This window comes from Vombatus ursinus, unplaced genomic scaffold, assembly GCF_900497805.2.
Source record: "Vombatus ursinus unplaced genomic scaffold, bare-nosed wombat genome assembly UNPS02014959.1, whole genome shotgun sequence".
NCBI classification, from domain to species: domain Eukaryota; kingdom Metazoa; phylum Chordata; class Mammalia; order Diprotodontia; family Vombatidae; genus Vombatus; species Vombatus ursinus.
This window is the reverse complement of record NW_020954737.1, coordinates 15,945,179-16,089,357: the sequence shown is the minus strand read 5'-3', so window position 1 is coordinate 16,089,357 and position 144,179 is coordinate 15,945,179. Positions and strand designations below refer to the sequence as shown.

Sequence of the window (144,179 nt, the reverse complement as noted above, 5' to 3'; positions counted from 1 at the left end):
GACTCTAAGCCCAGGATTCATCCATCACACCATCCATCACACCATCCAACCATTGTGACATAGTTGTACAATGACTGAACCATTTCTCTCATTCAAAATGAATTTGCTAGCTGCCAAGTATTTAATTCTTCATCTATGCTTCCTTCCTTGACTAAACTTCCTGGTTCCAAGCCCAGTGCTCTATTCACTGAGCTACCTCACCACCCCAAGTGCTATCTTTCTGGTAGCCAGTGCCCTTACACCAGCCCCTTATGACTGCTCCTACTGTCAGAGAGGAAAGGGATTTTATAAATTCCTGCACACTAGTATATTAGAGAGGGGATATTTCCCCTTCTGGAAGTGTTTGTATTTTAAAAGCAAATTTTGGAGAAGGTAATGCTTAAGCTTAGTGAATCTAATGGTGGGATTTTATGCACTGTAGTAGGTTGTTTAAATGTTTTTTAGTTCTGTCCGACATTCTGTGACCCCTGTTGGGGCTTCCTTGGCAAAGATACTATAATATGTAGTAAAGAAAATATTTTTGGACAGGAAAAGGGGAACCTTCTCCACCCTAAAAATTACACTGAGCAGATGAATGTCTATTCTGCTTCTCAGAGCTGTCAGTAGGGTAGAGTGACCAAGTCTTTGTCCTAAGGCACTTTTTAGAACTTGCAGTCCTTCAGCAGCAAAAAAGCAAATGAGCTTCTAGTTAGTGAAAACAATTAATTAAGGTAAGAAAGTACCAGATGGTCTTCTTCCTCCCTGTCTTGCCCCCTCCTCCCCATTCCCTAGTAGTGGCCTCCTGAGTTGATGCCATCCCCAACCCCAAATGACTTCAGGGCAAGTTCTGTGCTGTTTGCCCCAGGTGCATTCATTACTAGTTCCAGCTCTGTCCATACTGCCAACAAACACTTCATCAACATTTTTACTCAAACTCTAATCACAATCCAAAGGCTACTTGTCAGGTAAAAATTGAAGATGGTATGCTTGTTATGAAGAATATTCAAAATAGCTCACTGAGAACTTACTCAAAGCATCATAGCTGGCAGGGACCTTAGAAGACATCTAGTCCAACACCTATTTATGAACAGATGAGGAAAAACTGAGGCACAGAGAAGTGATTGCCTCATCCAGAGTCATTCAGGTAGTAAGAGAGATGGAGTTTGCACTTGGGGTCTATGAACCTAGATGCAGTAACCACCCTGCCTTTCATAGAGAATCATCATTAGAAGAAACCTTAGAGGTCACCTGCTAACCGCTCTTCCAAAACAGGAATCCCTGTTACAGCTTCCCTGATAACCCCTGCTTGTGTATGTCCATGGACAGTGAACACACTACCTCCCAACAGACTGGGCTCATTTCTTGTGTTAACCAAATGGCTCTCAACTGGAAGAATCTGTAATTGTTCTCTTCAGTTTTACTTTTACATAGGAATGACTGAGAGGACCTCCATGGTCTAAGATTATTGTTTTGGCAGGTTTTTATTGTGCATAAAATAGCGTCATTGTTTTGTTTAACATTTAAAGGAGTTAAATTGCTATGAAGTCAATGCTCTAGTTCCAGTGACCATTAGGTCTCTTTTGTGTTGCTGACTTTATAAGTCTATTTCCCGGGAGGAACATCTGTTGTATAGTTAAATGACCTTAGTTCAAAGGCACGATCAACAAAATTCTTAACTCTGTTATGAAGCATTTAAGGGTATACTGTTACTTTCTGCTGATCACAGTATTAGAAATTTCTCCATTAACAGCTGGGTGCATCTGGAGAATTACATAGCTCTGCTCTCTTTCTTCACATCATTAAAGATGTTCAGTGCTGTTTTTCTATCTTATTCCCATTTATACTGATGCAAGTGAAACCCTCCAAATTCTTCATTTTATGAGCTTTACTGGCCAGAGCTGCGTACAAGAGCTTTAGGTCTGTTCCATGAGGGAGGATGATGAAAGATAGCAAGTGAGAGGAGGTCTACTGGACCCTGAAAAGAACATGACTGGTCATTAGTCATTTTATCAACTTGACAAAATGTATGAAAAATGAATTGCTCTTAGATAAAAGCAGAGTAATATAAGAAGAATGAATGGCTGGCTACCTTAAGAAAAAGACAAGCAAGAGAAAGTATAAGGAAAACACATCAACTATGTCATCAAAGTGATTAAAAACAAAGAGAATACAAGAAAGAGTGGAGCAAGGACCTCCTAAGAAGAGGATGTATCTATCTGATCAGGGAACCAAATGGTAAAGTTAAAAAGTACAATTTCTTCAAAAAACCACACACAACAGCCATATGACTAGCTTAGGCACATCATTATTTTCATATAAGAATTAACAATTTACAAATACACACATATTCTTTCATGAGTTTTGATTTCCTCATTTAGAAAATGAGGGAAGTATCTATAGGAATGCCCCAATGGGATTGTTGTCAGGTTCAAATGAGATTACGCTTTCCAAATGTTAAAATAGTACTTAAATGCCATTTGGCATCATTATTATTTATTGTTGTTGTTTTACCACAAACCTCTAAGATAGATAGTGCAAGAATTATTATCCTCATTTTACAGATGAAGAAATTGAGACGCAGAGTTATTAAACAAATTGTCCAAGGGCACCTGAGTTAGTGACAGAGAATGTCTTCTAGCTCTTTGTAAAGTTTTATTTCTAATTCAAGCTACTCATGGGTCTAGGATTAAAATAAAGTAGGAAACAGTTTTTGATTATTTTGTTTTCTGTCTTGCCCTTTCCCATACTGCCTTAGTGCAGGACATTGCATATAGTATGTGCTCTGTAAATATAGCTGACTTTCTTTGCTAAGAAAACCATGTTTAAAAAACTGCTATCTTGGAAAAAGTCTGAGGGTTCCCGTTAAGACCACTTCAGATTGCATTCAGAATCACACAATCATAGAATTTCCAACCCATGCCTGAAGGAGAATCTCTTACACCCCAGTTTAAAAGCTCCATGAAAAAGGAACTTGAGGCAGCTCAATCCACCTTTGGATAGTTCCAATTGTTAGGAAATTTCTCCTGTTAAACTGAAATGTGTCTCTCTTTAACTTCTATTAATTGCTCTTAATTTTGTCCTCTAGGGCATAGCAGGGCAAATCTAACATTTCTTTTACTGACAAGCGGTCAAATACTTGCAGACAGCTACCATATCCTCCATAAATATTCTGTCTTCTCCTTGGCTGAATATTCCCAGTACCTTCAGTTAATTCTCGTATAGTCTTAAATCCCTTCTAGTCCAAGCTTCTCATTTTACAGATGAAGAAACTGAGGCTTAAGGTCAAGTAGAAGATTTAAAATTATTAAGTAACAACCAATCTAAATTATTCAGGTTCCCTCAATTATACATATACTCCTTCATACATAGTATTCAGGCCTAGATAGTCACTCATCAATTATTCCACTAATCTGTATACCAGAGGCAATTTAGCCTGCAGAGTGCCTGTGTAATGGGTAATGTGCTATGTGTGATGCAATGACTTTATTAGATTGTCAGTTCTGTGAGAGTAGGAATTGTCTTTGGCTTTCTTTGCCCATATAGTGGGCATTTAATAAATGCTTATCAATTGATTAATTTGTTTAAGGTTCAGGTTATTAGGAGGGACCATCAATAAGTATGAACAAGGCACAATGGAATTGATGAAAACTTTTGTAGGAACTGGTGGGTTTTTATAAGGCTGACTGATGGAATTGTGCCTTCTTGCTGTTGGGGAATTCATGGCTAAAAATAAATGAAAGTGTGATTTTTGCCTTATTTGGAAAGAAATGAACTGCCCTGTCTCCTTCACTCTGTGTTATCTTTCAGAATAAGTTAGGGCTTTAACGTATGAAAGAGGACAAGTTCTTAAAGATACAGGTTGGTTTCTCTTCCTGTGGATCCCAGAACCTGTTTGAATGTTGTTGTTAGAATAGAATGTGACTGGGTTGAATTTGGGGAAGCTGATGGACCATCAGCTGAAGCTTGGGACAGTTTTTCTGTAGAAGACACTTTAGCTGTCATGGTAGTCCGTTGTTAGGGGTGGAGCATTGGACTTAAAATCAGAAGCCCCAGGTGAAAATCTTACCCTGACATTTCCAAGCTGTGTAACCATAAGCAAACCACTTCATCTCTCAAAGTCTCATAATATTGCCTGTTTCATAGGGTAGTTGTGTCTTTACGCAGTGCTTAGTAAACCTTAAAGCACCATGTAGGTTAAAGTACATGTAGATAATTTTTTTGTTTCCCCAAATGAGATTTGACACCATAGTAACTTTTTTCTTCCTCTCACTGGACATTCAGAACACCAGGCTGTGGAATTTGAATGTAAAAACACAGTGTTTTTTCAGGTAGATGTGGGGAGAAGGATTGGGAAATCCACACCCATTTTGCTGTGCATTTATAATTATTTTGTTCACCTGGACAGATTTCTGTTGATTATTATCTCTCCTAGTCCCAAGTCTGTGATGGCTTGGCTCAGTGATTAGAGCACGTGAATGAGGCCAAGACTATGGATTTGATCACCATGTGAGCCTCTTAGCTTTGTTCTGCCATTTAATATATCCATAACCCCAGCAAGCAAATGTGTGCATCTAGTCATAGGGCAAAGCAGCTGAGGAGGATATGGAATATTATTTCTCTATAAGGAATGACAAAAGAGATTTCACTCAGTGCCAAAACATCTCTGCTACTGGAGCTATAACTCAGACTACGTGTTCTGCTTATATGAATGTCTGTAACCACCTTGCCTCTGAAGGCTTGGGCCCATGCATATTTCCCTCCCTCTTCTGTCTCCCATGCCTCTCTTCTGACAGAGTCAGTTCTCAGCAGAAATGCTCTTAGTCCAAGTATTTTGAGGACAGGAGGAACCACTTTTCTTTCAGGCGTGAGGATTTATGAGGAACAAATTATAACCAGGTTGGCAATTACAAGAATTCGTAACAGACACTGAGCCTAGGTTTATCCTAGTTAGGAAATGCTTTCCTCCATTCTGGATGCTTCTCTTTTGCCACTCAATATAACCCATTTCTTGTTCCAGATCATTCTCTCTCCAGACTTGCAAAATACCCAGATTTTCATTCAAATTCTAACTTGCTTCTCATCTCAGTCATGCTGAGCTACTCTTTCAAGCTGCTTGAGAAGTAGCCTTCTTTTTCAATTAACCACCATTTCCCTTTCTGTAACTGCCTTGAGGTTAGACTAGACCAGACTTCTTAAAACATGTTGTATGTTATGTCATGGACTCCTTTGGCAGTCTAGTGAAGCCTATGATGCCTTCTGCAGAATAATTGTTTTAAAAATTCATAATGGAAGGAAATGCCAAATTTTAGTTGGAGGTTAATGAAAATAAAGATGTATTTCTTTCCCATCCAAATTCACCATTCCCCTGAAATCTCTTCACATCATGGACTCCAAGTTATGAACACCTGAATTAGAATATTTTTGAGGTCTTTTCTAGATCTAAATCCTGCTTGGTCTTCCTCCTTCCCTTGTCTTACCTCCCCTTCACCTAAGTCTGGTATTTTCTTTAATTTACTATTCACTGGATCCCAGAACCATTTAGTTTCTCCAGGAGGAGGCATAGATGGACCTTTTCTTTGCTCCTGCACAATGAACCTTGTCATATGCACTGTGTGTAGTTTAGATCTGCAGCCACTGGAGAGCTATCCAGAATTTGGGACTATGGACAAATATATCCAAAGATACTCCTAGTTGATTTGTCAGGGACAGCAGATATTTAACTTGTGAGAAAACAAGGAAATAGGTTTTTCACAGACCAAAGCACAGAAAAGGGGCCAGATAACAAGGTCTTAAGCAGGGGTTCTTAACCTGAGGTTCAATGGATAGATTTAAGGGGGAGGGAATCTGTGAACTTGGGAAAAACTGTGTCTTTATTTTTACTAACTTCTAACTGAAATTTAGTATTTTCTTCAATTATTAATGCAGGCAATAGATGTTATTTTGAGAAAGGGTCCATAGGGTTCACCAGACTGCCAAAGGAATACATGACAAATATAGAAGTGGCTAAGAAATCTTGCATTTAAACTAAGTATAAAAATGTAGCCATACCTAAGGTTGGGATCCAGGTGACTGATCCTTCTGTGAAGTACAGATGAGTCCAGGGGTGGAGAAGCCGGAGCTTCGAGGCTACATGTGGCCTTCTAGGTCCTCGGGTGTGGCCTTTTGACTGAGTCCAAGTTTTATAGAACAAATCCTTTTATCAAGGGGATTTGTTCTGCAAAGTTTGGATTCAGTCAAAGGGCCACACTTGAGGACCTAGAGGGCCTCATATGGCCTTGAGGCTGCAGGTTCCCCATCCCTGCACTAACTAGTGTTTGAGTGAATCAGAATGGAAGCAACATAGGAAGAATAATGATGGATAGACTCTCTCTCCAGGTGAATTCTGAAAGTTAGTTCAATGAGTCCAGTGCTTAGCACAGTACGTTGCACATATTAGCTGTTTAATAAATGTTTATTGATTGATCCAAGAAATAGACTTCAGAGGAACCCACTTATGATTGGAAGATTCACATAGCTGGAGAAAGGGAGCACACGAGAAGCTGCACGGAGTTAGGAGACTAGACAGTTAACATACTCAGGCATCCCCCGATGAGTTTGTCCCAATCAATAACATTTCTCAAGGTCATCATTAATGCACTGTAAGCCAAGCCTCACTGGAACCCTTCTGTAATGTAACATCACTCTATTGCCCAATGTTTCTATGTACTGTACAACTACTTGTCCTCAGTAAAGTTGTTTGTCCTAATGTCATATTTTTTGTGGAATCAATTCAGCAGAGTTTAGTAGGGCACCCTTGTAATGATAATAACTAGTATTTATAAAATACTTTAAGGTTTGCAAAGTGCTTTATCTAGGTCATCTCATTTGTATATATAGATGATCAACATAAAGACACACCACAGACATTTCCCACTCAGGACCAGGAAATGGAAGAAATTCATCCTTTCTAGCAGGGAAGGTCAGTGAAGTAGGGCATATTAAATTAGACTATGAACTTTCTAAGACAAGGAACTCTATCTCTACTCATGCCTTTAAGCAACTGGAATGTGAGGAAGGAAAGGAAAGGGAATAAGCTTTTATATAGTACCTACTATGTGCCAGGCACTGTGATAAGCACTTTTTTTTTTAAAACAAATATCCATTTGATTTTCATTTCAACCCTGCAAGGTATGTGCTGTTATTATCTCTGTTTTATAGTTGAGGAGACTGAGACAAACTGAGATTAAGTGATGTGTCCAGGGTCATGTAGCTGGTAAGTATCTGAAGCTGGATATGAACTCAGGTCTTCCTGACTCCAGGCCCAGAGTTCTATTCATTTTGCCAGCTAGCTGCCACCTAACACTGCTGCTTTGCCCCCATGACTGTCCCAAACATTTTGAAAGCTGGATGATAGGTCACTTTCTACCTGGATGCTTGGGTCTGTGTAGATGCATTTTGCTATGTTGGTCCAGGGAATTAACAACTGTAGGGTATGTGTTATTGTTTATGGAATTGGGTTAGAGGCCCTACAGAAGTACCATGATCAGGAAGGCATCTTTCGAGCTGGTTATCAATTAATCAAAAACATCTGGTCTTCAGTTCCCTAGAACTGGAACATCTGGGGTCATGCTTAAGCTGAATTCTCTGGGGGAGTGATTCATTGCAAAAAACCTGAGTCTCCCAGAGGCTCCTGATTCTCAGACATCTCCTTTCTGCTCTAAGAAGGGGGATCTCCTTGGTCACCAAGTGCTCAGCTGGCTTACTTTGGAGCTCCTTATAGATAAACCTTGAGGGTGGTCACCAGGGAATGTCCAAGTTGAGACTGGACTTCACAGACTTACTGCCCTTCCCTGAAAATTCCCTGACAGCAGCATTCCTGTTCTATATCACATCTCTGAGGAGAAGGAATGAACAAATATGAACTTCTGTCCCTGTTCAGAGGAAGGCAAATGCTCTGGAGAGGAAAATATACAGATTTCCCTCTCTCAGGTTCCATAACAATGCCCCATCACTCCTAGCTTGTTTGGCTTCATTGGTGCTTGAACCAACCTAGTACGATGGCTATGACACTGGACTTGGAGTCTGGGTTCAAATCTTACATCAGATACTTACTGGCTATGTGACCCAGGAAATTGCTTAACCTCTCTCCACCTCTTTTCCCTCCATTCTAAAAATGGGAGGACTTGATGGTCTTTAAAGTCCCAGAAGAGAGGTACCCACACTCCTACTTTGTGATACAGAGAGAAAGAGAGATCAGGAATCAACCACATACTATCAGTGTCCTGCGTTGGGATCCATCTGTAGCGTTTTTATCTTTTCCTGGTGGGTCCAGATCCAGAGCCAAGGGCCCCCAGGTCTCATTCAATTTGATAGCTGAGTTTCTCTGTGGAGTCATAACATAAATGGTATCCCAAGATAGTGAATTCTCCATTGTCCCCTTTCATCTCTGCCCTCAGTGCCCCTGGTTCTGAATTCCAGAAATGTGGACTGAAAGGAGGCTGGGCCATGGTCAGGGCCCTGAGAGGGGGCCAGCTCTGTGCAGAGTGAAGCCTCCTCAATCCAGCATGAGTACAGGGCTCTGTTCTCTATTAGGGATCATTTTGTTTGTGGTCTCAGACCAATCACAGTCCGACGGACTGGTTAATAACCATGGCCATGGGCTGTTGGGAGAAAACTGTTGCCTTTCAATCACATTTGTTCGCTCTAATTTCCTCTGCTCGGTGCAGTGGGGGTAAGGCAGCCTAATGCGATGAGGCAGGCATGGCCAAAGCGTGTCCCAGTTGCCTCCACACAGGACAGGCAGTGTTTGCAGGGAGAGGTTCCATTCCTGTTTGATATGGACAGTTTTGTCACAGTATCAAATCAGGGAAGAAAGCAAAGAGCAGCCTTGAAGGGTCAGAGGCTACCGTAAAACAGACATCAGAGCCCCCAGTGGGTACCTGTAAGAGAAGACATCCACCGAGACAAAAACAAAACAAAACAGAAAGAAAAACCCTTGAATTTCTGCTGTCCAAATGTTCCTTATACATAGTGCAATTTATTCTCACTACAACCTTCTAGGATCCTTATCCTAGAATCCCCAACTCCAGCCTCATACCTTCTGTGAAGCCTTCCTGACGACCTGTGACTGGCCTCTCCCTTCTCTGAATTCCTGTTATGATGACAATTCTGACACACAATCGAACATTTAATTGTTCTCTAATTCATGTGTTTCACTCTGATGTTTCCAATCAGAAGACAGAGGATTTTGCCTTTTTTTCCTTCTCTTGCATCCTCTTGTGGAAAGTAAAAGAGGAGAGAGAGGACCTGATTTAGAGTTAAAATTGAATCCTGGCTTTGTGCCCTTGATGCCTTTTCTGAGCCTCAATTTTCTTATCTGTGAAATGAAGATAATATTACTTGCAAAAAAACCCTTAATAATGGGGCAGCTAGGTGTTGCAGTGGATAGAGCACTAGGCCTGGAGTCAGGAGGACCTGAGTTCAAATCTGGCTTCAGTCATATAACACTCACTAGCCCTGTGACTTTGCGCAAGTCACTTAACCCCAATTGCCTCACCAAAAAAACCCAATGATCACAAACGTACTTATTTATTGTACTTTTTGTATCCCCTCTTCTCCCAATGGAATTGGGAGCCATTTGAGGGGAAGAAATGTTTTCCCTTTTTGCCTTTATATTCTTTGAGATTAGCTTTGTGCCTCTCATATATAGTATGTTGTTAATAAATGCTGATTGGATTGGATTTGTTTGGATTGGGTGAGATGGGTCTGTATTGGATCGAATAAGAAAATCCATGTGAAAGCTATTTCGTGTTTATATATAAATTAGTAAGCCTCCAGGCATCCTAGAGCTCCCCTCCTTTGCTACCTGGCACAAGACTGAGCAGGCAGTCCTTGGTCACTGCATGCTTTTTGATTGATGGATTAGGTGTCTTGTCCTCATTTGTCACCTGGGGTAAACCAAGGGCAGCTACTGGCTAGAGCACTGGGCCTGGAGTCAGGAGGACCTGAGTTCAAATCCAACTTAAAACAGTTACTACTTGGGTGACCCTGGGCAAGTCACTTAATCTTGTTTTCCTCAGTTTCCTCATCTGTAAAATGAGCTGGAGAAGGAAATGGCAAAACACTTCAGCATCCTTGCCAAGAAAATCTTAACATGGGGTCATGAAGAGTCGGACACAACTGAAAAAGTCCCAACAACAACAATAAACCGAGGTTCAGAGAATTTAAGAGATTTACTCAAAGGAACCACTATGGGTCAGTGACAGGATTAATACCTGGATCTCTAGGTTCCCAGGCTGCCCCCACTAACTGCCCCAGGAACCCACTGCCCCAGAAAATCAAAGAGAAGGATCAACTTGGCTCGAAGGTGAGGGTGCCAGCCTGCCTGATTTCCCTGATAGCCCAGGCTTAAAAGCATTTGGGGGTAGGAGAAGGCAGAGTGAACTAAATCCTTCAGGAACCTCCCCTTTCCAAGGAAATAGTACTGTTCAGGAACTCGGTAAAGCCCTCCTCCTTTCTCTCCCCCTCTTCTCATCTCTTCCTTTCATCTTTTGCCTTGCCTCCCTATATTCCCATGGCTCTCTTCCCCCTCAGCAAAATAACCCTCTCCGTTTCTCGTTCAACCTCCCTCTTTCTTTCCTGACATAACCATATTTCGTTTTTCCTCTCACTATTAGCTCCTGTCTTTCTATGTCTAACTTTCTGTCTCTCTTTGTCTTACTGTCTCTTTCCCTTTGAATATGCCTGCATTTTTTCCTGATCTGAAAAATGACTCAGAAAGGTGATAGGAGAGTGAGGTTGGATTCAAGCTGCTCAGGAAGTGATTGCCCTCTCTCTGTCATATCTAGAATGGGGGTAAAGTCCCTTCCCTTAACCCTAATCCACCAGGGGATGCTTCTGCTCTAGATGAGCCCATCAGGGCATAAAAAGCTAGGAGAATCCTCATGCGGCTCTAGCTCCCAGGCTGCCTGGCCATTCAGTGGAGGGCTGAAGGGGTGGGGGTGAAGATCAGAATGGGCTCTGGAGGGGAGTGAGCGGAGAGGTCACTGCCGAGTCAGGCCAATAAAGCACATGCTTCCCACAGGCCTGGCTGGCAGCCTCCAGTCCAGGACATTTCAAAGGGCTTGATAAACAGCCCTGGCCTTGTCTCTCCCACTCCCTGCTGCAGCAATGACAGGCTGGGAAAGGAAGAAAAACCTGGCAGGACAGTAAAGCAGAGAGTAAGGTGTTCCTCCGCTGGGTCAAGGTGCTCCAAGTTCTTCTCCTGGCCCCCAAATCCCAACCGGGTTTCTGGCAGCCGCACAGCTGCAGCCTCTCCTAGCACAGAAGAAGCACATCTGTTCACAGTTATGGGTCAATGCCCATCCAGGAAGCAGAGTAGGGCTAGAGACTAGGGCCATGCATATACACACACACACACACACACACACACACACACACACACACACACACAGGCGCGCGTGTGCGCACACACAGAGCCACACATGTACACACATATGCATATGCACCTATACACACATGTATACAAACATACATGCATGTCCTCAGAGATATGCACATGCATATGCATGACATCTGTACATGTACACAAACACATATAAACTTCTGAGTCCTAGGGAGAAGCAAGCAGACTTTTTGGGGGGGAGGGGAGGGATTTAAGCTAATCGGACTAAACGATAAAATATACGCAAAACAGGTCCAGAAGCTTCCTTTTTTTTTTTTAAATCAAAGGAGCAAAGCAAATATTTTGATCTGATATGATCTAGGAAAAGCAACAGACAGCAGAGTCTGGACCCTCATACATAAGGCTTCCCCATTTCTTTAGATTAATTGCCATCTTCAGATGGCAAACTGATTCCTGCTGCAAAACCAGGTCCGCAGAGCTGAAATGCTTGGATTGATGGATGCGTGGTAGGGCAACAGGGTGCTGAAGCGCCAGTGTTGTGTTCTCCCACCCCAGTCTGGCCCTGCCACAAGTTGGGCAGCCTGGGGCCACCTTGAAGCTAAGAAGCCCTAGGTTCAGGCATTGCCTCTGACTCCTCCTGACTGTATCAGTCTGGAATCATTTAACATTTCAGTGGTCCTAGGCCATGCTCTGATACTCTAAGCTGCAGAGAAGATGCAGACCCACATTGGTAGAGGGAGTTTCCCCACCAGAGAGTTCCCTATAAAATCATAGCTCTGATGTCTATCCCTGTCTGAGGTGCAGCTGGAGTTGCTCCTCGGAGGGCCCCAAGTGAGGGCCAAAGTTCCATGCTATAATTCAATTCATTAGAGTGAATGAGACGGACTGTGTGCCCAACCTTGTGTTAGCTCTGAGGAAATGATTATTAAATAACAAACTATTGGGGAGATCTCTGACCTTGCCCAAAAATTTACCCTACCTAGACCATCTTACCATGATGGAGTTGTTACCCCAGCCAACTAGAAAAACCTTGCAAAGAGATTCTAGTGGTGAAATCTGACCTATTGTGTTTTAGTCAGCCAGGCCTTAGTAGAGGTGGACCTCTTTTGTCTAGATTGCTCTAGGCTGGGGTAGTCTAGATAAGAGATAAGTCAAGACTGAGTGATCAATCACATCTCCTAGACCCTCATTAGACTAAGCCCACCTCTCATTGTAATATTCATTCTCTCATTATTTGTTAACTAATCAGAATTGATTGCCCCCTCAGGAACATGAATTCTTCCAAGGGCATATAAGCCTTGAGTCAGTTCTATGAAGGGCCTTTTGCATTCAAGTCTCATTGACTCCTTTTATTAACTATCTACTAGCTTAATTAATAAAATGATTAATTACCCAGAATTATATCTCTTGAATCTTTTTTTTTTTTGGGTTAGGCAATGGGGTTAAGTGACTTGCCCAGGGTCACACAGCTAGTAAGTGTTATGTGTCTGAGGCCAGATTTGAACTCAGGTCCTCCTGAATCCAGGGCAGGTGCTCTATCCACTGCGCCATCTAGCTGCCCCTTGAACTTTCTATATGTCGCAGCTCCTAGAGAAGACAGGATCTCTGCCCTCTGGTAGCCTCCCCATGTAGTAAAGGAGACAGGACCAACATTCCTGAAACCACTTCCTTTATGGGAAAATGCCTCCAAGGCCCTGGCAAGGATTCAGTTCTGGGTACAGCATTTCATTTAGGAAGGACATCGATAAGCTGGAGAACATAGAGAGGGTGCTGAGTAGCGAGCATGCCACATAAGGGTCCATTGAAGGAACTGGTAATGTTTTGATTAAAGAATAGAACATTTAGTAGGTCACATGATAGTGTCTTAAAGTATTTGAAGGAAGATGGATTATAATTCTTGTTTTGCTTGGCTGCAGGGGGTAGAACGAAGGATCGATGACATAGAAGCTGCAATGAGCAAATTTAGGCTTGACATGATGAAATATTACCAAATAATTTTAACTATCCCAGAGTAGAGTGGGTTGCCTCTGCAACTGATATGTTCCTTTTTAATCAGGTCTTTGAGCAATGGCTGGACAGCCATTTGTTAAGCTTAGTATAGAGAAGATCTTGGTTAGGTATAGTTTGGACTAGGTGACCTCAGAGATCCCTTCTGACTTAGAGGCAGCTAGGTAGCACAGTGGCTAGAGTGTCGGGCCTAGAGTCAGTAAGATCTGAGTTCAAATCCTGCTTCAGATGCTAGCTATATGACTCTGAGTGAGTCATTTAATCTCTGAATACCACAGTTTTCTCAATAGGAAAGTGGTGATAACAATAGCTCCTACTTTATAGGGTTGTTGTGAGGATCAAATGAGATAATACTTGTAAAGCGCTTAGCACAGGGCCTGGCACATAAGAGCTGTTTAATAAATGCCTATTCCCTTCCCCAACCCTGTGAATTAGAGGAGAACTATGTATAAATAAAATGCTGAATTCATCCTAGTCGGGTGCCAAAATGGGTGGAATGGAAATATGTGATATGATTGCCATTTTACCCTAGGAAAGGGAAGTTATTATAAGTAAGAACTATCAGGGAGGCTTCCTAGCTGATTTCACAGTCAGTCAGTAAACATTTATTAAGAGTCTACTATGTGCCAGGCACTCTACTAAGCACTGGGTATACAAATACAAAAAAGAAAGTTTCTGGCCTCAAGGAGCTTATAATCGAATCAGGGAAGACAACACACAAAAAGAAGCTAAAAAAGAGTTCGAAGGAAGGGAACGTGCCAAGCCCAGTTGAGTCCAGGGCATGATAGAGAAATTTAAAGGAGTACAACCACGTGGGAAATGAAAAGATAGTTGACCTGGGCACCCTTCTTAAATGGAGGTTCTGGGAGGAACTTTCCACTCCACCCTCCAGTCAGAGGGGCCTTCAGAGGCAAAGGATAAGAAGGAAACAAACATTAAGTAAGTGCCTACTATGTGCCAGTGTCTGGTTAAGTGCTTTACAAATATTATCTCATTTGACACTCACAACAAGCCTATGAGGTAGGGGCTATTATTATCCCAACTGAGACAAACAGGTTGAAGTGACTTGTCCAGGGTCACATATCTAGTAAGTGTCTGAGGCTAGATTTGAACTCAGGTCTTTCTGACTCAAGGCCCAGAATTCTATTCACTGCTCCACCTAACTGGCTATTGATGAGGCAGGAGTGCCAGGGCTGAGGTTATCTTGCAGGATGATGAGGTTCTTGGGGATGTGGCAGACAAGACCAAAAGGAAGGCAGTCAGAATGCAGGTCAGAACAACCTTGAAGGATGTTTAGAATTTGGAGAGGTGGAGAGATGGGAATCATGGCCTACAGGTCTGAATGTATAGGACTCTTAGGAGGGCAGAGTGAGGGGAATGTTTGGACTGGAGCAGAGGGCCTACAGTGAACACTAGTAAGAACAAGGTTGGGTGGCAGGAGTGGGCTTTGAGCAGATTTTGAAGGACCTCCCTAAGGAAAATTAGAAAGGAGGGAAAGTTTATCTTCAATGCTTCTCCATATTAATTTTTGCCCTCCCATTGCCCTTTTTCAATGTCCAATGCCTAGGACCTAGTGACCTTTCTCACGCTGGCCTGGCTGCCCAGGGGCCTTCACTTTGATTCCTGATAACCTTTCTCTGAAGAGTGGCCTGTGTTTTCTATCTTTTCTCATTGCCTCTTCCATTAAAACTTTCTGGTCTTGTGCAAAACTAGGGTGGGGTGACTGGGGATTTGCCTCAGGATGCCACAGAAACTTCTGAAGGGTTTGTTTCTTCCCCTGCCTCAGACATGTTTCTAGCCTCTTTCCCTCTCCAGAAGCGTAGGCACTTCTCTGTGTCCCAGGGAATGTGTCCTCCTCCACCTCACCCCCATCAGCACAGCGGATGAATTCCAATGGACTTCTACCCACTTGCCTCAGGTGCCAAAATTCCTAGTTACAGCCCTGGACTTATGTTCTATCTCCTCAGGAGCCTATAGGGTACTTGCAGCTAAACAGAAAATTAATCCATAGCAGGACATTAATGGCTATATTGTGTTTCTGTCTATCCCTTGTAACATTTATTTAATAGGGGACACCCCAAGGTTTTGACCTAAAGGAATGGCAAATGTGCTAGACCTTAGGCCGGTGGGGGAAATATTCTTGTAAAAGAGCGGATATAGGATTTTTTCCTAGATCTTCAATTTATAAATGTAACAGCTGAGCCAATAAATAATCTTGAACCTAGGTGCTGCGGCATTGTTAAGAAGAAATTACACAGAACTTATTCCCTATTTTGGCAGCTACATGGCACAGTGGATAGAGCAGTGGGCTTGAAATGCATAAGACTCATCTTCATGAGCTCAAATTCAGTCTCAGACACTTACTAACTCTGGGCCAGTCACTTAACCTTGTTTGCCTCAATTTCCTCATCTGTAAAATGAGCTGGAGAAGGAAATGACAAACCACTCCAGTATCTCTGCCAAGAAAACCCCAAAATGGGGTCAGGAAGAGTCGAACACAACTGAAACAACTCAACAAAATTTCCCTATTCTCTTTAAGCCCAGATAAAACCAGTGATACTGACTGATAAGAACCTTTAATGGGACCTAATAAAGGGGAAATCATAGCCCATGTCCTCCAATCCAATTATAGCATATCCAATTCAACAAGCATTTTTTAGATACTTACTATAGGAAAGGCATTGTACTATGTGCTGGGGATGCAAAGACAAAAGGCAAAGACAAAAAATAGTCCCTGCCCCCAAGGAATTTACGTTCAGGGTGGGGGAAGAAAACATAGGAAGCCTCTCCCCGTTATTTCAACCTACAGTAATCTCTCCTTCCCCTGAGGTTTTGCAGCATTACAGGTGCTCTCACTTTATCCTCCATTTGCCAGCAATCACACCCTGCCTTCATTGGCAACCATCTTTTCAGGAATATGCTTCTTGCCTTCCCAGTCACAGTGTTAGCATCTTAAGGGCACTTCATCTTATATATTCCCTATACCCATATCTTGGTGTTGGGCATACAGCAGGGGATCAGAAAAGGCTTGTTAATTATTAATGATTATTGAATCAATTATTGATATTAAAATGAGCTCCAGGAAAGGGAGCAAAATCTTTCATTGTCCTGGATTTTGTTGTGTGGAATAAAAGTTAAAATGAGTAGACCCTTAGGTAGGACTTAAACATGTTGTTATCTAGTGTCCTAATGTGGTTTTTGGGACAAAATTTGGACCTGAAGATCAATTCATAATTAGGCTATAATGGAGGGAATGCTGAACCTAGAGTAGGAGGAACAGGACTTAAATCCCAGTTCTGCTGCTTTTTACTTGTGTGACTGTGGCCAAGTCATTTATTCTCGCAGGGTCTCAATTTCTTCATCTGTAAAATAAAGTGTTTGGACTTGATCACCTCTAAGGAGCCTTACAGCTCTAGAACAATGATTCATGATTCTATGATTTTGATATAAAATCCAAACCAAGGTGGGCACAGTGTGGTGTGGAGAGAGTGGGAGTTTCCAAGAGAAATGAAGAACTAAGCTGGAAAATAGTGGAAGAGTAGGTAGGGTTAGTAGAGGAAACCATGGGCATGTCTCTCTAAAATGGTAACACTGCTTCAAGTCTCTCTTATGGGGTCTGTTAATATAACTTTCACTGAAGTATTGGGCATTTAATGCATTACTCCTCCCAGGAAGATTTATATTTTAATAGGGGACAAAGTCAAAAATCCAAGAAATGAATTTCTAATGGTGGAATTTCAGGTACAATATAGGGGAATGAATGTTTCGGCCCAGGAGATTTTTATGGCATCTCTTAGATCACACTGCATTGGTGGTCATCCATTTGACTCTTGATTAAAGTCAGTTTAGCCTAAACTAGCCTAAACAGTGAGAATATCCTCTTTTCTCTCTTCTTTCTCACTCTCTTATTGTATAATTTCCTAAACTCCCACGGCTTCAAATGGCATCTCCATGCATATAGAGCTCAAATCTATATTTCTAATTTCAATCACTCTTCTGAGTTACAGATCCCCATTTCCACCTGCCTGCTGGACACTTCCACCCAGGTTTTCTGTGAGCCCTTGAAAAATCAACTCATCCAAAACTGAACTCATCATCTTCCCAAACCATCCCTTCTACCCAGCTTCTTTATTTCTGCAAATGGCATCATCAGCAAATGGCAATACTTAAGATATTGGAGCCATGTTGGACTCAATTCCCTCTTCTTTTCTTCACATCCCTCATCCAATAAGCTGAAAAGTTCTACTATTTGTTCTTTTACAGCCTCTCTCAAATGTACCCCTTCTTTTTACTCCTACTGCTACCTTGCTAGTTCAGGCCCTTTTATTAAGATAGCCTTTCCCCACTTACACTTTGTATTCAATCACAGGCAAACAACACGTATACATAGAAGTAAATATAAAATACATACTTGAATAAAGTTTGAACTCTTAATCCTGGAACTTTATGCACTTTCCATGGTCTGACCCCAATCTACCTTAGGCAACTCAACTCAATTTAAGAAATATGTGTGAAGCAACTGCTATATGCAAGACACTGTGCCAGGCACTGGGGATATAAAGAGAGATGTGACAAACTCAAGCAGCTAACTGTGTAATGCGAATGCGAGGGAACTATACCAAAAATCATAATAACATGGAAGGTGGGATATATGCAAAGGAGAGATACAGGTCAAGTGCTATAAGAAATTTGGAGAAATTGTGTGTGTGTATGTTTATACGTGTGTGTGTGTACATGTGTGCATGTGAAGGCTTCATGGAGGAGAGGACATCTGAATTGGACTTAGAAGAAGAGAAGGACTTTCAAGAGCCAAAAGTGATGAGAACATCATCCCAGGCATGAATCACAGTATCATAGATTTAGAATTGGAAAGGCCTTTATATATAATTTATTCCAACCCTTTTATTTTACAGATGAGGACACTGAGGCCAAGAGAGGAAAAGTGATTTGCTCTAGGTCACACAGGCAGGAAGTAATATAGCTTGAATTAGAATCTAGGACCTCTTACACTGCTATTTCTACTACACTACACTGTTACTGTTGTGGGAGATGGCGGAAACAAGGACGCAGAGATGACAGAATGAAAACAGAGAAGAGAGAGTAGCCCTGTTGTTGTTGAGTCATTTTTCAGTTATGTGTGACTCTTTGTGACCCATTTTAGGGTTTTCTTGGCAAAGATACTAGAAGGGACCTTAGAAGTAATCTAGTTTATTTCCCTCTTTTTACAAATAAAGGAAACTGAGGTCCACAGAGATTAAGTAATGTGCCTAAGGTCACATAAGAAGTGATTGGCAGAACTTTTATCAGAACTCAGGTCCTCGAACTCCAAATTCAGTGTTTTTTCCCACTGTACCAATGGTTTCTAAAATAGAGTGAGTCCTTGGTGATGATTTGAGAGTAGGGTAGGACATAAACATTAAAGTCATCTACTAAAGGCATCAAAAGATTGGGTCTTTGTTGGTTATGGGAGTACCCACAGTGAAAATTCATAGACTTTCTGAAATATGTGAGAAAGAGCAAGGCCTTCCCCAAATATAAGCTCACCTTCACCATTAGGCGTTTCCTTCTTATATTACACCATAACTCTTCTCATGAGTCTGAAATGTAAGTCTGCTCTGAGCCTGGTAAAAAGAGAAGACAGCATCCAATCAGAATAGCTAACTCTACCATGTGCTTATCTTTCATTTAGAATTCATTTCATTTCCCAGAATTCTCCTGTCAATGGACACACTAAGCCTAAGGAGTGCAGGGGGAAGATGCTGCTGGGTTGTTGTTGGGGTTTTTTCTATCTTTACCTTTCTCTCGGTTTCCAATATGTAGTGCTCTCAGAAAGGGGGTTCTCTATGGAAAAGTGGCCACCTCTGACTCCAAGATCAAACCACAATAATTAAGTGACAAGGCAGGTGTTTTTCACTTGAATTTAGCTCTGAGTATATTCAGGGTCTATTTGGGTTCAACCGAATTCCAAGGAACTATCTCCTAACAGACTTTCTTAACCTGGGGTCTTTGAACTTTTTTAAAAGTGTATTTCAATATGGCTGATTTCCTTTGTAATCCTTTGTGTTTTATTTTATGGACTTAAAAATATTAACCTGAGGGGCAGCTAAGTGGTGCAGTGGATAAGCTCCAGCCTTGGAGTCAGGAGGACCTGAGTTAAAATCCCATCTCACACACATGATAGCTGTGTGACCTGGGCAAGTCACTTAACCCTAACTGCCTCACCAAAAAAGGCAAAAAAAAAGGGGGATCCATAGAATTCACCAGATTGCCAAAGAAGTGTATGACACAAAAAAATGTTTTAAGAACCTCTGTCCTAGAAGGACCAAAAAGAGACCAACAATGAAAACTAGAAAATGGGGGCTTATTTAAAAACAAAAAAACAAGAGTCACGTCTTGGGAAAAGAAATCATAGAAAGATAGTATTGGGTTTTCTAGAGCAGAGGTATCAAACACTGGGGCCTAGGTGGCCCACAATACTTCAGGAACTAGACGTGAATGTAATTGGAAAACATTTAATGAAATAAATAAAAATACAATAAAATATAGGTAATGTGAACATGGTTTTCTAAGTCAATATGCTACCTTCAGGAATACTTGTGTGATTAATGGCCCCAGTTTCTATTGGAGTTTGACTCCACCATTCGTGAGTGAGCTTAGTCAATATATCAATTTGCTCAGTGACAAAAAAATGAAGCTAAATTTCCTCGCCATCTTCGTTGAAGCAGGGGTCAGGCTTGGGCTTTTTGTTCAACCTGTTAGAGAACTGGGGAAAGATGTGAAATTTAATGTTTCCACTCATCACTAGCTAATAGCTGGATGCCAGTCTGACAGCACTTTACCCGGGAGAATGGTGGCCAATAATTAGTTGGCACATCAATTACTCACCAAACCAAAAGTATCTACTCCTGTCCCTAACCCAAGGTCACAGAGGAATAATTCAGTGTGTTAATAAACCAGAGAGCTTGTGTAGGCAAACCGCTCCTTGGAGGGAGCTACAGGTCCTATGTAAGGAGCTAGGAGCATCTTAGAGGAGTAGTGGGTACAGAGGGAGTTGTGCTAGAGACATAAGTGTGCATAAAGCATAGACTGGGTATGTGTCCAGGTGTGCTGGCATATCTGTGGCTAGAGCCGTAACTAGGCTGAGCTTTGATCCAGGGTGCCGACATCTGGGAAGACCTTCAGTTTTTTGAGGTGTTCTTCTGACCCTGTTACGACTTGTTATCATTACCAAGTGTATCATCCTTTTCTGGAGTCCCTATTCTGCTGCCTATCTCTAACCTCCCACTTCTTCAAATTAGGAGTCAGGAATGATTACCCATGCTACAGGATCCAGAATATGGATGAGAAGATCATAAATTTATAGAGGGAAGAGACCTTGGATGGAGACCATGAAGTCCAACCTCCACATTTTGAAAATGAAGGAAGTGAAGATGAGAGAGGTTAAATGACTTACCCAGGGTCATAGAGTTAGAAAGTGTTTGAGGCAGGGTTGAACTCAGGTCTTCCTGACTTTATATCCAGCACTCTACCTGCCATATAACCTAACTGCCTCTAGTCCATACCTAACTGGGGTGGATTGTTTGCTACATCTCCACTCTTCCCCACCCCACATTCATTCTGCTCAACTGAATTTGACCTAGGCACCAGAATTCCTAGTTACAGCTCTGAGTTAAACTCACTTTTTCCAAATCATATGGTTGCTAAATGCTTAGTAGTTCCTTTCTCACCTTGGGAGGGCACAGAGTGGGTTGAAATCAGGCCAAGATTCTTTTCCATTTCTAATATTTGCCACTCAGTATTTCCAAATGAGAATAACCACAAAGCAGTTGATTAATCATCTGAGAGCTATTTCCTAAGATCCTATTATGTACCCACCTCTGTGCTAGGTTCTGGGGAGTGGGGGTGAGGGAAAGGGGAGACAAGAGAAGAAGGCATAGAGTACTTTCTGTCAAAGAGCTTCCAATTTAGTTGAAGAAATGAGATTCATACATATTAAACAATTAAATGATCTTTCAAGGTGCTAGATTTTGTGATCCAGTGTCTAAGTAATATTAGAATGATTTTGTAAAATTTTATTTTATTTTTAGTTTATGGAATAAAAGAAGCATTCCCATAATGTAGTATGATAAAAAAAGATTGCACATAAAACTATAAATCTACTATGTATAACTTGCTATTCCTTTTAATATATACAACAAAGTTAGGTAAATTTCTTTTTTCTTTTTTTCCCTTTTTTCTTCCTCCTCTCTGTAAGTATGTATGTATGTGTGTATATGTATGTATATATACACACACACACACATATATAATGTATATATATGTAAAATCATTCTATACATACTTCTACTTATCAGTTCTTTCTCTGGATGCAGATAGCATCTTTCTTCAAGTCCTTTGTAGTTAATTTGTGTATCTATAATAGTCAAAATAATTCACTCAAAGTTGTTCTTAAAACAATATTGTTGTTATGTTCTCTTGGTTCTGCTCATTTCACTCTTCATTACTTCTTGCAAGTCTTTCCATGTTTTTTTTAAGATCATTGAGCTCTTCATTTCTTATAGCACAGTAGTATTCCATCACAAGCATATACCACAACTTGTTCATCTATTCCCCAGTTGATGAGCATCCCTGAAATTTTCAGTTCTTTGCCACCACAAAGAGAGCTGCCATAAACAGTTTAGAACATATATGAATGTTAAAGAAAGGCATGATTAGGGAGGAAAGAACCTTGAAGTGGGAATCAGCATGCCTAGACACAGCTCTGTCATTTAGTACCTCTACAACCTTGGATAAGTCACTGTGCCTCTTAGGGTCTCATTTTCCTCATTTGAAAATTATGGAGTTGGACTAATTGATCTCTAAGAATACTTCCAGTGCTATAGTTCTAATTACTTTGGCCATATTGGTGTCCTGGATTATTATCAGTTTATTCATCTAAAAGAGTGATTTCCTCTACCCTACCCTTTTCAATTCCAGAGGAGGAGAGAGAAAAAACAAGAGTAAAAGTAAATAAATACTTTCTATTTCCAACAAACATTTTGGATCCATTGTTTCTAGTTGGTGCTTTTTTTGATTTGTTTTCTCCAATGCTTCACTTTCCCATGAGGAGACCCGTGTGGCCCTTATCAGCTGTTGTGTGGTCTCCAAGAGCTCTTCCCATTGGCAGTTCATTGAACTTCTCAGGGAACAATGCAATTGAGAGCGTGAAGAAAACAGTGGGCATGATCTGGGACTGAGGGGCCGTGGGACTTTTCCAGGATGCCCTGGCAGCATTGACTACTCTAGCCAAGGTGAATTTAATGAGAAGAACCCAGAGATGAGGAGGCATAGCCTGAGTCAGCAGCCATCTGCTCCCTTCCAAATGGCGTGACCTGGCCCATGGCTTTGCTTTGGGTGAAAATAAAGAAAAGCATCTAACTGCTTCTTCTCATTGTCTGCCCCTTGCCAGAGAGAGGATGATAGTTCTCATTCCATAAGCGCTTCCCTTCCCAAGCATCTCCAAGAATTTTTCCCCCACAAATGCCTTCAAATTTCCCCATTTTATAAGCACAGTGTATTTCAAGCGGAAGCTAAGGACCCCCAATTCTTTGGGCCAATCTTTAACTAACAACTAAGCAGCTCACCCCCAGGAAAGAGTGCGAGTAAATGAAGACAGCTGCTGATTCCTCTGTTGTGGAGTTTGCGTTGGAGAAATGTCCTAGAGATAATTGGAGATACATACTGGTACACTGACAAGTCCAACTTCCAGATGGCACTCAGTGATCTCTTAAAACAATTAGCTGGAGGAAGATGACAGCACCAGCTATTTTTAGAGGGCATAACATCTGGCTATGGTATCATTAAACTGAAAATGTCTTTACCAAATGCCAGAAAATTCACATTATCTTCCGTGATCTACTCATCAAGATTTCTCTGCCCTGTTTTGGGGGCTTTTGGATGACAAATCATTCTGTGCTTCAGGACTTGAGTCATCTACCATCCCCTGGGCTGGAATATAGCTCTTTGACTTCTTGGCTGAAGCAACTTCCAAGAACATATTCTGAACATAGTCCGTATGTTTGGCTTCCACTAGTTTTGATAGTGAAGAAAAGAGCTGCTCACAATATCTCTTCTTTGGCTCCGTTCTTAGGGACCTTGGAGAAGTTGTTCAGGAAATCAAAGAATTTTAAAATCACAGAACATGTGTACTAGAAGATTCTTGAATATCATTTATTTGGAGTCTTTCATTTTATAAATGAGTAAACTGAGATCCAAAGGGGGAGAAGTGACTTGTCCAATGTCACATAAATAACAGAAGACAGAGAAAGGATTTAAACCTGGTGTGTTTAAGGGAGGATTGACTAAAGGGATAGAGAGTGGAGACAGGAGCACATGTTAGAGCACTATTGAGATAGTCTAGGCCACTGGCAATAAGGGTTTGGTAATGGCAATGACATGGTGGAAGTAAGGAAAGAGGGGAAGAGATAGACTCAAGACTGATTGGATAGGAAGAGGAAGAGAAGGATTAAAAGTTAGCCCCAAGGTTTGGAATCTGGAAGACTGGGTGAATGGTGGTACCACAGCATTTAGGGGGAACCTAATAAATTTCCTGTTGGAACTGGTGAGTTTGATGTCCTGCTGTGACATCCAGGTGGAGATATTCTGGGTCCAGAGCTAACAAAAGAGGCTAGGATTAGAGTTATGAGCTTGGGAATTATCTCTATCAGATGCTAAGCTGGTCCATGGAAAGATTTCAGGGAGTCTGTATGGGGAAAAGAATATCTTTATTTTTATTGATATGTAACTGAAATTTAGCATTTCTTTCCATTATGATTTAAAAAAAAATATTATGCTGAAGAGTCTATAGGCTTCCTCAGGCTGCCAAAAGAGTTCATGCAACAAAAAAAAAGAGAGAGAAAGGAAAAGAAAAAGGATAAAATCTCTGTACAGTTGGTATTTGAAGCTTTTGGAGTAGGGTAGACTGTGGAAAGAAGAGAAGAGAGACAAGGACAGACCCTGGAGGAAAACCCACAATAAGCAGTTGGGAAGAGGACAAAGAACCAGCAAAGGAAAGGAATGGTTACAGAGGTATGAGAAATTGCAGAATGTGGGGTCTGTGAAGACAAGGGAGGAGATAGTGTCTAAAGGGAGTGTCAAGAGGAAGTGATCAATAATATCAAATGCTATTGAGGGATCTTTGAAGATGAGGCCTAAAAAGAGTTTGATTTGGAAATTCAGTAATGACTTTGGAGCAGTTTCAATAGAGTGGTGAGGGTGGATGCCAGTTTGCAAAAAAAAAAAAAAATAAGGAACTGGAGCTATCAGGTATAGACACACTTTCAAGATGCTTAGCAGTGAAAAAGAGGAGAGAGATGTGAGGTTTTCTTAGATTTGAGGAGCATGTTATAGATAGATGGAAAGGAGTCACCAGAGAGGGAAACGTTGAAGAGGAGCAAGGCACAGGAGATCACCACTGTGTCAAAGTCCCTTTCACCTCTTGCCTGGACTATTGAAATAGCATACTGGTGAATTTTCCTGCTCCAAATCTCTTTCCACTCCAGCTCATCCTCCATTCAACTGTCAAAATGAGTTTCCTAAAGAGCGTATCTGACTATGTCAGGGACAGCTTGGTAGCTCAGTGGATACAGCACCAGGCCTGGAGTCAGGAAGATTCATCTTCCTGAGTTCAAATCCAGCCTCAGACACTGAGCAAGTCACTAACCCTGTTTGCCTCAGTTTCCTAAACTGTAAAATGAGCTGGAGAAGGAAATGGAAAACTGCTTTGCCAAGAAAGTGCCAAATGGGGTCATGAAGAGTCAGTCACAACTGAAAAATGACTCAACAAAATTCCCTAATAAATAAAACTAAGTCAATAAAAGGGTTTACTATTACCTCCAGAATCAAATATAAAATACTCTTACTGACTTATAAAGCATTCCATATCCTGGCCACTCCCTACATTTCTAGTCTTCTCATAGCTTGTTCCCAGCCTTGTTTTCTGGGATCCAATGGCACTCCCCTCCTGGCTGGTCAATACACACAAACACCCCATCTGGTAACCCTATGCATTTTCATTGGCTATCCCCCATGCCTGGAATTCTCTTTCTCATCTCTGTTTCCTGACATTTCTGATTTCTTATTTTTCTAAGATAAAATCTAATCTTCTGCAAGAATCCCTTCTCAGTCCACCTTAAAGCCCATCCCTTCCTTCTAAGATAATTTCCAATTTATTCTCTCTATATGTTGTTTGTACATAATTGTTTTCATGTTGTGTCCCTTATTAGACTGTAAGCTTAAAAGCAGGAACAGTTTTTTCCCTTTCTTTGTATTCCTAGTGCTTGGCACAGAACCTGACGCATTTGTTGTTGTTCAGTCATTGGGGTCTGACTCTCTGGGACCCCTTTTGGGGTTTTCTTGGCAAAGATACCTCTAGTATCTAGGTTTGCCATTTCCTTCTTCAGCTTATTTTACAGATGAGGAAACTAAGGCAAACAGGTTAAGTGGCTTGCCCAGGGTCACATAGCTGTTCGTAAGTGTCCAAGGCCAGATTTTAACTCTGAAGATGAGTCTTCCTGACTCCAGGTCTGGCGCTCTATCTATTGTGCCACCTAGTTGCCCAATAAATGGTCAGTTGTGTTCGGCTCTTAGTGACCCTACTTGGGGTTTTCTTGGCAAATATATTGGACACATAGTGAGTACTTAATAAATGTTTGTTTACTTGACTTGACTTGACTTGATTTGTCAGTCAATCCAAAAAACTAAGCCTCAAAACTCTAGAAGGGGTTTGAATGATCAAGACTGGCCAGGTTCCGTGGTGATAATCAGGATCAGCTGTTTCATGTCCTCCTGGAACAGGTTTTTCACACTAGAGCAACATCTGAGACTATAAAGTAATAGGACCTGTCTAATGTAAAGGAGGCACCGTAATTCTCTCTGCTCTGAGGAAGGTTCTGGAGAGTAGAAAGAACAGCTTAATTCAATTGTGGCCCAAGACTTGTGATGCCCTTCCCAGAGAAGAAGTGTAATGGAAACATCACAGGGAAAAAAAGAAGAGAGGAAATTCACTTGAATTCACTGTAGGATTATTACCTTGTCATTCAATCAATCAAACAATCAATATCTACTAAAGACTTACTGTGTGCCAGCACTGTGCTAAGAACCATGAGTGATACAAGAGAAAATACGGAATCATAGAATCTTTCAGTTGGAAAGGGTTTTAGAGGTTATCTATTCCAATCTCCCATTTAACAATTCAACACACATTTATTTATTAATTAAATTGATTTTCTGGCCAATATAAGAACTTCCTATATACCACCTCTGGGAAGTGGTCATCCATCTTCTGCATGAACACTTCCAATGAAAGCGAACTCACTCACTCCTAAGGCAGGTCCTCTTTTCCATTTTTGGACAAGTTAGGTGTTTTTATGTTGAATTCAAAACTATCTCCCTGTAATCTCTACCCATTAATCCTACTGATGGCCCTCTGGATTCAAGAGAGGGAATTCATGCTCTGAGTTTTATCCCTTTTATCTTTTCAGAAAAACCCCACTTGATCACATGATGGTTCTTACCATTCTGTCCTCCCGTCAAGTCCAAACCCCCATCTTGCTAATGAATCAGTCAGTAACAAGTGTAGCAGGTGCTACGCATCTCTCCCTCTCCTCAGCATCTGCCTTTCAGTTCCTCTTATTGCCTTAGGTCATCACAGGGAGAGGAGAATGGAGGGAAGACTGGGGAGACTGCCGGGGTGCTCCTTGGAACCTGAGATTGATACAGAAGATTCATAGAGAAGCACAAGACATAGACATACTGCCCTAACTGTACTAAACAGTTTCAGGGAATCATCCCCGATGAAGGTCAGATAAGCAGGTTAGTGCACTGTCTCTGAGAATGGGGATAAGCACCATATTTGTTGTTCAGTCATATTAGACTCTGTGTGACCTCATTTGGGGTCTTCTTGGCAAAGATACTGAAGTGGTTTGCCATTTCCTTCTCATTTTACAGATGAGGAAACTGAGGCAAACAGGGTTCTATGACTTGCCCAGCATCACACAGCTAGTAAGTGTCTGAGGCTGCATTTGAACTCAGGTCTTCCTGACTCCAGGCCCAGTACTCTATCCACTGTGCCACCTAGCTTACCCCAACACTATCTACCAGAGAGCTAAATTGCACAGAGCAGATGAAGAAAGCCAAGAATGCAGGTGATGACTGTCATCTGGTGGAAGAAAGGGGAACTGCTGAAGTATAGAGTCCACAACTAGAGCCAGGAGGAACGAAGAGCTGCCATAATGAGATTGTAATAGAAGATATCAAAGCTACTGAAGACTGCCACAGTGGGTAAACAATTGCCATGTGCTAGGACCTGAGGACAGCTACAGTACAACGTCAGAAGGGGTAAGAAACTGGGAACATTGATGGGAACAGAAATGGGGCAATGCTTGCTGAGAGATGAGAGGCAGGAGTTATGGGAAGCAAGCGATTCAGCAAAGAAGAGCTGTGCAGGGGAGTCCCGGTGCTGTAGGATAAGCTTCAATTGCTCCTGATTGGAGCCTCATCCAGGACAGTACTGTAAGTCATAGAGATCACATAAGTCTTTAGGGAAAGGATTACTCACATTTCTATCGACTTAGATTTCCATTAACTTGCACATAAAATTGTTGTGTTCTTAGCCTTGTAAACCCATGTGCTTATGAGCACAAAATGGAAATTAAATAATAACACAAGGCAATAATTTTTAAATGTCAGAGGGAAGTTTATAAATGCTATATATCCTCAAATGGGGTAAGAGATCCTTGACATTGACCCTTCCATTAGGGAAACCCCCAGGACACTAAAAGACTACCACTGGATGTATTTCTGCTTGGAAGTAAAGAAGGGAAAAAAGCATATCAACTGATCGATTCCAAATTTATTTTTCCAATATATTTTTATTTTGTTAAATATGTCCCAGTTACACATAATTTTTAAAAATTCATTTTTTGAAATATTGAGTTCCAAATTCTCTCCCTCTCTTCTTCCCCTCCCCTACTCCTTCAGAAGGAAAGCAATTTAATATCAGTTATACATGTAAAGTCATGTAAAACATACTATGGCTTCCTAATTTAACTAATTATTTTGTCTAGTTTTTGTACTGTGTTGTTAGGACAATCCCCCACACGTAGGAAGATAATGGCATCATGTGATGACAGAATAGACATCTCTAGCAACTTCTCTCCCCTCCCCACCCCCTTCTCCAAGGGAAACTCTAATTCCTGCCAGGATGGAAAGCAGGAGGTTGGGATCAAATGCATGGCAGCTCGGTTCTCCTCAGGGGGTACCAGGCTAGGATTATATCCAAATGCTCCCTTAAATAAATATTGTTAGGCAAGGGGATATGGTTTTCAGCTTCAACTCATTAATGTGAGAAGCAGGACCCTAAGCTCTATATCCAAGACTTTAATTGGCAGGTAAGGAGGTTCTGCAGCAGTGGGGATAATTTCTACCCGGGGAGTTCCCACAAATGAAACTGCAGGTTTGGACGACAAAGTAAGACTTATCGAATTAATTGGAACTTAAATATTTTCATGCATATTCTGTATCTTTCGTCCATCCCAAGCCACACTGTGCTTTCCGTCCCCACAGAGAATAGCAAAAGTCGTCAGGTAAGGTATTAGGAAAAACTTCTCCCAAGAATAAGGATACTAGGGCCCTATGACTTGGCACATCTCTACCTAGAATCCTGTGAGAATGAGATAGACAGGGCTAGCCTTGGCAAAGTTTCAAAGTTGGCAAAAGGGTATCTGGGTTTCCTCCCTTTCTGCATTCCTCTTTCACTTCTTGCAATAACAAGGCAGTTGTCCTAAAGTAACCAGTTTGAACGGGAAAAAATGGAGTTGCAAATGAATTGATTATCTTATTTAGGCTGGAAAGATGGCTAAGAAAAGGAGATGAAAACCAAATAATTACAAAGCCAGAAGATGTATCTGGGGCAATACCAAGCTAAATTGAATTTCTGTCCTCCCAACCATATATGGGCAGGTGCCAGATTAACCCAAGGTCTCAGCGAAACTCTGAAACTTGAGAACCTGAGCTGTGTGGCTTGATGTAAACAAGACTGAACTTTTTACTAAAGCAATCGGGCATTCTATCAGACATGCATTTCATGGCCTTTGTGGCCCCTAATGGCCAAGGTTAATCAGGAATATTACAGAAAGACTATAGCTCTGTGAACCGATGAGAACAGAGCCCCCATTCCATGGTGGTTTTCCATGAGAACCAGGAGCTACATCTGTTGTCCCAGCTTTGGTGAAAATAGCCATGTTCCTTGCACTGGTGGGAAGCTAGCCATCATGAAGAAGTAGGAGATGATGGAGGACTTTTGGAGATAGGAAGTGGGGATCAGATGAGAGGAACAAGGAAATCAATCCCATCGCATTTTCGAGCCTAAATTTGAGTGAAGCCATGAGTCTAGAAGCTTAGTTTTACTGAAACTAGTAATAGCAGAGGATTTTTAACCATATGTATATCACATAACTCTTCAGCACTCTGCTAAAGTGTATGTACCTTTTCTCTGAAAAAAAAAAGGAAAAAAAGTTACACGATAACTTTATTATATATTTTAAAAGAATAGCAAGTTGCACACAATAGATTTGCAGTTTCAGGTACAATCATCTTTTTTTTCTATTCTACTATATTATGGAAATTACTTGTTTTATCTCCTGAGTTCAGAATAAAATAAATAAAATGTTTAAAAATGGAAGGAAATACTAAGTTTCAGTTAAAGGTTAGTGAAAATAAAAATATAGTCATTAAGCTACCAAACTGAAAATACAACTTCTGTAAAAACAGATACCAAAATAAATGCCTTTTAATCAAGTACTTTAGAGGCAGTATGGCTTAGTGGATAGCAAGGTGTTCTTAAAGTTAGGAAGAGCTGGGTTCATATGCTGCCTCTGATGTATATCACTGTGTGATCCTCAGGCTTCTCAGCATACCAGGCAACTACCTAGAACTATGAGAACAGGTGAGTTGATATCTGCACTGATGATAGAAATACCAATATGGGAAGTTCTTTTTATTAATTTTGACTGAACCTGTGACTTCACTAGTATAGGCAACTTCATGTAAGAAATCTCCTCTACTAAGAGGCAGCTAGGTGGTGCAGTAGTTAGAGCACCGGCCCTGGATTCAGGAGGACCTGAGTTCAAATCTCAGCCTCAGATACATAACACTTACTAGCTGTGTGACCCTGGGCAAGTCATTTAACCCCATTGCCTAGCCCCCCCCCCCAAAAAATCTCCTCTACCAATGCAAAGAAGCATTTTCTCTGCCATTTGTGGTCTTAGTTTTCTGAGGCACATAGGAGTTAAGGGTCATATAGCCAGTATGTCAGTTCAGGGTCATATGGTCAGCCTATGTCAGAGGAAGGACTTGAAGATGGTCGAGCCTTATTCTGATGAAAGCACAGATTCTGACAAAACAAAAATTCAATATTATTGTTAAATCATAATTAGGTATACACAGCCTGGATTAGTAAATAGAGGCTTGGGCTCAGATTCAGGAAGACCTGGGTGGAAGTCCAACCATTCACTGGCACAAACTGACTGTGTGTCCCTGAGCAAATCATTTAGAATCTCAGTGATTTAAGCAGCTCTCTAACACTGTAAGGGACACAAAAAGGGACAATCTAGCTTTACTGGTAGAAGTAGTTGCTTACGGAGGACATTCATTACATGAATGAAATCATAGGCTTCATGAGACAACAACAAAGTTATTAGCAGGAATAGCGTGTATAGGCAAAAGAGACAGTATTTTTAGAATTCTGTCTGTCATCATTTGATGAGCTATGAGAAAGCCCCTCACATCCAAAAGTATCTCCCTTACTAGTCTATACAGTCTGACATTCTACCTGGTCATCTCTCTGAATGCCTCAATTTCCTTTTTCTCTAAAATAGGGCCCAAGGTACCTGCCCAGCTTAACTACCTCACTAGGTAGTCATAATAATCAAATGATATAATACATGTGAATGTGCTTTAAAAAGCACATCATACATAGTTTAACTTATTATCAGTTTTATGGTTATATCATTTCTATCTGCAATGAAAGGTGAGGTGGTTTGCAAACCTTGGCTGCATATGGTAGAGGAAAGCATGCTAGATTGGAGTCTGAGGAGCCAAGTTCAAATCCTGGTCCTGCTTTGTTGCTCAGTCATGTCCGACTCTTCTGGACCCCATGGACCGTAGCAGGCCAATACTGGCCATGGGGTTTTCTTGGCAAAAGTATCGAAGTGGTTTGCTGTTTCCTTTTCTAGTGGATTAAGGCAAACTGAGGTTAATTGACTTGCCCAGGGTCACGCAGTGCTAGTAAATGTCTGAGACTGGATTTGAACTCAGGTCTATCCTGGTTCCAGGCCTAGCTCACTATCCACTGAGCTATCTAGTTACCCCGTTTGGCTTTAGGCAAAGTACTTAAACTCTCTAGTCATCATTCCTCATCTATAAAATAAGACTGTTGGAGTAGAAGGTTCTATATTCCCTTCCAGCTCTAAATCTGTGACCTGGGTTCCTGTCTCAGCTCTTCTACTCAATACTCAACACACAAGCCATTTAATCTCTCTAGGTCTCAATTCCTCATCTAGAAAATTAGGGCATTGGACTAGAAGGCCTCTAAGGTCCCTTCTATCTTTAAATCTATGATCCCACGATATGATTCTTGAGACAGTATCTCTGGGATGTTCTTACCTTTAAAACAATTTTTTTCTCTCTAGTTAATATTCAAATAGCAAAGTAAAGTTGTTTTCATTGCAATTTTCTGATGAAAATTATCCATTTCATTCTTGGAACAAGTGGAAAGGCAAGTGGGCCCATGAAGCCATCAGGATCTGGGTTCCAAAGTGGAAGGCCCTCTTCCCACTTTCCTTGGCCTTATCAGCCTGGGCTCAGCCCTGTTCTGATTCCCATGGGATCCAGGCTTCCGAGGAAAGCTGACCTGCCCCAGCTGCCAGCCTCTTATCTCAGCCCCCTTTCTCCAGGGTGAGCCCGCTGTTAAATTGCTCAATAAACATGAAGTTGTTTTGGTTTGGGCAAACCACAGAGGCGACGTTTATCACAACCGTTGCAGTGCAAAGGAGTTTGGCTCTCACTGAGCAGAACTGCTGTTCTCATCAGCGACACCGTGTACTGAAACAAGGCTACCAATCTGGCGAATGGAAACAAAACATCTCCCTGGATTCAGAGAACTCGCAGATCTCCAGCTTCCTGCTGGAAAAGACAGGAGGCATTGGAACACCTAGTGAGGGCTGGATTCAGGGATGTAAGTGCCAGTTTCCTTCTGCCTTATCACAGACAAAATAATCATGTTTTCCACACATGTACCTTAGCCACAATAACCAACCAGTTAGTCAATCCATCAGCAAGTATCTGTGGAGTATGGTCTGTGTGCCCTGTGCTGTTCTCAGCTAGTAGTCCCCATCCCTCAGGAGTTAAGATCCGACTGGGAGGAAAATACTTTGATGCATGGAGAATGAGTTCTGAACTAAGAACCAAGAGGCCTGGGTTCCAGTTCTGACTCCAGTGCTCACCAGTGGTGTGTGTGACCCTATGGCAAGTTAGTAGAAGTAGCCACAGTATAGGTGGGGAGAGGAATTGAGGAGGAAGTCCCAACTTTGTCCTCCACATCCTTTGCCAATTCAATTCAACTCAATTTATTAAATACCTAAATTATGTAAGGCACTACCCAAAGGGAAAGATATCAAGACACAGATAAAGCAGTGCCTGCCTTTGAGGAGCTTACATTCTAGAGAGAAAAATAATGAGTCCACAAATATGTTAACTTCAATCTCATTTAATCTCCCTGGTTTTTGTTTTCCTAATTTATAAAATGAGGGGCTGGTAGGTGGTTCAGTGGATGTAGCACTGGGCCTGGAGTCAGGGAGACTCATTTTCATGAGTTCACACCTGGCTTTAGACACTTACTAACTGGGCAAGTCACTTAACTCTTTTTGCCTCTGTTTCCTCATCTGTAAAATGAGCTGGAGAAGGAAATGGCAAACTACTGTAGTATCTTTGACAAGAAAACCCCAAATGGGGTCATGAGGGGTAGAACACAACTGAAAAGGCCAAACAACAACAACAACAAAAATGAGAGAGTTGGTTAAGATGAGCTCTAGGCTACTTCTAACTCTAACATGCCATATTTTGTAATATTATGAATTAGGGAACAAGATGCTATATAGAATCACGTGCTCATTTGCTAATTACAGGAGTTCTGAGAAGGGGAAATTAAAGTGGTCTGGAATAGCCCACAAGGGAAGGCTTGTTGAATTGAATTGAATGGAACAGAATAATACTAACTAGGTTTGCTAAGTACTCAACCTATGGTACCCCATTGGATTCTCATTACAACCTTATGAGGTGGGTACTGTTATTATCCCCCTTTTACAAGTGAGGAAACTGAGGATAAGGGGATAACACTAGCTACTAGTAAATGTCTGGGCCAGGATTTGAAGTGAGGTCTTCCTGACTCTTAGGTCCAGTGCTATATCTATTATACTATCTAGAGGAGACAAGACTGTGCCAATAATAATGATAATTAAGGTAGTGATGATGGTTGTAATTATAAAATAAAATTGAATTTTATTCATAGTATTATAATTTTTATAATATTAATTAATAATATAATAGAATAATATAATTAATCATTATTTTATTAATTTATAATAATCTATATTTATTTATTAATAGAATTATATTAGTTTTATATTAATTCTATAATATTAATTATAATATATTAATTTTAAAACTTATTTAATAAATTCATTGTTTTATTAATTATTACATTATTAATAATTAATATTGTGATATATCGATATTAATATTTATTTATAATTAATAATATAATAATATGAATTATAATATTTATAGTAATAATGATTATTATTGTAGTTAACATTTCTACAGTGCCTTGAGGTTTGCAAAGCACTTTACAAATATCATCTCATTTCACCCTCATAACAACTCTGGGAGGTAGGTGCTATTAGTTTCTCCATTTTACAGATTACAGACATAGTTTTAAATGGCTTGCCCAGGACCATAAAGTTAGGAAGTTTCTGAGGTCAAATTTTAACTCAGATCTCCCTGACCCCAGGTCCAGAGCTCCTACCTATCTACTGTGTCACCTTGTGGATATAGATGGAATAGAATAAAACGGAATGAGGTAAGCCTTGCTGCATGGGTGGGGTTGGACAATTGTAGAAGGATTACCAGAGCATTCTGAGTGAGGAAGGGGAGGTAGTGGAGATACAGAGTTGAGAATGATCTTGGTGTGAGGGGAAGACCATAAAAAATCTGGCTTAGTTGCAGCCGAGGGTTCTGATGGTGAAGTAGTAGGAAATAAATACCGATTCTCTGTTGCTCCCTCCATCTGCAATTGTGAATAAGTCACTTTATTTCTCTGCTTTGGTTTCCCAATCTGTAAAATAGAATGCTGAACCAGATGGCCTCAGAGGTCCCTTCCAGCTCCAAATCCACCATCCTATGATAATCGGGATAACCAACTAAGTCTCCCTGATCTTTGAGACTCTGGGCCACTTCTTTTCTCATTCTGTCTTTTTTTCTCTCCAAAGTATTTTCTGCAGAACTTTTTCTCCTAATCTTCATGTCGGGGGAGCTCAAGATGGTCTCCCACTAAGTGTTCAATAAGAGGCTGCTAGGTGGTGCAGTGGCTAGAACCCTGGGCCTAGAGTCAGGAAGACTTGAGCTCAAATCCAGCCTCAGATGCTTACTGACTGCAAGTCACTTAAATTCTGTTTGCCTCAGTTTCTTCAGCTGTAAAATGGGGAGAACAACAGCATCTACCTTGCAGGGTTGTTGTGAAGATTGAATGAGTTAATATATGTAAAGTGCTTAGCATAGTACCTGGAACATAGTAGATGCTATATAAATGCGTATTCCCTTCCTCTATGGCCCAGAGAGAATAAAGCACTCACCCTTTCCCACAAAGAGGTCTCAGCTCTGGACTTATGCAGCCACTGGGTTTAGTCCTTTGAGGGGGGCTAATGAAAAAAGAGACGATAGGATCTTTTTTAAATTGGTTCTGACTCTTTATACCCCATCTCAGAGCCATGGGGAAAATCATTTAAAGTCTTATGTAGAGCATGTCTAGGGTCTGCTGGAAAGGGAGTAGAAAGATATTCAATGTGCAATGTAGGAATAGAACAGCTATTTATTTCTTCCATGGAAAAGAAATGCCTAAATCAAAAGACTCATAAGCACATCCTGACAAAGACTTAAAGAATGATACCATAACCTATTACTCCTATTATATTTTTCTGAAAAATTGATACTTAAAAAGCACTTAAAAATGCAACATTTAATGAGGTTGTTATATACATTTTACTAGAATAGGCCTTTTTTTCCCTTTCATTTTGAATTAGCATTGTCTGACCAACTCCCTCAAGGTCCATTCTTTTAGGTGAACCAGGTTAGGGATGGGACTTATCATCCCTTCATTGTTATCTTCTTTGGGAAAGGCATAGTTTCAGAAACCTCTTGTTGCCAATAAACTCAAACAAAGAGATCCAGGAGCACAGAAAAGTCCCTTCAAGGCTGGAAAAAAGTCCATCTCAAGATTGCCGCTGAGTCACCTATGTTAGGGGAAAGAAAACAGGAACAGAAAAGGCAGCCAGTCCTAAGGCCTAAGTATATGCTGCCATGTGCTGGATGGGGAGGGGGGAGTTCTCTTTACTTGGGTGTGGAATGTGCTAGCTAGAGAAAGAAAAAAGAGAGAGAATGAACAGTTATCACTCTTTTGAAATCCCCCTAGAGGATGCCTCCTCCTCCCTTAGAGGCCAATAAGGCAAATGGGTCATCATCTCAAAATACAAAGTCCTTTAGCACTGAGCTAACAGTCTTATTTCTCACTGGAGGTAGGCCAGGGTCCAACATGTCAGGAGGACTCTTCTGTCAACCCCTATTAGTCTAGTATCTCTTTCCATGCCTATTTCCTCATCTGTAAAATGATGTGGTTGGATACAAATCTTCCTATTCCAGACTAGGCATGTCCACTAAAAGCAGTCTTACCTGATGACCACCGCATGCATCCCTCAGCCATTTTGTTTGGTTTGAAGGTCTGGTCTTCATTTCCTGTCCCAAGTCCAAATCTGGCATTGAGATAAATAGACCTCCCTATTTTCTTGGTATTGATCAGCTTCCATCTCAGGGCCTTACTGTAGTTTACTCGTCACATGCCGATGAGGTAAAACTGGTGATGGTCCCATGGTGTGATCACTAGAAAGGATAGAGGAAAATATTAGTTACAGGCCTCTCAAATACCATCTCATAGAAAATTCTGTTTTATTGGGATGGGAAGGAAAGGAAAAGGACTGAGAAGATTCCCTTTTTTGAAAACCAGCCAAGAGGACAGCACAGAGGTTAACTAATTTCCTTTGAATTTGCTTTCTTTTCCCTGTGTGTTCCTAGAGAGTAGGGAATTTAAGGAGGCCTTTTAGGCACAGAAATTAATGGGGAAAGTGGTTTTGCTTCTCTCTGCCTTTTCTCAATTCCCAAGTCATAGATAAATCTTGTTATAGATTCATAGTGTTGAATGGGACCTTAGATGGAATCTAATCCAGACCCTTCATTTTATAGATGAGGTGTTGTCCACAGAAAGAGTTGTTCTGGAGCTCAGAAACACCCTTCATGACAGGTAGAAAATATTTCCTTGTTTAGAGTAAAAACTACACAGCGCTCATTTATGAATTCTTCAACCTGTCAGCCTTCCTCTTCCTGTGGGAGACCATGTTCACATAATCCACTTAAGACATTCAGCTGTAATTCTTCCTTTAGTCCATTTCATGCCTATAATTTAGTATCATAAACAGAGGTGATGACAGGAGCTAGTCTCAAACTGGCTCAAATTTGGATTTGACTTATGATTTTCATCAGGGAAAAAGACTAAACAGGTTAAGATGATTAAATTTTCTTAAAGTTACAGCTAAATGTAATGAAAGCCATTTGTGCTGAGGTGTTTTTTCTTAGTAAAAAATTGATTGGCAGTTTCATATGAATGAATATGAATTACTGGGTAAATGAGGAGTTAAAACCTTTCCAGTTCTTTTCAGGCTTTGGCTAGGCCATTTCCACTTCCTAGTTTGGCCTAGAGTAGTGATTTTGCTGTCAAAAAGTTCAGTGATGAAAATGAAATTCAGGTTGTCAAAACCTCTAATATCCTCCCTGTGCTTTCTCAACTTCATTCTGTAAGGGGAGCCCATTGTATTGAGAAAGAGTAGGGAACATCCACAGCTTTCTGAGTCATGCTAGCAGGGTGACCAAACCAAATGTAAATATTCCCCAGGTATCTCATTTTATTGCTAAAAGCGATTAACTTTTTGCTTTTATTGGAAAGAAATAAAGAATATATTTTTATTTAAGCTTTGTAGGGAGTAGAGAATCAAACACGCGGGTCCTGAAGCTGCAGGAGCAACGAGGATTGAGATGCGATTTATGGGAGTGAAAGACCTGAATTTTGTTCTCCGTTACTTCTATGAATTAATTGGACAGTTCAGGCCCAATGGGAAGAGATTTATCTCTCAAGCCATTTGTTTCTTGAGGGAATTCAAGGCCTTGTCATAAAACTGGAGACCTGTACATGTCCCTAAGGTGAAAGGGACTCAAGGGAATGTTGGGAGTGTTTCCAATCAGAAGACAACAATTTGAGTTCTAAGTCTGAGACTTAATAACTCTATGACACTATGCAAATCAATTTGTTTTTTGAGCCTCAGATTCTTCATCTATAAAGCAGGGTAATAATGCATACACTGGAAAGCAGTATGGCATATTGAATAGAGGTATACATCCTCAAAGTCAGGGTGACCTGAGTTCAAGTCTCACTTCTGACACACATTGGCTCTGTGACCCTGGACAAGTCACTAAATCTCTCAGTGTCCCAATCAGCTCCCTATATGTTACAGTATAATTGTCCATCTACAGTGGAATTCATCACTGGAGAACTCCCCATTCCAATGAAACAATAGGTAAGAATGAACAAGCACACACATATTAAATATATATGTATGTATAAATATACATACGTAATACACACACATATATGTATGCTTTCAGTAGGGCTCTGTCCTTGGCCTTGGCCTTTAAGTTCATGCAAGTAGCATAGTAGGGGAGTTTATCAGATTTGTAGGTTGCAGCAAGCTGGGAAGGGTAGCAACAAAACTGAGAGAAAAACATCAAAATTCAAAGATATTTCAGTGAGATCACTGAAGAAGAGACTGAAAGTAACCATACAAAATTTAACAGTTAAGAAAAGTATTAAAAATTCTGCATTTAGATAACCTAAGGAACTACAGAGGTGGGGGGTGGGGGGGACTGATTGAACGATTCTTATGGCAAAATCCTGGGCATTTACTCCAAACTCAGTATGAGTACGCAGTGTTGCATGACTATCAAAAAGGCAAAAGCAGTCTCAGAATCTTAGAAGTGCAGCATCCAGGAGAAGAGAGGTTATTGTTTCTGAGCAGGCAGAATATCTCTGGAGTATCATGTTCAGTTTTGGGTGTCGTATTTTAAAGGAGACACAGAGAAGCTGCAGTGGGTCCAGAGGAGGGGCACCACTGGAGGATCGTCTGATGCAAAGCAAATGTTTTAGAGATGATAAAACTTAAGATGGATTTGATGATTCTTTTCAAATATGTGAACTACTATTTTATGGAAGAGGGATTATATTTAGTCTACTTAGCCCCACAGAGCTAAACTAGGAGGATGGAAGCTGCAGACAGGTAGGTTTGGGCTTAGCAGATAAAAATAGTTGATATTTCTATAGTACTTACCATGTCCCAGGCACTTTACAACTATCACCTTATTTGATCCTCACAGCAACCCTGGGAGGAAGGTATCATCATTATCATCTTTTTACAGATGAGGAAACTGAGGCAACACAGCTAATATGTATCTGAAGCTAGATTTGAACTTAGGTCTCCCTGACTCCAGGCCCAGCACTCTATCCAGTGCACCACCTAGCTGCCTCTTAATAGGTTGAAAACTTTCTATGGTTGCCTAAAATGAAAATAGGTTGGCTTGAGAATTGGTGAGTTCCTCATCACCAGAGGTGTGTAAGCAGAGGCCAGATATTGGAAAGAAAATTCATATATGGAGTGAGAGGCTGAGGTAGGTAACCTCTAAAGTCCCAACTCCCAAGATTCTAGGATTCTAATTGACTCACTAATACTATAGTGTTATTTTGCATATGATAGAAGGTGAAGTAACCTATCTTGCTTAAAATTGTCCTGTAACTAATGGCAGCTAGTAGTTATTTGTTTGTTTTTAATTGGACCTATGAATTTATTGGTGTAGGAAATTCCTGGCAAGAAAACTCCCTACACCAACGAAGACTGACAAGTGTTCTGACTCTTACAGTCTAAGAGAGTTGTCTGGGGTTGAGAGGGAACTAAGAGGTCAGGTGACTTGCCCAGCATTACATGCTTAGAATGTGTCAGAGGTTGGACCCAGGCCTTTCTGACCCCAAGGTCAACTCTCTAACTCTTATGACATATTATCTCTCTTTTCCATGATAACCAAACTCTGTCAAAACCATTTCTAAAATGTGACCCAAGAGACTCAGAGAACCAATTAAGTCTGATTCATAAAGAGAAAAGAAGAGACTATACATATTTTTAAAAAGAGAAAGAGCATGACTGGCCTTGGAAGTTATTTACCCCATCAGTCATCAATAAATATTTATTGAGTACCTAATATATATATGAAACTGTACTTAGCATAGTTGTATAAGATAAATAGAAGACCCCATCCTTGCTCTTAGGGAGCTTATATATCAATGAGGGGATAATTGGCAACTTAAAACAGCAAAGAATAAGTGGCAGATGATCCATATGGACAAAAAAAAGATGCTGTAAAAATTCAGAGAATCCTGAGAGAGAAAAGATGACTGTGAATTGGTCACAGACTGGGAAGACTTCTTGGTGGTAGTGAAATTTTAGCTAGGCCTTGAAAGATGAGTAATATTTAAATAGCCAGAGAGGAAATGGGAGAGTGTTTCAGATTTAGGCATAAGTATAAGCAAAGTCACAAAAATGAAAGTGAATAAAATAGTTTTGGAGTGCACTGAGTATCCCATTTTGACTATATAAGGTTCATGTAGAGGACTGGCAGAAAATAAAAGGTATGGAAAGGTATGCTGGGGCCCGATTTCAGAGGTCACTGAAAGTTAGTTAAGCAACTGGTTTTTGGTTTTTATTCATCCCCCCTTTTTCATTCCAACTACCTTAACCTTCACCTAAGTCTTTATTAGCTTTCATCTGGTCTATTATAGTAGACTTTGAACTGGTGTGTCTGTCTTTTGGTCTCTCTCCCCTCCAATCTGTCCTGCCAGGATCTGCCAGATTAATCTTCCTTAAATGCCACTTATCATGTGATCCTTCCCCACCTCCCTTCCATGAGCTCTCTGTATCTGCTGCATCAAATATAAACTCTTCTGCTTGGTTTTAAAGCCCTCTATGATCTGATTTTTTTAATCAGATTTTTTTAATCACTCTTTTATTAAGCCTTATTTCAGGACTTCCCAATTTTCATTATAGGAATCCCAGTCTCCCTGTGGTCCTAATATAGTCTCTATCCATGTCTCCCTTCATGTTTTTCCTCATGCTCTTTTCTTCACCTGGAAGACCCCCTTCATTCCTCTCTATCTATTTAATTTCTACCAAGCTTTTAAGGTCCCAACTCAAATCCTACTCACTCCATACAGTTTTCCCTAGTGATACTAGCCCAGTTCACACTGATCCCTCTCTTCAGTGACCTTCTATAGTGCTTCCAGTGGGTACTACACAATGTCCTACCATCTTGCATCGTTCTGTAGTTGTTTCATGGTGTTAGTAATGTTTCTTCAACTAAACTGTAAACTATTTGGGGTCAGGGATGAGGCTTTCTTCTCTTCTATCTCCCACAACTCCTACAACAGAGTTAGACACACAGTGGGTTTTTGTGAAATACTTGTTGATTAATTGATATAGAATGATTCAAGTGACCTCAAAGGTGTTTCCGCCCTCAAATGCCATGGATACAGACACACGCAAGAAAAGAGCCAAGATGGGAAGTAATGTGAAATAGTTATGGAAACAAAGGCTGGAATCAGATTTTGATGGGTTTTTGATGCTAGGCTGAGCTTTTTAGAGGCAATAGAAGCCAATGAAGATTTTTTAATAAGAAAATTACATGATTGGACATGTGATTTAGGAAGGTTATTTTGATCATTGTATGGAGGATGAATTAAAGAAGGAAAAGAAGCAATGGAATGAGTTTGGAGGGTATTTGCAGTAGCCCAGATGAGTACTTGAAATGGTTCTTGAAGCAGCCCCAAGATGAGTTAAGAGGGCAGAGATGAAAGAGCTGGTGTGGAGGTAGAATTCACATGTATTGGCAGCTGATTGGACATGGGCCATGAGGAAGAGCAAAGATTTGAGAATGACCTTAAAATTGTAAATGTGGGGAACTAGAAGGATGGTCGTGTCTGTCGGGGAGAAAAAAATTTATCAACTCCATGGAAATCTTCAAAAGCTTTCTAGTTCAATTCCTCCTGTAATTCCCATTCTCACACCACAGTATAAACCTGGGGCTAGACCTAATCTCGCTTAAATGGATCATAGGTTCCAAAAGTGGGAGATACCTATGGCCGCCTAGGGGCACTGGAATCATGAGGGGTAGGGTGGAAATGGTAGTAGCCTTGGGTGCAATTGAGGGGCATTGAATAAAAATAAGGATTAACCTAACCTAACTCCAGGGGGGTGCTGAGTAATTTTGTTTTTGAAAAGGGGGTAGTAGGCCAAATAAATTTGGGAACCTCTGATTAGATTGTCATCTGTAATGTCCTTTAAAACATTCAAAGTACCACCTCAAAAATCTCTTGTATATTTCTTGAATTTCTCCACTAGAGAGGGATTTGAATAATTAGTTAACTTTTTTTATTTTTTTTTCTGAGGATGACCTTTTAAAATTATATATACAAATTGGCATAGCATGTACAACAGGATTGAACTTTAGGTTATCTAGGGTGCAGTAAAATGGTAGTCCCTGATGGTCAGTGTAATCACTGCAGTGAGATCCATAAATATAACTTAGTCCAACTTGATGAAACCAATGTCTTTCACATACTGCCAGAAGCACTGGTGGCACATGTTTAGGCTGTACTTGAGAATCAGGCCATGCCAGACGTTTACAACTTTAAGGTCATTCTCAAATCTTTGCTCTCCCTCATGGCCCATGTCCGATCAGCCCCCAATACATGTGACCCCTGGTGGAATTTTCAAGGGTGGCTCTGGTAGAGCTGCTGGTGACCCATGGCACCACTAGCAAAGACACTAGACAAAAGGACGAAAGCAGACCACTCATGAGCTCCCGTTTACTCTTTTAAAATGCAAATATTGCAGTTTGAATTTTTCCAAACAACAATGATTAATATCTAGGTTAATTACAATTCAATACTTCCTCAATATAATTTTTTGGGCTACGAGATGGCACAGTGGATAGAGCACTGGGCAGGGAATCAGGAAGACTCATCTTCCTGAGTTTAAATCCAGCCTCAGACACTTACTGGCTGTGTGACTGAGCAAGTCACTTAACCCTGTTTGCCTCAGTTTCCTCATCTGTAAAATGAGTTGGAGAAGAAAATGGCAAATCACTCCAATATTTTTGCCGAGAAAACTACAAATGAGCTACAAAGACTACCGAATGACAGAATGACTATATAAATATTAGCTATTATTAAATAATAATGACTATCATAACACATCTGTGTAGTTCTTTAAGGACCCTACAAGAGCTTTGGGAAGTGCAGTATTATCCTAATTTTGTAGATTAAGAAACTGAGGTTCAGAGAGACTAAAAAGTTTTCCTAAGACCGTAGAGTTCATAAATATGGATAGAAAGCATCCTTCTAATGTTTCTTCTTAATAGAAGGGATCCATTTTACACTGAACCAACCTTACTCTTTTCCAGTCTCCCTTATAATCAATGGCACATATTTGTAAGCTGTTTGGACAAAGTTAGGGGTTTAGTCTGTGGCCATAAACTAACTGGTGAGTACTGGGATTGAACCTATAATCTTGACTTCATTAACAATGCTCTCTAACCCACTGTTTAACTCACCCTGCAGCTGTAGGAGCAATCTTTCATCTGGTCCACTGGCTCTGCCACTCATCCCTGGTCAGATTTCCAATTATTTGTCCGTTTTGAATTCAAGGGGGATATTAGCATTGAGTTTGGCTTTATTAATGGTTGTGTCTTTAGTGCTATCGACTTTCTCATTCACTCCTCCTCAATCTCATTCCAAAAAGCAATGTTTCCTTTAATTAAGCCCCATGTTAAGTGCTGACCAACTGATGTAAGTGTATGCTGTTCTTTCTTCGGGGATTTAGAGGCTGTCAGTGGTGCAGGGGATGGAAAGACATGGTGAATTAAAGTCTTTGAAGTTTAACATCCGTTCTTGGACAGAGAGCTTGTCTAGCAGGAGTGGAGCTAGGGAAATCATTCATTCTGAACTGTGAGCTGGTGGGATCAGAGCCTGAGGGCAAACAAAGACGGCTCAACAAAGTGGTAATCTGGGGAGTGAATCTTTTCTAGTCAATCATCATGATAATTGAGCAGCAAGTAATAGATCAAATTAGAATTAGCTGATGCTTTCTGGAGCTGTTTTAAAGTTTGCAGAGTAACGATAATAATAATGGCTAACACTTATATAATGTCTACTAAGTTCCAGGTACTGGACTAAATACTTTGTAAATATTATCTCATTTGATCCTCACAAAAACCCCAGGAAGTAGGTGTTACTCTCCCAAGTGAAGAAACTGGGGCACAAAGAGGTCAAATTACTTACTTCCCCAGGGTCACACAACTAGTAAAGATTTAAGGCTAGATTTGAACTCAGGTCTTCCTGACTGCAGTCCCAGCACTGTCTCCAGTGCATCACTTATCTGCCCATATTGGTATCTATGTCTATACCTATATCGATTTTGATATCAATATATAGTTATCCCTTCCACATTATGTGGGTTAGGGGTGGGGCTCCCCCATGATCTGGAAAATTTGAGTCAAATTTTTTGGTCCTCCCTTCACATCAGAGAAGTCTGTATTAAAAGATAAAATGTTGGGGGCAGCTAGGTGGCGCAGTGGATAGAGGACCAGCCCTGGAGTCAGAAGGATCTTTTTATTAATTAATTAATTAAGTGATTGATTAATTAATTACTTTATTTATTTTAATTTATCAACAATCACTTCCCTAAGCTTTTAAGTTTTAAATTTTTCTCCCCCTCCTTCCCCGACTCCCTCCCCAAGATGGCGCCCAATCTGATATAGTCTATACATATACATTCCTATTAAACATATTTTCACATCAGTCATGTTGCAAGGAAGAATTAGAACCAATAGGAGGAACCACAAGAAAGAGAAACAAAACAAAACAGAAGAAAAAAATAGCAAATAGTATGCTTCGCTCTGCATTCAGACTCCATAGTTCTTTCTTTGGATGTGGATAGCATTTTCCATCAGGAGGCTTTTGGAGATGTCTTAGATCCTTGCATTGCTAAGAAGGGCTAAGTCTATCAATGTTAGTCATTGCACAACGTGGCTGTTACTCTGTACAACGTTCTCCTGGTTCGAGTCAGGAGGATCTTGAGTTCAAATCTGGATTCAGACACATAACCCTCACTAGCTGGGTGACTCTGGGCAAGTCACTTAACCCCAATTGCCCTCACCAAAAAAAGAAAAAGATAAAATATTTTGATATTATACTATACATATATTTTATGCATTTCTAAGTTTCTAAATTTTTTCTGTCATTTGCTAGCCTTTGTGTGTCATTTGCAACTTCTTCAAAGCTCCCCCTAAATTCCCATTTAATTTCTTATGCTCCCAATATATTGAAACTGTGATGGAGAAAGTCGTGAGGTGGAAGGGATAACTGTATACATTCTTTATCCTGTAAGGTAGGCTTTACAGGTATTATTCTCCCCATTTTATAGATGAAAAAACTAAGGTTAAGAGAGGTAAATTGATTTGTCTGTGGTCACACAGCTAACAAGTGCTGAATACAGGGTTTGAACATGGGTCTTTTTATTGCAAGTACAGCACTCTATGTATCCTGCATGCTGTGCTGTCCTTCGAATACCAAGTAGTTAATCTGTGTCTCAATTTCTTTATCTATAAAAGGAGGGAATTAGACTTGAGGGCCCCTAAGGTATTGTCCAACTTCAGAGCTATAATCCTATAATCTTATTCAGATATCTTGGCCATTCACTTGTTCATTCAATTGATATGAATTGAGCACTATGGCACTGTGCTCCATGCTATGGAGAGACAAAAATGAGGAAGACAAATAGTCATCATCATCGAAAAAATGTCATTTTCTATCACTTTCTCTTTTTCTGAGTATTTTCACAAATGTTTTCTAACTTGATCCTCCCAGAAATTCTCTGAGGTAGATCAGGAGTAGCAAGTTGTACATAATAGATTTGCAGTTTCATATACAATCATTGTTTTTCCTATTATACTAACTTATAGAAATACTTGTTTATTTCTTAAGTTCAGAATAAAATAAATGAAATTTTTAAAAAATAAAGGAAAAAATCATTGAAAAAAAAGAGTAGGGAGGGCCTGTCCTTGGCCCCATGTTTAACATTTTTATCAATACTGTAGATGAAGGCCCAGATAGCATGGTCACCAGGTTTACAGTTATGACAATGCTGGGAAGGATAGCAAATATTGCACCAGAATGAAAAAAGATATGGATAGGCTAGAATGATGGGTAGGACCTAATAAAAGTGAGATGTAATAGGGATAAATGTAAAATCATATATTTGGGTTCAAAAAGTTAACCACACAAATACAAAATAGGGAAAGGTTGGCTAGACAACAATTTGTATAAAAAATTTAGAGGTTTTAGTAGGCTCCAAACTCAATATGAGTTAACCATTTGATGTGGAAGCCAAAAAGTTATTTCTTCTTTAGATTGGCTTAAAAGTACATAGTGTCATGACAAAAGAATTGATAATGATTTTGCTTACACTTGGCATTAGTCAAACCATTATCTGATTCAATTTTTTCCGTGGCTAGCCCTTCAATGGGTGGAGAAGTGGAACAGAGGTGTGCCGGTAAATTAACAACTGGTCCTCTGGGTGGGTGGCGAATCTGTATGACATACTTTTAAGTTTAATCTTCATTATTAACATTTCCTCCATAGCTTTCTTTAATCTAGACAATCAGCAAAACAACAAATTCCACCCTGATTTGTAGCAGTTGCCAATTTCTGAGGTGTAAATGCTCACACTGAAATGCTGCAATCTTCGATAGCAATTCCAGAGCCCAACTACTTGCAGTATTCAAGGTGCTTTGAGATTGCAATTTGAAGACACTGTTCCTGTGGAGGGAAAACCATTGTTTGACATCTGCTGTGGCCTTTAGTACAGCTGGCAATGCGGGGACTTCTCAGAGGAGATAGGCAGACGACAGCAAAGCCATGTCCATTCTGTGCATGGACTTCTCCATTTCCTTACCAGCTGCCTTCCCACCCTGGAAAAACCTCTTCCCTAAGGCCCACTCTCCTGGTTGATGACTCTTAATTTCATGAGGGGCCCAAGCATTGTTCACTTTGCTCACAGCTTGGCAGACTTCTCCACTTGCTTACTAACTACTATATTCCTGCTCAGGTACAGCCACTCACCCCCCACCTCCATACTATATGCACACTTTCCAGTTCCCCTTTTTGTTTTGATGCTTTGCTTCCCCCATTAAAATGTAAGCTCCTTGAGGCCAAGCACTGTCTTGTTTGTTTGAATTTGTATTACTAGCACTTAGTACAGTGACTGGCAATAGTAGCACTATTGTTGTTATAATAGTATGCAATGAATCCTTCCTTCCTTCCTTGCATTCCCTTCCCTTCCTTCCTCCCTCCCTCCCTCCAGCCTTTCCTCAGTTCCTTCCTTCCTCCCTCCCTCCCTGTTTCCTTCCTTTCTTCCCTCCCTCCTTCCTCCCTTCCTCCTTCCCTTCCTTCCTTCCTTCCTTCCTTCTTTCCTTCCTTCTTGTCATACGAAAGGAGCAAACTCTTCAAGGCCTACAGGAACTTAGCACAGGACTTTGGACACTGTGAAAGCTTGACATTTCCTCACTGCCTCAGCAAAAATGGAAGAAACCTATATTAAGCTCAGAATGATTCAATTAAGCAAATTTGACTGACCACTGCAAAAGGGCCAAAGCCCTCCAGAAAAAAAAGGGTCTCATACAAAGCAAAAATTCAAAGCATTAATTTTATGATGACAAAAGACTAAAAACAAAATGGGTGTCCATAAAGCAGAGAATGGCTGAACACATCAAGGTATGTGAATATAACAGAATATTTTTATGCCCTAAAGTGCAGAGGGACTTAGAGAAATTTGGAAAGATGTATAAATCAGGGCTTATAAGAGCTGATTGTTGATTTTCAGTGTGCATTTACACCTTGAAAATCATTAAGTACTACAAATCTTACATACAAACTTAATTTATTGCTTTTTTGATTGTCTAAACTTAAGAAAGTGATGATGAAAATGTTAATAAGACAAATTAAACTTAAAAGTATGTCTTACACACATATTTTTGGAGAGCTACTTGTTAAATATTTACCTGCACACCCTTTCCTTTAGGTAGGATCATCAAGGATTATTTCATGGAAGAAGTAACATTTAACCTGGGCCTTGAAGGACAGATCAGACTTTGATAGATGAAGAATGGGTGGGAATACATTCCAGGAAGCAAGAATAGGGGCTTATTAGATGAGCCTTTCTTGTACAATGACTTAGCCAAAGGTGTTCTGGCCCCCTTTGAGGTATGGTAGTGAGAAAGTACAGAGAGGTATTAATGGAACAGCAAGTGAATCTATTTATCTGGAACACGGGTCATAGGTAGAAGATAAGGCTAGAAAAGTGGGTTAGAATCCAGGCATAAATGTCAAGGCTTCGGATATCAGGATGAGGAGTTTTGGTTTAATTAGTAGACAACTGAAAGGTTTTTGAAGGGAATGGTGGATGACGTGAGAGCTATGTTTTAAGAAGATCACATGTATAGGATTAATGGATAGTGGAAAGAGGAGAGGGGGAGAGAGAGAGAGAGAGAGAGAGAGAGAGAGAGAGAGAGAGAGAGAGAGAGAGCAGTTAGGAGATTGTAATACCCCAGATGAAAGGTAAGGTAATATGAATTTAAACTAGGGAGGAGACAGAGGGGCTGGGAAGGAAGAGAAAAATGAGAGAAACACTGCCTAGGTATAATTTATAGGAAATTATCAATTGTTTATGCTGGGTCAAGAGAGAAGTCAAAGATAGTTATGAAGTTGGTTCTTTTCAAAGAAATCAGCCAGTCAGGAAGACGAGATGGTTGGGAGTGGGGAGAAAGCATTAGAGAGAGGGAAATGATGGTCCTATCTTCCTGAGTTCAAATGTGGCCTCAGATACTTAGCTGTGTGATCCTGGGCAAGTCACTTAACCCTGTTTGCCTCAGTTTCCTCATCTGTAAAATGAGCTGGGGAAGGAAATGGCAAAACCACTCCAGTATCTTTGCCAAGAAAACCCCAACATGATTGAAATGATTGAACAACAATAAATATAAATTAACCAGTCATATCATTGTTTGTTATACCCCAATACTACCCCAAGAAAGTGTTCTTTTATCGTGATCTCTGCTGTGTTTCCTCAGACTCAGCGTCATAGTACCCTGGAGAATGGGTGGCAGGGAGGTGGTAGCCGAGAGTGGGTGATGGAGCCATTTGAGTGGCTGGTGCTGGGAGGAGAAGGGTTAACTGCACACCTTTTGTTATGGGGATTGTGCCTTCATATGCAAGACCCTAGCTTGGTCACCTTGTGCTAGTTCTGACTCAGGCCTGGCATCTAGTAGTTTCCCATTTTAATTTTGAGTGTCCATCTTTGGTGTCCAACCATCATCCAACTCTCATTGTGGCTCCAAGAAGCTGTAGCATGCTCAATGGCCACACCCCAATAAACCATCTGGGCAGATGGACTAAGCCAGGTTGAAGGTAACTGACAGTCAGTGAGTTAGGGGGATGTCTATCCCAGGCATGTGAAGACATTCCCAGTGGAATGGGCAGATGGAAACAATTTGTTCCAATAGCTATGAAGACAGCTGAAGCAAGCGCTGTGGAGTGCTTAGAGCCTGATCAGATATTGAAGAAGCCAAGATCATCCACTGCATCCTGGGCCATCATCAGTCTTGACTTCTGTCCTGCCACTGAACTTCAATGATTCTGGAAGAGAGAGTGAGGCTGACAACTTTGTGCAACTCTGCCTCACTTAAATCCAATTTACATGCAAGTCAAGACATCACCCCATGATGTCATTGGTCCTCTTTGAAAACAGGACAAACACATTTTAATTTTATTTAAGTACCTTTGCTATGCAAGTGCTAAGGTCTGTTGTTTCTATGTTGCAGAAGGAATGAAAGTGCTATGTGTCCTTTAAATTCAGAGCCCTGGAGAAGAGCTCTAGTCACCCCTCCCTAGTTATGGCTCTGATTATGAATGAAAAGATAGTAAGCTTCCTTACTACACCAAAATAAGTGGAGTGAGTATTGCCTCTTATCACCTTTTCTTCTCAGGGTAAAGAACTATACTCCCTTAACTGATTTGTATTCCCATAACATGTCCACAGTGTCCTTTAAAGGTGAGTCAGAAGAATGTGCAAGTGTAGTATAAAGAATTGTTCATCCTTCGTTTTCAAAGAGGACAAATGACATCGTGGGATGATGTCTTTACTTGCATGTAAATTGGATTTAAGTGAGACAGAGTTGCACAAAGTTGTCAGCTTCATCCTCTCTTCTAGAGGCATCGAAGTCCAGTGGCAAGACAAAAGTCAAGATGACTGACGTTGGCCTGGGATGCAGTGGACGACCTTGGTGTCTTTGATGTCTGATCAAGCTCTAAGTGCTCCACGGCAGCTGCTTCAGCCACCTGCATGGCCATTGGAACAAATTGTTCTCATCCACCCATTCTGCTGGGAGAAGTCTTCTCATACTTGGGGTAGACATCTTCCTAACTCACCAACTGGTTTGAGGCCTATCAGTTACTCTCAATCTGGTTTAGCCATGTGCCAAAACGGTTTTCCTGGGATGTGACCATTGTGCATGCTACAGCTTCTTGGAGCCACAGTGAAAGTTGGGTGAAGGTGGACATCAAAGGTGGATAAGCAATCTTGAAAATAGTTCAGCAAACCTCACATCAGAGGTGCTAGTCCTCCCTTAACACCCCATATGATGAATTAGAAATAGTCCTAAATCTTTAGTCAGAAATGACTGAACTGAACCTCCACTTTCTTCATAAAGGTTTTGAAAATCAAGCTACCACACTGTGTGTTTCTATGGCACACAAGTACACATAAGCACCCTTGCTGTACTCTGTTGGGAAAGTCTCTATCATCTCTCTTTCAGGTCCTGAAACACCTAGATTGCCTCCCTTAGAGCCCATGATGGTAAGAACCCTATGGGTTAGTTAGGAAGAGCGAGTTCAAGTATGCCCTTCACCTAGATGCAAGGTGGCAAAATTCCATCCCTAATATTGTCTTTATAGCTGCTGCCAATTCAGTCACTGAAAGTAACTCTTGTTTTTCAGGCTTCTTCCTAGGGTATCTGGAAAGTATTCTAATTCCAAGAGCTTCTCTATACTCGATTCATTTCAAGAAATATTTACTGACCTTCCGCCAACTGTGTTCCCACCCCTGTTCTCAGTCCCATGGAAGAAGCCAAGAAAAGGACCCTTACATTTCTATAGGGCTTTCATGAATATTTCATTTCATCTTTACAAGTGGTAGAGTGGACAGAAAATTACCTCAAAGCCAAGAGGACCTGGATTCAAGTCCCACCTTTGAGAAATATAGGTTGTGTGACCCTGGGTAAGTCACATAAACTTTCAGTGTACTAGGTAACTTTTTTGCATGTGAGGCAATTGGGGTTAAGTGACTTGCCCAGAGTCACACAGCTAGGAAATATTATGTGTCTGAGGCCAGATTTGAACTCAAGTCCTCCTAACTCCAGGGCAGGTGCTCTATCCACTGCGCCACCCAGCTGCCCCATAGGTAACTTTTGTAAGACTATAAGTTTCAGAGAAGGTGATGACCCATACTGGTAGAGGGAATTTCCTCTAGCCATGAATTCAGAGATCCCATCTCTTTATAAGAATGGTGAAGTAGGGAAGGCAAGTATCCCTTTTTGATAGATGGGAAAATTGAGACCCAAAAAGGTGACTCCATGTAATAGCTGCGTGACCTTAGGAAGGCCATATGATTTCTTTGGTTCTCAGTTTCTTCATTAATAAAGTAGAGGAGTTGGACTCTAAAATCCCTTCCACGTTTAAAGGTGGATAGAACTCTGGGCCTAAATTTAGAAAGAAGGAAGACCTGAGTTCAAATCCAGTCTCAGACACTTACTTGCAGTGTGACCTTGGGCAAGTTACTTAACTTCTGTTTGCCTCAGTTCCCTCAATTATAAAAACGGAGATGATAATATAATAACTACCTTCTTGGGTTATTGTAAAGATCAAATGAGGTAATATCTGTAAAGTACTTAATGCTTGACACTACTATAAATGCTGGCTACTATTATTAACAACAAGCAACTAGGTAGTACAGTATATAGAGTGCCAAGCCTATAATCATGAAGATCTGAATTCATATCTGACCTCAGATACTAACTGTGTGATCCTGGGCGAGGCACTTAATCCTGTCTGCCTCAGTTTCCTCATATGTAAAATGAGATGGAAAAGGAATGACAAACCACTCCAGTATCTTTGCCAAGAAAACCCCCAAAATGGGTCATGAAGAGTCAGACGTGACTGAAAACAACTAAACAACAACAACATTATTAACAACAATAATAACAATAGTTCTATGATTCTGTGACTTGCTCAAGGTCTCGATCAAGGAAATGGCACAGGCTGGACTTAAATTTACCTTTTCTGATTCTCGGTTCAGTGTTGAAAAACAACCCAAGCTCTTTCCCACAGAAGCTTACCATCTGATAGGAGAGACAAGACTCATACACATGAAAATAACAAGCAAAAAAAAAAAACCAAAAAACAACAATACAGCAAATGCATAATCCAGTGTGAAATGTAATAGAATCAGGCGCCCCACATATGTTGTAGACAGTAAGTGCCCCAGGAGGTCAGTAAGTGGAGGGAGGGGTGTGGGCTGAAGGAGGTTCATGTAGGAGGGACCTGAGCAGACCTCGGAGAAGGCAGAGAGGCTTCACATGTGGCCAGGTTGAGAAAAGGTGCCGAGGCATTCTAAGCCCCTTTGAGGAGGCATCTTGTTTTTTTGCACAGTCCACTTACTAAAGCCTGAAGCACTTCAGTTTTCAGTTGAGGTTGCTGATATGGTGCCAGTGACATCACTTTACTGGGTGGCAAAACCAGGACCCCGATGAGGTCCTCACTTCTTGTAGAGCTGGGCATTCTCCCTTCTCCCCTTCTCATTCAAAGAGCCCATCCCTCCCTACAGTGTTTCTGCCAGAGATGGAAATCTAATTTATTCATTATCCATGTTTCTTCTATACAAATCAAATCATGGGCTATTTTTCCACATCATAAATATTGTTTTAAACTCTTGCTCACGGGCAATTAGATTACAAGCATTTCACTACAAGCTAAAAACTCCAAGATTCAGAGAGCCTTTGGTAGTTTTGCTACAGAGACTTTTTTTTCCTTCTAAGTGATTTTCAATAATTTTTTTTAGTGTCTTTGGAATCTTTTCCCTAGTTATTGTTAGAACCTATTGTCTGGGACCATTTGTCTCATTAACAAGGGTAAAGAGAATCAATTTTGTTTGTGCTATTAAAAAAATAATAACCAAGACTAAGTTTTGAAAGTCCTTTATTATCTCTCATTGTTAGTTTAAGTGACCTTCAGCAGTGAGATATGGACCCTCAATTACTTTTCCTCTCTGTTCTAATTAATGATTTAAGAAAGGACTAGCTTCCAGTACTGAACTAAGAGTAAGAAGACCTAAGGGTCTTGTCCTAGCTTCACCTGTGACTGACTATGTGACTTTTAGGCAGATAGGGAAGAAAGGAAACAAGCATTTATTAAGCACCTAATATGTGCCAGACACTGTGCTAAGCGCTTTACAAATATTTTCTCATTTGTTACTCACAATAATCCTGGGAGGTACATGCTATTATTATTCGCATTTTATAGTTGAGGAAACTGAAGTGGACAGAGGTTCAGTGATTCTCCCAGGGTCACAAAGTTAGTGTCTAAGGACAGATTAGAATTTAGGTCTTCCTGACTCCAGGCTCACTGTTCTGTCCACTTCATCACCTCAATGCTGCCTCAAGCATTTATTGAGTGCTTGCTATGTACCAGAGACTGTGCTAAGCACTGAAGATACAAAAGTGGGCAAAAAAAACCATGGTTTCTCAAGGTGTTCCTCAAGGAGTTCACATTCTAGTGGAGGAAACAATATGCAGATGATTACATATGTGCAACATATAAAAAATGTAATTGTTAGGTAATATCGAGGGAAGGCACTTATAAGTGTGGAGGGACCAGATAAGGCTTCCTATAGAAGAGATTTGAACTGAGTCATGAAGGAATCCAGGGAAACCAGGATGCAGAGGTGAGGAAAGGGTGCATCTCAGGTATGAAGGATAGCCAGTGAAAGGCCTGGAGGAAAGAGGTAAAATGTCATAAGCTAGTGTTGCTAGGTGGGGCAGCTAGGTGAAATAGTGGATAGAGCACTGGGTTTAGAATCAGGAAGACTCATCTTCCTGAGTTCAAATCTGGCCTCAGACACTTACTAGCTGTGGTAACCTGGGAAAGTCACTTAATTGTTTACCTCAGTTTCTTCATCTGTCAAAAGAGCTGGAGAAGGAAATGGCAAACCACTCTAGCATTTTTATTAAGAAAACCCCAAAAGGGGTAACAAAGAGTTGGATATGACTAAAAAACAACTAAACAACAACAAGTATTTCTAGATAGCAGAATAAGTGAAGGGGAGGACTGAAAAAAAGATGAAAAAGGTCAAGTCATAAAGGGCTTTAAAATTCAAAGAGAGGATTTTGCATTTGATCCTGGAAATACAGACAGTTCTTACTTTACATAAGTGGACCATTACAAATGCCTCTACATAAAGCAATTTTTAAGTAATGTGAACTTTCCTTCAGACCTGGGGAAGGGAGTAAAGGAGGTGGGAAGGGGGCCTCATACTGCCTATGGATGGAAGGGGTCAGCACAAAGACACATGGGGGCCAGGGACAGAGAAGTGAGAGCAGGAGGAGGAATGCTGGGCCAGGGCCAGCCACAATGGGGCTTGGCCTGAACTGAGAGGTGGGGGGCCAGACACATGGGAACCAGACATGGACACAGGCAGGAAAGGACTGGTGATATGTAGGGCCAGGGACTGACATGAGATGCTCTAGCTGGGAGAGAGGAAAGACAGACATTGGGCCAGTCTCATGGGTTAGTGGGAGGAGCAGGGGCAAAGTCTCCTCTTTCAATGCTGGAGGTCTCAAGTCAAGTGCCTGTCCAGCAGGGCTGGGCAGTCTCTCCTTATCTGTCTTTCTGCTTTCACTGGGAGGATTATTAGAATTTTTTCTAGATTTTTTTGGGGGGAGAGGACGCACAGAGCACCAAACCAAGGAGCAGAGGGGAGAGAGAGAGAGAGAGAGAGAGAGAGAGAGAGAGAGAGAGAGCGTAGTACTACATAGTAAAGTTAATAGGTATTTTGTTTTGTTGGAATGTGACTTTTTTTCAGAATTCTTTACATAAAGTCAAATTTGTGTCATATGAATTTATATAAAGTGAGTAGTGTCTATAATTGGAAGTTATTGGAGTTTACTGAATAGAGGGTGATATAGTCAGACCTGTGCTTTAGGAAGATCAATTTGACAGCTGGCTGGAGGATGGCCTGGAGAGGGGAGAGTCTTGAGGCAGGGAAACCACCCAAAAAAATAACTGTAATTGTCTAAGTACAAGAGGATGAGGGCTTGTACCAAGGTGGTGGTGGTGTCACAGGGGCATATAGGAGAGATGTTAGTTACAAAAGTGGAATTGACAGGATATGAGGAGTCAGTCAAGATGGCAGAGTGAGAGCCATCAGTTTTGACCTAGCATCTTCACATCCTCCCTTACAATGATTAGGAGAGAGTATCAGACTGAATTCTGATTGAGAAAGTCACAGTGAGTAATTTTCCCAGCCCAGGGCAGTTTAGGAAGACAGACAGAAGGGTTTTAGGACACTGTAGTGGGGGCTGGCCAGGAGCACAGCACAGGAGCAACAGTGCCACCAGAACAGGCAGAAGAAGCAATGGTCTGTGGCAGCAGCATCAGTGGTGAGAACAGCTGATTGCCCAAGGACAGTAAAGGAACCTGGACAGAAAGAGACCCCAGAGGACCCCCATACCAATGATGAAAGTAGAATTGGGTGTCATCTGGTAGTTCTGTCATCCAATATACAATCCCAGGTCACAGTTTGAAGGTGGAGAGGAATGGTTGTGATCTTGAGGGAACAGGGGCTATGCCTGTATAAAGAGCAAGGAACAAGTTTCAGGAACATAGCTGTGTGGCTGTGAGCCCAAGAGCAGAGAGGGGACTCAGATTTAACCTTTAGTTCCACAAGTAATCCTGCAATGGAAGAAAACAGTGCAAGAGACCAAAACCAAAGAGGAGCCAGTCACTCTGAATCTGTAGGACCTCCCAGAGGGCTAACTGTGACTGAGTCCAGCACCAGTCTGTGGGAAATCAACTACACATAAGACAACAGATGACAACCAGGTCAAGAACTTGTAGACCAGGAAGGCTGTGAATGGACTTCTTTCCAGATCACACCACTCTAGAAGTAATGAACATTTGCAGACCCCCAAACAGATCTGTGAGAGCAAAAGGACATAAAAGGAGAGAAGCTCATGCCAGAGATTCCCTCTAGAGGTGAACAGATTGCAACACTAACATAAAGTCCAAAGAAGAGATAGGCTGGAAAAATAAGCAAAAAAAAAAAAAAAAAACCTGACCATAAAAAGCTTCTATGGGGATAGGTAAGCTCAAGATACAAACACATGCGAGAATGACTTGAAAACATCTAGAAGCAAATTCTCAAAGAAAATGCAGATTGGATATGAGACCAATAAAAATTCCTAGAAGAGTTAAAAATATAACCCCCCCCAAAATATAATCAAATAAACAGTAGAAAAGAAATTAAAGCTATGCAATGAATATTATAAATAAAAATAATTAACAGCTTGGTAAAAGAAGTACAAAATTTTTTGAAGATGATAACTCTTTAAAAATCAGAATTGGCTAAATGGTAAAAGAAGTACAAAAGCTCACTGAAGAAAATAGTTCCTCAAAAACTCAAATTGGCCAAGTGTAAGCTAATGATTCTATGAGACATCAAGAAACAACAAAACAAAGTCAAAAGACTGAAAAAAGTAGAAGAAAATGTGAAATATCTCATAAGAAAAATAATTGAACTGGAAAATAGATTGAGAAGAGATAATTTTAAAATCACTGGAGTACCTGAAAGCCATGAATAGTAAAAGAGCCTAAACATCATATTTCAAGAAATTATCTTAGATATTTTAGAACCAGAGAACAAAGTAGAAATTGAAAGAATCTACAAATAATCTCCTGAAATGAAAAATGAAAACTCCCAGGAATAGTATAGCCAAAATCCAGAAATCCCAGGTCAAGGAGAAAATGCTGCAAGCAACCAGAAAGAAATAATTTGAATACTGTCAAGTCACAGTCAGGATCACAAATAAATTAGCAGCTGCCACATTAAGGGGCAGAGGGCTTGGTATATGATATTCCAGAAGTGAGGAGTTAGATTTGCAACCAAAAATAACCTACCAAGCAAAACCAAGTATAATCCTACAGGGGAAAAATTTATATTTAATGAAATAGAAGACTTTCTAGCATTCCTGATGAAAAGACCAGAGTAGAATAGACAATTTGGTATTCATTCAAATAGAAAACTCTAGAGTAGTGTTAAAAGTTAAACATGAGTGAGAAATCATAAGGGACTAAACAAAATAGAACTGTTTACATCCGTATATGGGAAAATGATACATGTACCCCTTCAGAATTTTATCATCACTAGGGCTCTTAGAGGGAGTCTACTTAGACAGAGGGCATGGGTATGATTCTATTATGTTGACATGATCTTAAAAGAAGAATGGAAGGATGAGAACAAGGGATGCACTGGGAGAGTGGTGAATGGGGAAACTTGTCTTATATAAATGGGGTGTGTAAGGAAGAGTTTATACAATGGAGGGAAGGATGGAAGCAGGGAAAGGGCAACATTTGAACCTTCTATCATCTGCACTGGATCAAGGAGGGAAGAAAATATATATATATATATATATATATATACACACCCAGCTGGATAGAGAAATTCATCTTACCCAACAGGGAAGTAAGAGAGAAAAGGGTTAGGAGAAAGACAGCAGGGGGAGGATAAGAAGGAGGGTAGATTTAGGAAGGTAGTGGTCAGAATTAAAACACTTGAAAAGTTTTTGTTGTTGTTAAGACTTTTTCAGTTGTGTCTGACTCTTCATGACCCCACATTGGGATTTTCTTGGCAAAGGTACTGCCATTTCCTTCTTCACTTCATTTTACAGATGAGGAAACTGAGGCAAACAGGGTAAAGTGACTTGCCCAGAGTCACATGGCTAGTAAGTGTCTGGGGAACAGGGTAAAAAAGAGAAGGATAAGTATAAGAGACTAAGATGGAGGGAAATGTACATTTAGCAATCATAATTATGAATGTGAATGGAATGAACTCACCCATAAAATGGAAGAGGATCGCAAAGTCAATTAGAAACCAGAATTCAACAATGTGTTGTTTACAAGAAGCACATTTGAAACAGAAAGATACATACAGAGTTAAAATAAGAGTATGAAGCAGAATCTATTATACTTCACCTGAAATAAAAGAAAAAAAGGTAGAGGTAGCAATCATGATCTCAGACAAAGCAAAAACAAAAATAGGCGTAATTAAAAGAGATAACAACTTGACAACTGATTAGATACAGGTAAGGGAGTGAGAAAATGAGGAGTCCAGGAAATATCAATTCTAGGCTTAGCTCACATTGCCCCTGTGCTCGGCCAATTAAATTTGACTCCAATTCAATTAGATTTGCTTTAAAAAATTTTTTTTTAAAAATTAATTCTTCCTATGTATAAAGGACTGTGCTGGATACTGGAGGTACAAGTATTGAAATGGGCATATATGATTTTACAAAAGGTAGAATATAAAGGACTTGGCAACTAATTGAATATCAGGGATGACAGAGAGTAAGGAGCCAAGGAAGACACCTAGGTTTTGAGCCTGGGTGACTGGAAAGATGGTGGGGCCTGCAACAGGGTATTGTGTTGGGTATCAGAGATAAGATAAGATCACTTCCTCTACAAAATGTTTCGTGATCATCACAGCTAAATGTGATATCCCCTTTGTCAAATTTATTCATAGAACTTTGTCTGGACTTTGGACTCATGATCATAGACATAGAGTTACAAGGGACATCAGAGGTCTTCTAATCCACCCCTCAACACTGCCATTTCAGAGTTGAGAACACTAAAACCTAGAAAGGTTAAATGATTTGCCTGAGGTCACACAGGTAGTAAGTATAAGTAGCAGAGCCTGAATTCAAACACAGATTCTCTGACTTAAAATCTAGCACTCTTTTAACTGTGCCTTGCTGTTTTGTACAATCTTAGAGGCCACTTACTGAGTGAAAAGCACTGAAGTAAGCACTTAGGATATGAAAACATTTGCATACCTATCTTAGTTCCCTCCATCATCAGTCAACAAGTATTTATTAAGTGTAGACTGTGTTTCAAGATTTATGTAATGAGGATACACTACAAACCGAGTGGGAAAAGTTTAAGAAACCCTGGACTATAGTGGATAACTATCTGGCCTCAGAGTCAACAAAACCTATGTTTAAATCTAGTCTCTGACACATGCTGGCTGAGTAACCTTAGGTGAAGTTAATTTACCTCTTAATGATCCAGGTAACTCTCTAAGACTATAAGTTTCAGAATAGGTGTTGATCTGTACTGGTAGGGGTAATTTTTTCTCCAGAACCTTTCTATGCTAGTTAAATTTATGGTCTGTTTTTTTTTTTTTTAATGTAAAAGCATTTTGAAAACCTTAAAGAAATATGTAAATGTGGGCATTACTACCACTTTGTCTATTCAAATCCTACCCATATTCAATTGCCCAGATCAAATGTCATGTCCTTCTTGAAGACTTCTATGAGTATTGCATTGATCTCTGTTGACAGCCTCTTCCTTCTTTTATCTGTCCTCCTTTTTATCACCCCTCCTTTCTCTTATCCCCTTTCCCTCCTACTTCCCTGTTGGGTGAGATAGATTTCCATTACCAATTAAGTATGTGTGTGTATTTTCCATCCAAGTGTGTGTGTGTATTTTCCATACAATTTAGATGTGAATGGGGTTCAAGCATGCCCCCCCATTTCCCCCTCCACTGTAAAAGCTCTTCTTTATACACCTCTTTTATGTGAAAATTTTCTCCACTCTTCCTTCCCCTTCCCCCTTCTCCCGGGTTATCCATTTTTCTCACATATGTATGTGTATACACACACACATACACACACACACACACACACACACATATACATGTATATATTTACCTTATCCCAATATAATTAGCTCACTCCTGCACCCCCTTTTATGTAGAATTCTTCTAACTGCCCTAATGATGATAAAGTTCTTAGAAGATAAATATATCATTCTCCATTATGGAAAGGTAAACAGTTTAACCTTATTGAGTGCCTTATAATTTCTCTTTCATGTTACCTTTTTATGCTTCTCTTAAGCCTTATATTTGAAAGTCATATTTTCTATTGAGCTTGTCTTTTCATCAGAAATGCTTAAAAGTACTCTATTTCATTAAATTTCCATTTTCCCCTTGAAGGGTCATACTCAGTTTTGCTGGGTAAGTTATTCTTGGTTGTAATCCAAGCTCTTTTGTCTTCTGAAATATCATATTCCAAGTCTCATTCTGTTAATATGGTAACTGCTAAATCCTGTGTGATCCTGACTATGGCTCCATTGTATTTGAATATCTTCTTTCTGGCTGCATGAAGTATTTTCTCTTTGACATAGGAGCTTTGGAATTTAGTTACACTATTCCTAGGAGTTTTTATTTTGGGATCTCTCTCAGGTAGTGATCAGTGGATTCTTTCAATTTCTACTTTTAACTGATTCTGGAATATGAGGGCAATTTTCCTTGAAATGTGATGTCTAAGCTCTTTCTTTGATCATGGCTTTCAGATAATCCAATGATTCTTAAACTACTTCTCCTCAGTTTTCCAGGTCAGTTGTTTTTTCTATGAAATATTTCACATTTTTTCTATTTTTTCATTCTTTTGACTTGGTCTTATTGTTTCTTAATGTCTGATGGAGTTATTAGCTTGCCCAATTCTAATTTTTAAGGAATTATTTTCTTTATTGAGCCCTTATACCTCTTTTCCCATTTGGCCAATTCTGTTTTTTAAGGTAGTCTTTTTTTCATTGGTGAATTTTTGTACTTTTTTTTTCCATTTGGCCAATTTTGTTTTTTAAGGTGGTATTTCATTCAGTATTTTTTTGTGTGCTTCTTTTACCAAGCTGTTAAATAAGTCTTTTCATAATTTTTTTCCTTTGCTTTTACTTTTTAACCCATTTTTCCTCTACCTCTCTCATTTGATTTTGAAAATAATTTTAACTCTTCCAGGAATTCTTGTTGGGCTTATGTCCAATTCATATGTATATTTTTTCCTTTGAGGCTTTGCTTGTAGCTCTTTTGTACTTAATTGTCTTCTTCTGGGTTTATGTCTTGATCTTCCCTGTCACCATGATAACTTTTTATTGTCAGGCTCTTTTTTTGTTGTTTGCTCATTTTCCCTCCCCATTTCTTGATTTTGAACTTTATGTTAATGTCAGGTCTGTTCCTGCTGTGGGAGAGGGGGCTCAGTGCACTCTCTCAAGCTTCAGGCTTTTTTGCGCTGCTTATTTCAGAGCTAGTTCTGGAGGTTTGGAAGTTTTGGGTGCTTTCCAAAGTGATGTGATCTAGGGAGAGGTGTGGTCACTGTTTTTTTGGTCTTCACTCTGATCCTAACCCAGGAATGGTCCCTGATCCCTTGGGATTGCAATAAGGACTGCTACTCAGGGGTCCTCCTCTCTTGGGACAGGAAATGATATTGCCTTTCAGTGTTCCCACTCCATCTTGACTGAAAGTGCTCCTCTCTTCCCTTGAACTATGACACAGAAGTGGGTATAGGCAACGGAGTTGACAAACAGCATTTGATCCTATATCTTGTGTTAGCACAGGGGTGCCCTGTAGTCTTTTCTTGATAAGTTGCCAGGTCCCTTTACTGTGTCTGGCTTTAGATTTCCCAAAGCTACTGCTGCTTCTGTCTCTACCACCTAAATCACAGGAGTTTCATCCACATGGGCTCTAGGCCAACCTCCATCCTCATGTTGCAGATCTCTCTTTTCAGCCTTTTATGTTGTCTTGGCTAGAAGAATGTCTCACTCTGACCTTTTGTTGGCTCTCAATTTGAGGCATTATTTTGAAGTTGTTTGGATAGAAATGTTTGGAGTGCTTGGCTGAATGCTTTCTCAAATCTGCCATCTTGGGGCCACCTCAGGAAGAATTCTGATGATTTTCTAAACACCATGAAAAGAGCTAGGAATACAAAAACTAAAAGGAAACAATCTCTGTCCTTAAGTTGATTGCATTCAACTGGAGGAAAAGAGAGATTAAAAACAAGAGTTCTAATACAAAAGAGGTCTTAATACAGTGAAAAAGTACTAGATATGAAAACTGACTAGTCTGAAGTCCAGAATGGGGTCAGAAACAGAACAGAATAAATTAATGAAGAGGTAAGGAGGGAACTAGACTCCTTAAAGAATTAGAAAAGAAAGAGAATCAATAGTTTGGAACAGATGGTAGAAATTTTTTAAAGCAGTAGACAATCTGAAAGTGAAAATGGTAGAGAGAAAACTAAATACAGAGATACAACAAACATATCAGAATTTATTTTAATTTAAATAGCAATTTTGGAAGGATGCTTGTAGTATCTACACACCAAAAATGACAAAACTCAATAAGATAGTCAGAAAATTATTATTCCTTCAGAAAAAAAAAACAACAGGACAAAACAAAGACCCCAAATAGCACATTGTGAGAAATCATGTACAACATTCCTTGGAAGTAGTGAAGGGAGGGGATGCAAAATACACAGAGATTGAAGGAATTCATAAGATCCTTTCATAGGGGAATTTCAAATTTAATTGATCCACAAATGTAGTCAACAGAATTCCAGAACTTCAATTTCAAAGAGAGAATTTTGTAAGCAGCCACACAGCTTTTATATCAAGGAACACTAGTTCAAATTGTATGAAACTATTTGCTGATGATAGGAAATGAAAGAAAATTTTGAAATATCACATACTGAAAAGTAAAGGAAATAGGCTTGCATCCTAAAGTAGTATATACTGTAAAACCAATGAAAATTTCCATGTGAAAAAACATGGACCTTTTGACAGGGTAACAAATTTAAAATTTTCCCTTCAAAAAAAGGTGAGTAGGATTTTTAAATACAGAGAAACCAAACAAAAAAAAACCTTAATAAGACTAACTGAATCTATAGAGAATGAAAAGGATAGCTAAGTGGTAAGAATTTTTATTTACATGCTGCAAGGAGACAAATCTACTATTTCTTAGAAGCCTCACCTGGTCTGACAGTCACTGAGGGTGCAACAACAGTACAGCTTTACAATATTCCCATTCAGGATGATTAGAAAGAAATCTCCTATTTGAAAGTAGGATAGAATATGGGAAAAATTCAATTACTATTTTATAAAATTAGGACTCCACAGGTGAAAGTCATTCAAATAGAGGGTGGAGAGGTCAGAGCAGAGAGAGGAGAGGGAGGACTCTTGAACTCTACTTTTATCTGGGCTTATTGAGGAAAGTATAAAAAAAAATACCAGTAGAATTCACACATCTGAATCTGAACTGGGGAGGGAAAGGAAGTGATGTTAGCATGTACAGGTAGAGATTCGAGTTATATTGTATGTATATACACATATATACTAAATCAGAGTATGAAATGCTTTAAGGAAAAGCTAGCAGAAATAGAAAATGTCCTAGATATTAAGATAATAATTTTGTTTATTTTTAATGTGTGTTCTCCAGACTTTGAAAAACTAAAGATAAAGAAGGAAATTATGTAGAAGATAACACTGAGGGGATAGAAGATGGTTATGTTCATGCATTTGAAGGGTTGTCACCTGGAAGAGAAATTAATGTTTTTCTTTTTGATGGTGAAGCTAACAATAATAAGTAGAAACATGAAGCAAATTGAACCTTGAGATAACAAAAAGCTTTCTAGCAATAAAAACGCTCAAAAGGGGATCATGTAATCAAAAACAATAATAAAAAATTAGCAATCCCAAAACAAAGCAGAGATTAAAAAAATGAAAATTTAACAACCAAGAATGTGATATATGATTGTGATGGAATACTACTATGCTATAAGAAATGATGAGCTCAATGATCTTAGAAAAACATGGATAGATTTGCACAAAATAATGAAATGAGCAGAACCAAGAGAACAATGTATACGGTAACAATAATATTGTTTTGTTTTGTTTTGGTTTTTTTTGCAGCCAAAGACAAGGTTTATTAGAACATCCGTCATGTTGGGCAGACTCTTAAGGAGTCTGAACATGGGTAAGCAGTGGCTAGATTATAAGAATCTAAGCAGCGACTAGATTTTAAGAATCTGAGCATCTTAATGGAAACAAGATGGACCTTATATACAGAAGGACTGTGAGAGGGATCTAGGAGTGGCCAAGTAGTTTGGGGTGACTGGAGGAGAGATCTAAGGAAGATCTGGATGGGAGTGGCCAGTAAACTGGGGTGAACAGAACTCCTGACACCTGGACAATGGAGCCTAGCTAGGATTAAGTGTGGGAAATGGCCAGGGGCCATGGGGAGGTAAAACAATGGAGGGGAGATTGGGTGTAGCCACAATGAAAGGCGAGTTGATGGGATGATAGCCTCAGGGGAATGCCAGAGATTTGGCCATGTGGGAAAGTCCAGGGTTTTTCCTTTCTGGGGTCCAGATCCCAACCCCATCATTCCCCCCTCAAACAAATAGGAATCCAAATTCTTTTGGGGTAAGGGGTGAAGGTCTCAGCTTCTGAAACTGCTTCCTGCTGGCACAGGGTGTAGAGCTGTCCCTGCCTCAAGGGGGTCCCAAAGATGAGGTTGACTGGAACTGAGCATAGGTTGCATCCAGGGAACGATGTGGGGATGTTGGCTGGTACTTGCTGTTTGCTACCAACTGTAGGTGAATAGTGGAAGTCTGGAAGACATAAATCTGACAGAAAAAAACTGCAGGGCTCAGATATAAAGCAGGGACTAGATTTAGGGCCCAACTTTGAGAGGATAAAACATCCTTAGCTCTGCTTAGATTCAGATAATTCAGTTTTCCGATCATATAGTATCAAATCCACTTCATAGCCAGACTCAGGAATAGCCAGGTGGGTAACATTCCCTTTCAAAGGAACATAATGGGGAAACTGAGCCAGGAGGATCCAATCTTAGACTGGGGCTAAAATTGTCCTCTCAGCTTTTCCCAATGCTGACTGCCCACCAGTATTACCTTCTCTGAGTAGCTTGTGACATTTCTCTCAGATGGTAGATTATTGATTATCAATGGATTATGACCCATCAGACAACTCAAAATAAAATCCTATGAGCTTTTACCTCAAACAGCAAGTTTTACTAATCACAGCTTAGGAAAAACTTTTCCAGAATTTACATCTCAAAACTTAAATTTATCCTAATGTAAAAAGCCAATCATTAGAGATTTCTATACACTTGCAAATTCTCAGCAAGCCATACATAACCCAAACAAGCTTTTTGGGTAGTTTACACATTAAAACAATAACCAACAATAGCTAAATTATTTTAGCAGTAACCAAATTATGAAAAGTTGCTTGATATAACTGATACAGAAAGTTCACTAATTTGAAACTTGAAACAAATCCATTACCAATCAGGTGACTTCAGTTTTGTTAAATGCACTTCCAAATTACTTTACACAGAGAATCAACATCTCATCATTAACAGTTAAAACTACAAATTTAAAAGAGTGTGCTTACCCAAGTTTGGAGGCTAAGTTTCATGACCATGAGCAGATGTGCTGAACCTGGGTGATGCTTCCAGGCAAAGGTTGCCCCAGAGCCCAAGGCCATTGCCAGGGGGGCCCATGCCATAGCTGCTGCCCCTCCCCCCTCCTTCCTTTCCCAGGTGGGGGAGGGCTAAATCAAAGGTGTTTCAAAATTCCCTAATGACCAATCACAAAACCTCCAGAATATGCCAAGATAGTTTTAGCTGTTCTAACTTTCCCTGTAACCTCCATGAAGGAGAATTCAGAGGTACAGAGGGAAAGGAGTGAGTAAGCCTCAGGGAACCAAAAAGCAACTGCAGTTTTCCCCAATTCCCTAGCACCAAGGGAATTCACAGATACACTTCTGGATAGGGCATCCATCCTTGTCCTCTATGCTGCGGAAGGTGTACCCAGGTCCATGGCATTCAACCAACCCAGTGGACCAAGAGCCTGAGAGTGTCAGGCTAAGTGAGAGACAGCCTCGTAACTATCTGCCAGAAAAGCACCTCCAAGCCTTGGTGCTTGGAGAGCTACCCTAACTGCAGAGCAAGAAGGGAGGGGGGGGGAGAGGCTTACATACCATCCAGTCTTGGCTGGAGAAGAACTTGGGGTTAGGCAGTTTCTCCGTATGGGCCACCAAAATGATGCGTTTTAGGGGTTCAGGGGTGCTGGGACCCCAAAATCACAACATGCGGGTCCTGCCAGAAAGAATTCTACCCAAGCCTTCTTGCAGCCAAAGACAAGGTTTATTAGAACATCCATTATATTGGGCAGACTCTTAAGGAGTCTGAACATGGGTAAGCAGTGACTAGATTATAAGAATCTAAGCAGTGGCTAGATTTTAAGAATCTGAGCCTAATATTGTTTTAAGAATGAGTTTGAGTAAATAAGTCATTTTGACTATTATAAATATCCAAATTAGCTATAAAGGACATGTGAAAAGACACTGTCTGCAATCAGAGAAAGGAGCTGATAATAGTGGTATGTATAGATAAATTTTACATATACATACTTATTTGTGTCTAATGATAGCCATCTCTAGATCAGGGAGGAGAGAAGGAAGAAAAAAAGGGAAAAAAAGAAATTTATATTATAACTTTATTGTATATTTAAAAGGAATAGCAAGTCATATATAATAGATTTGCAGTTTCATATGCAATCACCTTTTTATTATACTATATTATGAAAATGCTTGCTTTATTTCATAAATAAATAAAAGCCAGACAAATAAATATTATCTCATTTGATCTTCACAAAAAAGAAACAAGGAGAAATAAGTACAATAAAAAACACTATTAAATTGATAAAATAAATCTCTGTTTTTAAAAGACTAACAAAATTAATAAAAACATTACCTAATTTGACAGATATATACATAAGTTACCAAGACAAAATTAATATAGAGGAAATGCAAAAAACAAAATTATCAAAAGTTACTGTAGTCAATTAATTGCCAACAAAATTGAAAACCTAAATGAAATGTATCTGAAGACCCAAGTTAACAAAACAGGAAATAAAGAACCTAAATAACCAGATCCCAGAGAGAGAAATTGTGCAAGCTAGAAAAGAACTCCAAAATTAAAAAAAGTCCTAGTCCAGAAGGATTTACAATGGAATTTTGTCCAACATTCAAAAGAACAAATAACCCCTATGTAAAGGCTTCTCAAAAATAGAAGGAAAAAAAGGAGGGGGGAGGAGGAAGAGCTATCACACTCATGAGAAGGAAATATGGTTCAAAAACTCAAACCAGGAGCTTAAAATAGAGAAATAGATTTAGATCAGTGTTACTAATATGTATTTATGCAAACATTAAATAAAATAGAATCAAAGATGCTGTAGCAATATGTACAAAATATTATTCATCTGAACGGGGATTAATTCATGCCAGGAATGCAAAGTATTTCAACATTATAAAGTAGTAGCATAACTGATTATAATAATGACAAAACTATAGGCATGATTATGTAAAAAAAGAAGTTGGTTTTTTTTTTTGTTCAGACCTGTAATTTCTTTGGTATAAGAAAAACTTTGTGAGAAAATTCCATTACCAATGCAGTTTGGTAACTATTCTACAACACATAGTCTTAAATTTTTAAAAATGATTAAAAATGACCTTCTCTCCTTTCTTTCCCCCCTTCCACAGGAAAAAAAAAAGAAAAGAAAGAAAAACAAAACTCTTGTAACATATATAAAGTCAAGCAAAACAAATTCTTGCATCAGCCATGTACAAAAAAGTATATGTCTCCATCTAGACTCTTAATCATAAGTCCTCTGGAATTGTCATTAATCATTATGTCGATTAGAGTTCTTAAGTCTTTCAAATACAGCTAATAATTTAGAGAATTGTTGAAAGCACTAAGTTAAATGACTTACCCAGGGTCATGTAGTGAATATGTGTCAGAAGCAGGTAATATATCCAGGTTTCCATGACTCTGAGACCTCTCTATTCACTATACCATGCTGCCTCTTGATTTGATCAATGACAGAGAAAATCTCTTAAAGTGAGTTACAACATTCATTTATATTAAAAATGCAGAAAAAAACAAAATAAAAACAAAAAAGAAAATAAGAACTAGTGAATCTTTACTAAATATGATCAAAAATACTTATTTAAAACCAACACTGGCATTATTTGTAATGGAGAAAGAGTGAAAATTTTACCAAACTTTATAGGGATGTAGGGACGTTACAAGGATGACTAACGTCTGCACAATTTTTTGACATACAATCAGAAGAGCTGGCTGTAGCTGTAAGCTCACACACATACACACACAAATATTAAGGGAATAAGTATTGGCAAAGTGAAAAAATTATCTCTATCTGCATGTAATGTAGTTTCTTATTTTAAAAATGTGAGAACCTCAACAAAAAGTGAATTGAAGCAGATGGAAAAAATCATCAGCAGTTTAGTGTAAGAAAAGATAGAATGAAGAGCTATAAAGAGATATTCTATTTAAAATAACAGCAAAAATGTATTGAATATTTGAATTTTAACTTATGGAGACACAGAGAAGACTTACATAAATACAATTCTGAAATAATTTCCACAGAAATAAAAGAAAATCTAAATAATTAGGAAGACATTCATGTCTAGAACACATCAAAATAATCAAAATTATAGTTCTGCCTAAATTAGTGTAGAGCTTTAACACCATTCTAATCAAATTACTAAGGAGATACTTGATAAATTTAGATAAAATAATAAAATTTGTATGGAATGACAAAAGGTCAAAAATATAAAGAGGAATAATGAAAAACAACTATCAATAGCACAATAATATTTCAAGTTCTAAAATGAAGCAAGATTCTCTAGTATTAGATAAAAATAGAAAAATAAATCATGGAATATACTAAATTAATAAGACTTAGAAGCAAATAGATATGACCCTATCTAGTGTCTAACAAACTCATGAACACAGACTACAGAAAAAAGTATCTTTTTTTTTGACAAAATAGTAAGGAAAATTGGAAAGTAGTTTGGCATAAAATAAGTTTAGACCCACATCTACTACCAAATACCACAATAAATTCTGAATGATTAATTATTTGAATATAAAAAATCATCCCATGAAGTTGTTTTAGAAAAGAGTAGAAGATTAAAGTTTTCACAAATATATATTTAAAAAGAATGCATAACCAGGATAGAGATCATAATTTTTAAATAAGCTATTCCAGTTATATAAAATTAAGAAGCTTTTGCACAAAAAAAATTACCTAAAATTGATGAGCAGATTCAGGTTAGGAAAATTTTTTAAAATTAATATCTCAGCTAAAAAACTAATGTCCAAAATCTATAGGAAACTGAAAGAAACTTATAAATTTTAGATATATTCCTCAAAAGATAAGTGACCAAATGATAAAGTTTTCAAATGAAGAAATGCAAACGGTCAATAACTATCTGAAAAATTGTTTAAAATCACTAATGAGAGACACGCAAATTAAAATAATTTGATATAACACGTCTCAGGCATCAAATTGGCAAAGGTAGTAAATATCAAGTGTTTGAGGGGCTGTAAGAAGATGGATGCTACTTCTGTATCTGTATCAGCTACTTCCGTAACTATAATGTTATAGCCATTCTGGCAAAGGATTTGGAGTTATGCAAAAAAAAATTACTAAGCTGTTCATCCTTTTTCACTCAGTGATCCTATTACTGGTTTTGTGCTCCCAAAGAAGTTAATGACAGGAAAAAATGTACAAAAATAATCCTAGTCTTATTATTTGTAGCAAAGAGGACAAAGACTGGAAACAAAATACGTGCCTTGTCCAATAACTAGAATGGCTTAACAAATTATGGTATGTGAAAATAATGGAAAGTTATTTCACTATAAGCAATGATGAATATGAAAATTTTGGAGGGAAAAAACATGGGAAAATTTACATGAAATGGTGCAGAATGAAAAAAAGAGTGCCAAAAATATACAATGTATTCAATAATGTAAATAAAGACAACACCAAAACATCAACATAACACAAGTCAAAGACAGTGGACAATGAATGTTGGTGCCAAATGACTAAAGTGGAAGCAGATATTCTTCTTTTTTGTTAACAATTAGTAAACTGCTAAAGAGAAAAATGACAATGTACTGTCTGTTGCAATCACTCAGACAGTTTTGCTCTAACGTTTTAAGGGACTATACTTCGCGGGGAGTTTGTTTGAATGTTTGTTGGGTAGTAACTTGTGTCAAAACAAAATGAATCAATAAAAATAGGTTTTTAAAAAATAGATTTATGAGGAAGGGATCATTCAAGCAGTAAACAAACATTTATTAAGCACTTACTATGTACCAGACACTATACTAAGTGCTGGTTACAAGAAAGAAAGGCAAATATCTGACCTCAGTGAACTCACATTCTAATAAAAGAGACAACATGCAAATAGCTATGTACATAAAAGATAGGTACAGAATCAATGCGACATAAAATAATATCAGAAGAAAGGAACTCACTACAGGAAGGGAGGGTTGGAGGTAGGAAGAAATATGGGAAAGATTTCTTATAAAAGGTAACATTTAATCTGATTCTTGAAGAAAAATAGAGAAGCCAGAAGGTGGAGGTAAGGAGGGAGAACATTCAAGTCATAGAAGGACAGCCAAGGAAAAGGCATGGAGAAAGTAGATGGAGTGTCATGTGTGAGGAACCATAAAAAGGCCAGTAACTGTATGTGTGTAGATGGGAGAAAGCAGTTAAAAGACTAGAAAGATAGGAAGAGGCCAGGTTGTGAAGGGCTTTAAAATCCAAATACAGTTATCTCTTCCACATCGTGACTTTCCCCATTGTGTTTTGACATATCATGGGTCGATATAAGGAATTAAGTGGGAATTTTGGAGGAGTTTTGTGGAAGCCACAGACGGATGACACAGAAAAAGTTTAGAAACTCAGAAATGCATAAAATATATGTATAGTATTGTATAATATCAACATATTTTATCTTTTAATATTGGAAATACTCCATAAAAGACAAATAACAAGTTTAAACTTCTTCTCTGGTATGAAGGGAGGGACAAAAATTTTACGCAGGTTTTCCAGATCATGGGAGCACCCCACAATGTGTAAGGGATTGTAGAGAGTTTTATATTTGATCCTAGAGGTAATCAGGAGCCACTGGATTTTATTGAGTGAGGTAAGGGGAGGGACAAGATGGTTAGATCTAACCTTTAGAAAGATCCTCTTTGGCAAGTGAGTGTAGGATGGAATGGATTGAGGAGAGACTTGAGGGAGGGAGATCAGCCAGAAGGTCCTTTCAATAGTCCAGGCGGGCAGGGATAAGGGCTTGCAGCTGGGTGGTAGCTGTGTAAGTGGAGAGAAGGGACTATATGTGGGAGATGTTGTGAAGGTAGATATGATGCAACTTGGCAACAGATTGCATACATGGGGTGAGTTCGAGTGAAGAGTAGAAGATAGGACTGAAGTTGCAATCCTGGGCAACTGGGAAGTATGATTCACTCAACAATAGGAAAGTTGGGAAGAGGGAAGGTTTGAGTGGGTGGCAGGGAGAGGGAATAATGAATTTTATTTTGGACGTGATGAATCTGAGTTGTTTACAGGATATCCAGTTAGATGTCTCTTTAGTTTCTTCTCTACATTTTGATAAGCTAAGGAAGACACTCTAGTGTCCAGGTCAAGGGAGATTTGTAGGAGTTATTCTTTGAAACAGCCTGGTTGTCATGGTAGAGAGGGCTAAGGGTGGTGCAGACTCCATCACTGAGGATTGTTGGTGTTGTTGTTGTTTGTCCTTCGTTCTTGAAGAGGACCATGACAAAAGGAAGACGATGCCATGTCTTGCAAGTGAATTGGATCTAAGTGAGGGAGGGCTGTGCAAACTCACAAGCCTCACTTTCTCCTTCAGAGCCATCTGGGTCCAGTGGCAAGATGTAGATCAGGACAACTGGAGATGGCCCTCATCACTGAGAAAGATATATAGTCAAAGAGGTAAGGGATTGGATCAAAAATTATAATATTTTACTTGTTTTGCTTCCCCTTTCCAAATAATTTGGGATGTGTCACTTTGCTCCTCAGACTTGCATTTGAATATCTAGATTCCAGGCAATAGCACTCAATTAAATGTAACTCAATTCAGCTGAATGGTCCTGGGGTGGGGGTGGAAGGTTGGGGGGTGGGGAGGGGGTTGGGGGAGACTCAACACCTCATAATACATAATACCCTCTTCACAAGAACTCTGTAAAAGAATATTTGGTGGGGGGGGCAGAATCAGTAATTTCATCTGCAGAGAATTTCTTATATCAAAACTCCCTTTACTAATACAGATCTTCTCTGCAGTTTATAATCCTAGTGAGTTGTCTGCCAGCGTTAAAAGATTAAATGACTCACTCAAATACCCAGTATGTTTCAAAGGCAAGTTGAACCCAGGACTTCCTGACTCTGAGCTGGTCCTCTAATCACTGCACACACTGCCTTTCAGTATAAATGATCTCCGCCATTTTACAGATGAAGAAATGTAGGCTCAGAATGATAAAGAGAATTCCTTATGGTCACATGAGTAAAAAGGGACAGAACCAGGCCTGAATCCTGGAATCAGAAGCAGAGTGGTACCAGTGGAAAAAAATGCTGGTTCTGGAATCAATAGGCCTGCCTCTGACACTACCTGTGTGACCTTGGTCAAGTTACCTAATCTCCCTGACAGTTTCTTCATTTGTAAAATGAGGGGGTCAGACCAGATAGCCTCTGAGACCTTGACACCATGCTTGTACTGGTGGATACCTTCCCTACCTCACAATTTTCAGCTTCCTTTGATGTGTAATCTTCTACTAGAATGTAAGCTGCTTGTGGGCAGGGACTGTCTTTTTTTTTTTTTTTGCTTGTATTTGTATCCTCTGTGTATTTATATCCCAGCACAGTGCTTGGTACATGGTAAGCACTTAAAAATGCTTGATGTCTGCATGCCTGCCTCCACCCAATGTAGTAGCAGTACTAGACTGCTACTGCTACTGCTGGACTGAACACTTGAGGACCAGGGTACTAGTGGCCATTGTAGCATTGCAACTCTTACATCTTTTAACAAAACATTATGATTGTAATATGATTGCTGGAAGAAGTTCAATTCTGTTATAAAGTGACTATCCTTGTTTTGGGGTAAATTCTACTTTGATACCTTTGTTGGCTTATAGAAAAAGATCAAGACTTGAGTCATTAAAACCAATTCAGATCAGTTCCCCATGTGTATCATTTCATCTAAGAAGAATTTCATTACATGGTTTCATTATCAACTTTTCAAAGGAATCAAGAATGCAGTTACATTTAAAATTCTTTTCCAAAATGCAAAAGTGTGGGAGGGACTGGATCCAGGACTGAAGTTTTTGTTGTTGTTGTTGTTCAGTCACATCTGACCCCATTTGGGGTTTTCTTGGCAAAGATACTGGAGTAGTTCACCATTTCTTTCTCCAGCTCATTTCACAGATGAAGAACCTGAGGAAAAGAGGGTTAAGTGACTTGCCTAGGGTCACATAGCTAAGAAGTACCTGAGGCTGGATTTGAACTCAGGAAGATGAATCTTCCTGACTCCAGGCCCAACATTCTATCCACTGTGGCCACCTAGCTGCTTTTAGACTGAGGTAGGTGTGGACTTTGTTTAGGGAGCTCTCTAAGACCAAATATACTGGTTGAATACACAGATAGAGAGGTAGAATACTAAGAGAAATCCTGACCAACAGAAAAAAAATCAATGGACAAGCACCAGGCTAAGTGCTGTGAGATACAAATGCAAAAGTGAGATAGTCCCTACCCTCAAAGCACTTACATTCTTTTGGGCTCATACAGCATGCTCATAGATAAGTAAATACAGGATATATGCAAAATAAATGCAAAGTGTGGGGATGACACTAACAACCAGGCAAATAAGGGAAAGTTTGTTGTAGGACACTTGAGCTAAGTCATAAAGAGGGCTAGTAAGAGTTCCACAAGATAAAATGGAGGAAGGAAAGAGTTCCAGGAATGGGGGGATAGCCTATCCAAAGGCAGAGAGGTAGAGAGCGGAATCTCAAAAATAAGGAACTGCAAGTAGGACAGTTTGGCTAGAATGGAGAGATTTCAAGGAGGAGTAACATGTAATTAGTCTGGAAGAATATTCCATGCCCAGCCTGTGAAGGATTTTAAATGCCAAAGAGAAGAGCTCATGTTCTATCCTTGAAGCAAGAAGGAGCCACTGAATCTTCTTGAGTGGGGGAGTGGCAGGGTAAGCCTATGCTCTAGGAATATCAATTAGTTTGGCAATTATGTGAGGATGGTTTGGAGAAAGGATTGAATGAGTGTAAGAAGAATATTAGGAGGCTATTGCAATAATCCAGGTGAGAAGTGATCATGGAATGAATAGGGTGATTGTGAATGAGGAGGGTAGCAAAAGTAAAGAGCTGATGATAACTCCTAGCCTAGGTTTCAGACCTGGGTGACTGGAAGGATGGTGGTATTCTTAAAAGAAATAAGGAAAATAGAATAAATAATGGAATGAAAATGAGTCTAGTTTAGGACTTACTGGATTTGAAGTGCCCATCAGATGTGCAGGTGCAGATGTCAAGTAGACTATTGCAGGTTCAAGCAGAGATCCAAGAAAAGAAATGTGGGCTGAATACGTAGATGTGATCTGCATGGATTTCATATCTGAGTCAATGAAAACTAAGGAGATCATTGAGAGAAAGAAAATGGAGGGGCAGGACTGATTCCTAAGGTATACCTACACACAAGGGACAGGATATCACCATTGTACAAAGAAGAATAAGAAGAATGAGACAGGTAGGAAAAGAACCATTTTAAGGAAATGTCATCTGGGAAGAGGATATACAGGAGGAATGGTTAGCAGTATCAAATGCTGCTAAGAGGTAAAGAAGTCTCTAGACTAAAAATTAGTTTAACAATAAAGAGATCACTGGAGAGAGAGAGAGAGAGAGAGAGAGAAAGGGAGGAGATAGACACAGAGACAGAGAGAGACAGAGACATAGACGGAGACAGAGAGACAAAGACAGAGATAGAGAGACAGACAGAGACACACACACAGAGAAACTGTTTCATTTAAGTGGTGGGGACAGAGCCAGAGTGCAAGAAGATGAGAAATGAATCAGAGGTGAGAAAGCGTAGAAAAAGAATTCTGCTCTGTCTAGGTGTTTGGCTGCAAGAGGGAAGAGTGATACTGGCTGATAACTTGAAAGGATAGTAAGGTTAAGTGAACATTTTTTAAGGATGGAAAAGATCTGAGCATGTGTGTAGGCAGCAGGAAAAGAGCCAATGGATAAAGACTTTAAAAAATAAGGATGAAAAGAGATATTAGAAGGGATAAACTCTGGGGCAGCTAGGTGGCACAGTGGACAGAGCACTGGCCCTGGATTCAGGAGGACCTGAGTTCAAACCCAGCCTCAGACACATTACACTTACTAGCTGTGTGACCCTGGGAAAGTTACTTAACCCCATTGCCTAGCCAAAAAAAAAAAAAAAAAAAGAAGGGATAAACTCCCAGAGGAGGTGAAAGGGGCTGGGATCATGGGGATCATGGGTCCAAGAAAAGGGGCTGTTGGCAAGAAAGGCCACTTCATCCTCTGAGCTGGAGTAAAGTGAAATAAAAGAGGATGATCATAGGATCATAGATCTGAAAGGGATTTCAATACTCTAGAGGCCATCTAGTCCATGAGTTTGAGGTCACTTGAAGAATTAAGTTGGAGAGCAGAAGGATCTTACAACAGATGACCTCATTCTGAGAAGAATTCTAGAGGGTGGGGAGTGTAGTGGGTTTGAGGACAGAAGATTTGGAATAGGAAATAAGGAAATTGTGAAAGAACTAGTCAGGAAAGAGTAAAAGAATCACTGAAGGCCCAGATTAGATAACATATATCTGGAGTAGGCCCAGTCAGTGTGATTGGGTGACCTCTTCTCTTCCATTTCCAGTAGCAGTGGAGTAAAATCGGAGAAGGTGGCTATATGGACTAGTCCAGGACTGGGATCTGGAAAGACATGAGTGGTGACAGGATAACGGGGCAAGCAATTTTTAGGTAGAGGGCAATATAAATTTGAACTAGTTAACTAGAGGATTTTGAAGGGAGGAAAGAAAAGTTAGAACAGTAGGGGCAGAAGAGAGGGTCTGTACGCCCTCCTCCCCAAGTCATTATTGAGTAGCTATTATGTGTTCGGCACTGTGTTAGGCACTGTGGGAGATACAGAAAAAGTAGACAAACTTGGCAGACTTCACAGTTCTGCTCTTGGGGGACTGGACTGAAACATTTGGGATCATATGTCAGCCTTCTTCTGACCCCTTCTTGGACTCTGCTGGCTGTAGAGTTCTGTGGAACTACTTTGGAGAGCTCCACTATTAGATTTGCTCTATCAGAAAGAAGGTCAGGGAGTGCATGGGAACAGACAGGAACAAGAGCAGCGAAGAAGGATGTAAGGGAAAGGCAGGGAAAGACAACATTCCAGGGAGATGCTGTTTCACATCCCCAGTAAAAGATCAGCAGCAGTACCTTCCTATTTGAAATGCCCCTGGGAGGGAATGACACATGGAGCAGTCATTGAGGCAGCGATGGGCAGGGGAGAACAATTCAAGGAGACCCTCACACCCAATGCAGGAAGAGGGCTTTACTTAGCACTGCTGTGTTGGGAAGAGGAAAGAACACCTGCAGTGTTCCAGGACTGTGAAGTGCCGTGTGTGTGCATGTGTGTGTATTTGGGGGTCAGGAAGGGAAATAAAAGAAGATAAGTTCCTTATCTTCAGAGAGCCAACAGCCAACAGAGAACCTAACAGACTTAGAATTGGAGAGAACTTTCAAGGTCATCCAGTCCAACCACATTTTACAGATGGGGGGTGGGGGTGGAGATAGAGAGACAGACAGAGAGAAACAGAGAAACAGAGAGAGATAGAGATAGAGACAGAGACAGAGAAAGACAGAGGCAGAGACACACACAGAGAAAAAGAGAGATTGAGAGACAGAGAAACAGAGACAGACAGAGACACAGAGACAGACACAGACAGACAGAGAGACAGAGAGAGAGACATAACAGAGAGAAATAGAGAGAGAGATTGACAGAGAGAGACAGAGAAACAGAAAGAGATAGAGATAGAGACAGAGAGACACAGAGACACATAGAGACGCAGAGACACACAGAGAGAAAATGAGAGCTTGAGAGACAGACAGAGACAAAGAGAAACAGAGAAACAGAGACAGACACAGACAGACAGAGACACACGCAGAGAGAAACAGAGAGGGACAGAGAGACAGAGAGACAGAGAGAGATTGAGAGACGGAGAGACAGAGAAACAGAGACAGAGAGACAAACAGAGACAGAAAGACAGAGAGGCAGAGACAGACAAAGAGAGACAGAACAGAGAGACACAGATAAACAGAGAGACAGAGAGAGAGAGAGAATGCTGTTGATTATGGAAGGAAGAGGAGGTTATCTGATCACACCAACTGCCATAGTAAAATAAATTTACTACCAGTGCCGTGTTGGAAAACTGTTGCCACTACTAAGATGAGCTCATCATAAAACAAGTATGAGAACCACATGCCACATGGTATTGGAAGGAAGGACACCATGCATGTATTCTTCTAATGTGAGTACTCCGGTCCTCAGGCTCCACTTCTCTTGTCTCTAAAGATATGGTCAGTTTTGAATTAGTCAGGATTCAGGGTCAGGCATCACACAGGCCAGTGATCACTAGTTGAATGACTTCACCAGGATGCTGTGGAGTTGAGGGCTTTTTTTACTATTTTAATTTTCTTTATCATTCTCCTGGATGACTGGGAAACATCCCATTGGACCTTTCAAACATTGCTCTTCACTCATTTGACACAGCTCATCTTTCTGGAAGATTCTTATTCGGGACAATCATCTCAGTGGGTAAGTTCACTCATAGGTTTAGAACTGGACATCCGAGGCCATAAAGTCCAACCCCCTCCTTTTATAAATGAGGAACTGAGTCCAAGAGAGGTCATAAGGCATGCCCAGTGCCACACAGCTCGGAAATTTCTGAGGTGAGATTTGAACCCATGTATTCTTCACTTAAAGTTTACCTCTATTCATTATACCACAGTGGTAGGACCCAGCCAATTAATAGGGGTAAACAATAAGTGCCCGGGTGAAATTCTACCATATTTGAGTACAACAAGCACTCCAGGATTAGAATGTATGTAATAAACATTGAGCATATTGAAAACCTAGTTAAGTCATCTGTTGTTGTATTGTTTTAGTCATGTCTGACTCTTCATAACCCATTTGGATTTTCCTTGGCAAAGATGCTGGAGTGGTTTGCCATTTCCTTCTCTAGCTCAATTTACAGATGTGGAAACTGAAGCAAACAGGGTTAAATGATTTATACATGGTCACAAGCTAGGAAGTATCCGAGGCTGTATTTGAACTCATGAAGATGAGTCTTCCTGATTCCAAGACCTATAGCTCTATCCGCTGTGCCAGCTAGCTACTCCTAGTTAGTTCACCTGCCCAATGCCAACACAACCTTCCTGGGCATCCTTTCTCCCTTTCAGGCCCTTAAAAGTTCTGTCTTCCCTCTACCTTTTGTCCAGACTGCCCTCAGGACATTCAATTCAATAAATATTAAGTATCTACTACATGTGAGGCATTGTGCTGTGTATACAGGAAACAAGACAAAAATGAAAATAGTCCTTGACCCTAAGAAGCTTACATTCTGGGGGGAGTGTGTGTGGGGGGGTCACTGATATGTCAGTAAAAGGCCGACCCATTGCATTCCCTATCCCAGAGGTATTTACATGTTTATCCTCATTTCTGATTGTGGAATGAAAACCAAGCATCACCCAGACAGTGGAAAAGTGATATTGTGGGGAATTACAAGAAAAATCTAGTCTGAAATCTTACTCTTGACAAGATTCATTCAGGACCTTCACCCAAGTTTAAGACCAGCCTCAGGTACAAGTTCTGTAGGAGTTCAGACAAGAAGCTGATTTTGTTCATGGATGTTGTATGACTCAGTTTACTGCAGAAGGCTTCAGGAAAGAGGTACCTTCTCTCTTTTCTTGGTTTCCAAGACACCAACCTTTCCTAGTTCCCCCCCCACATCTCCAACACCCCTATTTTTCTTTCTCCATTTCCCTTAAAGTGGTCATTTCTCAAGGGTCTGTCTTCAGCTCTCTTTTCTTTCAACATTATTTCCTTTGGCAATTCCATTCACTTTTATGCCTTTAATTTTGAGCAGATGATGCCTAAATTTATATTTCTAGTATGCAGTTCCTTTCTGAGTTCAAGACACACGTTTCCAACTTCAAATAAGACATCTCCAACTATGTATTCCATCAGCACAGCAAATTCAACATGTCCAAATTTGGTCTTGTTATCTTTTTTTCAAATGTCCTTCCAATTTCACTATTTCTATAAATGATAGAATAATTATAATGACAATGATGATGATAATGATGATGGTAATGATGAATAACAATAAAAGCATTTACATGGTCCTTTGAGGTTTATTTTCAAAGTGATTTACCTATGTTAACTCATTTGATCCCCACAATAGTCCTATGAAGTATATATTATCCATTTTATAGACGATGAAACAGGCACAGAGAGGTTAAGTATATTGCCCAGGGTAATGTAGCTGTCTGAGGCAGGATTTGAATTCAGTTCTTCCACACTCCAAGTCCCTCATTCTATCCACTGCTCCTCTCAATAGGAAGAGATTTGAGGAGAAGCAGGTGGGAGAATGGAAATAGTGCTGAGTTAGTGTCAGGAGTCAAGTGTTTGAATACTGGCTTTAATACTTCCTCTCTGTATGATTGTTGGCAAGTCACTGAAGCTCATTGGTCCTCAGTTTCCTCACTTATCAAATCAGGAAGTTGGACTAAGTGACCTGTCAGGCTCCTTCCAGCTCTACATCTCTGTGCTTACAATTCTTTGAGCCTCAGTTTCCTCATCTGTAAAACAGATAGTAAAACTTGTACTACCTACCTCACAGAGTTGTTAAAATGGATAATTGAGCTGAGATAATTCATAGAGTGTCCAGAGCCCTCCTGAGACAACAGAGTGGGTTGCAAAGCTCATGACCATAGAAAGATGAGACTAATGCCTCGTTGACCAATGAAAAACTGTCACAGGGAAGGAAGCACCAAACTAGAGCTTAGAGGCACTGAACCAGAAGGCTCCTGCCAAAGAGATGCTTATAAATCCCACTTCTACCTCAAGGTGAAGTGAGGGACCTCACCAATAGAAAGCAAAACTGTGACCTGAACCTCTTACAAGAGAAACAGCTTACTGCGAGGAGATTTCTCTTATACTTGAATGCAAAAGCATTTATTGTCTTCAATATGGTTTAAACACTAGAGAATCATAGAGAAAATAAGACAATCACATTCTAATTGAGGGAGACAACACATAAAGGACGGCTTATATTAGGTTCATATTCAATTCATGTTGATGGAATGGTCAAGTCAAGCCCATACATATTGATTAAGCACTTGCTGTGTGCCAGGAGCTAGGTCAGAGTATGGACAGTATTGGACAGATGGCAAGGCTCTGAGGACCTTTGGGGAGCATGGGCAGGGCAGATGGTCCCCAACCAGAGTAAAGCGGGGCTCTAGGATATATTCAGCAGAGGTGGCCTTGTGAGAGTCAGCTTCTATAAGTGGTGGGGAACCTGTGGCCTTGAAGCCTCACATGGTCCTCTAGGTCCTCAAGTGTGGCCCTTTGACTGAATCTAAACTTCACAGAACCCTTCCCTTCATTCTGTGAAATTTGGATTCAGTCAAAGGGCCGCACTTGAGGACCTAGAGGGCCACATGTGACCTCAAACCATAGGTTCCTTGCCCTTGCCCCAGACAGTACTAGGTAGGCAAATTACTTAATCTGTCTGTCTCAGTTTCCTCAACTGCAAAATGCTAATAATAATAGCAGAGTTGCTATGAGGACTGCATACAATATTTAAGAAGTACTTACTACAGTTGCTATACATGGTGGGCACTTAATAAATACTTATTCCCTTTCCTTTCCTCTTGTTCATCAAATGAATTTTAAAATACACACACACACACACACACACACACTCACACACACACATACACACACTCCTTTGAAGAGAGCTGAGAATCTTATTTGGAAATGTACAGACATAGGAAGGCAATATCTCCTAATTCAAGGAGAGTAGCAAGTCATGGCAATTAGTTACAGTCCAACAAGAACCAAGAGCATCACGGGAAGAGCTGGGACAAACCACCAGCTCCAGGCCAGCCTCTAGAGGGTCTTTCAGAAATGCCAAGCTGTCAGTCTCCTGACAGGATATCTAAGTGGGAGATAGCCTGGTGGGCTGAGGAACAATTTTATCCACATGATTGTGGACCCTGGGGAAGCTCACATAGAGACCATTGCTCCAAAGTGTTTATTGAGATGGATTGGCAAGGACAGGGCAGAATTTTGTGAGTTGACAAAGATCCTATCGCAGAGCTCCTAGTGGTATTTCCTTGCCTAGGCCTGCCAGAAATCAAACATCATTTGAGTGGCTATTAATTAGGGTAAATTCTCACCGTACACATGTGCCCATACACATCCATGTGTGAGACCACACACACAGATAACCCACATGAAGCATTCATTAGTAGATATTTCCCAAACCCTTACCTTGCTCAATGAAGACTCAAACAGATTACAAGGATAATGATGATGGCTGCTTGCACCTATATGGTTTATGACTGTAAGGTATTTTATATAAGCTATTTTTTAAATTTGATTAACTGAATGTGATAAATAATAACAATAACTCACATTTATGTAACACTTTAAGGTTTCCAAAATTTCTTCACCCATTTTACAGATGAGGGAACTGAATCTCCAAGAAGTTACATGACTTGCCCAAGTTCACACTCTTAGTAAGTGCTAGAGATTAGATTTAGATCCAGGTCTCTAATTCAAAGTCTCATATGATTTTCCCATCTTGCTGCCCCTCATAGACACAGACATTTACACATGGAGACACACACAGAGACCTATACACAGAGACAGTCACACAAATAGATGTGTGCAGACATAGACACACTCATACATAAAGACAAGTAGACACTGGCACACATACAGACTGACAGAGTGTCTATCTGCACAGGGAGAAACAAGGTTTTCTAGCTTTTCCAGAAGTTTATCTTCTTTTTACCCCGTCTGAGGGCAGCAGGTTGACTTCTTGGCCCTAAGGTAGGGATGTTCTCTAGGGATTCATATCTTGACTTTCTCATCACAATGGAAGGGGGAGAGAAGGAAACAGGCATTTAGTAAGACCTACTATGTGCCAAACACCGCTGTGTTAAGTGCTTTACAATATCTCATCTGATCATCACAACAACCCTGGGACGTAGGTGCTATTACTATCCCTATTTCACAATTGAGAAAACTGAGGCAGACAGAGGTTAAGCGACTTTCTCAGAGTCACACAGCTAGTAAGTGTCTGAAGCTAGATTTGAATTTAGGTTTTCCCAACTCTGCATTCAATACTCTATCCACCGTACCACCTAGCTGATCATAGATTTAAGCTGGAAGAAACCTTAGAAACCAACTAACTAGTCCAACCCCTTCATCTTCCAGATGAAGAAACTGAGGTCAGAATGGATAATTAAGTGACTTGCTCAAGGTCATACAATTATTAATTGGCAGGTAAGATTTTAACTCAGGTCCTGTGGTTCCAAATTGCCACTCTTTTTGTTAAACCAGATCCTTCCTGAGATGATGGTGGATGGTGGGGGGGGGGGCAGTTGCTCAGTCGTTAGAGCACCGGCCCTGGAGTCAGGAGGACCTGAGTTCAAATCCACCCTCAGACACTTGACAGTTACTAACTGTGTGACCTTGGGCAAGTCATTTAACCCTGATTGCCTCACCAAAAAAAAAAAAAAAATACGGCAGATGGTGAGGAAATCTATCTCCTCTATGACCCATCCCTATACATCTGACAAATTAAATGATTAAATGTTCCTAAGAACCAGGGTCTAATCACGATGTCCCCTTATTCAGAAATCCTCATGGCTCCCTATAGACTAGAAGAAAGTACAAACTTCTCAGTTGGGTATTTCAATACCTTCACATAATGACTCCTACTTACCTTTCCAGACATATTTTATGTTCGTATTACCCCCCCTAATATACTCTCCATTATAGCAAAACTGGGTCACTCATTACTCCCTGAACTGGACATGCCATCTCTTATCTGAACCATTTCAGAGACTGAGCCCTTTGTGTGGAATGAGATCCCTAGATTTATTCAAGGTTCAACTCAAGTGCCACCTTCTGCATGAAGCCTTTCCTGTTACCTCTAGTTATCAGTACTCTTTCCCTTCTGAAATTAGTTAATATTGACTTATCTTTGTACATGTTAAATTACCAAAGAAAAAGAGAAATTCATTGAGGGTAATTACTAACTACCAGGCAAATTCATGTGAAATTTAGCAATAGGGAGCCACTGAGAATTTTTGAGTAGAGGAATGACATGACTAATCTATTCAAGGGGGAAAAAAGATTCTATTAGGCACAATAATAACTTCACTTTACTTCCCAGAGTTGCTGTAAAGATCAGGTGAGATCATGACAGTATAGTGCATTATCCCCTAGGATGCTGTACAGGTATGGTATTGGTGTAATGCTTGCCCAGGACGTCCCCATTCTCTTACAGTGAACCTCTCATCAGCCCCACCCCCTCGTATCCAAGCTGCTTTCTCTGACCCTGTGCTAATAATGCTCCTGACCTTTCCCTTCTTCCACACTTCCCCAGAAATTTAATCACCTAGGCTCCAGTTCCCTCTGGACTCTGATGTCTGCTCAGGGTAATCTAATAATCTAATTCACCCTGAGGTGTTAATGACTCAGTGTCTTCTCTCTCCCAGAAAACTCATTTGCATTTTCACAAGAGCCTTCCATGTTTTAAGGAGGATCTAATATGGGAATTCTATGTTTTTTCCTGATGGCTGATAGCTAGTACTAGGGGAAGAAGAAATTGTTTTTTAGGCACAACTCAAAGTGTATGTCAGGTGGGTGGGAGGGGAGGTGGGAGGAATACCATGTGGGTAGCAGTCCAAGAAGCCAATGTGTAGAGCTGGTCCTAACTGGGAACCTTCTCCATTGTCTGTCCCTCGTTCTAGACTTCACCTAGCCTAGTGAATGCACTGGGTACTGGCAGGCAACAACTGAGAGCATCCATGCCAGTAGAAGAGCTATTCCACCCCAGTGACCAGTGTGTGTTGACTTAAGAGAAGGGAGATCCATGCTATCCATATGCAAACATAGTAGGGATTCAGTAGGTGTTTCTGGCTGCTGCCTAGGAAAGATTCAATTCACCTGTAATCAATACAACTCATTTTGGTAGCTTGAGTTTCCATAGGGAATTCAGGTTTGCAAAGTACTTTCCTCACCATGAGGCATTTAAGTGGCACAGTGGATGTGCTGGCCCCAGCGTCTAGAAGACCTGAGTTAAAATTTGGCCTCACACACTTATTAGCTGCGTGATCCTGGGCAAGTCACTTAACTTATTCACCTCAGTTCCTCATCTATAAAAATGAGCTGGAGAAGGAAATTACAAACCGGTCTAGTATCTTTGCCAAAAAAATCCAAAACGGGGTCATGAAAAGTTGGACATGACTGAAAGGACCGAAAAACAACAAAATTCCTCGCCATAACCATAAATTGAGGAAGTCCATCTTTTTTTAAAATTTTTTTTTAGAGTCAATGGGGGTTAAGTGACTTGTCCAGGGTCACACAGCCAGCTAGTAGATGTCTGAGGCTGGATTTGAACTCAGGTCTTTTGAACTGCAGGGCTGGTATTCTATCTACTATGCCACCTAACCGCCCCAAGGAAGTCCATCTTAACAAAAAAGGAACCTGACTCTCAGAGTCAGGTGAAGAGACTTGCCCAGGATCACATCCCTGAAACAAGGTTCCTGACTCCAAATCAAGTATTTTCTAGTCAGTAGTAGCAGTATTTTCTAGTCAGTAGTAGCAGCAGTAGTAGTAGTAGCAGCAGCAGCAGCAGCAGCAGCAGTAGTAGTAGCAACAGCAGCAGCAGTAGTAGTAATAGCAGTAGTAATGGTAGTAGTAGTAGTAGTAGTAGTAGTAGTAGTAGTAGTAATAGGAGTAGCAGTAGTACTAGTAGTAATAGGCAGCTGCTAGAGTGCCAGGCCTTGAGTCAGGAAGACCTGAGTTCAAATCTGGGTTCAGACAATTACTAGCAATATGACGCTGGGCAAATCACTTAACCCAGTTTGCCTCAAAAACGAGCTGAAGGAATGGCAAACCACTCCAGCATCTTTGTCAAAAAAACCCCAAATGGGGTCATGAAGAATCAGACACAACAGAAAAACAACTGAATAACAGTAGTGGTAGTAGTAATAATAGTGGTGGTGGTGGTAAGTGGTAGTAGTGGTAGCAGAAGTAGTAATGTAATAATAACTAGTATTTATATGGCAGCTGCATGTTTGCAAAGTGTTTTACATATATCATATCATTTGACTCTTACAACAATTGAAGTGACTTGCCCAAGGTCATACAACTCGCAAGTACCTGGGGCCAGATTTGAACTCAGGTCTTGCTAACTCCAGGTCCATCCATCATTCCACTTAGCTGCACATAATCACAAAAGTTACTAATTTTAGAACTTAAAAGGAACCTAGAGATTATCCTTTCCAGGATTTTCCATCTGGTAGTTCAGAAACTGGCATGAATTTGGGGCAAATGTTTACTATTCTATAAAACTTTCACGACCAAAGTTCCTTATTTCTTAAAACATGTAAACTTAACTGAATCTTCTTTCTCCTCCTTTTCCCTGAGTTGCTAAAAAAACACCACAGTAAGGCCACAAAGAACAAAGTGGCATGAAATGTGGAATTAGAATTTACACATTTTCCTGCTTCATAAGAATTGGAAATTCATTAGTGAATTAAAAACACTGACACTCCAACCCCCTCATTTTACAGATAAGGATATGAGGCTCCCAAAGGGAAACTGAGTTACCCAAGACCATACAACTAGTGGCAAAACCAACACTGGAATCAAACCAATACCTCCATTGATTCTGGGGCAGAAGTGCCCTATGACTCCATTCACCATCCCCAGGATTTCTCAACCTAATCACCCTTCCCTAGCTACCCTTCTCCCACATATGTTGGCTCTCCCTATTATGCTGTAAAATCCTTAAGGACAGAGATTGTCTCTCTTTGTATAGCCCAGCATATCTTCTTGCCAGGGCACAATGCCTCACATATAATAATTGCTTAATAAATTTTTTTCATTCATCTATTCATTAATTAATCCATTCAACCAGGATTTGAACTCATATCCAGACTCCTAGTCCTATACTCTTTCTACTACACCAGGAGTTGGTTGAGTTCCGTTTTATGATGAGTGTTGCATCAGAACATTGTGGGGGATAGAACAGAAGAGGCAATTCTTGCTCTCAGGGACCTTATAGTCTATTTGGGAAGAAAATAGTAATATATATGGAATTTTTGCAAGACAGCATAAACTCAAAGACTATTAAATATAATATAAACAAGTGCCATGGAAGGTCAGGAAAGGGAGTAACTTGTGCAGGCTGGCATTATGAAGTAAGAGTTCATGGATTTTGTGGGCCTTGAGCTGGGTTCTGAAGTGTAAATAGCATTTGGAGGAAGGGGAAGGGCAAATCAGGCAGGGAGAACTAACATGAATGAAGACATATAAGTGGTGATGGATTTGGAGTCAGACTACTTGAGTCTGAACGTCATCTATTTACTAACTGTGTGACCCTGAGTAAGTCATTAACCTATCTGGGCCTTAACATTCCCATTTGTAAAATGAGAGGGTTTGAACTAGATAATCCCTAAGATCCCTTCTGGCACCGTCCTATGATCCTATGCATAAAAATGGATCATTTGAAGTGCTCTGACCAAATCTGAAGTACCAAGTTCAGTTCTGGGTGTCATATTTTAGTGAGGATATTGATTACACTGGAGATTGTCCAGAAAAATGAAGAAAATCAAAAGTCTCGAGTTCATGCCATAGGGGGAAAAAAAAACATTGAAAGACCAGAAAATATCTAGCCTAGATGATTTAGATGGAATAGAAGACTTCAAATATTTATGCAGTATTTCAAGTGTTTTTTATAACATATATGTGCGGTCCTATAGAAGGAGGAATTGGCTTGGTCTCAAAGGACTGAACTCAGAGAAGTGTGTAGAAGCCACAAAAAGATAAATTTAGGTTGATGCTAGGAAGAACCTTCCTAAGAATTAGTCCTAACGTGGAATGGGCTGTCTTTGGAGGTAGGTTTTCCCCTTACTAGAGATTTTCAAGCAAAAACTGGATGACCACCTTAGGCATTTAGGTATTTGGTAGGCATTCTGCAAATGACAGAGAAATGACTAGCTCATCTGGAATAGAGGGTTCATATTGAGGAAAGAGAGAGAAGTGGATATAGAATAGAACACCAGGCACGAGAGGCCTTCAATGTGAAAAACCTCAGTTTGTTCGAATAACCAGCGGGGAGCCATTCTAGGTTCTTGAGCAGAGAAGTGATGTAATTTAAGCAGGATTGGAATATTTAGTAGAATGAGCAATATTTGGCCAACTGAAAACTAGCCTTTATTCCAATGGAAACTAAAGCTGAGCTTTGATCACAAAACACTCACTAGCACATGCAATCTTTCACTCACACACTTTTATTCACATTCACATGTTCGTGAATCCACTAAGAGTTTACCAGAGTCAGGGTAAAAATCAAGTTGACTTATCAGTCTCCTGTTCAACTCTTGGCAGGGAGACCTCCTTTCTTGGTTTGCTTGGCACTAAAGAAGGCATTGCCTTCCCTTGTCGCTCTCAGTTTCTCTGGTAGAGGGTGAATCAGAAGATAGAAGATTCGCTTAAGTGGCCTGTGCTTGTAAGTATATGTTTTCTTTATTAGGTACTGGATAACCAAATAAATCATCAGGCCAAATTAATTAGAAACATAATAGGATTAGTGAGAATTCAGTCAATTAGGCCAATGGTAAACAATGGGAAGAGTGCTTGGCATCAGCATCCTTCTCCTGTGTTTTGGGAGATGGTATCCTAAACTGCTATCTTCAGGGACCCTGAAGTGGGCCCCACATCCCGATGGATGTGATTTCATATTTGGCCCGACTTCATCCAACCTTATGTGGGAACTGTCCTGCTAAATAAAAGTATTCCAAAGGACAGAGTGGATAGGCCTTCTTCTACTTCTTCACTTTGGCTCCAGTTGGTGACTATGTCTCTGCAGAAAGTGGGGTGAATTATAGGTCAGATTGTCCCAGGGGAGAACTATCTATTCTTTTACCTTTGGAAAACCTGACTTTTTAAGTACACTTAGAAGAATTTGAGATAGATTGGACTAAAGTAAAGTGAATGAAATTGAAATTAATAGAATTGAAAATAAGGAGAAGATGAAGAAAAAAAGAGGAAGGTTCTCCCATATTATCCTGCCTCTACTGAGAACTCATAGAGAATGGGTAATGTCCCATATCATGGCTTAGTAGGTGGCTATCTGTACGATGTAATGTGAGGGCCATTAGGAAGGTTTTTCTCTCCTCACCTAGAAGTGCCTCACCTAGTTCCAGCCCCTAGTTGGTTATCCTGGCTGAAATTCCATCACTAGAGCTCCATTATTTGGGGTTTAGGACAAGGAACCTGATTCTATATTGACCCTTGAACTTTTTAAAGTCTCCCAATGTATCTAATGCAGTGCTTATAATAATGGTCAATCCTGTATATATTTTATTTATACATAGTTGTTTGCATGTTGTCTCTCCCATTGGGTTGTGAGATGCTCAAGAGCAGGGACTGTTTTTGCGTTTCTTTGTACCCTCAACACTTAAAACAATGCTTGAAAAACAGTAGATGCTTAATAAATGCTTGTTGACTAGTTGTTGACTTCTCTGAGTTATGTGGTTCCCCGGGATATCCTATGGAATTTTTTGTCTTGATTTTTTAAAATTAAATTTAAATTTTTTCAGTGGGAAAAAAATCCATTTTCTCTCCCTCCTACCCCCCACCACCCATGGGCAGAAAAGAGGAGGAAAACCCTCCAGTAACAAATTTGCAGAATTAAGCAAAACAAATTCTTGTATTGGCCATGTCCAAAAAAAATCTTGTATTCACCTCTCTGTTGGGGTGGTCAATATGCTTTATCATTAGCGCTCCAGAATCATTTATTGTTGGTCATTGCATGATTGGAGTACTTGGGTTTTTCAAAGGTATTTGTTTTTACAATGTTATTATTGTATAAATGGTTCTCCTGGTTCTGCTCATTTCACTTTGTATCAGTTGATAGAGGTCTTCCCAAGCTTCCTTTCATCATTTTTTGTGACACAATAATATTTCATTACATACACATGCCATAATTTGTTCAGCTATTCCCCAATTTATTAACCCATGACATTTGAAACATGGGGAAGGAAAGATCTTTGGGGACCCTCCACAGGTTTTATTGATCTGTGGGCTATGGGAGTGAGCTAGGAACAAGACCTAAGCTGACAAAAATCACTAAAGTGATTTTTTAGTGATGATATATGAGACCTTAGGCTTGATTAATGAGTAGGTAACTGAGAAATATGGGCTAAGGTGTTTTCTTCCCACATAGATAATGCATACTATTTGTGAGACAGTAGTTTCAATCAATCAGTCAAACAATCAAGAAACATTTTTTTTAATTTATATGTTAAGTTTCTTTTAAAATAAGTTTGCATTATCTTTGGGTTTTATGTCACTTATATTTCTCCTATTATCACTCCATTTCCCCTGACAGTGTTATCCCATATAACAAATATTTTTAAAAGAAAAAGAAGAGAAAAATAAGCAAAACCAATCAATACATTGAAAAAGCCTGAAAATATATGTCATGAGCCATATTCATCAACCTTTCACCTCCATACAGAAGTAGGGGAGAATGTCTTCTCATATCTCTTCTTTGGGGCCATGATTGTCTTTGTAATTCTTCAATCTTCACATTCAGTTGTTTTGTGGTTATTCTTTCCATTTATATTATTATGGTCATTGTATATATTGTTTTATTGGCTCTGATTACTTCACTTTGAATCAGTTCTTGTAGGTCTTTTCACACTTCTCTGTATTCATCATACTCCTTGTTTCTTACAGCAGAGGGATCAAATTCAGTCCATTAGGCCTTAAGCTCCCTGTAAAACTCCCACTAGATTAAAATGTAATTATGTTAAACAAAATAAATAAAAATGTAATACAGCATAATGTTAATTTATGGTTGTCTAGGTCATTATGCAGCCAACAGGTGTCCCTTTCCATTTGAATTTGACACCTTTGTCTTAAAGCACAGCAATATTCAATTCCATTCATTTATTTTGCCATACTTCCAATGATGGTCAAGGGGCATTTCTTTCTTTTTTTTTAAGTACCAGATTGGATTTATTATAGGTCTAAAAAGAAAAGCAAACTATATTCAATAAAGGTCTGCAGTTTCATATACAATCCCATTTTTTTCCTTGGAAATGTCCATTTTATTTGCTGTTTTCCTCTTGAGTCTTCTGGAGTCATAGAAGGTCATTGTGTTGATCAAAGTTCTCAAGTCTTTCAAAGTTGTTTGTTTTTACAATGTTTATATTGTGTAAATTGTTCTTCTACTCCTGCTCATTTCACTTTACATCTTCTCACATGTCTTTTTCAAGTTAACTAATTAATTTATAGTTTTCAACATCCAGTTCCATAAACTTCTTTTTTTTTTAGGCAATTGGGGTTAAGTGATTTGCCCAGGTCCACACATCTAGTAAGTGTCAAGTGTTTGGTCTGAGACCAGATTTGAACTCAGGTCCTCCTGACTTCAGGGTCGGTGCTCTATCCACTGCGCCACCTAGCTGCCCCCACTTCCATAAGCTTTTGAGTTTTAAATTTTCTCCCCCTCCCTTTCCACCTCCTTCCTCAAGACAACATGCAATCTGATATAGGCTCTACATATTCATTCCTGTTAAACATATTTTCACCTTAGTCATGTTATAAAGAAGAACTAGAACCAATAGGAAGAACCACAAGAAAGAAGAAATAAAACAAAACAGAAGAAAAAGAAAGAGCAAATAATATGCTTCCACCTGCATTCAGACTCCATAGTCCTTTCTCTGGATGTGGATAGCATTTTCCATCATGAGACTTTTGGAGATGTCTTAGATCCTTGCATTTCTGAGAAGGGCTAAGTCTATCAAAGTTAGTCATCGCACAACGTGGCTGTTACTGTGTACAACATTCTCCTGATTCTGCTCACTTCACTCAGCATCAATCCATACAAGTCTTTCGCTTGCTCATCATTTCTTATAGTACAAAAGTATTTTATTACATTCATATACTATAACTTGTTCAGCCATTCCCCAATTGAGAGGCATCCCCTCAATTTCCAATTCTTTGCCACCAGAAAAAAAGCTGCTATAAATATTTTTGTACATGTGGGTCCTTTTCCCATTTGTATGATCTCTTTGGGATACAGCCCTAGAAGTACAATTGCTGGGTCAAAGCGTATGCACATTTTTATAGCCCTTTGGGCATAGTTCCAAATTGCTCTCCAAAATGGTTGGATCAGTTCACAATTCCACCAACAATGCATTAGTGTTCCAATTTTCCCACGTCTTCTCCAACATTTATCATTTTCCTGTTTTGTCATGTTAGCCAATCTGATAGGTGTGATGTGGTACCTCAGAGTTGCTTTGATTTGCATTCCTCTAATCATGACTATAGATAGCTTTAATTTCTTCATCTGACAACTGCCTGTTCATAGTCTTTGACCATTTATCAATTGGGGAATAACTTGTATTCTTATAAATTTGACTTAGTTCTCTATATATTTTAGAAATAAGGCCCTTATCAGAGACACTGGTTGTAAAAATTCTTTCCCAGTTTTTTGCTTCCTTCCTAATCTTGGTTGCATTGGCTTTGTTTGTGCAAAAACTTTTCAATTTAATGTAATCAAAATTATCCATTTTTGCATTTCATAATGCCCTCTATCTCTTGTTTGGTCATAAATTTCAATGGACATTTCTAAGCCAGATTTGACTCAAGAAGCTTTCCTGGCTCCAGGTCCAGCATCCTATCCTCGATGTCACCCAAGTATCTCTGAGTTCAATCCAGCCTCAGACACTTACTAGCTGTGTGACTCTGGGCAAGTCACTTAACCCTGTTTGCCTCAGTTCCCTTATCTGAAAAATGAACTGGAGAAGGAAATGACAAACTCCTCCAGTACCTTTGCCAAGAAAACTCCTGAGTTCACAAAGAGTCAGATATGACTAAAATGATTAAACAACAACACTAGTATGTTAAAAGATTGCCATAGTGTTCCAAAATTCTGCAGTGCTATGAATGTTTGATGGCGTTTAAACTCAGGGACCTAAGAGAGAGAGAGTGAATATGATTCTAAATGTCTGGATTCATATTACAGAATGAGTTAGACACTGTAGAATGAACCCCTTATTTGGTGGCAAAAAAGCTTAATTCATTTACACACCCCTTGGTCCACTTACCCTGGATTTGAATAAGCTCATACAGTTCCCCACAGCAGCATTCAGATTCCTAGAAGCTGTTCTGTGGTACTCACAAGTTCCCATTTTTTTTACTTCTGAATTTTTCCTCCCACCAGTCAGAATTAATCAGGTGACATCATGATAAAGCAAAAGACATTTACTTAAATTAGAATGCAGGATATATAATAAATGCTAAAAATCACGTAGTGAACACTCTTCCCACCCATTTCCCAAACAACAATCTCTGAAGCTTCCAAAGATTTTAGGTTGTGAGTCCTCTTGGCTCCACTTTCTATGCTGGCTTATCAAACCTGGCATATAAACTAGTAGAATAGGAAAAATAGATTTGTAAGTCCAATTTCTTGGCATTCTTTGGGCTGCTATACATGCCTGCTGTAGCAGCTGGATTTGAAAAGCATTGATGTCTTGCAACTATATCTCCTTAGGATGGGAACTGTCACTAGGATATCTTTAGCCATGGCTTCTCCCCAGCATAGAAGAGGGAAAGCCTTCTGTTATGAGTTAGATGCAGCTTCAAAGAGACTTCCAATTCATTTTCCTCTTTTCTCTCTTTCAGAACCTTTTTCTGATCTTCCCATGCCCCATCTCTTTCACAAAAGGTCACCAACCTCCTATGAGGTATGGTGTAAACATTCTTATTCAACCAGAGTCTGCAGTGGGCATCACCCCTTGATGGGCTTGTGAGAGGTGTGGTTCCTTAGGAGAACATGTCTTCCCTATATTAATAAGCACAGTAATAGGAAGCAAGCTTAAACACAGACATAGCCCCAGGATAACAGTCCTAATTAATTTATTTTTCCTCAGGTTATTTCATAAACGTTTTCCCCTTTTTTGATCCCTCTGTTTCAACCCCAGCATCAAATTACATTTACAGCACTTGGTACTTGGTGGGACAACCTGCGCCATTTACACATATACTAGGAGGAAACAAAGACCAAGGTAACTTCTGAATTGTGAATTTCCATAGGTTCCACTGCCCTTCTTTCTGTTGTGCTATAGAGTGAGACAGGAATTCAGGTAGAGATTTCAAACATGTATACCATGCTAACCAGAGGGAATTCTGATTCAGCCATTTCTTGTAATATTTATTTCTCCATGATCATTTTTTGAAAATGTAGAATCACATACTTTAATGTGTCACAGCCATAGGATCTGCTCTGGAGCATTAGATCCACCTTCTTCAAAAGAATTTTCTTCTATCAGAGCATTATCTCACCTACCCAGTTCCTGTGGTGATGAAGTAAAGTGTCTTATCTTAGATGCAAACCACGCATCTATATTTTTGAGATAGGCAGTAGAGAATGGCTTATCTGGCAGTGGTTATGAGAGACATTGGTTCAAGTAATACATTTGTGCAGTTAGAATTTTATTTTTTTTTTAATCTCCTTGGAATAAGACCAAATGATCTTTAGGATTTTAGGGTAAAGTGATATTATTCCAACGTTTTTTCTTTATCTGCCTGAGAGGGGGAAAAAGGTCTTTCTATGTAGCCTTTTGACATATGGCTAATTTAAAGAAGATTTAGGAGTATGATGCAATATCAGATGTGTTTGCATAATTCTTTGCTGTTTTCATTTTAAATCTCTCATTTGTGCTCAAATTACCAATTGGAAGTCTAATGACTTCTTTTTTAAAAAAATGGACTGATTTAAATAAAAATACCCCAAAGGTAAAGATCAGAAACCACGTAATTCGATGTTTTTCCTGAGAAACTTTCAGACTAACAAATGAGTTTTGGTGAATAGAGATGAAAAGCAATGGAAACCTCAGTCAGTAAAAGAAGGAAGCCTGCCATAAAAAACACTGTAAACTTTTTTTTATCCAGCTATGTTGTGTAATTCACCCATATTGGGCAATAAGATCAATCTGGTCATGGCACTAAGTACATGGAGAAATAGCCCCCATTTGAGACACCAGATATAAATCTGACCCCTATGAAATTCACACTGAGTTTTTTCAAGATTATGTTAAAAATCCAAAAAATGGTACAATCTCTATTTTTTCCCTAGCCATCAAAATGATTAGTCGATCCAAGTGAGAAGCCAATCCAATGTTAGTTGTCCCTTCCAATTTGCTAGAGAAAATGCAATGTTCTATCACCACCCCAAACCAGCCTGAAGAGAGTTGTCTTACAGTATAGACACAATATAAGTTGTACCTTATCTATTACCTTGATTATTCTAAAAGGGGTAATAGAAAAGAAATCAATTGGAGATAGGAGTGTGTGTGTGTGTGTGTGTGTGTGTGTGTGTGTGAGACTGAGAGAGAGAGAGAGAGAGATTCCACCTGGATGATATAAAAATGCCAGGTACATACTTGAAAATTCCTATAATATCTATTATAATTTGGAGGAATACTTGAGTTCAGTTTTTCTTCTGAATCTCCCTAAGAAAAGTCTGCTTTCACACTGAGAAGTTAGTTGATATACATTGGTATTACAGGATTCCCTTAATTCTCTAAGTCAGGGGCTCTTAATCTGGGGTCCACAGGATTTGTGGATAAATTTCAGGGGGTCTATGACCTTGGATGAGAAAAAAAATTACATCTTTATTTTCATTGACTTCTAACTGAAATGTAGCATTTCCTTCTATTTAAGAACCATATTCTGAGGAGTACATAGGCTTTACCAGGCTGTTAAAGGGGTCTGTGACCTCTGCTCTAAGCATTGCACTAGGGTCCTAAGCAGTCATCTGTGATCAAGGGTTCTTAACCAGGGGTCTGTTAACTGGTTTTCAAAAATATTTTGATAGCTTTATTTCAATATAATTCGTTTTCTTTGTAATGCCTTTAAAAACCTGAGAGTCCATAGGCTTCCCGAGACTTCCTGCCAAGGGGTCTATAACAAAAAAGAATGATAACCCCTGTCCTAGGATTCTAAACTGAATGTAACTCAGGGAAGCATTGGATCTTATAATACACCATTCCAGAGTTTCCATAGGTATTCTGGATAAAGAATAAGCATCTTCTTGTTTGTTATTTTTTAAACTTTCTCAAAGTCAAGATTCCCCTTTTCTCTACAACCCTTGGTTCTTTTCCTCTCTAACTTGACCTAACAACTAAATTGCTTATAATGGCCACTATGTAAACTCCAAGAGACCTTTGGTATGAAACTTTTTTTTTTCTGAACAGTATTTTCTTCTTCTTTCAGTGAAATAGGATGATTTTTCTTTTCTGCAGCTCATTTGGAGGCTTGCTTCTTCTACACAAACATAGGGAATACATTTCCTTTGTCCCTTTCATGCAGGAAAACAACTCTTAATAGAGGCCTCTTCTTGAATGGAAAATCCCTGCTGCTGAACTATTGGTAATCATTTTTACCACCATCACCACTACCCACCTCCCCTCTGAGTCATGGAGACATAAGAGTGAGTGAAGGCTGGTGGAGTCCAGGGCAAATGTTAAGCTGAAATGGACAAGAGTTTAAATCGGTTTTGCCATTTAGATTCTGAGAATCCTTGAGTCCTGACAAAGCTGGACTTTGTAAACCTTACATATCGAGACAAGGGTTGGAGTAGTCAGGTTAAATTTCCTGACCTACTTGTCCCAGACTGACTGTGACCATTACTCATTCAAACCACAAACCTCCAAATGGTATGGCTGGAGAGTCTGGGCATGTGTATGTGTCTACATATACATAGATATAAAATATACTTTTCAGCCCCAAACCAGCTTCAACCTGTTAATAAAGATCTTTTTAACGTAGCAAAGAAAACCTGAAACATATTTACACTTTGTGACTTCTTAAACATGGAAACCAAAAACTGGTTTCAAATATGAGAAGCAACTTTGTGAAATCAGAGCTAGAAAAAAAATCTCTATTTCCCCAAAGTCATTCTGATAAGATGCCTAAACAGGAATGCAAAAAAAAAACAACATATAAAGCATTATAATATGCTGATTTAAGCGTATAGTATGTTTAGAAAATCCCTACACCAAAAAGATGCACTGTATTTAATCACTTTATTAATAATGTTAATATATTAGTATTCTAACATTATAACTAATAATTCTAATATACTAACAACACTACTAATAATTCTTGTTTATGTAGTATTTTATGAGTTTCAAAACCATCCATTCTCTTGTTTGGGATGTCATTGTAATTAGGTGGATGTCCATCTAGGACTATTCTCCTTCTCTGTGTTCAGTGTCTACCATTATATTGTGAAGAAAATAACATTCTGTTAATGAGCAAAAAATCTTCTGCCATTTGGGAACTATACGATCTATCCATTCCAGGTTTATAGCATCAAGTTAAAACAACACATTTTCACAGAAAGCATGTTAATTTCCAATGGAACTTCCAACCTCCTCTACCTGACTGTCATCATACCTATAGGCCACCTTTGTTTTAAGCATCTTCTGTGAGACAGATCAAAAATATGATCTTAATGCCTCGGATGCTACTGATGTTGGGAAAACATTGGATAGAGAGCATTATTAGCTATCTCTGAGTTGACAAGAACACAGGATTAGGTTTCTTTAAGAGAATTACACTTTTGATGACCCCTCTACATATAAAACATGTTAGCTAATAGGGGTGCAGAAGGGGCAGATTTAAGTGTTTGATCAGGAAATCCTGCATGAGCATATTGGATGGAAATTTGATTAGTAGCTTTAGTGACAAGGGGATCAGATCCACTGTGTCTGAACAATCAGATCTGGCAGGACATGCCTTTTTGTATCTTTGAAGGAATAGAACATTTGTACGGAATCAAGATGGTGCATTAGCTCTTTTAAAAAAAAGTTATTATAGATTAAAGCCTGAAAATTACTTTTTTCTTTCAAAAATATGTTTGCAGTTACCCTAATGTTAAAGAATAAGATAAATATTAGGTTTTCATTGCTGCATCAGGCAAGAATCAAAGACTGCTTTAACCAAAAGAGGCCTTGGAGATGTTTTAGTCCAATCTCATCACTTTTCTGAAAAAGAAATGGAGGTATAAGAGGGTTAGGTATCCTGTCCAAGGTCACTTGGCTTCTCAGGGGGAGATTTGGAACGAGAACCAAAGTCTGCCGACTTCTAGCGCAATACTCTTCCTGCTACATCATGAAGTCTATGTCATCCTTTCCACCTTCATCCTGCCTGCCAGTGAGAGAGCAGTGAGGCAGACCCCCACAAATAGATTGACAAGACCACATTTTGGAGGGATTTATAACAGTTTGTTTATATTATGCAAATCTGCTCAGCTGCTCATTCAGTATAAGTAATGGAGTTCGATTTTCATGTTAAATGTATTTACTTAAGTTCAGTAATTTAGTAGGTGCTTATTGTGTGCCTACTGTGAGATAGGCCCAGTATTGCTAAATGATATTATGTTAATAAGCTGAGGCATGACAATATATAGCCATTGTAAGGTGTAAGTGACTAATTGTCATAAATATATTAATAATAATAGCTAACATTTACATAGACCTTATTCTGCTCCAGGCACTATGCTAAGTGCTTTACAATTATTATCTCATTTGATCCTCATGACAATCCTGAGAAGTAGATGCTATTTATTACCCCCATTTTACAGATGGGGAAACTGAAGCAGAAGTTAAGTGACTTGCCCATGGTCACACAGATAGCAAAGTGTCTAAGGCCAGATTTTAACTCAAGTCTTCCTGACTTCAGGCCTGTGTATACACATACGCACATACACACACACACACACACACATATACATACACACACATATATATACACACATACACACACATATATTTTTTGATTCATCCTTTCATTCATTCATTCATTTATTAGACCTACAATTTCAATGGTATAGGAAGTTCCTGGTGAGGAACTTCCTCTTCCAAAGCAAACAGGCAACTTATAGTATTAGAAAATTGCTTGGGGGTTTTGAGAGGTTAAATTATTTGCCCAGGGTCTTACAACCAGTGTCAGAGGCAGGACTCAAATTCAGATCTTCCTGATTCTGAGGCTAGCCCTCTATCCTCTATACCAGGCTATCTCAATGTATACTAGAAGAGAAAGAAGAAGAAAAGAAGAAGAAAAGGAGAAGAACAAGAACAAGAGGAGAAGAAGGAGGTGGAGGAAGACAAAGAGGAGGAGGAGGAGAAGAAGAAGAAGAGGAGGAGGAGGAGGAGAAGAAGAAGAAGAAGAAGAAGAAGAAGAAGAAGAAGAAGAAGAAGAAGAAAGCTGATGAAGTTCTGAATTTGGAGTAAAAGTGTTCAACTCTTGGCTCAGACACAGATGACCTGTGTGACCTTAGGAAAAATCACTTCAATGCCATTGGCCTAAGTTCTGCAACTGTAAAATGAGAGAGTTGGACTAGATGGCCCCTAAGTTCCCTTCCATTTCTAAATATAAGATATAATAACCCCAAACATGTTTATTACATACCTACTATGTGCCAGGCACTGTGCTACATACTGGGATTGTATAATCCTTTGACATATATAAATATAAGTGTATACATACACACAAAAGATAAATGCATGTATGTAGCATATATAGGTTTCCATATATTTTGCACACATATGCATATATTTTCACACCTTCCCCCCTCAACTAAGAGATCCCCAGATTCTCATTTCAATGTAACATATAAATCTATTGTTCAGTTCATTTTACTATGTGCAAGCCGTGGTGCTACCAAACAGTCCCTGCCACCAAGGAGCTGCTATTCTATTATGAACATTAATATTGACAAGTTTACAAAGGAAATGAAACAAATCAATCCTAAAATAGCTTTCTCACCAGAAAAACTGATCCATGTAGGTTCTGGCATCAGACTGACTGTTAATAACAGAAAAGAAAGAAGTCAATTATTAGTGATGACTATAATGAATGGATTATTTGGGGAAATATGGAACATGATGTCACTGTACAAGCCTGACAAGCACAGATATATCTAATGTTCCACTCTTTTCTGAAGGGAAGGGGAAAAGGAGGAGGAGGGAAAGCCCACCTCTGGTTAAATAAGCAATTTCTCCAAGTACACCGGCAGAAATGGAGCAAATGTTATCTTCTTAAATTGGAAACTGTGCATTTTCTTCTTAGATGATGGAAATGCCTGGATTATGGTAAATTATAAAACTTTTTCTTATGGGATCATAACTGAAAAATGGAATTGGGCTAAGGAAGCACCCCAATTTGAGACCATGGGAAGGCAGGTGGTTAGAAGTGGATTCAAGATTAAGACCGAACCCAAGTGACGTGGGCAAATTGACTTCTGGGTGTTCCATGAGTTTTTCTGCTGTTAACACAAGATTTCTGCAACATGGTGTCAGACTGCCAAATAATTCAGACTGAGTGTGCTGTGTGTGCCATCTCCATAAGCCTCTAGTCCAAGACCTTTCATTTAACAGATGAGTAAACTGAAACCCAGACAGGTTAAATGATTTGCCTCAAATTATACTGATAGTAAATGGGAGAGCCAAGATTCAAAGCCATCTCCTCCACTTTCACATCTCACATTCTTTCAGTGGCATCACACTGACAGTCTTCCTTCCTATAGGTTGGGTGATTTGCCTGGGCAAAGTGGTCAAATTCATGCTGGTGAAGTGGCAATTGTATGTGTCTGTATGGAAGCATCCTGGGACCAAAACTGCCTGGGTCTGCATGCCAGATCATCTGACCTGGATACAATCCTGGGAATGTTCTTGGAGTGATGGCTCCTTGCTTCTGCACACAGGTTCCTTGGACCCTTGAGATGACTCTGATAATATCACTGTGTTCTCTGAAATTACAGTCTGTCCTCAAAGGACAGGCAGGGCTTTTTCTTACAATGAATTAATCAAGCAGTGAGCCCAAAATTTAAACTCCTTAGCTTTGGGACAGGATCTATAATCCTTTGTTGATCATTTTCTTGGCTACTTTATGTCAAAATACTCATATTTGTTTTTTACTTATTAGCTAATATTCCTTGCCCTCCTGCCCCCATTAAATATTATGGTCCTAATTACAGGGGATGATTACGGAATGACAGAATGGGCTACAAACCATTCGCTCACACTCAAAAGGCCAGCAACTTTCCAGCAAAATGGGGCTTTTTTTTAACACCATACAATGATGTCACCAGTTTGAGGTTTCTCTGGGACTTTATTAAAATGTTTGTGACTGAGCCAATGTAAACCATCCTAAATCTAACACAGAGCTGAAAGGACTGATTTTAGGGAATGCAAAGATATGGATCATTGGGCCTGTCGAAGCTGCATCTTGAGCCAATTATTGGTGTCATCTTGAGCCAATTTAATCAATCCAAGGGGGATTCGAAGGGGGTGGGGGTGGAGGGTTGCAAGTGTTGGTCAAACATTCTGGCTAAAATGCATCTGTTGTAAAAGCAACCAAACTCTGGATTTGTTGACGCCAATTGTTTCCCTTACGTGCTCTTTTATTTGTGCTAGAACCAAGTATTTTCACTTTTTTTCAGCTTCTCCCTCCCAAAGGATCTTGTTTGTCATTCCAGTACTGTTGGTCTGAGGGGAGAGGGATGCCACGGAAACCCACAATGGTGTTTTTGAAGATGTTGTCCTTCAGGAGAAGTGTGGAGGAAGTGTTAAGAAAGCAGGGACACCCAGGTCCTAAATCTATTTAAGTCATTTACCAAAACGAAAGTGTAAGGTTTTAAGAGAGGGGGCTCATTTAAAGCAAAGTAGCCAGCTAGCTCCTTGCCAAACCAGACCCGCCAACCAAAGTCAGGAAAAATAGGAAAAAAAAATAAACGATTGGAGCAGAGCTCTCAGAAACTGAACTGAGCTACTTTCAAAAAGTGTTTTTCTAAAGTGAAGCTTGAAAAGATATATATATTTAATATCTTTTTTTTTAAAATAATGATTACTAGCAGGATAAGTGGTATATAAATATATTTGGCTTTGTCAAATACACTAATGCAGAATGTCAGTTTCAATGTACTCCATGCTTCTGGTATTGGTTCATTTCAGCGGTCAGATGCTATATATGAGGCCCATACAACAGTTAATGCACAGGGTCCGTATTTTCCTTTACAAATCCACAGAAAATTATCTAACTGAATGGTGGGTTGTGAGGTAAGAGCATTTATTTTAAATTAATGTCTTTCCTCTCTCTCTCTCTCTCTCTCTCTCTCTCTGTCTATCTCCCTCTCTCTTCTTTTGAAATCATTTGGAGATAGCTACTACTTCTTCTGTATTGACCTTCCCGAAAGAATCCTTTACATTTTATATGGTACAAAGAGGATCCAGTCTATTACATAGACTATAAATATGTTTTGATAGATAACATCCATGAATATTTGCAATCAATTAACCAGAATTGAGTATTTGCTTTGGAAATCAGGTTGCATGATTTGGAATTGTTAATGCTACAGTAAATCATGTCACAGTTCATCGCCACAAGAGTTTAATGTGGTGGGATGGAATGTATGCAAAATGATTTGATTTTTTAAAAGATCTAACTAAAATTTAAAGAAAAGGCAAACACGACTTTTGGAATGCATGTTGCTTATCAGTTCCAAAAGTAGTTAGCTCAAATTTTAAGCAGGAGGGATCAAAGAACAATCTTCAAGTGACTTTCTAAATTGCTCTCAAATTCAATCATTTTGAATTGCATCTCAATGAGTAAATTATTGTCAGAGAATAATGTAGGTAGAATTTCTCTGTTCCTATAAAATGTCATTTGAAAGTTGTTTTAATTAAAACAACTTTCTCAACTCACATAATAAGATTTAAAGGATTTCTCTTTTTGAAATTTTTAGTAATTTCTGTGAATAAAATTGACTTGAAGGACACAACAAAAACAATGTGAAATCCAAATATATACAGCAAAAGCCATTAAGAAAGATCGGCAGGAGTGGCGATGGTTCACAAATCTTGGGTAACAAAAACTGACTTGACTTCTTCAAATAAATATATCCATTTGAGAACATATTAGTCCATTTAGAAATGAGGTTAATCCTACCTTTCAATTACAGAAGAAAATTGTTTTTAAACTCAAGGCGCGAGGTATGTCATTCATCTATGAGGGTGAAATATACGGGCTATTTTTCATCATGCAGAAGCTCCAGCCTATGTTATTAGAAAGGCCGAGAGTGCAGGGTTTATAAACAAGACACTGCTATTTATTGTAACTGCCCACCCGAGTCTAAATGTTCGTCTCCTACAAAGCAACCTATTTCCAACAGTTTAAACTTTCAGCTATGCTGGGCCAGCCAGGGTCTGCAATTTATTACTTGCAGTGAGAGATCAGGTCCAGAGTTTAAATGTCCCTAGTTGAAAGTTTATACCAGTCAGGATAGAAAATTATTCTCTCTGCCTAGGTTGAAGTACATTACTTCTTTATTGAATTAATTATGATAAGGATCATAACTTTAAACGAGGGGTGAGGTGCTGGCTTTCTGCTAGGATTGCTTGGAGCAATTTCCATCTGAACATTTTTGTACAGTTATTGAGTCTGGCAGGTCTGAACTTTAGAGGAGAGTAACTTTCTCCAGAACTTGAAAGATGTTGGACATTGATCCAGGCAAAGCTGTACCAGATTCCTCATCTCTAGACAGAAAAATTTGCACTGCATACTGAACAAATAAGTGCAGGACCAAATGGAACACATCTTCAGAATTTGCCAAATGAAAACAGGGCAAGCCTTCCCCATGCTGGGCTACGCTGCATTGTACAAATGCATCCTGGGTCCTTGCTGAAGCCTAGGAAAGGCAGTAGAGCACAATGAGGGAAGTACTAAATTTGAAGTCAGAGAGTCCAAATCCAAATCCCAATTCTTCTTACTACCTTGGTGACTTTGAGCAAGTAACTTCTGAAAAATGAAGGTTATGGACTAGATGACCTATCAGATCTCTTCTAGCTCCAAGTCTATGTTCTACCCTGGGGTGAGCCTGCAGAGGTTGGTGTTTAGGGGGGTCTACCTTGCTTTGACATGAGAAGCAAGGTTTAATTTAAGAAGGAAGAAGGAATTAATTAATTAAGAAGGAAGGTTTAATTTAAACTCTTTCCAGAGTTTAATCCAAAAGAATGAATGGTAGAAGTTCGGGCACTGTGTTCAGGCCAGCAGGGTGAAATATTTTAAGGTAAAGGAGCTTTCTCATAGCCCTGGAATCTTTCTACAGGTGACTGCCTACTCTGATCACAGGCCTGATTGTGTCACTGAACCACAAACAGAAAGATGGAGATAAAATTAGGCCTGTATCCAGAGTCTTAGTATCGGTGACCATTTCTACATTCTCTTCCTGCCCCTCTATTTCATTTGGTGAATCAGTAACTCCTATTTTTTTAAATCACTATATCACCATTACAATCATGTCTTAGGAAAAATGATGCTCTCCGCAATACAGAAAGTATTTATCACTGTAACAAGAGATCCTGAGCTTGAATTCTAGCAAAGGTTTAGCTATTTTTTTCCTTCTTTCTGTTTCTGTACCTATCTTTACAGACCTGCCTTCATGGGTTATGAAGATCAAATGAAATGTCTATGTAAAGTGTTCTGTAAAATCTAAAGAACTCTATCAATGGCAGCTGTCACTATCTTGTACCGATGTTAAATTCACAGCTTCATAACTACAAAGGACCTTAGAGGTAAGTTAGCCCAACTTTCTCTTTTGATATATGAGGAAACTGAAGTCCAGAGAGGTTAGGACTCTGCCAAGGTCACAGAGATAGGATCATGGGGAATCTCAGAGTTCATTTAATCCAACCTCCTTATTTTATGGAGGAGGAAACAGGCACAGGGAGGCTAAATGATTTGCCTATTTAGATAGGAAGATGGCAGAAGTATGATTTGAATTCATATTTTCTGTCTGTAGCATCGGCTCTTTCTCTATCAAATGCTTTAAATGGCAAAACCAGTGTTCTAATTCAGGTCCTCTGACTCTCCTTCCATTTTATACTCTTTGATATGCTTCATTTGCCTTCACAAAACCTGTGAGGTAACAAAGGCAAAACAGACCATGTACTATTCCCATTTTATTAAAGAGGAAACTGAATCATTAAACACACTGGCCTGGGCTCTAGATCTCACTCTGCCACTATATTACTGTCCTTCAACCTTTAACAAGTTACTGTGTCATAGTTTCCTCATTATAAACTGGGGGGGGGGGGGATTGGTTTAGATTATCTCTAAAATTCTATGGTGTTGCCATAGTCACACAATAAATTACTGGCAGGTCTTTTGACTCCTAGTTTATACCCTTTCTGCGACTGTCCATGGGTTAAGAGTCAATTATGATAATACTTGCTCACATTATATATTGCTTTACATTTTGCTAAGTAGTTTACACAAATAATCTCATTTGATCTTCATAACAGGTCTGTGAGATTGTTTATGTGAACATTGTTATCCCCATTTTACAGAAGAGGAAACCTAATCTCAGAAGGCTACCACACTACCAGAAGTCTATGGAGTAGCATACTCAGTGATAGACTTGTTGAAGTCTGAAGAGACCTCTCTCTGAACTCTCTCACTTAATCCTCCCAACAATCCCTGTGAGGTAGACATGATTCTCATCTCCATTTGACAGATGAAAAAATCCACATAGAGATTGAGGAAGCTACAAGGGAGTAGTTTCTTCCAAAATTCAAATCCTGATTTAAAAGAGTAGACTAGACTATCATATCCCTTTCACCCTGAAAAACCTAGTTCTCAGTGGGATCTTGAGTTCAAATTCTAATCTTACATGGTTTGGACTTGATTTCCTGCTGTATGAGAAGAGTAACTAATGGCGGGGACTCAGAGAATGACTTACCATACAACCAGACATTCATTTAAAGAAGTACACAGGGACAGCTAGGTGGTGCAGTGGAAAGAGCACCAGCCCTGGATCCAGGAGGACCTGAGTTCAAATCCAGCCTCAGACACATAACACTTACTAGCTATGTGACCCTAGGCAAGTCACTTAACCCCACTGCCTAACCAAAAAAAAAAAAAAGTATGGAAACTCAGAGTTGCAAGAGACCTCAGAGGTTTTCTAGCCTGATATGGACCATAACACCCCTGCCACGAGGTCATCCAGACTCCAAGTGAAGGCATCCAGTGAAGGGGAACCTACTCTTCCTTCAGGCATCCCACCCCACTTTTGGACATCTCCGTTAGGGGGTTTTAAGGTGTTAATTAGCTTGTCCCAGATCACAAAGCTTGTTAATGAGGTCATTGAGGTGAGACTCCTAATTCCTAGCTGAAGTAGCTATTTATCTACAGACAGACTTCACAAAACATATTGGATTCCTTTTACTTCTATCAGGAATCATACATGATATACCAGAGCCTCAATTTTCAGTGACCTATCTTTAGTCATTCTGTTATTTTTATTGAGAGCCCACTGTGTTCCTTCAGATTTGTAAAGGTCAAAGGACAAGCTCTCTATAGAAAAATCCCCTATCCAGGCTCATTCTTGCCTTCTCTTTCTGCCCTACCAAATGCATGTTTTTCTTTCAATTCCTAAAAGAGCAGCCATGGAGAAACGTGAGGTGGCCCCTGAAGGGCACATGGATTTGCTTTATCGAGCCTGCTCCGAAGGAAAGTTGCTCTATTGTTTTCAGCTGTCAGAGTATCACTTGGCTGCCTGGAACAGAGTGTGGTCTGTGAGCTGGGGGGGGGAAGTCGAGGTGGTCTGGAGTCTGAGATCTCCTGCTGGTTCCGTGTGTCACTTGGAGCCTGGCATATTACCACCCCCATCCCCCCTTGGCTTCTTCCCAGAATACTAGACTTAGGACCCCCTCCTTGGAGCTTCAGAGGTAAGTTTAGGACAAATAACCGGAAGTCCTGCTTCACACGGTATGGAGGGGTATGGGGGCAGACATTTATGGAACTCGTTACCCTAAGAGGTGGTATAGGTTGTAAACATAAATAGGTTCTAGTGGATTTTGGGCAAATTTATGAGTGACAAATCTCTGATGAGTTGTTCTGAGAAGCCAGGAAGAGTGCCCTTATGCTTTAATTCACAATCCTTAAAAACCAATTGTAAGAAGAGAATCTAATAAATTCCTTACACTAAGGTATACATGATTAATAAATCTTGATGTGTTACTCTTCCCATCAAGATTTCCATTTTAATAGAGGATGATGTTTTAACCATTTTACCTATAGGGAAGATGCTATTATGGTAAAAATTCAGGCACTAATGAGCTCTAGGAGATCTTATAGGAAGAGAAACCTTTCTGACTCTGCTAAAATTCATAGTTCAGAGGTACTTGTCCATTCTGTATATATGTAAAGCCAGCCCTGACCCCAAGACAGTATCAGGTTTCCCTATCCAAACACCAGCTCCCAGCTTAGTCAAGGTATCTCATGCCAGGAATCCTAGAATTTTTCACAAAATCTACTACTAAGACTCAATTCAACATCAGATATTGGGCAAATAGTAGTTAATAAATGCTCATTAATTGATTTGATGGATAGATAAATAGATTAGGACATCAATAGGATGTATTGTAGCATCAATAGGATTTAAAGCTGGGAGAAAGCTCAAGATTAACTAGTCCAAATCTTTTTTTTTTTTTATAAATGACCACAGCTGCTCCAGAAATGCTAGTTGACTGACTGATTGACTGTTTTAAGCTGCCGAGAGAGCCATCTGTCCCAAGCCCAGGCACAAGGATCTGGGGGATGGGCTAACCACACCCAGACAAATACTGTATCTGAAGACCTTGACATGCGCCAAGTCAGCACTGGGGCCTCGGTGAGACTGTGCTGTCCTAGGGCCCCGAGATGATGGGGGAGCTGAGGTCAGGCAGAAAAGCCAAAGTAGGACACTTCATGCCATCTGCTTACACTTTGTTCCAGCTAGATATTTCACACTGGAGCCTAGGGTGGCCTATCTAATTTATTGGTTTACTGATGTATTTTGGAATCTAGTCTAACATTATGACTCAGGGGTATAAGGTTACAAGTTTGAAAGAGAAAAATCTACTACTAAGAGAAGGTCATTTTTGGTTTGGGATATTAAGCAACCAGGCCACATCAGTATCGTCAATATGACCTCTCTCCTTCAGGCCTCAGCTAAGGCTCTCCTTCCTAGCACTGTTCAGCACACAGCAAAACCTGAATAAGCCACAGTGCTCATGGAAGGAGGAATTGGAACTAAATTAATTTTCTGGGTACCCAAGGTTAGGAGAAGCTAAGTGGCACTAGTTATTAGGAATGTACTCACTTCCTTACTTCAAATCTGGCCTTAGATACTTATTCATTGTGGGTCCCCTGGGCAAGTCACTTAACCCTGTTTGCCTCAGTTTCCTCATCTGTAAAATGAGCTGGAGAAGTAAATGGCAAACCACTCCAGTATCTTTGCCAAGAAAACCCCAGATGGGGTCACAAAGAGTCAGCACAACTGAACAACAACAACAAAAACAGGGGAACTAACCAGCTGGACTTCAGAGAAGTTAGCCAATGTGCCTAACATCATACAGTCTTGATTTTCAAACTTTATTAGCCTAGTCTAATGCCTTTGAGAGAATCTGTCTTTGTTCAACAGGAAATTTGAAAGGGCAAGGGACATTGTATGGAACATTCATGCATTCATCTGTGTATTCATTTGGTAAATGCATCTTTTAAAAAATTTTTATTACTTTTGGTTTTACATTATTTATAGATATACTCCTTTGTCAATGAGCTTTCTCTTGTAACTAAGAAAAACAGGTAAGCAAAATGTTACAAGTTCCCATATCTGACAGTGTATGCAACATTCGACACCCACAGTCCCCCACATCTCAACGGAAAGAAGGTCCCAGCTGTTCTCTGGGACCAAGATTGGTCTGAGTTCATCTCAGATTACTCCAATTACTCTGAGTTCATCTTCCTTTCAGTCTGATTTTTTTAGCACAATATTCCGAGCTGACAAACCTTTTGTGTTTGTTTTTGGTTTTTTTTCTTTATTTATTTTTAGTTTTCAACATTCACTTTTATAAGGCTTTGAGTTCCAAATTTCTTCCCTCCAATCCTCCTCAAGATGGCATGCAATCTGGGATAGGCAATAGACAGCATGATATTTTAAAAGAGAATATTGGAGAAGGCAATGTCATCATCCAAGGGAAGAAAACTATAATGGAAACGTTTTTGGCATTGTGTCAGCAGACAAGGAACGGAGATATATTTGGCTATTTGTTGGCACTCCTCATCAAGAAGGCGTCTTTAACAAACATATCTTTTGCTCCAAGCTTGGTATCACACTTACTATGTGCAAGTTCCCATAGTAGGTGCTTTAGAGACATGATCCTTTCAAGTTGTTGAACACTCTCCAGGGTTGTAACTATAGAGCATGTAACTATAGAGCATCTCCTTTGATGCACACAACAGCCTTGTGAGGAAGTCTGGGTCTTTATAATTATACTCATTTGAAAGATCAGGAAGTTGAGGTTCAGAGGAATTAGCTGAATTATAAATTTAATAAATGGCAGAGTCAGTGTCCAAACCCAGGTCTTCTGATTTCAAATCCAGTTTTCTTCCTCCTGTGCCACATTGCCACCCTGATAAAGTATTGGTGTTTTGGTTGAAGGTGTAAAAGAGACTCTGTAAATGTACTTCATGGTTTTCAAAGTACATACATACAATTATTGAATAGATGAGGAAATTGAGGTAAGTATATTAAATGACTTGACCAATGTTACACAGTAAGCCAATAGCAGAGTTTTAGCACACGAACTTGTGTCTCCAGACCCTTAGGCACACCCTCAAGGCATTTAAAATCTGGGTGAGAAGATAGGAATACAAATAATTATAACAGGATACAAATAATTATGACATAGATGTCTAAGAACGGTATAAATAAAGCAACATGAGAGCGCACGAGGGTAAAATATCAGTTCCTGATGAGAGAGTTTGGGAAGCCTTCATAGAAGAAGTGACATTTAATCTAGGCCTGGACTTTTCTTAGACTATAGGGTGTTATTCACTTAAAAGTTAAGCTTTCCATTCCCTTTCCTTCCTTTCCCTTCAATTTTCCTTTTTTCTTTGTCATCACTAGTGGAGATCAGGTTATTCTGTCCCCATATAAGCAGGTCTCTGATAAATTGGAGTTTTTCAGAGTGCCAGATGTTATCCATGCCCTAACTCTTAATTGTGGGTATTTCTCAAGACTTTTTCCTCTTGGCTAACATGACAGAAAAGGGAAATGATAAATGCTGGAGAGAATATCAAAAGATAAGGACACTAATGCATTGTTGGTGGAGTTGTGAACTAGAGAACCATTCTGGAGAACAGTTTGGAACTGTGCCCAAAGGGCTATAAAACTGTGTGTCCCTTACAGCCAGAAACACCTCTACTAAGTCTGTAGCTCAAAGAGATAAAAAAGGCAAGGGGGAAGTACCTACATGTGCAAAAATATTTATAACAACTCTTTTTGTGGTGGCAAAGAATTAGAAATTGAGGGGATGCTCATCAATTAAGGAATGACTGAAAAAGTTGTGGTATGTGATTGTGATGGAATACTACTGTACTATAAGAAATGATGAGCAACATGGTTTCAGAAAAACTTGGGAAGATTTATATGAACTGATGCAAAGTGAAATGTGCAGAACCAGAAGAACATTGTACACAATAAAAGTCATATCATAACAATGATCAGCTGTGAAAGACTTAGTTATTCTGGTCAAAGCAATGATACAAGATAATTCTGAAGGACTCATAATGAAAAGTACTCTCCACTTCCAGAGGGAGAACTGATAAACTGAGTGCAGATTGAAGTACACTTTTTTTGCTTTCTTTGTTTCTTGCTTTTTATGGTTTTTGTTTTTTTGTAACATGGCTAATAGGGAAATGTGTTTTGCATGACTTCACATGTATAACCGATATTTTATTTGCTTTCTCAATTGGTGGGGGAGAGGCATAAGGGAGGGAGAGAATTTGAAATTCAAAAAAAATTTTAAAAGAATGTTAAAATCAATAAGTGAAATTTTAAAAGTGACTTTTTCCTCTCCTCTTCTCTTTTTTCCACCATCCTTCCACTTACCTAGCTTGACAACCTCAATTGTCCCTGTCACTTAATTCTTCCTCACCCCCCATCATCAAACATTTGCCAAGTTTTAGCAATCCTATCTTTACAATATCTCTCTTATTCATCTCTTTTTCTCCTAATTGGTAGCCCTGCTTCTAATCTCTCCCTTTTCCAATGAATCTTCAAATAGTTACCAAAATAATATTTCTAAGGCACAAATTTGACCAGATTACTCCCCTATTGAACAATCTTCAGTGATTCCCTATTGTCTCAAGAATAAAATGTAAATAAAATATAAATTCTGACCCTGGCATTTAAAGCCCTCCTTAATTTAACTGCTTAATAAGCCCAGATTTATTTCACGCTTTACTCTTTCACATATCCCATATTTTAGCAAACTTGCCTTTGCATAGGCTGCCCCCCTTGTCTACAATAACCTCTGTCCTCATCTCCACCTTTTAGAATCTTTAGCTTCCTTCAAGGCTCAGTTCAGGTGCCATTTCCTGTGGAAAACCTTTCATGATGCCCCTGGTTGTCAGGGTTCTCTTTTTCATCCTCCTATATTTACTCATCTTTTTGCTTGTTGTATTCTCTAGTAAATTATAAACAACTTGAGGATAAGTACTATTTTTCGCTTCCTCGTCTTTGACTCTTTACCACCTAGCACAGCATATGGTAAGTGCTTAATGTTGTTTGTAGTTTGATTGTCTGCACCCTTCCACTCATACACAGAGATTTTCACTTTTAATCTGCCAGTTTTCCCTCCTCTAGCCAATAGGTACGTTCAACAGTTTCATTTGAATAATTTTAGCAAGTAAAACAAAAAAAAAAGAAATTTAAATTTGAGTAAGAAAGTTGATCTTTCATAGACCTTATAAAAAAAGGAAACCAATAAGGAAATATTAAACTAATCATAAAAAATTTAGATGCAAATAAGTTTCTTGAGTGGATCAGAATGCCAAGTTACCATAGGGTGAAGAATGATAGGACAGTCTTTTGGGTGAACTTTAAAAGTTAGTTCAATGAGTTCATAAACCCAGAAGAGAAGATTGAAAAGGAACCTAGCTCTTTATAAGACTTGTATGCAATACTTCCCCCTTCTGGGCAAGTCAAACAGTTCCCTGAAGGAGAAACCTGTGACATTGTATACAGTACACACAAGCGAATGCTTCCTCTGAAGTCTCTCTCCCTCATGTACATCATGTACATCCATCTTAGCCAATCAGAAATCTCATCCCCCTATAAGTATGCAATGTCATAGGGTTGTCTTTAGGGAACCATCTGACCTAACTCCATCCTGACTATAGAACCCAAGGTAGCAGCTATGTATCTTTGTTTTCCCCTTTGACTCTCTCATATAAGTCTCTATTTTAAATGGTTACTTTGTTTTTATAAATAGTCTGAACCATAAGCCTTTACTAATCTGTATGCACTTATTGGAAGTAAGGTAACGGAGTGGTGGTGGTGAAAGCATCCCAGAGAAGAGGAAGAGATAGACCTAACATTGAGGTATTTTGCAAGGGTGCTACTCTGGCTGGGAACACTGAGCATAAAAAAAAAGAATTAAAGGAACTTTGATACAGAGCAGAGAAGGACCATTTATATGGGAAATCCATCTAGGTAATGAGTCAATAGTAAGGTAAAGATAGCAAATAGGAATGATTAAATATTTCTGCTCACCATCTCATCCCAGTCTACCACTACTACATTTGCAAAAGACTCAAATTAGCATTGCACTTTGTTTTGCAAGTTTCTACTGGATTTTTCCTTCAATGTTATGTATTATAGCTGTCTTTAGAGCTGTCTCATCTCCTTGCTATAACTCTACAAAAGCAATGACTTATTCCCATCAAAACTTCAAATGAATCAACAAGCAACTATTAAGCACCTACTATGTGCCAGACACTGTACTAAGACTGGAGATATGAAGTCAAAAGTAAAAGAGCCGTTTCCCTCACAGGGTTCATATTCTAATGGGGCATACAACAGGTTCACATATAAGTACAAAGAGAACACACACAAAATGATTCAAAATAGTTTGGGGAGGAAGGGCACTAGCAGTGAGGGAAAGACCATATAAAAGGAAAGACCATATAAAAGCTGGTGCTTGAACTGAGTTTTGAAGGAAACCAGATAGTTATCCCTTCCACATCACAGAAGTTAAGGGTGTAGCACCCCACAACCTGGAAAATCCATGTAAAATTTTTTGGCCCTTTGTTGGATCACAGACAAAAAGGAGATCCACTGGAGAAGGAAATGGTGAACCATTAAATATCTTTGCCAAGAAAATCCAATGAACAAATGTCCATGGGGTCACAAAGAGTTGGACACAACTAAATGACTGAACAAAAACAATTATAGGAGCTTGGTAGGAGGAAGGAAATGGAGATAGATGATATAAAGGAGGAAGAACATGGGAAAGGGAGCCTAAGAGCACTGCCCATTTGGAGACTTCAGAAAAGATTATATCAAAAGTTTCTCTGGGGGATGATTCTGGACCCTCAACCAATATTGTATTATTATTTTTCTTCACAACAACCTTAGGAGGTAGGTGCTATTATTATTTCCATTTTACAGATGAGGAAACTGAGGCAGACAGTGGTTAAGTGACTTGCCAGGGTCACATAGCTAGGAAGCGTCTGAAGCTGGATTTAAACTGAGGTCGTCCTGACTCCAGACCCAAGACTTTATCCACTGCCCAACCTGGTCGTCATTCACATAATAAGAAGTTTTTGGTGGGGTTTTTTTCTTTCCTGTTCAACCCAGTTCTAGCATTCTTTCAAACAGGCCAGGTCATAGATACACAGGGCCTATTTGGTATGATTTGACAAATGTCATAAAGGTCCTGGACTTCTGGTACCTACAATTCTACTATTAGTGATTCATTCCTTTAGGTTAAGCGTTGTTCTTTACGTATTCCTCTTTTAAAAGACAAATCCCGTATGCACCTACCCTGAATTCAGTTTCTCATACCTCAGTGTGAACTGGATTATCAACAGCCTCCCTCCCTGACCTAGAGGAAGTGTGGTGACCAGAAGGAAAAAGCAGATTTGAGGGTATCAAGGGAGGAGGTAGGGGGAGGATCATAATAACTATCACTGGAAAAAAGGGGGCAAAGAAAAACTTGTGACATTTTCTGGCTTGTCCAGATCACATCTAGGGCTGAATGGAGCAACACTGACCTTGAGATCCAAACGGACTCCTTCCTTTCTATTCCTCAAAAGTTCTAGTTCATAAACAGTCACACGGACAAAGGAAACCCCATATCTGTGGCTCAGTGAGTGCCCTGGCTCAGGCTGGCTCCAGAGAAGACACTGTTCCCGAACACTGAAGGATCAGGCAGCTTTTGTTTACATTTCTCCCCTGGAAATAGCGAGGATACAAATTTAGAATTATCTTGTCTCTTCGGACAAACCTCAACAATGTCAGCTTGTCCTCGGTACAGAGATGCTTTCTCAGGCAAGCTCATTTAGGACACAGCTGGTGTCTGATAAAGGAGGCACCTTCCCTGCTGAGATGTGGGGAGAGGAGAAAACTTGGCCCTGGTAGATAGGGTGGGAGCTCTGGCCCTAGGCTTTGCACAGTGGGGCAAAGGCCCCGGGGAAGAGCTAATAATTTGTTGGAAGGGGGAGGAGGCCTGGGGGGAGGCACTAAAGAGGGGGCAGAGGAGAAGAAGGCATCTTTCATCTTCAATTTAACTATCTGCCAATCAAGAACTACTCTATTCTCATCATGTCACATATATCCTGGGTATACACATCCATATTTCCACAAAATATGATTAGAATAATAACAAAAGGTAACATTTATATAAAACTTTAAAATTAGCAAAACATTTTAACAATTATTACCTCATTTATTTTTCATTATCACAGCAACCCTGAGAAGTATGTGCCATTTATTCTCTCCATTTTACAGATGAGGAAACTAAGGCAAAGAGGAATTAAGTGACTTACCCAGGGTCACATAGTTAGTAAGTTTCTGAGGCAGGATTCGAAATCAGGTTTTCCTGACTCCAAACTCCAGTACTCTACCTACTATAACACCTGGCTGGCTATAACGTATGAAATGTTGGAAGGAGCCTCAGAGATCATTTCATAAAAGCCATCATTTTACAAATGAAAGTTCTGCATTCCAAAAAGAATGATTTACACGTACAAACGTCAAAGTCCTAGTGTTTAACAGAGCCAGGACAAGAACCCAGGTCTTCCGATTTCCATGCTACCTCTCTGGCTACTAAACAATCCAATTCAATAAGCATTTATTGAGCTGCTGCTGATTCCACCTCCGTTATTTCTCACGTGTGTGATCTTGTGACTGCTCACAGCCATTGATTACCCTAGTTCAGGCCCATATCACCTCTAGCCTAGATTGGACTATTGTGATAGCTTCCTTATTGGTAGCCCCGCCTCCATTCCCTCCCTTTTCCAATCTATTCTTCACACAACCACCAAAGTGCTGTTTCTAAAGCACAGGTCTTATCATGCCATTCCCCTACTCAATAAACTCCATGGATTCCCATTTTAAGATCAAATACAAACTCCTGCATTTTGAATTTAAGACCCTTGGTCCAATCCTACCTTTCCAGGCTTAGTATACATTACTCCCCTTTATGCATAGTATGGTCCAAACTGGTCCTCTTGGTGTTTGTCCACACATGATACTCTATCTCTAGTCTCTTTGACTTTGCACAAATTAATCTCCATGTCTGGAACGTGTTTCCTCCTTAACTTTCTTTTAGAAGCCTCAACATCCTTCAATGCTCAGGGCAAGTGTTACCTCTTATGTGAGGGCTTTCCTGACCTTCCTCCCAGCTGCTGGTGCCTCCCCCACAAAATTACCAGGTCCAGTCTCTACCCTCTTATTTAGATGTGTGAATGTTGTCTCCCCCAAAGTATCATAGAATATAGAATGTATCCTAGACCAAATAGAATCACAGAATTTGCAAGTTGGAATCTTCCGACAGGTGACCATGTATAGATTGGACTCAACCTATACATCTAAAAAACACTCAGTATTACATACCTGACAAACAAATGGCCACCCAGCCTCTCCTAGAAGACAACCAAAGAAAGGGAATCCATCACTTCTAGGGACAGCCCATTCCATTTACGGACTGCTCTGATTGTGAGGAAGTTTGTCCTGGCATACTAAATTTGTTTCTTTTCAGCTTCTACACATTGCTCCTGGTTCTGCCCCCAGGGTCAAACAAAATGAGTCTAATCCCTTCTCCACATGATAGCCCTTCAGATACCCAGAAGACACATTTCATGTCCCCTTGAGTCTTCCCCAGACTAAACATGCCCAGTTTCAGTAAGTAATCTTCATATGACATGGATTCAAGAACCTTCACCATGCTGATTGCCTTTCTCTGATATTTTCTGATTCATCAGTGTCCTTCTTTAACCTTAGTGCTCAGAAGTGAATATAATGCTACATATGAGGTGTGATGAGGGCCTCCTCATCAGTGAAACTATTACCTCCCTATCCTGGAAGTTTTGCTTCCTCCTTCTCTTCCCTTCCCTGTTCCCAAGAGCCCCGGGCCACCCAGATCTTTCCAGAGCAGCTGGAGTGGGAAGAGTTATATCTCCCAATGGAAGAAGAATAGGAGCCAGACCTTGAAGAAGTCCAGAGAATTTAAGAGTTGGAGGTAAGGATGGAATGCCTTCCAGACTTGGAAGAGAGCCTGTGCAAAGGGACAGCAAATAGGTAATTGATGTTTGTAATTGTTTCAATTCAACTCAACAAACATGAATTGAACGTTAGAACAATTTTATTATTGGATCGGGACCCATAGTCAAATCTCAGTTACTTATCTGGGATTTATATGCACCATAGATTATAGAGTTGTGCCCCCAACACATTTGCGGACCACATCTCCCTGCCTGAAACCAGCATATGCTTATGGCATATAGATTCATTTGAACAATAGCCCGAGTCAATCCCCACAAGAAATGGCAACAGTTTTTAAAGTCACGTTACATTACAGTGTGATCATATATTATAGTGTCTATACTATTTTTGCCCTTCATCAGGGTACACAGACCCCCAATTTTGTAGGTTGGTAGAGTTGCAAAGACCTTAGTGAACTGCTAATTCAAGCCTCCCATTTTATTGATGAAGAAACTAAGGATCAGAGGCTAACCTGAGACACACAGGTAGCAAATAGCAGAGGTAGTCGTTTGCCTCCAAATCCAATACTCTTTCAGCTAAACCTTGCTTTCTGGTTTACTCAATGACTCAATTACAGAGGCTACTGAGTGCCCCAACTATTGGGTCAAGAGGTCCTGCTGAGGTCATCTGGAGACCATTTCTGTTGTTTTCCATACCTCCTCACCATCCCTTACTCTTGGGAGTCCCTCCCTGTCTCTGATTGAAAATGATGGTTGTCCATCATTTAAGGAGAGAACACAAGGAATTCATCTCATCATTTTCCACCAGGTTGCTCTTCTGGATTTCATGATCTCCAGAAACTCATCATTCTGTAAGATGAATTCGGCTTTGTAACTCACACCTCCTCAGATCATTTCCTGCCACATGCCCCTGTGTGGGGTACTCCCCCCTTCTCAGTTTCTTTTTATGTATTTTCTTTCCAATTAAATTGTGAGTTCCTTGAGGGCAAGGACTGTCTTCTTCCTTTCTTTGTATCTCCAACACTTAATAGAGTTCCTGGCACATGGTAGGCTCTTAATAAATGTTTATTGACTATTGAAAGTGTGAATTGAGCTTTGGCGGGGAAGGAGGGGGTGGAGAATGTTTGTTCAGTCAAGGGTACTATACAAATGCAAAGTGTACATTTCCTAGAACCTCTAGGTTCAGGGCAATTCTATAATCTTTCTGAGGACTTTTTGGAGGTATGTTATTGTTGTTATGTACTGTATATTTGCTTAAAGGGTCAACACCAAGATTAAAATCACTGGATGCAGTTAAACACTTTTCTTTGCTTCTCTGGAGAGCTGCGTCCATTATATCAGTCATATGACGAGGGTACATGGAAATCTATCCAGTTCAAAGAATAGGTGTCTGTGTGTGTGTGTGTGTGTGTATGTGTGTGTGTTTGAGGAGGATGGGTGGGGAAAAATTGATTTCTAATGGGGTAAATCCAAAAATTCACTCATATCTATCGTTGACCCTGCCCAGCAGAAAGAGGTGGAAATGATTATAGTAGTCTGATGATGCAATGAGAGAGCTCAACACAGAGAGCTCAACTTTCTCAGAATCTGGTCCCTGTGGGGTGGAGTCTCATAACCATCATGGCGACTGTGGGACTCCATAGGGCCAGATCCTTTTTTTACTGAATAGGATTAGGTAACTGGCTATCAATGCCACATGGTAGTTGTATTGTAAACATGTTTATTGACAGTCTGACAGAGCTAACTGAAAAAGATTTTTTGTTGTTGTTATTTGCTTAGGCAATTGGGGTTAAGTGACTTGCCCAGGATTACACAGCTAGTAAGTGTCAAGTGTCTGAGATCACATTTGCACTCAGGTTCCTCCTGACTCAAAGCCCGGTGCTCTATCCCCTGCACCACCTAACTGCCCCCTGAAAAAGATTTGAATGGTGTGGTAAGGCCTAATCAACTGTGAGACACTAACATATATTCTGCCTCCTAGTGAGAAAACTATTATAAGGGTGTAATTGAGGCAAACACTACATATTAAAGAACCACAGAATTTTAGGGTTGGAAGGGACCTCAGAGGCCATCTAATTTAATTGATAACTAAAAAAAGAATTCCCTCTATACTATATCCAGCAGGTGGTTATGCAACTCTTGTTTGAAGTACTCCACTACATCTTTTATCTGTCTATTTACAAATATGTTTTCTTTCTCATCTCTACATGACAGTTCTTCACATACTTGAGGTCAACTTTCATGCTTTCCCCCTCCCCCTTCCAAGTTTTCTTTTCCCTAGACTAAATATCCCTAACTCCTTCAGCTGACTCTATTTTGGCATGAACTTGAAGTCCTTCACCATCCTGGTTGTACTCTTTCTGGATGCTGTCCCAGAATCCAATAAATGTCTTCTCCAGCCAGCAGTGATTGGCAATAATCTTGCTCCATCAGAGTCTCTGGAGACCTTCAGCGTTCTTGGGATTCCCACCAAGATGTTTCTAGCTCCTTCTTCTACTCCTTTTCTCACTTTCTATTGAACTGTCCCTGTAACATGGTTTCACTTGAAGTTGTGTTTTGATGGAACTCAAGAATGATGTTACATGAAGTATGCTTCATAGCCAATAGAACAAAAATTAGATATTATGCTACCAGGAACTGTGTGTACTTTCATAGGAAGCTCCTTCTATACCTCATAGCCCTAACAGAACCAAGAAGAACTCTTTATCTAAGAGGCAAATTTATGGGTTTGGCCAAGACAAAAGCAATTGCTTCTGCTGCAAACCCAGCTAACTAAGGAAACCCTAGACCCCCCTCCATTTTACTCACCAAAGGTTCATGGACTCATGGAGCTTCAGAAAAAGATGAAGTGAAAACAGCTAAATTTGTCCTTGGAGGATGGGGGAAGACTGGGGTGAGATCCCCATTACAATTCCTAAAAGGTTCTATTCCAGGGACCCAATGCTTTTTGAAGCTTCTCCCCATCCCATCTCACCCTTAGCTAAGCATGTCTTTAGCTACTTCTTTCGCTTCCTCATAAGATCATAAACTTAGATTTGGAAGAGGCCTCAAAGACCATCACAACCCCTTAATTTTAAAAATGAGGAAGCTGAGGCTCGTAGAGGTTTTCCCAAGGTCACACTAATAATAAGTGACAGATTCAGGATCTGAACCTGAGTTCTCAAATTATATTATATATATATATATATATATATATATATATATACACATACACACACATATGTGTATATATATATATATATATATCAAAATATCAAATTCAGTATTCTTTCTACTACATCACTCTACTTCAATTTAAGGTACAGGTACTTACTTTACCAAGGCATATTGAAACATCAATATGTTTTTGTAAGGTGGTCTTCACTAGTTGTTCTGGCTACAAAAAAATCGACACCTAGCCACTAATCTTCCATTGATGAGTCTCTCTTTATACATACCATATAGTGCCTGCTCCACCTCTGAAGCCTTTCCAGCTTGATAGGACCTATCAAGAGTCAGAGCTTTGGAGGACTCAAGATCACCTCCATTCCATGATCAGATACCATGATGATTTTAGAGGGGGTCCTTCATTCATATATTAGTGTAAATGACTGGTTAAAGCTCAAAATGAGATAGTAGCCATCTTTTAGGAAACCTCTATTTTGAATAGGAATCAAAGCAGTACACAAAGAGGATTATGTGCATGATGCACTGAAGGAGTACTGCATTTGTAGTGAGAGGATTACAAAATATGATATGCTACTTACTCCCTATGTGACTGAGAAAATCACTTAACCTCTTTGAGCCTCAGTTTCCTCAACAGTAAAAAGAAAAAGGAGGACTAGATGACCTTGAATGTATCTTTCATCTCTAAGCTGATGATCAGTAAGCATATTGGGAAGAATTTTTTGGCCCAGAGGACTCTTTCCCTGAAATTACTTTCCGTCATTATCCTACTCTGCCTATAGGTGTGACTCAATGCTTCGAGTTATACTATTTGAGTATAATTCACAAGATTACACTCAGTGTTTAAGGAACATGGAGTAACTTGGCTATGAAATTACTTGGGGTTGATATGTTCATTCTCAAATGAAGCTTTTAAAATGATGACCAAAAGAGTGTCTGGAACGGTGTGCCATCTTAGCTGTAGGTCTAGTGAAAGTAGAGGCAGCCCTAGCACTTGTAACAGGAGAGAAATATGAAAAAGAAAACTAACAAAGTGAATCCTATCCAGGAAGGGTGTCCAATGCCACATGCAAAAGAAGGATACTAGATAATAGCAGAAAGGAGAGAGGACATGAAGAAAAGGAGCCAATAGATTTAGAATAGAAGTAGGGTTCTAAGAATAAGAAGAGGTTCATTGGATATGGTAGAGAGAAAATACCCATTGTCATATGAAGGAACTTGAAAAGGAAAACAAAAGCAGTAGAGCGTCAGGCAAGGAGAGTCTGCCTAATACTGTAAACTTGCAACAAGGCTGAGCAATCGTGAATACTATTTGTTTTTTCATTAAACACCATTCTTACCTTTGATTCCCCCAGATATAGCTTTGATTTCTTCATCCCCAAAATTGGGATACTAATCACACTTATATTATCTATCTTATAGATATTTTCTGTGGGGAAAGCACTTTGTTAAACCTTCACACTCTGTATAAATACTAGCCATTGTCACTTTTACATAACAGGGGGTGGGCAGTCCTTGCAACACATGTAGTAGTCTCTCCTTGTTGCATATCTACATGGAAGCTTGGGAAGCCTGATTCCAGAAGCATGCAATGATTCAAAATGGAAAGGTTCTACTCTTGATTCAGCGCATGCACTGATTTTCTGGGATTGTTTCTTGTCCAAATACTATGTGGTGAAGAAAAGTCTTTTAATTGGCTACTGAGTCAAAACTTAGCATGCATACAAATGACTTGGGCAGCTAGGTGGCACAGGGGATAGAGCACCAGGCATGGAGTGAGAAAGACCTGAGTTCAAGTGTGACCTCAGACACTTATTAGCTATGTGACCCTGGGCAAGTCACTTAAACCTGTTTGCCTCAGTTTCTTCATCTGCAAAATGAGCTAGAGAAGGAAATGACAAACCAACCCAGTATCTTTGCCAAGAGAGGTCACAAAGAGTCGGACACCACTGAACAACAACAACAAAATAAGGTGATATCATTGGGTAAATTAACATTGTGGTGTTAATCATTCATATTGATGATATTGAAGAGATACGAACTGGTTGACTAAAGTTAGGGAAGGAGATATAGCAGAGTGGGGCTTATGAGAGACAATACTAGAGAAGAGTCAATCCCTATCCCCATTTAATCTGCATTACCACTTTCTTAGGTCTAGAAATCAACAAAACAATAAATCAAACCTATCTGTAGCACTTGTCGATTTCTGAGGTGTGAATGCTCACATTGGAAATTTAACAATGATGTCTCAGGAGTCAGTTGGAGCTGGCTCCAGAATTCTCCTGCATGGGACATTTCACAGATGGCCAGTCCACTCTGTTCCACCAGTCCCACAATACCTGCTCAGTTCCTCTCTGTTTATCCAAATTTGCCCATCCTCCAAGTTCCAAATCAAATTCCACACTTTAATGAAGCTTTCCCTGACTATTCCACCTGATCTCTTCTCGTCAGGTTCTTAGGGATATTATGCAGAAAGCATGTCTTCTCCTTCTCGTAGGTGCTCAGCATGAAGCACACAGTAGATACCCAATAAGTATGAATCAAATTCAATAGAAATGATGATGAAAGTCAGAGAGAAAATTGACTTGACCAGCACAATTTAACTTATACACATTTGTTTAGGAAAGTATCCAGAATCATATTTCTCAAATCACGTTACCTAGACCTCTCCATTGAATTTATCTCACTCTCCCTCTCTCCCCGGTCATTTGTGCATGTGTTTTCCGCTCTTGGATTGCAACCTCCTGAGGAGCAGGCTTTTGTCACATCTGTCTTTGTATCACCTTTGCTTAGTGTAGTGTCTTGCCCATAGACTCTACTTAATAAATGTTTATTGAGTGCATGAAAAGGACTTGCGGAATTATCAGTTCCAACCTTCATTTATTTTACAGAAGAGGATGAGCTAGAGAAATGAATTGATTTGCCCAAGGCTCCACACCTAGTTAATAATAAAACTAGAACCCAGGTTCCCTGTGTTCCAGCCCAGTGTTCTTTCTAATAAACTCTGCCAATTCAGCTATTCTAAAAGATGGAAGAGGTTCAATCAATCATTCATTCAATAAGCATTTATGAAACACTTACTATACATCAGGCTAGACCCTAGCAATCCCAAAGACAAAAGGAAAGATTCCTGTCCTCAAAGAGTTTACATTCTGTTAGGAGAGGCAAACATGCTTTTGAACTTCTTTGAAAGTCTGCCTCATGCCTTCCTTCCCCGGGATGCTTATCGCTGGGAAATCTCATTTTGCTGCAAGATTGAATCTTCCTGATTCTCACATCTTCTCAGTACCCTTGGCCCCTCTGACTGGATCCTTTGACTGGAAGGCAGAGCCATGGGCTCTAGGACCTCTATTAAAACAGGGACTTAGCACAAATTTTCTCCCAATTTCCCACCAACCACACTGCTTTTGGACTTCTTTGGAATTCTCCATCCTGCCCTTATATCAGGTACCTTTTCCTCCCACACCTGCTTTTCAACTTCCTTTTTTGTGTTGTCTTCCTCTGTTAGATTGTAAGCTTCTTGAAGGCAGGGACTGTCTTTGTATTTATTTGCATTTGTATCTCCAGTGCTTGACATAGTCCTGGCCAATAGAAGAAGTTAATTGCCTTAAAAAATTAAAAAAAAAAGCTTATTGACTGATGTGTGTCTGTGCAAAATAGATACAAGGAAATTTAGCGTTGTGGTAGGGGGAGTACTAGCAGCTTGGGAGGATCATATGGAAGGTGAGTCTTGAAGAAAATTAGGGTTCTAAAAGGCAGAGGAAAGAAGGGAGTGCACTGCAGGCATGACCTGCTAAGATGAACTTGGCTAAGTAGTAGTTTTGTTGCTCAGTGTCTGACTCTTTGTGACCCCATTTAGGGTTTTCTTGGCAAAGATACTGGAGTGGTTTGTCATTTCTTTCTTTAGCTCATTTTGTGTGTGAGGAAACTGAGGGAGATAGGTTTAAATTATATGCCCAGGGTAGATGCTTAATGAATGCTTGTTGAATTGAACTAAATTACATTAGTGTCCCTTTTACTGGTGAAAAAACTGAGGTTCAGGAGAGTTAAATGACTTGGCCATGGTTATAAAGCTTGTAAGTTAACAGAGGTGGAATCCACACTCAGCTGACACCTGACTTCAAGTCCAGAACTTCTTTTAATAAACCATATTGCCTCCTGAGGGAGAGGAAGTTTGGGGGTGAGGGGAAATTGGAAAATGGACAGGAAGAAGAAGAGAGGATGAAGGAGAAAAATGAAGGAATGGAGATGGCGACAGACATCAAAATGCAAATCTAAGGGTTTTGCTAATAGAGGGAGAATCTGGGAGTGGTTATGGTGAAAGGTGACTAGGAAGGTAATTCCAATTATATTAGACCCAAGCTTTTGTTCAGGGCTCAGGGTTGTGGAACAGCTAACTTTTCTATTTAGAGGTTTGTGTACCCAGGAATGCTTTCTAGACATTAGTCTGCTAACCCCTGATTTTAACCTAAGGATGGTTGTTTTTTTTTTTAAAACAATAAGAATCAAGATGCTGGTTAAGTCTCTTTGCTTCCCCCATAGGGGCACCTAGGTGACACAGTGGATAGAGCACGGGGCCTGGAGTCAGGAAAATTCCTCTTCCTGAGTTCAAATCTGGCCTCAGACACTTACTAGCTGTGTGACCCTGGGCAAGTCATTTAACCCTGTTTGCTTTCCTTTGCTGATCCGTAAAATGAGCTGGAGAAGGAAATAGCAATGCACTCCAGTATCTTTGCCAAGAAAACTCCAAATGGGGTCATGAAGAGTTGAACACAACTGAAACAACCGGAATAACCACAATAACTACTTCCCTTGGCTTTTTCAGTTTAAACAAATTTCTGTCTCTTCCCTCTCTGTCCAATACATCGTTTCTCCCATCCTCCCCCTCCACAGCATTATCGTCTTTTCTTCTCTAGCTTTCCATTCACTACTATCTTCTCCTCTCCCTTCATCTTATTCTTTATTATCTTTTTACCTTTCCATCCTACCATCTTCTCTTCCATCCATTCTCCACCAGCGTCTCTCTCTTTGTCTCTGGCTTTGTCTCTCTGTCTGTCTCTATCTCTCTGTGTCTCTGTCTATATGTGTCTGTCTCTGTCTGTCTCTCTTTCTGCCTCTCTGTCTTTATCTTTGTCTATGTCTCTCTTTCTCTATCTCTTTCTGTGCCTGTCTTTCTCTCTTTATCTGTTTCTCCTACATGCCTTGTACCTTGGGCATTGTTTTAATTTCTTGGTTGAAAGAGTACTGACTCAAAAGAGCCTCAATTCACATCCTGATTCAACTACTTACTCCCTGTGTGACCTTGGGCAAGTTACTTAAACTCTCTGGGCCTCACTTTTCTAATCCATAAAATGAGGGCGTTCAACCAGGTGGCCTCTGTGGTCCCTCCAGTTCTAAATCTATGATCCTAGAATGTTGACTCATGAGATTTTGCCTGCTAGCCCTCATCCCACACACCACCCTCATCTGCTCCTCATATTCCCTTCACTTTATCAGGAGTCACAGTCTAGTCTAGGTTAGTTTGCCTGAGCCTGCCCTTCCCTAGAACCTAATCTGACTTTGTCCATGCCCCGTGGCACATTGTTAGCCAATAGAATGAAGACTTCAGAAGAGACAGTTACTCTCCAGGCCTTACCCCCAGGCTCTAGTCTCACTGTTCTCATTAATAAAATGAAGTTCATGAAGCCTAAGTCCTTCCTGCTTTAAACAGAATTCTATTTTATTCAGTCAATATTAATTTAGTTCATACACACATATATACATACACATATGTATTTACATACACATACATATATGCATATATGTGTACACATACATATATGTGTGTGTGTGTATATATATATATATATATATATATGTCCAGTCCCATACTAAGCATCACAGAAGATTTTAAAAAAGAAATTTAGTCTCTTCTTTCAAGAAGCCCATTGTTGAAGGGGCAGCTAGGTGGTACAGTGGATAAAGCACTGGCCTTGGAGTCAGGAGGACCTAAGGTCAAACCCACCCTTAAATTCTTATTTGCTGTGTGACTTTGGGCAAGTCACTTAACCCCAATTGACTCAAAAAAAAATGAAGTTAAAAAAAAAAAGCAGCCCATTGTCTAGGGTGGGCATGTGGGACATATATACACATGACAAGATAGGATTTAATGCTAAATTAAATATAATCAAATGGTCAAGCTCAATCCCAGAGAAGAGATGTGTAGACAAATAAATGTTCTTCCCTCTGTTCATAGAGGACTATGGGTATGGTGTGTGGTGAAGTGGTGTCAGACTGGGCATGCAAAATCTGCATGGGTTTTTTTTGTCAAGCCTTCTTCATTACTTCCCTAGAAAAGTAGATTGATTATAGATAGATAGAACATTTACTAAAGTACTTGTTATGTATTAGACACGTGTACATACTAGATATAAATATAATCCAGACAGTCTTTACCTTCAAGGAACTTATGTTCTAGTGGGGAAACAACATATAACATGGTGCTGGAAAGTGGGATGAGGGAAGAAAAGAAGGGTATTCTTCTGGGGACAAGATGACAGGTGAAGAGGAGTCCAGAGAAAGAGAGTCTAGGTGGGAGAGAGGTAAAGTATGACATGGACCCTTCATAAAATGGTGGTCCCAGAGATGAAGTCACCAATTATTAGAGGAGTGTCTTAGGGCACAGGCTTCTCAAGGAGGGTGCCTTTCTTGTATGTTGTGCCAAGTTTTCCGATATATATTTCTCCTCTTTCTGGCAAAGTCTGCTGCTATGCAGAAAAAGCTAAAGGCATTAACAGTCAGCAGTAGTCTTAGACTCAGGTAGGGTAGGAATCCCCACTGAAGATTGATACCATATATGTTAGGTGGACAGCAAGAGATGAAGTAATGGAGGAGGGGGCTGAGAATACAAATTGAATACAAATACAAAGATTAAGCAGGGATAGAATCCACATCAAGAATCAGATAAAATAAGTTGAGATGTCCAGGGAGAGCTAGGAAGTAGCCAGCTGACCATGGAGCTTGATTGGTCACAGTTGAATCAGTTTCATTCTTTCCTGTGACAAGAAGGATCTAACTACAAATTCCTTTTGGTGGGATAGAGAGGGCATGCCAGCTATGCTTTCCTTGTATCCTACAAAAAATACCAAGATAGAGCTCAGGAACAGAAGGCTTTCACTTTTTTCCCTATGTCTGAATCAGTTCTCAGTCATAATACATGCATTCTGGCCAATGCTATTACATGCATATTTCCTGAATATTATGGAAGAAATGTGGTCAATATAATATTATGACCACCTTCTGAAATAAAAACTTTATTTCCTCATAAAAATAAAAATGTTTTTCTGGGCAGATAACTCATACCGATGGCTTTCATTCCTCTTTCCATCTCTATTGACTACTCTCTCCATATCAGGGTTAAGAGAAGAGGCAACACATTAATCAGGTCATTTATCGCTTTATTATTACTTTGATTACTGTTGCCTCATTCTTCTGTCCATCCCTCTCTCTTTCTCCTCTCTCTGTCTCTCTCTCTGCTGTAATTCAGATACAAATGGCCTGAGGACAAGTCACTATCCAGCTACTCTTTCACTATATTTATTGTTCTGAGAATTTTTGAACAGGTAAATAAAATAACTATACTTTGTTACTGAATAAGAATATTGGAATATAAGCTCACCATTTGTAGACTGCTATCTCATATCTTACTTAAACACAGTCATTATTACATTGTCTCCTCCCTTAGACTTTAAGCTCATTGAGGGCAGGGACTGAACTTTTTGCCTTTCTTTATATCCTCAGTGCTTAACACAGTGCCTAACACATAGTAGGTGCTTATCAAATACTGGTCACTGAACGCACCCTCGGGACAACCTCAGCAATAGGCAGGTCAATAGGAATATCCTACACTTTGCCTTGTTCCCCATGATTTTAATTTCTTACACTAAATGTTGTTGTTGTTATTGTTATTATCATTGATGATGATGATGACCATTCATATAAAGCACTTAATGGTTTACAAAGCTCAGCTGAAAGAGATAAGTCAAGGGAATCTTGCAACATTGAAATTTCTAGAGGAGAAGGCCCAGTATAATGGGGTCTTTGTAGATAATGCAGAGCACCCACATAGGATACAATTCTTTCAAGTCTGTCCACAGACAGATAATCATAAATACCAAGCAAAAGGCTCCAGCCTTGCTTAAGTCATGCCAGAGGTGAGAATGGAGGCTTCTTCTTTGAATGCTTCTAGATCCCCATGGAAGGCTGCTGATTCATACCAATTGCTAAGATGTGGTCAAAGAGGTAGCTATAGAATCACCTGACTCCAGCAGTCCCAGTGAGGCCAACTTAATCAATTTGGGTCTTATTGTTTATTGTATAAAGAGCCACCTTCTTGACTCCAGGAGTGAGAGCAAAGGCTCTTTGGTCAATCTATTCATGATGACCTTATTCATGGGTTGTGAATAATTCATTCCTCAGTGCCCTCTGGCATTTCATGGCAAAACTCAGCTCCCATCCCATAAGAGAAAAGTTCTGTGACTAAGAAGCAGCAGTTAACACTCACTGTAGTGTACTCACACAAACTCAGACATCAATTACTCTTGATATTCTGGAAGGTGCTCTTAAGTATGACCCTGGACAAGTCAACTAGCCTCTCAGAGCTTCAGTTTTCTCATCTGTAAAATGGGGATGACAATAGCACCTACCTCACAGGGTTTCTCTGAGGATCAAATGAAATAGAATATAAAGTGCTTTGTAAATGATATAATGACTTAATGACACAAATATTCATTACTGTCACATCATTAGCAATAACACAACAAAAATTACCACAGCATCTCACCTCACCATTAGGCTTTAGTGCTAGCACAACTGACTTTGGGCCTGGGGAGCTAATTTAAAAACACTTTGTTTGAGTCACTGCTCAAACCTTTGAATGATTTGAGCTTTTCCTTCTCAGAACAAAAGGTATATCTTTAGATTCCAATTCTCATGGTACCATAGCTAAAATCACATTGTTCCTTTGTGACCTCCTAGGAGATATACAACAGATGGCTAGAGAAGCCCAAATGGAGTTTACAAGAAAAATAAAGATGGAATGTGTGAATATGGGAGTATCTGAGTAGAGGTGATAACCAGACCCATCAAGAGATAGTGAAATCTCCAAAGAAGAGAATGTAGAGAAAGAAGAGGGCTCAGGATGAAGGCTTGAGGGAAAAGAGGACGTAAAAAGTAGATGCTGAATCAGCAGAGGAGACTGAGAGGCATCAAACTGACAGATCAAAGGAGCAAAACATGATAGCAAAAGAGAGGAATATCACAAAAACCAAAGGGAGAGGCTATTTGCAGGAAGAGCGAGCAGCCAGCAATGCCAATGGCTATGGAAAGATCAAGGAGGATATGGACTGAGAAAAAGCTATCAGAATGCCAAATAGAAAATCATTGGGAATCTTGAAGAGACCATTTTCAGTAGAATAATAGGAAGACAGACTATTGGATGTTGAAGTGTAAATGAGTGGCATGGAAATGGAAGAACCAAGTGTAGACCACCTCTCTCTAGGAGTTTAGCAGTGAAAGCCGGGGTACTGATTCACAGGAATCGATTGTTAAATTTTTGCTGCACACCATTACATCTGAGAAATCAGCAACTGCTGCAAATCAAGACTTCATTTGCTATTTTGTTGATTGTCTAGATTTAAGAAAGTAATGGAAAAAATGTTAATAATTCAGATAAAACTTAAAATTACACCCTTCACACATCCCCCCCACCACCACTAAGTGAGCTGGTTGTTAAACATTTACCAGCACAGCACTGAGTAAAAGGGTGGAAAGATAGAAAATTATATGTTAGCTCAATGCAGGTGAACATTCTCCAAACTCCAAAGTGAGCTTTCATTACAACTTTTCTTTAAATCCCTTTTGCATCCTTTCTCTTCTCCTTATCTCCCACATACCTCCTAGGAAAAGAGATTATTCCAGAAATGTTCAGTTCTGCTATAATGCTTGTTTGGAAAACACAAATCTGTTCCAACACAATTAATATATCAGCGAACTGTTTGAGCATAAGACAAATTTTGTGTTTGCTTATGTACAATTTGATCCATGAGAAACGTCAAAAGAACACAAAAAACTGCATCACTTCACAGTAATTCCAAAGTTGCAAATCTTCCAAAGCCCACTTCCACAAGCAAAATTCAGGTCTTTTTCAAAGTTGGAGCTGTAGGCCGAGGAGGATTGGTCCTACCCAGCCTCCTCCCCTACCTTCCACCTTGGGTAAGGCCAGGGCCCTGGAATTGCCACCCACCAAGGTTGCCCTCTCACCCTCTGATTCTCAACTTTGTTAGCATGAGTCCTGTGGGAACCAGGGCACAGGCTGAGCAGCAGCCCAAAGTCACAGGCACTACCACTATTTATTGTAGGATTTATGTATTTCTTAACCTTTTAACATATATAAAACTGGGCTACCTTTTTTATTAGATTCTATCTTTTTTTTAATGTATCACTGGCCGTATTTGAGAGTTGTGCCCCCAACTCCATTTTCCCCATAAGCCCTGTGGTTTTTATTACCTAATTTTGCACAGCATAGTGATTTTTTTTAGGACCATGTCATGTGATAGTGGAACTGACTATCCTTTGGTACTCTGCACCTTAAAATAAGCCTAATGTGGTTTCTGAGTTTAGGCCAAGGTTTTGATCTTCTCTGTCATCATAATAACTTTCTATAGTCAGGGTCTTTTTTTTTTGCTCATTTTTCCAGCCTCTTTTGCTGTGTTTAAAGTTGAGCTCTGTTCCTGGGGTAGAAGGGCACTGTCTCAAGCTTCTTGTGCCAGGAGCTACAGGCCCTGGATGCTAGCCTGGTGTTGTGCCAAGGCTGCAGGGGGCCTGGCTATTCACCTAACACTGCACTGAGGGCACGGAGGCAAGGAAGGGGGCTTGGTGTTGAGCTGGGGCCATGAGCGTGCCTGGTGCTACACAAGGCCCACGGGGGAAGAGAAGGTTCTGGCCACTAGTCTGGTGCTCCACTGGGACCCACAGAGGTAAGTGGGATTGGTGCTGCTCTGGGGGCTGCAAATAGGTAGGGCCAGCTTCTTATTTGCTGCTGCATTGAAATTGCAGGGACTAGGTCACTGACCTGCACTAGGTGTCAGGGCCTCCTGATGACTTGCTTAGGCAAGGCCTGCTATTGGCCTGCCAGAACATTGCCTGCCCTGGACTGCATTCCTCTTTTACCTGAGTGAGACAGACCTTTCCTGCTGTTGTCTTGGGCTGGAAAATTGTTTCACCCTGTCTTTGTTGGTTCTGCCTTTCCAGAATTCACTTTGAGGTGCTGTCTTATAGTTCTTGGAGGTGAATTTGGGAGAGTTCAGGCTGTTTCCTGCTTACTCCATTTTGGTTCCTGGAAGCCATTCTAAGATCTTTGCATACTCTTCCCCTGCTAAAATGAATTCTTGGCTCTTTTTCTACCTTTCCAAATGCAGTTTTTTCTCTGAAATCCAGCTCATGGCGGTGCCTCTAAGGTGTCTAGCCCATAATCATATCACCTCTTCCTGAAAGCTTAGAGCACTTATAGTCTCTGCCCTATACCTTGGTGTTTAACTTGTTTATAATTTTGTTGTATTTACTCACATATTTTGTAACTGCTCCACACACAACTGTTTAATGGAATGAGTCTTGTTGCCCTAGAAAGATTTCCTAATCTCTAGAATATTTTTTTCCTCTATCTGCTCAAATACAGAGAAACATGGTAGACCTCCAATAAATATTTGTTGAGTTGAATTGAGTTGGATTAAATACTTTTCTTATCCTAGGACATTATTAGAAAATGAAATTGTTTAAATTTTTTTTACAAATGTTTGCCAATAAGCTTTCATTTCCTAAAAGCCTACCAGTTAGCCTTTGGAATAGATAGCTAAGGAGAAACACAATGGAACAAATGCATGACTAGCCACTGACCTGAGCTAATTTTTTGCCTGTGCCAAAAGTACCTTCCTTTCCCAACAGGTGGGTGACTTCAGGCAGCTTAAGAAAAAAAAAACAAAAAACAAAAAACAAACCTTCAACTGATAAAAAAAAAACTAAAACTAAAATGAAAACATAGACACTGGTGGGTTTTTCTTTCTTTTTTCTCTTTTTCAGCAAACAAAGTTGAAACAAACTGGATATGTTGGCTATCTTTTTTTGTGTCAATCATCCCTCTGAGGACAGGAAGAAAAAGCGACTCCCCTATTCCCCACCCCAAGTAAGAGAGGCTGGAATGCATTTGAGGCCTTTATGGCTATCCGAGGGGAGCCTTTGTCCTCAGGGACCCCTGCCTGACTTCCCGGGCCCAGACTGACTGATTGCACAGGGGTACAGGAAGAGCAGCTAGTGTGGGTGATTGCAAGGACTATCCAATGTCAGCTGATTGTTCAGCATGAAGAAAATCATTTTTGCCAGACCTCCCAGGAAAAACGAACAGCTTCTGGTTCTCATTTTTCCCTTTGTAGGCAGGGGAAAACTTGGGGGAGGGAAGTGGGGCTCTTGGCCACTTCTCTCCTGAGTGGATTGAGATACTCAGAGGCATCCCCTTTGAGGTAGAGCTGTCAAAGGGGGACTTGCCACCAGAGCTGAGCCTTAGCTTCCCTTGTTTCTAAATGTGAAGAAGGCCTCTAAGGAAGGGAGCAGAATTGTCCTCCTCTATGGAAGGATCACTTGAAGGGACTGTCAAATGATGTTTTGAATTTATCTATGAGAGGGAGGAAAAAAAAATACCTCACCTGCTTGGTGCTATATCAGACCCTCAAAGTCCTGGTTTGGTAAGGGTAGAGATGAGGGGTTGTCTCTCTATAAGAGACTTCTTTCATAGTCCAAAATGCTGCTCAGTCTTGTCCTTCATTTGGTCATGGAGCCAGTGTGAACTTCCAGGAAATTGAAGCTGACATGGTAGAATACATTTTGAGACATGCTGTTTGAGTTAGATTAATGTGTTGGCTTCATATTTCCCCTGTACCTGTGCTCTGGCCCCGGTCTAGAACCACTTTATAATATGGTAATACTGAAAAGACTTAACAGCGTGGCATCATAGCTAGAAGCATCTTTGGGTTTCTGAGTATAGAACAACCCAGTACTTAAAGCCAAGGGCTGGGGATGTAAAAGCTAGCCTTACAAATAGGTACAGTATGATGTGGAGGACTGTGAGATGTCAGACCTGTCCAAAAATATTGCACTTATCCAAAGGACCAAGTGTCTGGAATTCCATCATTAATGATTTGTTCTTTTGACCCAAATAAGATGCAAATGATATCAGGAGAAACCATAAACTGGTATCAGTCATTTATACCCGTATCCAAACTAGTGTATACCACCTGGAGGCACCCCCACATTCATGTGGACCATGTTGTCCTTTTGGTTTGTGTGAACTATGACTTAAGAGGTTTGTCCAGATGCTGAGGCCCTCAACTCAGCATCAAGGGTTCAAGCCAAATTCCTATCATTTCCAAGTCTCTCTGTAAACCCATGTTATAGCTGAAGATGGAATTCTGGCTGGTGCCTTTATTGAGGGAAACATAGAACTTATGAACTGCTTTTCTATTTTGCCTTTTAGTCCTAAGACCTTTGCAGATGAAGCTACTCTAGGTGCATCTGTACTCACTTAGAAGTATAGCTCATGGGTCCCCACTGATGTATTTTCTTTTACTAAGCAGCTGGAGGATCCTATTAATTCAAAACAAAGACCTTTAATAAAATAGCATAGTAAAGAAAGTAGAAATAAAACATTTCCCCCATAAATCTAGGGTATATTCTCCTCCAAATACATATAGCACGCATACATACATCATTAGTGGAAAGAGTGGGCACACTTAATACTCAGGGAGGGACACACACATAGGGAATATACTTTCCAAAGTGATAACTAAATGCATTTTCTAATAGATGAGGAGACAAAAGGGTATAGTGGAAAGAGCATACAATTTGGAGTCAAAAAGGGGGATGGTTTGAAATCAAATGATTTGGGTTCCAATACTGGCTCTACCACTTACTGACTGTGTGAATTTGGGCTTAAGTTAAGTGGCACAGTAGAAAGAGTGCCAGGCCTGAAATCAGGAAGACTCATCTTCTTGAGTTCGAATCTGGTCTCAGACACTTCCAAGCTATGTGACCCTGGGCAAGTCACTTAATCCTATTTGCCTCCATTTCCTCATCTCTAAAATGAGCTACAGAAGGAACTCGCAAACAATTCCAAGAAAACCCCAAATGGGGCCACTAAGAGTCAGACATGACTGAATAACAACAATAATATTTTAATAACAACAATAATATTTTAAACTCTCTGGGGCTCACTTTCCTCACCTAAAAAATGAAGGAACTAGACTATATAACCCAGAAGGTCCCTTCTGTCTCTGAATCTATTATTCCATTTTCTCAGAAGATTTGAATCCAGCTTTCTTCTATTTGCCAACTGCATGACTTTGGATAAGTCACTTCCCCTTTCTGGGCTTCAAGGTCATCATGATAAAATGAGGGGTGAGGGAGATTGAAATAGATTATCCAAAAGCTGCCATCCAGCTCTGACATTCTAGGAAACCAAGAGGGGAGAAAGAGTAGAGTATAAGTTCATTATGGGCTAGAAGTATTATTTCACCAGGCGAGAGAAGAATTTAATGTTAAAGGGAAGAAAAAGAGTCTTAAAACAAAATTCACTCACCACGATTTTACTCAGCTTGACCTTGTTTTTAGTATCTTTTCCTACGCTTCATGTGACTATGCTTAAGTCATAGCATATTCCCGGGTTTCAGTTTTTTCACCTATAAAATGGGTATAATGGTGCCTACTTTTCTTTCAATGCAGAGTTCCTATACAGATTAAATGAACTCATGAATGGGAAAAAACTCTGAAAAGCACCAAATGTTAGTGATATTAATAATCATCATTATTGCTAAAGAATTATTAAATGTCATTCACTAAAGTCTCATTTGGCTTTCTCTGGGTGTAGGAAGGCAATGACATTGGAATGCAAACACTGGCAAGTCTTTCAAAAGTGGAATACTTCAAGTCCAGTCCCAGCAATGGACCCAGTGTCACAGAGTTCAGAAGTCATCGCTTCCAACTTATACCTAAAATAAGAACCCTTACGGGCAGTCATTCATCTAGCCTTTGCTTCAGGAGATCTCCTGTGAAGAACACAGAGGTTCTCATTGTTGGCTTCAAACCATAAAAATATGATTAAGGTAAGTCAAGAAATGACTAGCAGCTCTATGTTTGGCAAAGAGAAAGCTGGAACAGATGTCTAGACACTTGAAGTCATCCATTACTACTACAGCATGCCTTTGTTTCAAGTTTTTTATCCATTTCTCAAACTCCTTATCTATTTTCTCTAGCATTAACACAGTGCTCTGTACATAGTAAGTGCTTAATAAATGCTTTATTCATCATTCATTCATTCCTAAGGGTCAGTGCTATATTCTGATAATGATTAATTCTGCTCTGCCTCCTTTGATCTTCACCCAATCCTTGCCATTGCTAATTCCTCAATTTTCTGATATGAGGGTACCTTCATAATATATAATATTATTGCACTTTCCCTTTGACCTGTCTGTTCCTTTTGAATGTCATATACCCTTCCGAAGCCACATTCTGATCACGTGTATCATACCACTATGTCTATCAATTCAATTCAACAAACATTTATTAAGCCCCTACTAGTGCAAGGTATGGTGCAGTAGATAGAGTACTTACTGGGCTTGGAATCAGGAAGACTCATCTTATGAGTTCCAATACGGCCTCAGACACTTACAAGCTGTGTGACCCTGGGCAAGTCACTTAACCCTGTTTGCCTCAGTTTCCTCATCTATAAAATGATCTGGAGAAGGAAATGGCAAATCACTCTAGTATCCCTGCCAAGAAAGCCCCAAAATGGGGTCACAAAGAGTGGAACATGACCAAAATGACTGAACAACAACAAAAAGTGCAAGGGATGGTATTAGGTGAAAAAATACAATGACAATTATCAATGATATCAAGGAGATATCAGCTGTGAAAATTATATTGGGGCACTAGTCACTGATTGTATGAAATCAAAGAGATGAGATGTCAAATGATAATGGGGAACACACTTGGATGGGGCTAAAGTTAATAGTATTAGAAGAATACCATTTTTAAGACAAAAATGAAAACATATCTATCCTCAAAGATATTATTACCTCTTTGCGGGGAGGGGAATTTGTCTACGAGAAAAAAACATGTCTCCTTGCATTAGTATGTCTAGGGCACCTTGCTAAGGGCACGACTTCTCTGCATTTGTTTATAGTCAGCTAAGACTATGGGTTTGAATGCTTCCTCCTCTCTTGATTTTTGTCTTCTGTGAATCTCTGGTCATCCTTACTGTTCTCATTCCTACATCATGGCTATTCCCTATAGTATCTATCTTAGTAGCTATATATAGGCATTTCCACCTTCTTTGTCCTTTTCAGTTTAAAACCCTTCTGATTAAATTTGCAAAATTCAATGAAAATTTATTCTTATTGGCCCATTTTAGGAACACTCTATTCCCAACCAAGAACTTTTACGTCCTCTATTTTAAGTTGTGTTCCAGATTAGACTATGTATCTGTTCCTTGAAGGACTATCTAGCTAAATTTAAAGAAGCTCAGTATCAGAAGCATCATGAAATAATAATTCTTTTTTAATTTGATTTTTTTTGGCCATAGGAACTGTTTGTAGAGCACAGAAAAGTTGTAATTTCATGTCTGTTGAGGGAGTTGTGTGCACCAATAAAATCACAGCTCCTTTGAAATATGCAATATCGCCAAAGATGTAATTTGAGCTGTGTTTGGTTCCACTTAGCGTAAGAATCAGAAAAAAAGAGGTATTCTCTACTCTACATCTCACCTTTCACTGACGTGTAAGAGGAACCAGCTATTCTTTCAATTATTGACACGAGGTATTATCTCCTGATCCCCAAGATACAGGCCAGTAGACCTCAGGCCAAAAAGATAGCTGAATGATCTAGTTTGACCTCTTCCTTCTATGCAACTCTCAGCCAAACTCAGTGTGCATCTGTAGTGACTGTTGTTGTTTGTCCTTCATTCTCAAAGAGGACCAAGGACATCATGAGGGTGACGTCTTGACTTGTGATTGGATGTGGTTTATTTATTTATTTTTCCAGCAAATAGCTATGTTATTTTCAATTCGTGTAACAAAACAAGCATTTCCATAACACAGCACAATAAAAAAGATGATTGCACATGAATCTGCAAGTTTACCATGTATAAATTGGTATTTGCTCCAAATATACAAGTTATGTAAATTTCTTTTTTTTCCTCTTTTTTCTTCTCTCCCCCCACCCCCACCCTAGAGATGACTACCATTTGATACAAGTAGGTATATCTATGTAAAATTATTCTATACATACTTCTATTTATCAGTTTTTTCTCTGGATGCAAATAACAACTTTCTTCATACGCCCTTTATTTTCAATTTGTGTGTTTATAATAGGCAAGATGACTTAGTCATTCAAAGTCATTCTTAAAACAATATTGCTGTTACTATATGCAATGTTCTCTTGGTTCTGCTCACTTTGCTCTTAATCATTTCCTGCAATTGACTTGTGAGTGGATTGGATTTAAGTGAGGCAGAGCAATGCATCAGCCTCACTCTCTCCTCCAGGGTCATCTTAGTCCAGTGGTAAAATCTAAGTCAAGATGACTGGAGATGGCCCCAGTAACTGTCTAATGTACTGACAGACTAACAAAATGGGCCCTGTAACCAATAGATGAATTGCTCCCTTGTTTACAGAACATGAGTTCAAATACTGCCTCAGACATTAGCTGTGTGATCCTGAAACCAGTCACTTAACTTCTCTGTGCCTCAGTTTCCTCATCTGTAAAATGGGGATAATAATAGCACCTATCTCACAAGGCTGTTATGAGGATAAAATGAGACACCTGTAGAGGACTTTCAAATCTTAATGCATTATGTAAATGCTAGCTATTTCTATATTTCTAGTTGGTCTCTCTGCTTCTAGTTTCACTCCTTTTCAACAAATTCTGTGTTTAGCTCCCCAAATTATAACTCTGATCATGTCACTCTCTTGCTCAAGAGGCTCCAGGAGTTTCCTACTCTCCTCTGGCATTTAATGTCCTTTGCAATCTGGTTCTAACCTACCTTTACAGACTTTTCATATTCTTTCCTTCTTGTAACTGACAGTCCAGCTCCATTCATTCGTTTTTCAGTTGTGTTCAACTCTCTGTGACCCCATCTGAGGTTTTCTTGGCAAAGACACTGGAATGGCTTGCCATTTCCTTCTCCAACTCACTTCACAGATGAGGAAACTGAGGCAAACAAGGTTAAGTGACTTGCCCAGGGTCACATGGCTAGTAAGTGTCTGAGGTCACATTTGAACTCAGGTCTTCCTTACTGCAGGCCTGGCACTCTATCCACTGTGCCATCTAGCTGCCTCAATGTCTAATATGACTAGAATGCCTTTTTCTTCTTTTTTAATCAATTAAATTCTTACTCATCCTTTACAACCCAAATCTATACTACCTTCTCCAAATACTCCCTTTCCTTGTCTAACACAAGGAAATAATGACCTTCTCTTTCCTCCATCACATTTTACTTTGTTTTGCAATTACCTGTATTTGGGATTTATTTCCCAAAGCTGTATGAAGGCAGAGACTATGCCTCATATAAACTTTTTATTTGACCCAGCACCCTCTAGAAAGGCACATAATAAGTATTTGCTGATTCATTTATTGAATAAATAAATAATAGAGCTATTTTTTTAAATAAAGAAAAATAGGCAACCACATGTATAGGGTAATTTTAGGGACTGGGGAAGATCCAATAGGATTAACCTTCCATCCATGGCTGATGCTTGAAATTCTACTATTAGCACATCATCTCTCTGACTTGAGGCTGTTCAAATTTAGCTCATCTGGAGGAGGGAAATACTTCAAGCTGTTATTAGTAACTGGGACCTTAACTGTGATGAAAAATTTCAGAGCAGATTTTGATAGAGTAAGGAGACAATAAGCCTGAGAACACTCGGATATGCAAAGGGACAAGGGAATGAAGAAACTCCTTTCTGAGTTAACCTAGCACCTCCCTCACTGGGCAACAGGCAAGTGGAGTCACCCATCATATGGAACTACTGCAGTACAACGCTATTGAAGATCCTGCATTGTCAGAGGGAAGGACATCATACCGGTACATATGAACTGTCTAATTCATTTTAGTCAAATACTCTGCCTTTCCTAGCCACCTCTGCCTTCCACGGAGTTCCTCTTGCTTAACATGTCTCTTGTGATAGTTGGTCACAATGCCTGAAATTCCACCTTTAGAATCATTCTTTAAGGGAAGAGTGGAACTAGAATTCTGTGCCTGGGTAATACAAACCATGCTTAAGGCATGCAGCATTACATGTGCCCGCAAATAAATTTTTTCAAGGGTGGGCATGGAATTGAGTACAAGGCAAGGCTTGTCATAGCTGAATGGAAATCCTCTAATTTCTGTCGTCCTTTCTACCCACAAATCAGGTCCTTCTGTGAGGGAGACATACGTGCGTGTATATGTGTATACGTGTTTATGCATGTGTGTGCTTGTGTTTGTATGAACTGTCAGGGAAAAGATAGCCTCCCAGGTCAGGTTGTCAGCCCCATTCCTAACACCTCTGAGCTTCAGCAGAATACACCTCCCTCATTTCCCCCCAGCATTTTGTTACCCCCTGCCTGTATCCAGGCGGCAACCACCATCAGAGGGAGAAAGGGTTGTCTGGAGTTGTGGACATCAGATGGTAAAGGAGGCAGGTGAATGGGTAGGAAGTGTGCTAACCTCTGTTGTCATGCTGCTATAGAACTGCAAACACTGAAAGTGTTCCCGAAATGTGTCACCCTGGGGCAAGCCCTGATCGTAGCCATCTCAGCCATACCCCTGCTTATAGGGGAGCATTCACTTTCACCAAGCTTCTTTTAACATATAGATGTGTGTATAATTTTAATATATGTATATATAAAAATTTTAATATATAATTTTAATTTATATTATATATAACGTACATGATATAAATAATTTTAATTTACATTATGTGCACAGTATAAATTAAAATATATTAAAATTATGTATTGCATATAAAATATATTGTACGTTAATATATTGTTAATGTTTTATATAGTTGTATATTGTGTATAAATATATAATATATAAAATTATATGTGTGTGTGTGTGTGTGTGCACACATATATATCCCTTTGAGAGAAATGACATGCTGAGTTCCTAAAACCAGCATGAGTTTTAGATCCCTTTCCCTCTGACAGGCTGGGCCAGATTAAGAACAGGTGGGCCCTGGGGCAACAGAGTCACAGGGGAACCACTCCAATAAGAATCTGTATTCACAGTGCAATTTGTAATGCAAAATGGAGCTCTGGGGCCCCTCAAACTTATGAACCCTGGAATGGCTTCTCCTTTTGTCATTATGCTAATCCACCTCTGCTGACTGGGGAAAGCACAGAGAGGTAGAATAAGTATAGTGTAGGGCTAAGGGAGAGGAGAACCCCACACAGAAATATGAAAAGTGGTAGTCCTGAATCGCTGACCACTCAGCTTTGCTCAGGGTCAACTGCGCTGACAGATCCCTGGAGGCCTCACCACTTCTGGCTGCCACCTGACAGTCTCTTGGGCAGTGATATAATCTCCAGAGTGTGACACATGGAGGAATTGTGGTTTCTGGAAGCCATCCAGACTCAATCTGCTTTGGGGCCACATCAGTGCTCTGTGATTTCCCAAGAAGTACCTAACCATGTGAGGATCACTTACCTCTTCCTCTAGGGCTAATCCTGGCTAGTCAGGAATCCTACAGTTCTCATGACTCTGTGGGAGGAAGAAGATACCCACCAATTAATAAGTCCTCGTTCGACACCTTCTGTATGCCCAGCCCTTTGCTGGCCATTGTGGAGGCACCAAAGAAAAGGTAGCCTGATTCTTAGAGGAGCTAAGGCATACAGACATGACACAGTGAACAAGGTCGGGGTGACATATATTTAGAGGAGTTTATTAAATAGGCAACAGCATGTAATGGTAAAAAGGCTCTAAAACTAGAAAGCCTTCATTTAAATCCCGCTTCTGATATGGACCTTTTGCCATTTAACTTTCCTGGGTCTCAGTTTCCCCATCTGTCAAATGTGAAGATTGAACTTGATGGCTTCTGAAGTATGTTTCAGCTCTTGGCCCATGATCTTAAGTAGCAAAATCATGGAGCAAGGATGATGAATAATAAGTGGGCTGCCTATTTCACAGATTAGATCTCCTAGGGTCACAAATGACTGAATAGGAAGCTCAAAATTCAATACTCAAAACTCAAATACCCAAATTAACTATAAAGGACATAGGAAGAGAGACCCTATCTGCATCCAAAGAACTGAGAAATAGAAGTATGAATAGAATAATCTTACACATATATGTATGTATACACTGTCTAACCCCAATAAATTACAGAGTCTGTTCTAAGAAAGAGACAAATGAAATTAGGGTGCACATGTCCACAGTTTAATTTCTCTCTAACTGGCTTGACATGCATTGCATGGGAGCTCAGTCCAAAACTGGGCCACCCGAGGGGGCTGGGAGCTCTGAGTCTCCAAGACACAGATCACCAAGAGAAATCATTTTTCACAACACATATATGTGTGTATCTATGGATGTGTGTGTATATATATATATATATACTTAAATATATATACATACACATATTTGTGTCTAATGGTAGTATCTCTGGGATAAGGGGAGGGGGAGAAGGAAGAAAAAAAGGAAAAGAAAGAAATTTACATAACTTTATTGTATATTTAAAAGGAATAGCAAGTTGTACATAACAGATTTGTAGTTTCTTATGCAATCATCTTTTTTTAATCATACTAGGTAATGGAAATGTTTGTTTTATTCCATGAACTAAAAATAAAATAAATTTTCAAAACTCAATAGGACAAGTCAATGGTCTGGTCATTTAGATGAAGACAGATGTAGCAAACACAGCATAGTAATTCGTGGTGCTTAGTGGCTCTATTCTGGAATCATGCTGGGCAGTGTTAGATTTTATGGGCCATACCATAGGTGTCATAGAGCTTCAGAGCAGGAACAGGTCATTGTGTACTAGAATAGGCACAGAGGCTTCCAGGAGTAACTCAAAATACTCGAATGACTCTATGATCTTATTAAAGTATATATTCTTTTTTAACAAGGCAGGTCATAACCCATCCATACCTGCTCATCCTGCTTGACTCTGGTCCATAGCCGACCACAAGTCCACTCCAAGTGCTGAGGTTATGCTCAAGCTCTCCTGACATCTCAAAACATACCAGTGGCATATATGTGCAGTCTATAACTAAGCCATAGCTAGTTCTTACTGTGTGTACTCAGCTTATTTCTTTGATAACATTTTTTTCATCATTCCATGTTCATAAATCTGTTGCTGCCTGCTGACACCCACCATGTGCCTCTCCATTGGCCTTTGAGTGACCTTCAACTTCAGTTCTTGGGAGACTGTAGAGCTCTATGATTGGCAGTCATATATCATTCAGATGTCTTAAAGCCCCTTTTTCATAAGACAAGTAGCCTGGGCTATTTTCCTGGATGTACATGGCTAGCCCTCTTCAGTTTTTCTAGTTCTGACTGCTTCTTAATCATTTCAGTGTTAGAACCAGAAGGTGAGGGAGGGAAGGGGTAGTGGGCATGGACTTACAGACCAGCACACACAAATCCTTTTCCTCTCCTGCTCTCTATGGTCCAATAAAGTCATGAATACATCACTCTTTGCAGCCTGGCCAGCCCCTGCCCTGCCCCCTCATGTTCCTGCTCTCTCTAACTCTGGGAAGGCCACATGTGGAAGGCAGGAGGCCAACATTAGGCATGCAAATTGGGCAGAGGCACTTCTAGATGTCATTTCACAACCTTGTGATTTATGGAGGAAAAGGAAGGAAAATCACATTGGGCTCTCTGTCTCTTCCTTCCCACCCCTTCTTTCCCACACAACTACCTAAGGACTCCAGACAAGGGCTTCTAGGCTCTTTCTTCATAATTGTCCTTTCTGTCATCTCTTTGCGGGTCCACATCCCACCCCTGCATGTAATAACTTCACAGTCATAAAAGTTAACCTGGAAGGCCCTCTTTCAAAGTATGAATTTTCTAATTTTCTAAGCAGAGTCCCACATTGCAAACCATCAGAGCTAGGGATGGGTAACTGCAGAAAGGATTTGGCTCATAGCCTGTCAGCATTATTTTATCCATTAAAAAGGACAAAATCCAGAACATCGCTCAGTCGGCAAGTATTTATTAAGCACTTACTATATGCCAAGCACTGTACTAATTGTTGGGGACACAAATAGAATAAAACACTCTCTACTCATGAGTTTGTTTTCTGCCCTCAATCATGCTACAAAGCCCACATTTTTGTATGTGTTGAGGAGGAGGCCCTTATTTGTGAATTCATCTATGTGGAAAGCTCTTGTTCAGTGGTGGGGAAACCTGTGGCTTTGAGGCCACATGTGGCCTTCTAGGTCCTTGGGTGTGGCCTTTTGACTGAGTCCAAGTTTTACAGAACAGATCTTTTTCTTACGGGGACTTGTTCTGTGAAGTTTGGATCCAGTCAAAGAGCCATACTTGAGGACCTAGAGGTCCACATGTGGCCTTGAGGTCACAGGTTCCCCACCCTTGAGTCCTAGTAGGTAGAAACTCCCTCTACTGATACAGATCTGTAACTTGTCTGTCACTTATAATCTTACTGAGCTATCTGAGAGGCACTGAGAAATTGTGACTTGCCTATGGTCACACAGAGAGTATGACTCAGAGGCATGACTTTACCCCAGATCTTCTTGACTCCAAGGCTGGCTCAATGTCCACTATGTGCCATTGCCTCTCATGAACCCCATGTACAACTGGCTGCTAATTTATAACAAGAGCAGGCCCAGCTTCCCGAAGAACCAATTTAGTGAGAGAAGCATAACTAAAAGACAAGTGTGTTGACTGTTACCCCAGGACTCTCCTTCTACCATGTCTCCTGTATGAAGTCTTCCCTGGCCACCCAAATAAATGCCATTGTGGGGGGCAAGGCAGGGAGGGGGGCAGAGAATCAGGAACCATTATGTGCAGAAGGTGGTGCTTGAGCAAAGTCTAGAAGGAAATAAAGGAATATGAATTCTTTTAGAGCCAAGATTTTTTTCATTTTTCTCTTTGTACCAGTACCTGGCTCACAGAAGGCACTTAATAAATGCTGATTGCTTGATCGGTTGACTCTCTAAACTCAAAACTATGGTTGACAAGAGCAATTATTTCACATGTCACACATAATCTCATGCTACTATTTAACCATTTTCATGTGTGTTTGTGTTGCCCTCCCCCCCCACCAAGATCGTAAGCTCCTTAATGAAAAAAACCAGGTCTTAGATCCCTTTGTATTCCCATCAGTGGTTTGCAGAGCTGTAACTAGGGTGGAGCAATCAGAGTTTTGCCCTAGGAGGTTGAAATTAAGAGGGCACTGATAGCACTTACACTCCTTCAGCAGTATAGAAACACATGAGCTTAGTGTCTAGTTGGCCAAAATAGATAAAAATAGGAAGGTACCATCTGCTACCCACTTCCTCCCCGCACCAGGCAGCGATGCCCTGAAAGAGCTCATCTTTCCTTCCTCTCGTGCTAGTGTCCTCATACCCACAAACTGAATTTATCTTAAAAAGTTAATTCAAGGGCATTTCTGTGCTGCTTGCCTCTGGCAGTTTGTGAAGCCTGCCTTGGGTATGAAAAATGATTCTTATAGCTCTGGTATCTTATATCTTGTTGTTGTTGTTCATTCATTTCAGTCATATCTGACTCATGACCCCGTTTGGGGTTGTCTTCGCAAAGATACTGGAGTGGTTTGCCATTTCCTTCTCCAGCTCATTCTACAGATGACGAATCTGAGGCAAACAGGGTTAAGTGACTTGCCCAGGGTCACACAGCTAGTAAGTGTCTGACGCCAGATTTGAACTCAGGAAAATGAGTCTTCCTGA

General features: G+C 39.8%; 1 pseudogene; it reads right to left on the bottom strand.

Moving 5' to 3' along the window:
• Window positions 1–42,465: 42,465 nt before the first annotated feature.
• Window positions 42,466–42,689, bottom strand: LOC114030340 (annotated as a pseudogene).
• Window positions 42,690–144,179: the final 101,490 nt, after the last annotated feature.